General features: G+C 39.1%; 2 protein-coding genes and 1 long non-coding RNA gene across 3 annotated transcripts; 2 read left to right on the top strand and 1 right to left on the bottom strand.

The window, feature by feature from the left end:
• Window positions 1–30,727: 30,727 nt before the first annotated feature.
• Window positions 30,728–112,002, bottom strand: JPH1 (junctophilin 1). The gene is given in 7 exon segments (XM_056484505.1): window positions 30,728–32,511; window positions 32,677–32,772; window positions 40,201–40,620; window positions 40,622–40,863; window positions 57,590–57,708; window positions 104,707–105,463; window positions 111,549–112,002. Coding segments are annotated over 6 exon segments (1,998 nt in total). The 5' UTR covers window positions 111,928–112,002; the 3' UTR covers window positions 30,728–32,511; window positions 32,677–32,691.
• LOC130249592 (uncharacterized) lies at window positions 111,675–119,472 on the top strand. The gene is made up of 3 exons (XR_008839822.1): window positions 111,675–111,747; window positions 115,358–115,419; window positions 119,310–119,472. It is a non-coding gene; the product is annotated as an uncharacterized LOC130249592 (long non-coding RNA).
• A 10,808-nt stretch (window positions 119,473–130,280) lies between these two features.
• On the top strand, window positions 130,281–143,390 carry GDAP1 (ganglioside induced differentiation associated protein 1). The gene is made up of 6 exons (XM_056484504.1): window positions 130,281–130,565; window positions 131,284–131,476; window positions 132,723–132,896; window positions 135,234–135,328; window positions 135,790–135,904; window positions 139,974–143,390. Exons 1-6 carry the CDS (start codon window positions 130,515–130,517, stop codon window positions 140,354–140,356), a joined length of 1,011 nt encoding a protein of 336 aa, XP_056340479.1. The 5' UTR covers window positions 130,281–130,514; the 3' UTR covers window positions 140,357–143,390.
• Window positions 143,391–144,179: the final 789 nt, after the last annotated feature.

Raw genomic sequence — 144,179 nt, 5'->3', positions numbered from 1 at the left:
CTCCTGTAGTCCTTTAATTGTGTGTAATAGTAATTTCCCTTTCTAAAATAAATGATGGTCTTAGAGAGATGCCCTCTCTAGCTGAGCAGGCCATCTGCTACCCCAGGACTGACATCTCAGCCTGTCCACACACCCACAGACTCACCTGGACCACACACAGTGAGTAACACAAGATTTATGTGAGAACTCACACAGAAGTGGTCATTGTCTAGTGTTGAGACAGACATGACTGGCATCACCACCAGTCCTTTATTAAAAACTTTTCATGCATTCACTCAATAGACTTCTCTCAGGCAACTTCAGACTGTACTGACTCATCTCCTCACAGGCAGCTCTACCCATCACTGACTCCTCTCTGCAAATTTCCTTCCTCCTTCTGCATGGCTGGCTAAACCCAAACTTGTCCCTTACCTGGCCACCTAATCCTGTCTGTCCCTCACACAGCATCTTACCTTATCTCTCCCTTACCTCCTCACAGCTCAGCCAGCAGACACCACCCCAAACTTCAGCAGACTCTAGTCCCCTAACTAACTCTCACCTAGCTGCCCCACTCTTTTATAGCCCCCATCCTCATTGTGCAGGCAAGGCTGTCTCCACCTCTGGCAATTGGCACAGCTGTAATTCATTGGGGAGGGTTGCCTTCTGCACCATCCTTACAATCTCCCCACAGTCTAGGATTACTTGGGCCTCCCTCTCCTTAATTCAATCTGGCCAGTTGAAGACAGAATCAGTGTAAATGAGCCTTCACCATCTCTCAGTATTTAGCATGTACCTGTTTTCCCAAGCTAGCTATTACCAAGGATTAGGAGAAGTCATGCTGCAGTGAGTGGTGCTTTGTGAATCAAAGAGAAGCAGTGCAGACTGACTGCTAGCAGGCTGCCAGAGCCCCTTTCTGAGGATCTGTGTAGCTGGATTGGGGATCCCCTGCACCCTGGGTGTTCCATGGGCTCTGATGTGCCCTGAAGATGGCTTTGCTGGGGGGACATGGGTGCTGGGTGCATGGGCTCTGTCACAGGGGGTCTCAGAACCAGGCACTGCACTGGAGGGAAAGCTGATGAAAGTGCACAAGAGGCTCAGACACCAAAGTCCTCCAGCTTGTCCTGCTTAGCTGAGTGGAAATTTTCACACTTAGAAAATAAACTGTTTAGGTACCTGGTATCTTAATACAAAGCCATTTCTCTAAGATCCAGACCATTCAGGTGGCTAACAGGGGTTAAAAATGGACCTGATAAACACTTGGAACTTAGAGAATGGCAGGGAAGACAGGCAATTGCTTTTGTATTATCTTGTAAGACCAACAGCTGATCACTTCCATCATGGTTACTGAGCTACAGCTAAAGTTTCAGGCTGAAGAACTGAGCAATATGATTGATATTGGTGGGGTCTTACATTTCCACAATCATAGACTTTACTTATGGCATGGAAAACTATTTAAGGCATGGAAAAAACCCCCAGTTTTAGCCAGTCTGTCCAGTTTTCTTGGAACAGAAAGAATGTAATGGTAATGGAATAGAAAAGAAAGGCTGGTAACAACTCTGCAGCTGGAGGAGATGGTGGAAGAGTTTCATGAGGAGCACAGCAAATCCATCCCCCTTGGCTTCACAGAGGGGATAAAGTGTCAGTAAGCTGAGCTTCCAAAGTGCAGGCTCACAGTTTTCCCACTGTCAGTGTTCTGATACTGCAGCTTGGGAGTGTGGAGGTTTGGCTGAGGGATTTCAAAGCAAGGCTGGAATCTCTGTGCCCAGAGCACAGCAGGCACAAAGCTCCTGCTGCAAGTGCTGGATGAGTGTGTCAAGTCTTCTGGCTATCCCTCTGCAGGCAGCTGCTCTGTTTGCTTACAGATATTTAAAAGGAGGTATTTTTACACAGAGTAAATAGGACTGTGTTTCTTGATGGGCTGTGAGGGCAAGTGTATTGTTTCTGTTATTGACCAGGAGATGCAGCTCTGGGGCAGGACTGGGCTCTACACCTGTTGGGAGGGGAGTTTTCACCCAGCCTGGACAATGAGAAAATGAGTAGCTTCAGGTGGAGGAGGACAAGGAAGCGACAGACAACTTCACACATTGTGGTCTTGTCAGTGATTTTCCTTACACCATATTCTTACACTCCCTATCCAGTGAACAAAAATGGAGGGATTTGGATGACATTTAAGCCAGCAGTGAAACCATCCACACACATAAAAACAGCTTGTATTTGCACAGGAGTTGTCACTGTAGTGCCCTGATTAATTTAATTTATCATCCTTAAAGTGTAAATAAAGGTAATACAGCAAACATAACATAACATGACAGAAGCAGGAAATAGGGCAAAATAGATCATATTAATCCCAGCTCATGTGATCCTTCTGCACCATGAGTCATATGGGCAGTAATGGTTCATTAATTGTGTGGAGAGAGATGGCAAACAGACACACTCTTGTCCTGGCAGTCCCTTTGTTTGGACAAGGAGTTTTGGGAACATTACTGGGTAAAAACACAGTTAGCTAGAAATGTTAGTGCTGGAGGAATTGAGTCCTTCTTCCACTAAAATCAATGCAGGAAACATGCCTATTTGCATGGTAGCAATAAGCAATTTAGCAACAATATGTGGGAGTTAATGTGGTTTTGCTACTCCTTAACAGATGCTCATCCAATCCTTCTCTGTGTCTGGAGATTTACCCAGGCCCCAGCCTGTGGTCCATGGCTGGTCTCCCTCCCAGAGGTCAGCCAAAGGCAACTCCCAGAAGTGACACTGGTGGGGGAAGGTTAAATCTGTGAGCCTGGAAACCATAACCCAAGCACTGGGCACAAAGAAGCACCTTGCAAATCAAAACACCTCAAAACACCTTGATCACTGCAAGTAACCTCTCAGGCAGGCACAGGGACAAATGTTAACCACAGCTGTCCTTGGTGATTTGATGCTGCCAAGGCTCTGGTAATCAGATTTTGCCCTCTGTGCTATCTGTGGGTTGGCTTCACTTGCTTGAAGCTGCAAATATCATGAAATGGAGCCTAGACTGGTTTATAATGTGCTTCCTCCTCCTTTTTCTCTGCCTTTTCCTCAGTGCCTTTTCCTGACTTGGCTAGCTAGACGAAGGTACTTATTTTATAAAATAGTTATAACATAAAATATGTTATAAAGTAAATAAATACGATGTATATATTAAAAAAAATGTATTTTATAAGTACATATTCCAGGGCATTCCTGTGGCAGCCTTCCATTACTTACAGAGGACCTACAGGAAATATGTGGAGGTCTCTTTATCAGGCAGTGTAGTGACAGGACAAAGGAGAACAGCACAGATAGCAGCAGGAAATTCTTTACTCTGAGAAGTTATGGATGCCCCATCTCTGGGAATGTTCAAGCTCACACTGGATGGGGCTCAGCAATCTGGTCTAGTGGAAGGTGTCCCTGCACACGGCAGGGGGTTTGGAACTGGTGAACTTCAAGGTCCATTCCAACCCAAACCATTGATTATGATTCTCCTCAACAGAAATTACTGTGAATTTGACATGTTTAACCCCTTCTTTCCCACCCCCTACCCCTCCTCCTTGCCCACTTCTGTTTCTGGAGTCTCTGTTGTGTTTTTTCCTCCTGTTTGTGCTTTCCTGGTTATCATTAATGCAGTTGTCCAGGCTTCTTCTATCCATGGCAAGAAGCAAACCTGTCAAAATGTAAGTGCTTTGAATTAATATGAGAATACACTATACATGGATTTTAAAGTCTTTACTTTGATGCATATACATAATATACACACTTTGCAGTTGGTAAGGTGATAATCTCATAGTATAGATTGAAGTAGCACTGTCTTGGAGGAGATATCATCTTCCTAGAGCTCATTCTTTGGTTAAAACAGACAAACAAAAAATCACACCTCAAACAAACCTCATATTTTGTCTTTCTTGTCACTGTACTTTTCCTTAAACCAGTGTTAGGAATATGTTTTGGTTTTCCTGGTAAGGATAGTGATATAATAAATCCTTAATTATAACATAGAACAGTTTTCTTTATTTTAAATTTAAATACAATCAATAACAAATGTTGGTATCTGGTCTAAGTTCAAATTTTCAGGAATGGGTTAAATAACAGGTGCTGACATATGACCAGCCTTCTCAATGTGACTGCATCCACCCCAGCAAAAGAATTTGGAAATAGCAGGCTTTGAAATAAATTAAATAGGAAACACAGGCCTGAGAATGTGGGAAAAGATGATGTGCTCAAGAATCAGCTCTAGAGGCTCTGGGAAGATTTCAAAATGATCCAAATGAGTGGTTTTGAACATAAAAGCAGCAAAATTTACTTTTGGAAGAGGCACCGCTTAGAAAATATGCATGGATCTTTCCTTACTACTCTTTTCCTGTCTCTCCTGTCTCTTTCTCTCTCTTTTTTTTTTTTTTATTAATGCCAAAAAGAAGCCCAAACCAACCCAACACCCACAGTTTTTTAAAATGTCAGTTTTAAACTATCAGACATGAAGTTTTAAGCTGTACTCCCTGTAGACTCTTAAGAAATAGCTTCAAGGCCAGGAAATTAGAAAACAATTCCACTTCTCATAACGAAGATTTTATGCCTGCCTTTCAGATTTAGAAATTGCCCTCCATGAGTCTGGGATTTGTGGGTTAAAGCTTGATGGCTGCTGTTCCAGAGGACAAACAATCTCCTACAAAAACCCCCCCAAACCCTACAGAGCGTGGTGCTGCCTGTCAGTCACCTGTAATTTCCTTTGTTGGCAATCTAAAAAGATAACAGCAGAGCAGCCTGAGCCCAGCAACTGTTCCCAAGCAGAGGACCCTGAGAAGGCTGGGTGATGTCAGGAGGTTTGTTGTGACTAATGCAAGCTGATAGTCCTTGCAAGGGATGGCAGTGCCCGGGGGCCCTTCGCCTCCTGTTGTTTCACGGGAGCTGTGGAAAGCAGCCTGGGTCAGGAGGGGCTCTCACTATTCCCTCTCTGCAAGAGAAAATGTGTGCTGGCACTAATGAGCGTGGAAAAATGCTGTGATAGAGTTCCTGCATATTTCAAAGGCATAAATCAGGGTTGAAAATAATGTTTTCTATTTTTTTTCCCTGTTTTCTTTTTGAAATTAAGGCAGTTAAATGTGCAGACAGAAGAGATTTGTATTAGGTCATATAGGGAGGTTTAAGTGACACTGCTTGCTAGAAGGGGTTGAAATAGGGCAACTTCCCTCTTGTTGCATGTCTTGTATTTTTTAAGGTGTTTATTTATTTATCACCTGCTGTTATATTTCCCTACCTTTTCCTCTGACTGGCCCTTGACATCCCTTCTGACACATTTTTTCTCTCCCTTTATACTGTTTCTCAAAAAGAACATATAATGCCATAAACAGACCATCACCAATTGCATTACATTCTTCTGAATTAACAACCTCTTCATCAGATGCTGCTTCCAGGCTCTTTGTCCTGCTTTGTTTTCAATGCCTGAGATTGCCAGCTGGAAAGAGAAGACAGAGCTTTCCCTTTGCTTTCTCCCCTGCCCACTCCTCCTCCTGTGGCTGTCAGATGTCAGATGTGATTACACTGTCCCAGGGAGGGGGATCCTTGCTCTGGCACCATGAGAGCCCACGGAACTGGAGGTGGTGGGAAGCAGGATCAGCCAGACTCCAGCAATAAAGCAGCCAGCTTTACACACTGAGAGCCCTGGCCAGGCTCACAGCTCAATCTGCAGATGCTGGTGGTAAGAGGATGATGATAACAACAATAATGTCACTGTGGGTGATGCCATTCCTGCTGTGAGTGGTCAGGAAGCTGGCAGTGCTTCCTGAAGGCAGGAGTGACCTCAGGCTCCCTTCTGCATCAGGATGCTTTGATGGCAGGGCAGAGCTGACCTTTCATGAGCCTGCCAGCACCACTTAGAGAAAAAAAGGATGTGTGAGCTTAAGGAAGAGGCAGAGAATGTTTTATCCTCCTTTTAATAAAGTTTTGCAGGAATAATTATGGATAAGAACAGTTAATAAAAACATGGTACACGGCGTGGGTTTTTTCATCAGAGTGGGGAAACTGTAGGGTACTGAAAGGCCTCTGTTGTGTTTCTATAACAAATTGGTAATAAACAGGCAGGTATCTAGAGAAAACTTTCATGAAGCCTGTATAGGAAACCCACCAGCAATTAAAGTCCCAGCATGATGGACATCAATCCTTGTGCAAAAAGGGGGATTTGGGTTCAAGCACTTCCCCACTGTGCAGAAAGCAGGTGGATGGGGAAGGTAAGTGGGTACACCAGGCTATTGCCAGGTCAGATTTAGTGGCTAGATGGAAAATGTGATGTCCTTGGCTGTAGCTGGGGTGTTTGACAGTGCCTGGGGCTTGGCAGCAGTTGGGAGCAGCCTGTGAAAAGGAGCACTGGAGAAGAGTGAGATATAAAACCCCTGTGCCCTTGTGCACTGTTCTGCCAGGGAACATGGGCTGCTGCTGCTTTTGCATTTGCCACTACTTTTGCTCAAGAGCATGCCTGTGAATGAAAGGCTCTGGGAGTTCAGGCCATGCTGAAATGGCTCTTAAATCAAGGAGTTTGAATTTAGTGAACTAAATGCATTTATTTGAATGCGAGTAAGAAGCCAATATAAATTAAATCTGCAGCCAAAATGGTGGCTGTTTGGAAAATGTTATACAAAACCAACATCAACTCTCCAATAAATCAAACCAGCATCTCTTCATATCCAAATTCCTTCAAAAAACAGTCTAGTTTTAAAAAGATTTTTTTCACAAGTGTTGGTAAAATTGGTGGAAGAGGGAGGTACTCAGTGCTTTTGGAAACACATCTGCATGGATATAGCAAAATCCACGTTCAGTGTGTAATGATGATTTACATCCTTTGGCATATTCTGGCCACCTTTGCTGTTCAGAAGTCTCTGCTGTTTTGCATGAAGAGAGCAACCCCAAACCCCACATGCCTTAATCTCTGCAAGAGAAGCTGAGTTGGTGATTTGGAAAGCCTGAAGTGACAGAAAAATGAAATATTAGTATGTGATTAGAGGATGGTAGTCTAGGAGACAAATGGAAAGATGGAATAGCCTAGGTTGGAATGATTTGTGTATGTAAAAAGATTACTTCTTTAGACATCTTAGAAAAATCATTCATCAATTATAATTACTGATCAGGTTTAGCTAATGCTTGGCTTTGTTATAAAATGAGTTACTATGTTAGTGACCACATTGAAAGTGGGACTTCATAAATAATTGAAAAAAAAAGATTGTAGATTAAAGGGTTTTGGCTAGGGAAAGTATACAGCTGATTAGTTCATTGTTTAAGACACAAGAATAATAATACCTATTTTATATAAGTGTTTTCAAAATCTTTCTCTGGAAAATGGCTGCAGAGACAAGCATTGCTATTCAGGAAAGTGTATCTGAAGTTGTCAGTGGAAAAGTTGGTGCCTTAGGAGAAAAAAAAAGAGAGAGAGTCCAAAATTCAGATATCTTCAGATACAGAGAAGATCTGGCAACACTGCCATGGTACTGCTGTTATGGCAGACTCATCATCTCTATGATGAATCACTAGCTTCCTATATTTTCTTCCTAGAAAAGTTTCCCAGTGTGTTTTTGAATCACATATACTAGTTTTTTTGGTGCTTTTTTTAAAGATAGGTAATTTGGAATACGCTAAAAAAGTATTTAGCAGGTATGTATCAAAACTGTTTTGGTAAGATTGTGTCCAATTAAAATGCTAAAATAATTCAAGTTGTTCAAATTATAGAATTACTGTTACCACACTGTAAATGTCTCTGTGACAGAGCAACAAATTTCAAAATTCAAAGCCATAGACATCTGTTAGTTTCTCAACTGCTACCATTATTTTGCTGCAGTGAATATGATTTTCCTTATTCTGTACCATTTTTAGGTTGTTTTTGTGCCATATGGGCATCTTTTGATATTTGGAAAAAACTTAAAATAGAGTTGATTTGATGCACAAAACTTGATATTGAATGTATTCTTTGTTCTCCCTTTATTTCTAATTTGCATGGAGTGTGATCCATGCATGCAGAAGGAGGAGAGAAAATGGGCAGTGCTTTGTTTATTCTATATAAAGCACTGGCTTCTGTTGTACCTTGTACCCTTATGAAATCGTTTAGGATCTCCCTCCCAATTGTTTGCAATTCCAAAAAATAGTTCAGAATCTCTGCCACTCTGGCAGGACTTTATCCAGGCTGTACTGCCCTGAGGAGTGTTCCTCCTGCTCTTGGCATCTCCAGTGCCCAGCAGCACACCAGCACTGGTTTAAATATTGCTTCTCTCATGCTGGGAAGTGATGAGTACAAAAAGCTCCTCTTTCCTGACTGATGGAAAATATTAGGACAAGATGCTCCAAGCCAGATCCTGGGGTGGTATTAGTAGGCACATATTCACCAGCTGAGCTCCTCCTTCTTGTCCTCATCAATTAGCTCTCCTTGTGGAAATATCCCACCATAAAGACAAATGGCTGTTTGATTCTCTGCTGAGAGGATGGGGTGGAGGAGAGAAGGGTGTTCCCTGTGCAGCCCATGTGAACAAGGGGCATCCAATTTTGGGGACCCACAGGTCAGCCAGCTCTTTTGAGGAGGTCAAGCCAGCAGCCTGGTGGTCAGAGATGCTGGGATGGCACGGATGGCACTCATCCTGCCAGGGCTGCAGGGGAGGAGGGCACTCCTGCACACAGCCTGGCAGCTGCTCTGGCATCACATTCCCTGGGCACAGCTTTCCTGCTGCTCTGTGCCTGTCCCATGTCACACAGGTCAGGCTCATGGCTGGGTTGCTGTCATAGTGGGCCATGAGCCAAACCTTCAGATTACTGTTAAATACAATGTTTACTTTGTAAAATAGTGGTAACATTCAGAAGTCACTGAAAGGTCAATTTTTATTCTCTTCTAAAGATTTTTTGTTTAAATCTAAGGGTTTTTTTTTCAAATCTATAGTGTTAAATTCTCAGAAACACATTTTCTCCTATATTCAAACATAACTAGAGGGCATTGGCTTATTTTTTTTTTTTTTCACACAGAAATGTGCTTATTAGAATGTTAATTTAAGACACTCAGTTCATCAATGATTTCCAGTTCTCTGATTCATATAATGGAATCAAATTCCACTGGAGCAAGTGGAGTGTGAAGAACAGCCTTCTTCCTACAACATGTATCTCCAGGCATTAGAAATGTTCTCATACTGAAACAAAAATACATGTAAGCCCCTACTGTGAGCAGGGTATAAGCCAAGCATGTTTTTGCTCAACTGACAAGCTTGGGAACTCAAGAGACAACTTAATTGAACAATTGATTCATGGGCTGGATGAAGTCTAAAGTTACATGAATGACAAAACCATAATTATTTAAAAAAAAACACATGGTATTTCTTGTGGCAGAGGCAGTATGTAGTAATTAGGGGTTGGGTTTTCTTTCTTTCACAGCTCAAGAAAAGGACTAGACTCCAATTCCAACAGCATAAATGAAGTGTACTTTCTCATAATGTAACTTCAGAAATCCTTTGCATCTTATATGTCACTTTATATTTTTCATGGGTTGTGAAGAATGGCTGGCAAAGAATAGCTGTCTTACCTCAGACAAAAAAAAAAAAAAAATATATATATATATTTCTTAGTCCTCCTCTCCATCTCTGATTTCTTCCTTCTAGTTGTTTTTCTTTGCTGGTTTTGTCTGTGGTTGACAGGCAGGATGTTGGTGGACAGACCAGGCAAGTTCCCAGCAGAGGCAGCAGCTGAAGCTCAGCAATGAGTTATTCCAAGAGTGACACCTCCTGAGTTCCTGTGCTGGGTTCAAAAACAAGGCTCCCAGACTGCAGGAAAGCCCAGGAAATGAAGGACTGGGAAAGGAGTGAGAGGGAGATTGGAAGAGTGATGTCTCCTCTCAGTTCTGTCACTGACCTGAGCTCCTGCCAGCTGCTGCAGAGCTCCATCTCTCACATCCCATGTGAATTTACTTGTCTCTAGTGCTGCTTCTGACAGCTCCAGCAGTGCAACACCAGAGCTGAGTCTTCAGTAAAATGAAGTACCCAGGTTTCTCCTTATCTACATTAAACCAATGTGCCCAGTGCTACCTCTGATTATTTCTAAGTGTGAATAGAAACCCTAGGCCTTTATTCTACCTGTCTTCTGATTTATTCTGTACAAGGGCCCACACATAGCTCTATAGTATTTAGGTTTGTATCCCCTTGAAATTCCCCAGTGTTGACTTCAGGCTCCATAGAGTAAATACTACTGAAAATAAACCTTTCAGACCCCTTGGCAACAGTCTTTGAGCTCTCTGTGGACAGCAAGTTAAAAAACCCACATATGCTCAGTGGGCTTGGTAATGTTATGAACCCTGTGGTAAAGGAAATTCCAACATTTTTTCACTTTAAATCTTGCCATAAATACAGGGAGAGCTGTCTCACATCTCTTTGCAAACTCTGTATACTGGTGATAATATCTAAACAGAAGCATTTGCTAGTTCATGCACATAAGTGAGACAGATTAGAAAAGTATTTTTTTGTGAACAGGAGAAGTCCTGAAATTTTGAGCAACAACCCCATCTGCTTCCTGGCTTATGCTCTTCTCAGTTTCAAATTTTCACCATTTGTGGTGGGCTGACCATGGCTGGATAGCATGTGCCCACCACAGCCACACTTTCACTCCCCTCCTCAGCTGGGCAGGGGGGAGAAAATCAAAATGTAAAGATCAGGACAGGGAGAGGTCACTCACCAACCACTGAAATGGGCAAAACACTCAACACGTGGAAGTTAATTTAATATATTACCAATGAGATCAGAGTAGGAAACTGAGAAATAAAACCAAATCTTCAAACACCTTGACCCCTTCTTCACAGGCTTAACTTTTCAGAGCTGCTTCACATGGGCTGTACAAGGGCAGCAGAGCATCCCAGCTCTGGTGCCTGCAGCACCTCCTGCTCCTCCTGCACTGACCCTGCTGTCTGCAGAGCTGCTGCTCCTCTCACATGTTCTCCCTTCTCTTGCTGCAGCTGCTTCTGTGCAGTAGCTTTTCCTCACCATCAGTGTGTACCCCAGAGGTGCTAGCACAGTTGCTGGTGGGCTCAAGCTTGGCTGGCAGCAGAGCTGTCCTGGAGCCAGCTGGCCTTGGCTCTGCTGGATATTGGGAAAGCTTCTGGCAGCTTTTCACAGAAGCCATCCCTGTGGCTCCCCCCCACCAAAACCTTGCCATGGAAACCCAATATACCAGTTACCATGGATCTGGGAAATTGACAGGCAGACCAAAGACAGCACCACAACTTTTATGCAATTTGTGAAAACTGGGATGCAGATATTATGTACATGGCCAGTTTAAACAGTGAAGGCTATAACCCAGTGGAACATCACTAGGATCTTAGTGTACTGCTATATTTATGAGAAAATTGAGAGAATAACAGTGAAAATTTTCACAAAAGATATAAAACTATCCTTTTTAGAATATTCTAAAAGAATAGATTGTGAAGAGCCACAGTGAGATCTCCAGACCTCACAGTAACATGCCAAGAAAGGCAGATGATATTCAGTGCTGACAAGGGCAAAACATGCACATGGGGAAAAGGAAGTTCAGTCATATCCATGCATCAAACTTGCATGCTCTACTAGAAAGAGATTTTCAGGAGGCTGCTGTGATTCTTGCAGAATCACTAAGTGGTGATGCAAAAGATAAACAGATTATCAAGGGTTTTGGAAGCACTATCAGGAGAAAGGCTTGTTTTCACTACTCTTATTGCTAAGCTGCAGAACTCTGATTTATAGTGCTGGGGATGCAAATAAATGTGCATTCTGAAGCTCACAAGCTCTGAAGAGAGAAAACCAAAATAAAGTCCTTTGAAATGTTACTAGGAATCTGATTTTGTAAGCATATTGATTCTGAAATCTCCAGATTAAATACAAATTTATTTCAATGCTTGGGGAAACTGTGTTACAGGAAAAAAATGTCTCTTTTTGGGATAAAGAGGTAGGGGCTTTTAGTGTCTGAACTGGATCACAATCTTTCTCAAGATGGATTGCAGCCCTCTTAAAAAGAAAAGAAATTAAAAGGGGAAATTTAAACACTTGAGCCCAGTTGTAAAACCTTTTTGGTTTTTGCTGGTCTTACTGACATCCATGGGAGTTCTACTTCAGCCTCAAAAATCAACAAACCAGTGGGAAAAAGAAATAAATACAGTATTTGGCATTTTAATTATTAGTAAGAAGTGAGGAGACATGAGCCTAATGCATAAAGAAGCAAAAGCTGAACTCAGGGTATTTTCCTTGTTGTTTATGACAGAGTTGGTCTGACAGCAAAATATGAATTGAGACACAGTTTCCACATTTTTAAAGAAACATATTAAATGCTCCTTAAGCTGATTAAACTGGTTTCTTTGTAGATGCACAGCTTGTGAGCTAAAAGTCTGTATTTACATTATAGAGTTGCCAGCCCTAGACATTCAAAATGCATGAATCAGAACAATTAAATGATGATATTTTGAAATAGATTACAGTCCTGGTTTTCTTTTCTTTCTGGATTTTGAGTTTAAAAATACCTTTTTTGTTTGTTTGTTTGTCTGGTTTTTATTGTTTTGTTTTGTTTTGTTTTGTTTTGTTTTGTTTTGTTTTGTTTTGTTTTGTTTTGTTTTGTTTTGTTTTAAAATAAAATACAATTGAGAGGCTTCAGGAGTTAAGTCTCACTGTCTGATCCTAGCATACATGAATGAAATAGCTGTGACTGAAATACCCCAAGACTTGCAACAGGAAGATGAGATCTGACAGCAGGATGGTTGGCATATAGGTAGTGTAAAAAGAAAGCAGGAGTTCAAAGCCTGAGAGGCTGATGTGGGGTCTGACAGCTGGACCTCTCCAGCCATCTCCAGGCAAGGCTCAGGTAGCTCCCAAGGACAAGCCATTCTGCTATAAACTTTTCCTAAAAGTTCATATTTAACTCCAGAAAAATTTGCCTTGTAATCATAATTAAAGATGAGGATTTGTATCTTCAGTACCAATCTCTTCAGTATTGTTACCAGTGACAGGGCTTGAGGAAAGGGCAGGAAGCTGAGTTGGGGGAGGATTGGATTAGATACCAGGAACAGGTTCTTCACCAGAGGGTGTTTGTGCACTGGAACAGGTTCCCCAGGGAAGTGCTCACAGCCCCAGCCTGGCAGAGTTCAAGGAGGGTTTGGACAGTGCTGCCAGGTACAGGGAGTGACTCTTGGGGTGTCCTGAGCAGGGCCAGGAGTTGGACTCAATGATCCTGATGGGTCCCTTCCAACTCAGCATATTTAGTGATTCTGTGAATCTGTAATTCTAAATGCTGTGGTTTTTTTCAACCTCTGCAGTCAGGAGAAAGCCATGGTTTATATTTCACTGTGGATGGACATTTTTAGAGAGATTAGGTGCATGTAAGTACAAACATGCATCCAGAGAATGTTTCACTGCATCCAGAAAAATATGCTTTGAATTCTTAAAATGAGACGCCTGATAGAGAATACTCTCTCTTCTCCTTTGTGTCTGTGGAAGGACACCTGACACCTCACTTGGCCTCAGCTGCTCAGGGTGTGGGGCTGCAGGCAGCTGACCAGACCTTGAGCAGTTAGGTCCTGCTTTTCCCCCAAACCAAAAATAAAGCTGGTCCCTTCTCTTCTCTATTTTTGGGATCCAAAGATAAGCACATTGTGCTATCTCTGGGAGACTGTGCCTTATGGAATTAGTTTGAGAATAAGCTCTCACTCCTGTTGAATTGTTCCTGTCAGCTTCCAGAAATCCAGTAATGTAGACTTCTATAGGAAGAATTCTTCTGTGTGCACTGGGAAATCAATCTGACATTGATTCACTTTCCCAAAAAACATTCATTTATTCCTTTTTGTTTGGTGGGTATTACCTTACCCATTATATGATCTTGCAAGCCCCCACATGAGCCAACATCCCTGAGCACTGAGGTGACCTGCAGCTCTGACCACAGCACTCTGAAGCAGGAGCATGTTCATGTGCTGCCCAACTCAATTGTTAATTTGGCTCAGCAACACAACTTTCAAAGCCTTGCAATACCAGGATTGAATCCTTGTGGATGTTTGGTGATTAACTGCTTGTGCCCACAAGTGTGTTGTTGAACAAGGACTGCACATTTTATTCCAGGACAGTTATAAAGAGATTCAGCTGGTTTTGGCTGAGGTAATTTTCTTCACAGCAGCTGTTATGGGGCTGTTTCAGATTTGTTCTGGAAACAGTGTTGATAGCACAAGGATGTTTTTGTTATTGCTGACCAGGGCTTGCACAGAGCCAAGGGCTTTTCTGCTCCTCACCCCATCCCACCAGTGAGGAGACTGGGGGTGCACGGGGAGCTGGGAGAGGGCACAGCCAGAACAGCTGACCCCAGCTGACCAGAGGGATATTCCAGACCATATGGCATCATGCTCAGCATATAGAGAGGGGGGAGAAGGAAGGGAGGAGACATACTGGGCATTGTGGCATTTGTCTTCCCAAGTCACCATTATGTGTGATGGAGCTCTGCTTTCCTGGAGGTGGTTGAACACCTGCCTGCCTGTGGGAAGATGTAAATTAATTCCTTGTTTTTCTTTGCTTGTGTGCAAGGCCTTTGCTTTACCTATTAAACTGTCTTCATCTCAACCCACAAGATGTTTTCTACTTTTACTCCACTGATCCTCTGCCTGATCCTGCTGGTGAGGGTGTGAACAAGTGGCAGTGTGAGGCTTAGTTGCTGGCTGGGGTTAAACAACAATGCCATATCTTAACAACATTTAAACACATTTAAGCAATGTGCCACATCTTGTGGGAAGAGCATGCCTCTGATTCAGGGGTGCAAAAAGACTCCCCACTGGGCATGCAGCAGTGCCCAATTATGAGATGGATTTATTCAGATTTCTGCCTCTGTTTGTCTATCCCTTACACTTACCACTAAAATACACCCACTTCCAGAAAGTAATACATCAACAGATTGATAGCTCACAGCATCCTACATAACAATCTTTGTCAGAAAGTACCAAATATCACATTAAGTCAAAACTGCTGCAAGAATAACACTACTGTTACGTACAGAAAAATCCTGGCTAACATGTGTACTCTCCATTTTTGGGAGCAGCGTCATGAGATCTATATTGATGACAACTGCCAGACTTCAGCTCAGAGTGATTGAGATTTTTTATCTTCAGCATCTGCTCCCCTTTCTTCCTAAGCAGTACTTCCATTCAAAGTAAGACATGCAGATCTGAAATATTTTATTAGGCAGCTTGATTTTTGCATTATATAGGAGGAATATAGAAATAAAATGTTTGGAAGTTGAACACCTTAGAGGAAAGTAAAATTCTCAGATCACAAGCCCAGAATAAATCTTGATGGATGGTTTGCAAGATTTCTGTATCAGAGGCTCTGTCACAAGGTGCAGAAGAGGTAGGACAGGTGACCTTTCAACAAGAGCCTCCTGCTCACTGGACCTGCTGAAAAGCATCATCATAAGTCAGAGCTTTTTAACCCATCTTTAGCACAGGCCTGCTCAAGAGTATGTATTTAAACAATCTTTCTTCTTGGACTGGTCATGAGTTTTCTGAAACTTACTCAGGTGTTCATTCCAGTGAATTTAAAGCAATCCTATCTGAAATGTGTGAAAATTAATGAGTTTAGACATTACAAACATTTTTTTTTTCCATGTGGACTTTCTGCACAGCCTGCCAAATGAAGGAGGGGAGTTTGCATCCCTGGGGAGGTTTGGGACCAGGCTGAGCAGCAGCCCTGGGAGCAGTGTGGGTGCTGCTGGTGCAGGGTGGTTGTAGCTGTGAGAAATGGGCACAAACCTCCTGTGCTTACTCCAGGAGATCCTTTGCACACTGGTTTTCTGTGAGCACCCTGATGGCATCACTTTGATGAGCTTAGAGACAGCAGCTTTCAGCTGAACCTGTCCTGGGTTCCCATTGCTGGCTGCAAGTCTAATTGGGTTCCATCCTAGAGTGATTTGCAGGAGGGCTCAAACTACAAAACTCATAATTCTTTGTGACAATACCATCTGCCATGGGTGAACCATATAATCAGGGAGAGTTCACTTAGGACCCAGTTATTTCCATGGCTAGAATTAATATTTTCTATTTTATCCATACAGAAGTTCATTTATTTACTTCAGGCCAATACACATGGCTTCTAAAATAATTGTGCAGAGAGACTTTAGCTTTTTAAATGATACTGAAGAACTTTCTAAAGTATGTTCTGATTGAATAGCTGACAGTAATTTAAGAGGAGATCAAATAGATGGTAACTTAAATGTAAATATATGCTTGATGAAATGGTCAAAATTATAAGGGTTTTTACACTCCACTAGTCTTAGTATCTCAGTTACTGTCCATACAATCAAGAGCAATGATTTTGTAAGTCTTGAAAATGTATGTAGTTGTTGGAAAGTGATTCTTTGCAATTTTTGCTTTCATAGCAAACAATTTGCTAAATATTATATTTAAAATGGGCTGGTATCCTTTCTCTCTTCTGCTAGCAGCCTGAGCTATGTGCTTCCTTCCTGCTGAATACATATGTGACATGGATTTTGCATATCTCATTTTAAATTGTGTCAGAACCATATAACTCAAGAGACACCAGAAAAGAGCCTGTGCTTTAACACTTGTATAGTCGTTGGCAGAACTACTCAAGCCTATTCAGGTATATTTAAAAATCCAAAATGTAGAACATATAATTTAGTCTTAGAATGATAAAATTGGCACTGTTTTTTTTTTTCTTTTTCATTATAAACTTAGTCCAAGTACTTTAAGTGCTGTTATAGACTCTAAAGCTTTTATTTTTAATTTGGAGATCTCAGGATTTGCTTTTGTAGCTGAATGCAGACTTGCTATGAGAAGAAGAGACCATGTCCAATCACATCATCCAGATCAGCTGATGATCCAATTTCTCATCTCAGTAATGGGGATGCCACTTCTCTGAAGTCTTTAATAGCCTCCAGATGAAAAATTGGCTTAACAGAGCTGCCTGTGGTTTGTTCATTTTCCTGAACAGTGCTACACTGTGCCTGACCCTCAGGATGCCTTGAAGTTAACAAAGACTATCAATGAAGTAATGATAATTGAAATAGTGATTTAAATTCACTAATTATTCCCAGTACTAGACAGCTATTTTGCTGAATATATGCAAACCAGAATGCAACCAGAGAGTGCCAATTATTATTTTCCTTCCTAGTATAGCTGTCTTGATGCTGCTGTAGCTCTGTGCAACGATGACTCTGAACAAGCAGAACCAACAAGAAGTGAACTTACAGCTCTGGTCTCGAAATTGTGTCACCTTGTAGCTAGAAGACAATTTTCATGCTCCTTCTATGTCTGCAGAAGAGGTGAATTCAAGTCAAACAAGTTCTCAAATGGGAGCAGTTTGTTTCTGAGCTGGATGTTCACTGTAGCTGCAGGCAGGGGATCCCCAGGGAGAGGTCTGGCCCCAGCCAGGAGCTCCTGCAGGGTGTTTGGTGTATGCTGAGTGAATTTTTTTAGACACATAAATCTAATGGCAAAAATACCCTCCTGACTCCATTACTACTAAGAAGGGAAGCTGCACTTGCAGGTCCCTCAATGGCACCCCTGAGGGCAAAGATTTCAGGACACCAAAGAGATCAGCCACTAATTCCAACCCGAAATCTTTCCGGTAGAACTCGCTGGGTTTGGGAACAATGGTGCCCGTTTGCTCAGCTCACCAGATGCACACCCTGCCCTCTCCCTGTCTCTCTGCTCCATCTGTTTCCCTCATTTCCTGCTTGTGTGCTCTCTGGGCTGAGCCCCAGCCATCCCCACTGGGGACAGCTCCTTCAGATGTGTTTGCTCCAGCCCAGCCTGGCTTTGCAGTTTGGGCTGTTTCCTGACAGCTTCCCATCCTTCTTGATTTTACAAGTAGGGTGGACTGGCAGCCTGGTAACAAAAACATCAATCCTTTGTTTCTCAGCTGGAAAGGGCTAAAGTGAAATTACACTGGAAAGAAAAAATATATATCTCCAGATAGATGCTAAGTGATGACAACAAAGAAACATATATTATTTACTTGTGAGCTCTACAAGTGAAGTATACACTGCACAAAATAAAAGCATTGAGTCAGTCTCATCTTGTCCCATCCTAGAGAACTTGCCTCTACTACTGCTCTGCACATTAGGCTGCATAGCAGGGCCTCCAACAGTGACAAAATTGTCAGGGAGGTCTCTCTGTTGTCAAATATAAAACCCCTTCAGCACTCTGTACCTGAAAATCCATCGTGTGTGCACCAACTTAGCGAGCACCCAGGTTTTGGTGCTAGTTTTTAGTAATTTTTTTAAATTGTGGTGCTGGCTGTGAGAATGCAGCCTATCACATTTCAAGGCAACTGCACCCTTTTATAAGTAATGCATTCTCTAGCAATCATTAGTTTGCATATGTATCTGTCCTATTCAAATAAATGAAAGTAACTATACTCCAAAAACATCAAAGGGAGTTAAAGTACTAAACAATATGGATTTCTATATTTCATTATTCATTCTTCTCTTTTTAAAATTTATTTTAGGGCACAAGGGGGAAAAAATTACTGTTGTTTTAACAGCTGGTGATACTTTATTTCAGTCTTATCATCGTTCAGTCTCAGCAGATAGTCACCATAATAACATTCATCAATAAATTCATTAAATGTTCCCATCTTATTTGCTTCAACTGGAATTTCATTGTAATTTAGCACAATTGAAATGTTCATTTGAGAGAAAGTACTGTTAATACCAGAGTTAAACAAAATAATTCTCTTTATGCCTGAGCTCTGGGATATTATTTGCACTGTTGCTTTAAAGTTGCATGTCCTGAACTAAAGATGCAAAAATGCTGAAGAACTTCAAAGAGTTCATAATGCTCAAGTAATCCAACCAGTATTAACAGTCTCTCCTCCCTAAAAAGAGAATAATTACATAACTAATTAATTTGCCATAGTACATAATCTGCTGACATTTACAATAAGCATCCCTATTGGAGGTTGAAGTAAATATTAAGTTGCACGTAAAACTATAAATAGCAAGAATTCTGATGCCAGGCAGTTTCAAAATACTGTGGAAAATAGATGAGCACTGATGAAATAAAGTTGAAAGTCTCAGCAACATGACCATGAAGCACACAGATATCTGTGAGTGCAACCACAGAGCAGACACACCCAGTGCCCTCTGGCCAGGCTGGCAGGGAGCTCTGGCAGGATGCTCTGTGAGTGCCCAGTGAGGGTCTGAGGTGTGGTTGTGAGAGCTTTGGCTGGTCTCAGCTGGAGGGAGTCTCAGCATGAAGTCTCCATTTAAAGGCTGAAGCACTGCTGAGTGTGTGATGGGGTCACCCTGGAAGGCAGGGACAAGCCCTGGAAGGATGGAGGCAGAGTAGTTGTGGTGAGACCTTTTGGGCAGGGACTTCATGCAGTTCTGGTTGCTGTCCCAGCTGCTGATCTCAGCTGGTCTCTGACATTGCTGGCCAAAGCTGCCCATTGTGCCCTTTCCCCCCATGGAGATTATGGAACCCTGTGGTTCCATGGTTTGGATGGGCTTGTTCTGTTCTGCAGGAGCCTCTTGGCAGGAGCCAGGGCTCACAAAGTGATTTGAAGCACCAAGGATAGAAGCTGCAAGCCCAGAGTGCTCCTGAGTGTGGGATATGCTGCAAACTCCAGCACTTTGAGGGGCTGGCACATATTGCACCTTGACTACAACTACTGCAGGTCTGGCACAGGTCACAGGTAAGCTCACATCTCTACTTCCAGTGAAGTGCAAATTTTTGCAAATGCTGTCCCAAATTTGTTAGCAGAAAGGTTTAAGTTTCTATGTCAAGGATGAACATCCCAAAATTTACCACATGGGCTCCTCAGTACAAGGAAGGCAAGGAGCCACTGGAGAGGGTCCAGCAGGGGCCCAAAGGAGGCTGGAGCATCTCTTGTGAGCAGAGACTGCAGGAGCTGAGAGAGGATCTCATCAATACTTATAAATACCTCCAAGGTGGGGGAGAATGGGATGGTCAGACTCTTTTCAGTGCTGCCAGTGACAGGATGAGGAGCAATGGCTATAAACTAAAACACAAGAAATTCCACCTCAGCATGAGTGAGAACTTCTCTACACTGAGGGTGGCAGAGCACTGGACAGGCTGCCCAGGGTAGTTGTGGAGTCTCCCTGTCTGGAGACATTCAAAACCCACCTGGACACGTTTCTGTGTCACCTGTTTGAGGTAACCCTTGCCTTGGCAGGGGGGTTGGACTAGATGACCTCTAGAGATCCATTCCAACCCTAAAAATTCCATGATATGCCCAGAGTTTTGGGTTCTGCAAAACTTTACTTGAATTTTGCTGAATGTTTAGAAGAGGATTTATTAAGGATTAATTTTACAAAGATGGTAAAAAAAAATTAGAGATAGATTAATTTTATTTCACTGTTTCATCTTGATTGAGAAAAAGCTGAAGATTGTCCTGCAAATGTCCCTTCCTCCTGAAAGACAGGGTTCCTGCATGTGGATGAATGTTTAGTTATTCACTCATAACAGTAACTCTATAATTAGGCAGATATTAATTACATCCTTAATGCAATTAAATTAATGTAATAAATGATCACCAATCTTTGTATTAGATTCCAGGTAATTATTTATGTGCTTGTGATATTCTGTTTACATGGTATAAAAGCTTCCTAAATTTCCTGCTCTTCCTGGTGAAAACAGTAAAGTTGTCAGCAGGAGAAGGTAAATCACCTAATGTGTTGGTCTGCCTGAACTTTTCCAGTGGGTGGTATTCATTTTGAAGTCATACAATCCTGACAAGAATCATGTATGTGAAACCAAAGAGAAACAACTGCATCTCTCTGTCCTTAAACAAACAGCAAACAAGCAGACCTTTCAGTAAATATCAGAGATTTCCTGGTGAGCCAGAGGGATAAGAAGGAAAGGCTAAGGTTAAGACCACCATTTGAAAATTTTAAATCACTAATTTGAGAGCAGGATGACAATTTAGACCTTTGAAGTCTCCTGGACTGAATGATGTGAATGTTCACCATCACCTTCTGCTGCCTCTTTGGAGCTGTGACAGTGCAGCACATTTTGCACTCCTGTCCTGACTGAAATTTGCTTCTCAGTATTAAAAAGGAAAATCAGTGTAAATTCTTACATATTCATTAATAAAATGTTAAAATTTGTGTTGCTGAGTCCCATTTGTTTTAAAGACCAAAGAGCCAAATTGTGTGAATCTCCAAAGAATATGGAAAAACTCAGGTGAGACAGGCAGACTTGGCATGTCAGGAGGAAACAGGTAGCTCATGTTTCTGTTCTGGCTTTTCTACTTGCATCACTCATCCAAAGTCTCCAGTAAAAATTCTTTCAAGACCAAGTAATCTTTTTGTAAGAAAGCAAATCAGCTTATAAGAGCTCCTCTCCGGCCATACAGTAACTTTGTTAATTGCCATTGAATTTTCTAAAGTCTATAAAAGATACAGATTAATCACCATTACCATATTAACTTTCTACCTTATGGTAGGTTAAAATGGTGTCTGTGCTGTAGATGTGCCACAAGCAGCACCTGTGGCTCCCAGGAACAGTGTTTTCCTTAAGACACACAGATCAGTAAGGATCCAAAGGTTGTTCTGGAGCAAGGTGTGACAGACTGCTCTACCAGACCTGATCTGTGCTTGACTTTGATTACTTACTGCTGTGGTAAGTAGTAAAGTTAGTTAGAGTGGCATTAAAAAAGAAAAAACAACACAAAAGGGGAAAATTATGGGTGACAGAGAGTAGGGCTTACCCTGTTCCTAGTTAAAGCAGGTCTATAAACAACAGTGGTAACTCAGATCTGCAAAATTCATTCACCTTTTTCATAAATTCTGGAAATAGCAGAATTTAATTAGAACACCTTTTCTTACCTTAACTTCTCCCAGATTTTCCCAGTGTTTCTACAGAATGCATTCCAGATCCATTTCGGGTCTCCACTGCTGTTATTATTTGGGATAATGTCCCATAGGCAATCCTACTCTTGTTAAACATCTTAATAAAATTAATATATTGCAAGTATATCTAACCATCCCCTTGGAGTTTCTGATGCCCTCTGAAACAGGTTCCTGTTCAGTCCCTTGATACAATGGGAAGGTCTACAAGAATAGGAAATAAAACACTGCCTGCAAACTCATGTCATGCCAGCTATTTCATGCCAAACGTTGTTCTCAAGCACCTGGCAAGCACAATCATTCATTTTCCAAATGTCAGTGGCCAGCCAGCTCCTCAGGACATTCCCTCCCAACACAGGGACACTTGATAGGCACAATGGGGCAGTTCTGGCTGCCTGCCTTTTTCCTGGGCCACGTGGACGAACTGTAAGGATGGAAGTGCCTCTTGTTTCTGCTTTTGTCTTGCAAGTATCAACTTTTTTATGCTCTCCTTCCAATTATTTTACTCTGCCACCAGTATTTTCACAGCAGTTCCACAGGGCTTTGACAGAGGCATATCTGGAATACTGAAAATGCCCCGTAGGTGCCCAGGTGCAACAGCTGGTTCCTGCTGTGACATTCAAACCATTAATGCCACGCTGCAAGCACATGAGGGGCTGCAGGAGCCAGGATGTGTGCAGGTCTCTGTGGGCACCATCATTCACCACTGCCCTCTCCAGGACACAGGGACTGCTCCAGCCCCTTACTGCTGGGGCAAGTGGAGGTGTCAGAGGCTTCTGCCCCAGCCAAGGCTGCTCCAGCTCTCCAGCCACAGCTCACATCACCAGCCCTGTGCCCTAAAGCCTGTCCCTACAGCTGGCTGGCAGCTGGAATGCTGTCCAAAGAGTGAGCTGAAAGAAGCCTTGTGCCCACACAGACGGTGTCCTCACAGGGTGTTTGTGTGCAGCCCGTCTCGCAGGCTTGGCCCCTGTGTACACAACACCACTGGACACAAATGGGCTTTGAGGCTCTGGGACTCATAAATATTGCCAAAAGGCACTTTTCATTTCCATCCAAAATAAATTCAAGTGATGCTTCTTCCTACGCCTGAAAATACATTTTCTTCAGTGTTTTCAGTCTCTCTCGTTTAGTGTGAAGAATGTGAGATGTGTGAACACAGGGTTTTGAAATGTCAGCCAATTAGCTACTAGTCATAAGGTGAATTGAAAATATTTTTCTTTCTGCTTTTTTTCTTCACAAGATGACTTCTCACCTATCTGAACACTTAGCAGTCCCTATTTCTGGCAGCCAAAGCCTGTGATTGACATTTTTTTATGCCAATAACTAAAGACCGGAAATTTATGCAACTAAAGAACCTGCCCTCATGCTTAAAATAATTTAAAAAGAAGTCTGTGCAAGTGGCCAGAAGTATTAATGACAGAATTTGCAGTTGTCTGTGTGCTCTATGCATCCTGTATTTTCACCTATCTGCAGCAATGGACTACAGAAGTGCTCAGTCTCCAGGGTAAAGGATGAAGTTCACATGTCTACACTGAGTCTCTTGAAATGTCTCTGCTGCCCTAAGGCTGCTTGATGGGGAGAAATGACCAAATACTGTCAGAAAACAGCAGAACTGCTGTTTCTTGTTGCCTGAGAAGGACAGACACCAGACATCAACAAGTGCACACACATACACGGTGCAAAAACCTCAACAGACCCCAAGCCCTGGCACCCAAACCCACCTTTCATGAAAGATGTGGGGCTTGGATGAAGCCCTAAATCCTCAAAGGTTGCAGGTGCCCACGCAGCCTTTTGAGGACCTGGCATAAACTAATTAGCACTCAGGTAAATCAGAGGAGATGGAGTGAAGTCTGGTTTACTAGAAGGGGTCTGTGGCTAAAAGTTGTCCTTGATCCTACATTGTTCACCTTTAGGGAAAAGCCCATTTTTCCTCTCAGCATGATCAGGCAGTAGACAGCCCAAAAGGTGTGTGCTCAGGAGGCAATGCTGATGCTTTGGAGAGCTGTTATTTGTTTGGAAGGAGGGCTGCATTACTGACTGTGCCTTTCACTGGTTATGCTCTCACCCTGTTCCTGGTGACATTTGCACTAGTATGTGGCATGGAATAGCACTCTAGACACAATTAAACCCCAATGCAACTGCTGGCAGTGTCAAGGAGGAGGGGATGGCAGCACCTGATTACCAGCACATATGGCCACTGGTGTCAATGGAGCATTATAGTTTACTCTCTCACTGAGTCATCTCCCCTTGAGGAAGTTGCATGAAAATAACATTTAACAAGGGTGATAAAGACTGTAGAGATAAAAGTGAGTGAAGAATCTGTTAGCAATATTTCTGTAGCAAGCAGATGACTGAATGTATTTCCAAATGTTACGTAATCTGTGTGACTCACACCACCACAGTCTATAGAGCATTTGGTGCAGCACAGAATCACTGTAAATACCAACAACATTTCTGTAGTCCGAGATGCTCAGAGACACAAACCTTAATGCAAATTTGCATTAAGGTTCTTTTCAAATAGGGAACTAGTATGATTATGTGGTTAGTTTTTTTGTTTGTTTGGTTTATCACATTTTAATGAACAGCAGGAAACTGCCATTGTATAAAGTATTCTTCCTGGAGAAATTTTACACAAGGAGTTAATAAAATGCACTGCTACCATGACTCTTTTCAGTGGAACTCAAGCCAGTCTGCTGTAACAGCAAGCTGTTGTTTTTTTTGCAGATTTTAGACACAGATGTTTCTCTGAACGTTTAATTATTAAAAGGAGGCCTCCTGATAGCTTCAGTTATTCCCACAATTTAAAAATTGTATCAAAGTCCACTGAGTATCTTCAGCTGAGAAAATGATGAAGATGGACACCTGTGGTGTTGCTGAACACCTGATGCTTCCTTGGAGTTGCTTTATGTCTTTGTCTCCTACAGTCTCTGCTGTGCCTCAGTGTGCTGTTCTTGCAGGACTGCCTAAGGCTTCCCAGCCCTCTTCTCATCTCTATTCCTTCCTGCACTGCAATCCTGCATTTGTGGGCTCTGCCCATTTATTCCCTTTGCTCTTGTGTGCCTTCTGTCAACCCCTGACACTCTTCTTCACTCTTTATGGCTCACGTTTTTCTTGTTCCTCTCATCTGCCTTGTCCAAACATCCTCCTACTTTATGCCTGCAGTACACTCCCATTTAAGTTTCTTCTGTAAGTAAAGAACTCATTCTCTTGTACACCAGTTCCTTCCTACCACACCTATGTCTAATTTTCACATTCCATAATAATTGTCACAGAATCACAGAAAATAGGCCATTAATGGACATTCAGCAATCTGTAATCTTGTTCAGAGTAAATATTAAATTTCTCATTCGTGTGGTAATCTAATTCAAAGATATTCTTACAACTAGAGAATTTTTCTTTATGTCTAACTTGGATTGCAATTTTCATGCAATTTAAGTCCATCTGTTTTTTTCTTAATCTCTGTGGGCTTGGAAAGTAGCTTTCTAGAGCAGCTGTTCGAGTGCTGAGGATGGTGACTTGTCTTCTATCCCATTCCTATTCCCATCTAACAAATGTCACTTTCTTCTGGATCCAATATTGTCTATTTCCTTAGTATTTTTTCCTTACAAACAATTTCTTCCCCTCCCTTTTAACACATAGGTTCCTCAGAGCTTCTCCTTTCCTCTTTCTTCCTTTCCCCCATGCTTTGCTCTTTCTTCTGCTTTACATTCCAACATGTCTGTACCTCCTTGTTCCTAGAGATTCATTTCCAATCTTTCTGACAATGCCTGTTCTGCATGTGGAGGCTTGTTGCAGCCTATGCCAGGAATGTGTTGTCTTGGAATGGCAGGAATGCATGGAAGCCATCCACTGTGATGTGAAATTCTTTCAATTACCTTCTCTTTGCAGAATGTCTTTTTTAGTCCCAGCCCCTGTGAAATGCTGCTGGTGCTCTTCTGTCTTCACTGTTTCCATGGTAGCCGATCCCATCCTTTAGTGACTTTCTCATCAGTGGCCTAAACAGAATCTAGAACTGAGCTGTCATAATTAAATGGAAGGCAGTTTACATAATTTTTGACGCCTTGGTGGCATTACATGCTAAAAGTACTCTGCAGCTAAAACTGGGTAAGTAATTAAGCACCATTACCTTGAATGATGATACTTTCTGAAGTATTCTGTAGAACATGTCCTGAATATTGTAAAATTGCTGCATTAAATAAAGTTAATGACACTGTTCTGAAAGTACAGAATGTAATGGTTTAATTAACCCAGAGTTACAGCAGCCTGGTTCAAAGTAGCTCCCTCTCCCTCCAGGCCCTTCCTTAACAGCACTCCTGGTTCAAGTATCTCATTTGTATGCCTTAGGAATCAGATACAGATTTGGATGCTGACTGAAATCCCCAAATCAGAGCCTGTAGCTCCAATGATTGAAAACCCAGATCTAAATGCTTTCAACCTTTGGCATATTTTGTAGGCCAGATTTAACATTTTCATACACTGTGGTTTTCAGTGTAATATATGACTTACCCCCTTCTGCCTTCCCAAAATGTCTCTGAATACTAACCATGGGGTGTTCTGAAGTTGGGAAATTTTTAAATTTAGATCATTAGGTATAGATGAAGAAACATAAATACAGGCAGCCATTCTCAAAATTCTTGGTCAGTATCTGTTTTCTGAGGTCTAATACAGTGTCTCTGTCAAGCTGCTATTCACTGAACCAGACTGTAAAGTTTCTTTCTCAAATTCACATATGATCTCAAAGGAATTCAGGTACTGTTGTGGATTAATATACCTATTATTGTGAAAGACAACACCTGGAACTCTACTCTTTGACTGTATCCTATATTTTCTTCCAGTTTGGAGAAATCAACATTAAAAAAAAGCAGCGTTCAAAGCCCATGGCTTAAAGCCTAGGAATCACCTATCATTTATTGCTCTTTACTTAATTAGTACTGAAGGCACTTATGAATGTAAAATCTAGTCCTTGTCTAAGTGTATGTGACCCAACTTCCACAGAGCTGCCTGATGAATCAGTGTAAGACATGGAGGAAGATATATGTAAGCTCAGGCAGGAGAGCAACCCCAGATTTCCAACACAGGATGTATTTTGTTCTGTTCAACAATCCACATGTGTCTCTGTCAGGTCCAGAAATCATCCTAGTGCACCACCCCAGTAAATCACAACCCTCAGACTCCTTGCTCTTCTGATTTGAGAATCAGCTTCAGCAGCATGGCCAATCTTTTTCCCAGTCTTAGTGTGGGAATTTGTAGAGGAGTTCCTAACCCAGCTGATACCAGATTTTTTTTCCTAATAATGTCAGCATTACCTTGGTTTCTACGAATTCTGAAGAGCCATCAGAAATCTCTGTGTATGGCATCACTTTCAGTATTTTTCTTTTCAGTTCCCACACACTGTATTTAAATCACTGTCCTGACACTGGAGACAATGAGAGTAGATTTGAAATTATAATGCAGTTGCATAAACCAGCACTGACAGTATGCAGAGAATGGACCCAATGAAAACTGTGATATGACACAGGCTCCACAGCCACAGAGAGCTAAAAACACTGAACAAATGGCCCACAGAAAACACAACTGTCTGGAATCTTGGGCAATGTCCACATGCAGGGCAAAACTGATTAAGTTGAATTTGTCAGAACTGGGAGGTGAGTGGGCAGTGAAGGACAAAAGATAGAAAACTAGTGATGGCACAGCAAAAGTACCACCAAACCCATTTTCACTGGTGGCAAGGGAAATCCTGTTTTTTTTCATTACTGAGAAAAATTCAAAACTCTCCTAAGAAATGACATTAAATATACTGCCAGTTTGCACCCAAAATCTCCTACATAACTAGTCCCAATGGATTGTGAAAAACATTAACTAAAGCAAGTACATAATGACATGATGAAGATTATCAGGTTAAAAAAAGCTGTCTGTTCCCTGTTCTCCCCCCATCCCCTCTGTAGCAAATAAAAGAAAGAAACATGAGAGATTGCTAAGAAATTCTGCTACCAGCTTTATTTTTGCTGTTGTTTTTAGGGGGGTTAGGGATTTGTTCTGCTGTTACAGTCATGGTCACAACATAAACTGTTTAGATAGAGGAAGTTGCTTTTGTCCTTCTAGCCATAGACATTATAGACTGTTTTTATTAAAGATGTTGAATTATATTTACCTCCTACAATGGTGGGAGGTGTAATGTCTCTTAGCTTGCAGTTTCTGTGTGGAGTAGGAAAAAACCGGAGACGGATACCATAGATGGCTCAGCTATAGCACACTGGCATACACAGCTTCTTGCTCAGACTTAACGGAATTTCTATTTTTGGCTGTTTCTGTGAATATTAAATGAGAGAATGAGAAGACTACTTCATTTGAAAGGCTTATTTAATCTCCCTCCTCTTAATTTGCTTTGTTTACTGAATTACATTTCCATAAGAGAATGGCCTGTAGAACTGTCTCCCCTGACTAAACAGTTCAAATGAGCTATGAGTAAAACCATTCAGATACAATTCACAACCATGTTTTATTAATAACAGCTAAGACTCTCAGTGAAGCTCAGCATGTGCTGAGTTCTCCAGGCTTTTATCCCTGAATCTATGTTGTTGTCAGAATCTTTTCATATTGTGCATCTTAACAGAGAATTTGATAAATATGTAGTCACAGAATATCATTAAAAAGTATGAAAATAACTATTTCATTGTTTTTAATTTAACTCTCATAAAGAGGTGTATACTTCTTTTAAAGTCAGCACCAGGCTGTATTTTTGATTTTTAAACATACATATCTGTATCTGAAAGGCAAGTTATAGCCATATGTCTCAAAATTTCTACTTTCAAAGTGAACTCCTTTTGGAAAGCAAATGCCAACAATTCCTCACTCTTCAAGTTCCTTATTGCTTTTCTGATGGAAAGGCAAACTAATATATATATACACACATACACTAAATAAATAAAGGCCTTAAAAGCTATGACAGATGATTCTCTTTTTTTCTTCAGCCTGGCACCTCACCTTGCTCACTTGCTGTGTACACTGTACATATGGTTTAACCGGATAAATGGAGCTGTCCAAGAAACCAGGACTCAGACTCAGGGGTGAGAGAGCTCACTGCTCACTGGCACCTGTGGGCAAACACACAACTGTGCCAGGAAAAACTGCTTTTCCTGAGAAAAGCTTTCCTTGCTGGGAGTGGGGTGAAATTTTTCAAGCCGGAGCAAATCTCGAAGCATTAAGTTGTCCTGTGTGTCCATGGGTTTTCTCCCTTTAGGCACAGCAGATGCATGGTCATGTAACACCATTTGTAACATAAACCACTGGTAAAAACATCTCAGATGGGAAATGACTTGAAAATTTTTTCTTCTATTTCTGTGCACATCTTTTGCTGGTTGCTGTTCAGATTTTTGTATGCCTGAGTATGTTATCACATTCATACAGCTTAAGGAATATTTAATGGACATTTCACTTTCATTTCTGAATATATGATCCACACTGTGGATTACAAATGTCAGAGAAGAATCAACTCACTGAAGTTAACTTTAAAATTTTTTGGCATTAAAGTTATTTCTGTTTATTTGTCTTGAGAATGCATTTTTCTCTGCTTAAAGAGCCAAAGATTTTCTTTAGGGAGCAGGTATTGTGCAGAAAATAAAAATTCTCAAAGGTAAGCTTCATGCTCATAGAATTATTTTAAAGAACAAGACAGTAATGACTACTTCCTAAAAATAAATTTCCATTAAATAGGAGCTCCAAATTAAAATTGCTCTCCTCTTCATTTAAACATTAGGACTTCAGTACAGTTGGCTACTAGTATGAACTGGAATAATGGAAAATAAAATTTTCAGCTGATTGAGTAGTCCAGCAAATATGGTGGTTTGAAGACAGTTGTGAGGGCAAATTTTCTGTGTGTAAACATTGGTCCACAAACTTTATGAGAATTTTGAACCTATGAAGATCTTGAGGAGAGTGAAACCCAAAAAAAGTCATTCCCTTACAAGAGCAGCTGTTAACAGACCAGTCACTCACCAATTAAAGCAAAATTGATCCAACCACCTTGCACTGGGAATGTAATTTAAAATACTAAATTTATGGAGACACAAAATCCTGTATTGGAAGATAAAAGAAGACACAAAGGGAAGCCTGACTTTTTTTTTTTTTTTAATTTATTTTTAATTGTTTCCCAGAATCACTTTTGTTGAAAACAGTCACTCACAATTATTTCAAAGGGACTAGAATTTCACCCATTTTCCTGCTTCACTCCTGTTTATTTGATTAGTTAAAAAAAATTGCTTCCGAAGAGTGAACAAAGTAATTCATAACAGGAAAAAGTAGTCTGAAACTCTATTAATAACCAACTTATTTTTATTAGAGCAAATACAGTTGTGAAAACTGTACATTGTACATTTTGGGTCAAGAATTATAAATAGAGAAACTCATAGATAAAGAGTTCATTCTTTGACAGCAAGAAACTTTAAATAGACAAAATGACATTTTTAAGTACATTGGCAGGCTTCATTGTGCTGTCCAAAATGTAGTGTACAGTATAACAACCAATTATAAATAGCCTTTCATGTAAAATACAACTGTGCACATTTTAGAAAAATACCAACAATTTGTTTGAGCTTTGTTTTAAAAAAGCTTATAAATCATACATATTTATAAATGGTACTACCATGCTTACTTAAATTTATAAACATTTTTCATAAGCTTTGTTACCCATTATTTCCAGAGCATAAAGTATTTTAAATAAACATTTAATAGGAATTAAATATGTCAGTTACAAAATTACCTCTCCATGTAAGGAGACAGGGGGTGATTTAACAGTGGGATGGAACATTTCATCCATTACTTCAAGGCTTACACAGTAACTTTTAAAATTTTGTTCTTATTTAAAAATTATTTTCCTAAATTTAAAACACAATTTAAACTTTTTTTTTCTTTTTTTCCCTTTTTTTTTTTTTTAATAAATATACAACTTTTATTTTCATTTGCTCTCTTTCTGCTTTCTTCTTTATCCACACTGGTCAAAACACAGGATTCTCAACATACTTCTGTAAAAAACACCATGGTGTTACTGCCCTGCTTGGAGCTGCTTTGCTGCACAATATTCAGTCCATACCTATGGTACTTTACTATGCTGCATCAAAAAATAGCTAATGTATTTTGTAAGAATGTTGCCCATTAAACCATGCAAAAACTTAGAAAGTTTACAAACAGGTTCAAAAACTATACTGTATGAAAGATTTTCTAATAGAGATAAAATAAACTGTAATACAAGCCCTTTGCTTTTTGCAGCTTTAAATTAAAATTTTTGCTTGCCAAATGATCACACCACATATCTTCAATAAATAAGCATGCATTTGATTAATATAGGGTACAATAATTACAGTATAATGGCACATAAAAAGAAAAGTGATCACATCTTTTGAACAAAGGGCTATGAAACTACTTAAGACAAACTTTCCAAATGAAAAATTTTGAGGCTTTTTTAATGCTGAGGTAAAATTATAAATGGACTTTAAAGACACTGAAGGAATCAAACCGATAAACAATCACTGAACATTTTAAAATGCTCTACCTGAATGTATTCAACACAAATCTAGCATTTTAAAGTTGTGATTTATTAAGAGCATTAGCTAGCTTAACTGTCATTGGCTTTAATGTGCACCCATACAAGACTTCATTTTAACTGCTGTCAAAATACCTCAGTGTTGCAACATAATAATTCAAATCACTAATTACCACAGCACCAGAATTAAGAAAAAAAGAAAAAAAAAGTCAACATGCAAACCCTATATCTCACCTTTCTTGGCTTATTTTGATATTCTCTCTCCTGTTTAGAATGTGCTTATACCAATGTTAGATTCTTTTTTTTTTTTTTAATGAAAAATTCTGCTTGGTATTGGCATAAATATTTGAGCATTTTATGGAAGACAGCAGTATCTTTGAGTTTTGCAGTAATGGTGTATTATTTACTGAACCTTAATGCAAAATGACTCTTCAGGTTTAAGAAAATGAATTTAAGAATTTTATCCCTGGACTAGGAAAATATATTTGATTTTCTGCTTCTGCTGCTAGGCAGAACTGGTAGCTTTCTCCAGGTTGGACTAAACACTACTTATGGCTATACATCAAATTTCATAAACAACAAATGAACAGAATCATGCACAGGCAAATGAAATTCGATCTCCCAGAACACTGCAGGAGATGTTAAAAGCAGCAGGTAATGGAATAAGACTGGTGACTGATGTTGCTAACTATTTCTTCTAATGAGATAGGAGTGAACGCTGGAATCACTTCCACAGCAACAGAATCCTCTGACCACATTCCTCTGGCAGTCGTTTTCCCATCTCCCCACTAAAAACATCAGACGGTAAAATAGTAAGGCAGCTGTTAACTTCCATCAACAAAAAGTGCAGCTCCGTACATTTCCACTTTAGTCACACTCTGCTGGAACAGATGGACAAGCCAACGCACTTCACTTCAGCAGATTATTTTGTTTGTTTTCCAACATGGCTGCTTGCTTCAGCTTTCAGAGGACCCCAAAGCCACGAGCCACCAGCAGAGAAACTGATCTGGGCCCCTGGCTGAATTTTCCAAGTTTCATCTCTCTCGCGTCCCATCCTAATTCCAAGCCTCCTTCCCTGTGTCTGAGTATGACAGGTGCCATAAAAGGCTGGTGACACAACTGCAGAGAACTGTGGGCTAACACCACTAGTTGTCATGACTTCACTGAAGGGTCAAAACAGTTACAATATTAAATAACTATGTTGAATCACATTCAGGCATAGCTAAAATTAAAGTGGGGAACATTAAAAGTATGTGAAGAAATTAAATTTTTATCATTTAAGGTGGGGTGGATATGGTGATTTTATATGAAAGCAAGACCTTTCTTACCTTTCCTAATTCCAATCAAGTTAGAAAATGGACAAAAAGAATGGCTAAACCAATATTCAACAGCATTACCAAGGCGATCATGACTGAGTTAGGGCCCTGAAAATAAAATAAAGATATCAGAATTAATGCAACCTCCCATATATGCACAGAAATGAACAAGACCCGACTTCACAATTTCTAAAGGTTTTCACCTTGCACTGAAAGAAACAGACCCTGCTACTGAAAAACACCCACTACCCTTGATACTCAAGTGAGATAAATATCATCTGTGTGAAAACGAGCTGGATAAATACAGGTGAGAATGTATTACTCCACTGTTCTTAATCACACTAAGATTAAGCCACCTGACAAATACAAATGCATCAACAAATGAAAACAAATCCATCAACACAAAAACAATGTCAGCTGAAAATAAAGCAAAACAAAGTGAAGTACTTTAGGGAAACCAGGGTTCTACTCTTCATCGTTACAGAGAGTTCCTTTTCCAGTTCCAACACATTTCAAAACAGATATAACAAAGATGCTTTATGAAAAGAATACATTTTATTGATAACCCAAATAGAAAATTTACTTACCATTGCAGTAACAAACCTGTTTCCGTTAGAGATTAAAAGGCATTTTACAGCTGCAAAATTAAACTTGTTTTAATTTACTCAAACACTTGTCTATGTACTTAAGAAATGAAAAGTAAAAAAAAAAAATCCTTCAATTTCTACCTAGAGCTAAAATTGGTTAGAAAATTTAAATCATTACACAAATTTGGTATTTCTATGATGCCAGACAAGTTTTAAAATTTTTGTAGTAATTTTGGATTTTTTTTAAATGGATGCTTTCTAATGATCAACTTGAAACAATGTCCCAAGAGATGAAAATCTCAGTTCTTTTCCGCCCTTAACATAATTGGTTTATTACAACATAATTCTAAAAAGATTTTATACTCTTGTATTTTACATTTGCAATGTAAGCAGAAACAGAGAAACTTTTAATTTAGACAATACTTTCCTAAATCACAAAATGTGAAGCCCACCAGAAAATCTGTGCAGAAAATGATCTTCTGAGCTACACAAGAATCACTGGCTTGCATAAGAAGGTGTACATTGAATGAGAAATGATACAGTGTTTTCACTTTTCTCATGAGGCCTGCTTTGGAGAAGTTTATTATGCTTCATGACAGCATAATGCTAACATCAGCTAGATAATTTCTGGAATGCTAAGGTGTAAGAACTTGCCATTAGCAATTTGCTGCTGTAACTGGGAAGCTGTGGAATAGTACTTGTGTCATTATTATATCAAATACTCTCCTGAAACAGTCTCATTAAACACCTTCTATCAGAATACACCATTACACAGTAGTTCAGATGGCAGGCCAGATGTGGGCTGCTAAGTTCTTGAGTAATTCACAAAATACATTATGTCAGGTACTGCTTAAATCCCTGCTGAGTCTAAACCTCATCAGCACCTCTATCCATAACAGCCATCAAGTTCCCTTTGCACCAACTCAGAGGTGTCTGTTCACACATTGAGAAGCACATCTTCAAGTTAAAACAAAGACTGAGATTATCAGAATGCCAATTAAACAATGCCATAGGAGTAATGACATTTGGCAATAGCACCTATATTTTGCTTAATGGTGAAATGTCTAAAATACTCACTAGGAAACTGAAGACCAGGTTTTATGACACCTTAGTCAAAGTGATTTTGAATAACAAGCTCCCACTTACCAGTGGTATGTTTTGACCATCAGGTCACAGAACAGAAGTGGAACCATGTTCCTTCCTCCTTAGTGGAAGTGACTCACCATGTGCCAAAGCACACGAGACACTCGGGGGCAGAGAACAGGCACAAAAGGAAGGCACAGCTCCAGATATGGTTACCACTGCACTGCAAGCAGCCTTGCTCTCTACAGAAATGTGATTTCACTACACTATTAATTCCCACTAAGATGGGGTTTAACATCTTTCTTTCTGGTGTTAGGCATTGGTACAGGTTGCCCAGAGAAACTGTGGATGCCCCATGACTGGAAGTGTTGGATGGGGTTTCGAGCAACCTGGTCTAGTGGAAGGTGTCTCTGCCCATGGCACAGGGGATGGAACCAGATGGTCTTTAAATGTCCCTTCCAACCCAAACACTCTATGGTTCCATAATCCTGGGATTCTAATAGGGACTGCCCATGTGATTCAAATCAGGTCAATGGCTTCTCTATAGGCTGGAATCCCACCTGAAGATTTTACAGTTATACTGCACCAGGAATTGCAAGGAATTGTGAAGATCATTGCCAAGTACCATTACAATTTTTCAGGATTTGGCCATGTAATACTTTGCATATTTGAAAATCACAGCTATGAAAATCACAATGATTTACTGCAACTGAAAACAAAATTGGAACCTACAGTGTCTTCACAGAAGCCAAGAACTTGTTCATTGCCTGAAATACATCATGGACAGATTTTTGCTGATTGCCAAACTGGGACTGCAGCTCTAATGGCAGCTTGGTATCATTAATGCACAGTCTCATGTAATTAAGCTTGTTGGAGGGGAAGGGGACTTCTCTTTTGATGCATTTGTCAGTCAGGTCAGGTATAACAATCTCACCACAATAATATTAGATAAATGAGGCTTAAAAACCCCCAGGGGCTATGCTCTGAATCAAGAAGTCTCATCTACAAAAACAGAAGCAAGTGATAGACACTTTAAGGACTGGGCTGTTGACTTCACATGAAAATCATAGAAGAATATGTTATCTCTTTACGATAATGAAATATCATAAAGATATCTCTTTATACAAAGCAGTAAAACTCATATTATTTGGCCTGCTATATGCATTCTGTTTCACCTTCTGGTAACTATACCTTTCAGCCAAAAGCAGGATTTCCTAATACAATAAAAAATGATCAAACAACATTTATGGAGCACACAGTTCATTATTATGCAATGAACTAGGACCTGTTGTGTAGAGAGCTATGAAATAAGCATTTAATGCTTTAAGACAAATACCACAAGTAAGACTTTAGTGTCCTGCAAGGGCTTAAAATAGCAAAAGCCAAAATTAGTTTGAACAGTCCTAGAGTGACTAGAACAGGTGCACTAAAGAAACTGTAGTAGAAAACCTTCAGTCCTGCTTAAATTTACCCCTTCAGCTTCTTTTAAGTTAGACATTTCTGTAGTTCAAAATACAACTCTATGATTAGTTTCCATTTGGGGAAGAAAGAAAGTTGTTTTCCTAAAATGCAGTGCCAGGAAATAAAAGACTAGGCCTGTAATTCCATTGCATTAGGAATATCCATTAAATTTAGCCTAAAGTTCTTGCTCAGAAGTTTTTCTTAGGATCAAGCAAATAGATCATTATCTATTTTTCACACATCATAGTCTGGGAAGGAAAAAAAAAAAGAAAAAAAAAAAGAATTGAACAAAAAGATGGGAGTAGAAAGTAGAATCACTGGGTAACTTTCAAGTAAAATCCAGGCTAAACATTGCATGTTTAAAAATCTTTACCTGCCAAATGAAAAAAACAAATTACAACTCGAGCCTGGGCTTGTTATCTGTCCTAGGGCAACACACAGACACATATCAGGCAAAATAAAATGGTATTCATGAATGTACACTACAATAGTAGTTTTGTGTTTTGTGAAATTCAATCCTATTTTTCACTCACATCCAAGATAATCTCCAATCAGCACATATCCAAGATGGGACAGCAGTGTGCAAGTTGAAACTGGGGCTAGAGGTTGCTAATGACCAGCTAGAAACAACAGAACTGGTTTGTGGTCAATGTCTCTGTGAACACTTCACACTGTGGTAAATGTAATGTAATATGAAGGAGCCTCATTCTCAGTGAAAAAGGGGTGATTTATCTCTCATAAATTATAGGTGACTTTGTGCTTTATGCAGGATTTCACCTTGATAAAACTGACTCTTATGAGTCCTGGAATAATTTCAAGCTTGAATTTTTGAGCATCAGGGGAATAAGTACACAGGGTAACACACTTGTATATTTGGCAAAAGTATGCACTGATATTTTTCAAGCAGAATGCCAGAATGGGGATATATACAGAATCAAGACTGCTCCTATAACTAACTTAATGCACAGATGATACCCAAAGACATTCTTAAGGATGCAACATTAATACAAAATATGAAACATGAATTTGGTAACTAAAACAGCTGCTACAAGCTGTGCTGCAAATAAAGTAGTTTAAAATTCTTCATCCAAATTAAAGCTGATGTTTCATGCAGGTATGAGAAATGGCTTTGATTTAGACACAGAAGGAAGAATTTAAAATCTTCCCTTATGTATCTGTTCTTAATGCATTATCACTGGAAACCTGGAAAAAGCACAGCACAATTTTATACAGCACTTTCAGATAATCTAACAAAAGTGCTCAATAAATGTTAATAGATTCATTTTTTTTGCATTCCAAAACCGTGCTTTATCATTCTCTTTTTATGATAGAGTTATTTTCTCTTTAAATTCCTTAACATATTTTAGAACTTTCATGGAGGATCTAAGGCAGACTTACTTTCAAAGCATAACAAAATCATTTGTCAGAATGACTAAAAAGCAATTGCAGTTTTTTACTGAAATAAAATAATTCCCCAATGCAACTCTAGACTTCTGAAGTCTCTCAACATTCAGGAGGATCCAGGATAAGGAGAAGTATATTAATTAGGAAAAGGGAGAATGGATTTAAACTATAAAAGATTAAGTTTAGATTAAATATTATGAAGAAATTCTTCACTGGGATGGGTGAGGCACTGGCACAGGTTGCCCAGAGAAGCTGTGGACACCTCATCCATGAAAATGTTCAAGACCAGGCTGGACGGGGCTCTGAGCAACCTGGTCTAATGGAAGGTGTCCCTTCCATGGCAGCAGAGCTGAAACTAGATGATGTTTTAAGGTCCCTTCCAACCCAAACTATTCTATGATTCCATGAATCTGGCTTCTCTTCAGTAACTTTGCTCTCTTAGCTTAGCCACTGTTTAATTCCAAAACACTGTTGAGCTCCATCTAGGAGTACTGCAGAACAAGCTACTGCTTTTCTGATGCTGAAAGGTGATACTGAAAATTAAAAGTCTCCAGCAAAGTTAATAGTCATTCTGTACTGTTTGTCCCTCAGACTGCTAGGCCAGTAGGCTACTCTTTTTTGCTTTAACTAGTTTAGCATTTTTACTTTCAGCATTCTGAAGAAATAAGCATGTAGGAAATATAGTCTATAAGGGCAAATTTATGGACACATATAGAAGATTAGAATCTTTGAGAAACACCCACATACAAACATCTTAAGATACTATTACAGTAAAAATGAATTCCTAAAGTCTGCCTTCCTTCCATTGAAATACTGATAATAAGAATAATGCAATTAGGAATCTCCAAATGAAGTAGAGGGACCTAGAGTAGAGTTGCCAGATATCACTGCAGGATCAGTGAACAAACAGTAGCCAATGCACAATATCTCTTAATTTCTACACCTTTTGTGACAGCAGGCTGTAGGTTCATGGTCCTTATCCTGATTATTCTAGAAGGTCAATAAACTGCTGTTCAGGTACCCTACTTGTTATGATGAAGCCACCCTCAACTCCAATATCTTAATTGGAATGAAGGAAAAATAAGGACTATTTCTAGTGACTTGTTTTCATCAGAGCTAAAAAACAATTCCAATTCAGCCTAAAATTTGTACATGCTCACTCAACATTTATAAGCCTGTCAGCTTTGTGTTACCCTACATAGGAGTAATATCTGTGAGATTTGAGAGGTTAAAGGGCTGATATCAGCTGTAATACAGATTTGCAGATTACAAAACCTCTGTGAACATCTACTTTGATCCGCACAAAACAGAATAAAAGCTTCCTGCAGAACTAGAGAATATCATCTTGGCAAAATGCTCATTATCAAACTACTCAGTGATGGCTCCAAAACCCTGGCATCTGAAAACTGATGGCACATTTAATAAAGATCATTAAAATCAACTTAAAACAAGATTTTTATCTGAATCTTTCTAGCCGTTGGATCTTCCTACGCATTTGCTTGTTAGTCTGGGAAACTGTTTTATAAAGCACACTTACAGAAAGTGATTTAGCACGTCAGGGGTCTGTGTGTGATTCTGTGTGTACCTTGAATCTTTCATTTTAAGATGTGTTTTAATCATTCTTACAGCTCTTTGTGTGATTTCCCCTGGAGGGTTTTTTGTTCATTTTAAATCCCCGATTTACGGACACTATTTTATCCCAGAAGTGGTTGCACCCATGCCAAAAGCAGACAGAACAGAGTCCCATGTACTCTTGCTTAATCTTTTCTGTTGATAAATCTAAGGATTATATTAACATCTCTGAACAACAGCAGCAGACTGGGAGCTCATGCTCAGTTGTTTCTCTTGCTCCGGATCCACCAGCCTTTTCCAGTTCTGATCCTGCATGGCCAGGCTCTATAAATTGTCTTTCATATACAATATTTTATTTTGCTGTGCTGCCATGGATAATTATACTTTAAGCCTTCTTAGCAGTTGATTTGCATGAGCTTGTATTTGCCTTCATTATAGACCACTCTCCTGGTCTCTTTTTCTTCTATAAACTTTATGGACAATATTCTCATGTCCTCTTGTATGTCATTAACAAAAATGTGATAAGAGTAACAAAAATATTGTTAGAATGACCTCACCAGAATAATACCAAATAATTGATGGTTTTCAAATTAATTTTTGAGAACCATCAGTCAGTTTAAAAAAAATCTTTTAATGTGACATTTAGCCTTTGAATTACTCTGGTTTCCTTGTCAGAATACATGACAATGTAAAAGCAAATCAAGGGACCTTCTTGATTGAGGTTATGATTCCTCTGTCACACCTGAAGATGTCAAACTTGTTTGACAAGACCATTTACAATTCATATTGGTTGGAAATTACTCCCCCTCTTTATTCTAAATTCGTTATTAATTAAGTCTGGTGTCAATTATTCAAGTGTTTTGCCTGCAATCAGTACTAGGCTATCTGGATCTCTTTAAGTGGGTCATTCTGTTTATCCCATCAATATTGACACACTGGTTGTTTAGTATAGTACCACCAAAAATTCCTTAAAGAAACAAAGATTACAAGAGAAACATCTATAATTCTTCATTCACTAAAGGTTAACTTTAGAATGTAAAACTAATGCTTTCCTGAGCTTCTCTTGGCCTCAAAATCACAGAATCATCATCAGAGATTCTGAATTTCCTACCCTGGCTTTTTCTTCTAACATGAAATAGAAATGGTACTAGTCATCACTCCTTTTCTGCATAGCTATTGATAATTTTATTATTTTTAAATAATAATGAAATTAAGATTCACACTGATCTGAAAGGGTAGTTTTAAAACTCCTTTGCTCATTCCAGACTGGAATATTTCTTCCTCACTGCAGGTGCAGTGGGTTTTAGCCAGCAGACTGTATCCAGATGAAGATTTGACAGAAGTGAGCTTTGCCTGTGCTTAGGTTGCAAAGCACAACACTTGGAGGCAAAAGGGCAGTGAAAGTGAAAATGTTTCTTGCAGTACTTACCGAGCTGTTTCCTACTTCTTTCTCCATTTTTGAATGTGACTCATTATTAGCTGGGTTCTTTGGTGCAGCAAATTCTGGTTTCTTAATTTTTATGTCAGGCTTGTTTTCTTTGGCATCTGGCTTACCCCCAGATCTAGCAGGACTTGGCTTCTGAGAGGGTGGTATCCGTGCAAGTGTTGATGGTGAAGGGTTGGCATATTCATCTTCTTCCCTGAGCTCCTGTGGAAGAGCTGTTGGATTCATTTTTACATAATAGCCATGGTAGTGACCATGCAGCTCCCCATTCTCTGTGCTGCTGGGATTGTGCTGGGCTGGAAACTTTGGCTGGTGTTTCCCAGCTACTTCCTCCTTCACTGGTGCTTTTGAATATAAAGGCTTGTTAGTTGTGGGTGTTATATTCTCAGTGGCTAAAAGCTTTTTTTTCTTGATTGAGTCTTGCCCCAGAAGTGGAGCTTTGCCTTTTCATTTGTTTTGAAGGAGAAGTCTCAGAAGAAAGAGATGGACTGTTTCTTGGGCTTGCTTCTGGGGTTTGAGGGGGTGTAGTACCTTTTCGATAAAAGTGAGGTGATTCTTTTGGGGTGGGTGGTTTCTCCTGACCTTTTTCTTCAGATTTTTCTTTTCCATCCATTCCTTCTTGAAATTTTTGTTTGATATAATCAGGGCCTGAAAGACAGTGTAACAGAAATACTAAGATCAAAACAAGTTCACAGTAAAACCATTGCATTGGGATGTCAAACTACACTGCCTTGCTAAAATGCAGGCAGAGATATAGTTACCAACAATTCATTGACATCCATAGTGATTTACTCCAAATTGCTCAGACACTTTTTTGACACTCACTGGAGCTACTTATTAACTTGGCTTAGTCACTCTACAGTTTTTCAAAGGGCCATGATATGTAAATTACTCCTGAGTGAAGTCTTGAGTGGCTGAAGATTGACTAACCTTACATCACCATCACTCCTTTTCTGAGAGGCAAAATTTTGAGGTATGTTTTGCTTGATTACCCTAACCAATTTAACTTCTCATGGTCAGAGTACCTGTTTGGTATGTAGATAGTTAACCATCAGAATGAAATGCCTCTCCTGTTCTTATAAGCTACAGGAAAAAGGGCTTGAATTGCTTTTTTCCCCTTTGGGTGAATTTCAGCTTGTCTTATATACACATATATATGCCTTGAACTCTCACATGCTGGCTTAGTCTTCCAGAACCAATCACTCTCATATGAAGATCCAGGTAAGCCACTCTAGTCACTAGTGCAATTCCTGTTTAGAGGAATACAAGCTCTCTAATATTGCCCAGGAAAATACTTACAGAGCAGCAAATGTGAAAGAACATCCTCTCTCCAAATTGTAGCTAAACACCCAAATGAACATTCTCTACTAGGACTCACTTATCAAAGTGCATGTCTATACAGCTGTTAACATAAACAGAAACTGGCTGACATGCTCTGCTCCAAGTTTTGGTTCTCAGATTTAATTGTTTAATGGTAAGACTTGAGCAAACACTGCTGAAGAGAGAAAATTGCTGTAAATGCTGTATGCATTGTAGGCCATGTTTTCTGTTTTACTCCCTAGAGGTCACATCTCAAATTCCAGTATCAGTTTCCCTAAGAAGTCAGAAGTTAGGGAACTCTGTGAACAAAGAACTGCCAACAATCCTCCTGTATTTTCCAAAATAGTTGAAATTTTCAATTTTTTTTAAAAAAAATGGCTTCTGAAAAATGCATTACAACTGTTTCTCTGCTTCTGTCCTTGCTTGGACCACAGCTTTCCTTTGATTTTGTTTTTACTCTTCTCTAAGTGAGGCTTATCTATGCTTTAAGTCATAAAACTCATAGAGAAATTCTGTGCCCAGAGAAGAATGTCTGCACACATTTTTCTGCTTTTGAGTTTAAAGGAGGCTCTAACTGTGCTAGGCAGATACAGTGTTTTTACAGATGCCAGAAGCATATGCATATCTACACAGTGTGAAGATGAGAGGAAGGAAGAGCAGCATGAAGCTTTTGGAAGTTACTGAGTCATCTGGTAAGTAAGCATTGCTAAGGAGAAGAATTACTCGGCATACAGGGTCTTTTGAGCAGGAAAATCTCAACATTTTTGGCATCTCTGGAAACCAGGGGTGGAAATAGGGAGCTGTTAAGAAAGAAGGCTAGACATAGACCAGCCAGGATTTGTTCTCAAATGACATTTGAGGAGGAAGCTTTGAGGAGTTAAGCCTGCACAGAGGGAGAGAACTAGAGACTTGATTCACAGCTTTTTATAATCTTCCTGGTAAAAGGGAAAGGCAGCACAATCCAAATTAGGAGTTTCCATATATAAAGTTCCAGGTATGATCACCATTCAAAAAATTCTCCATCGTGTTGGGGATTTCTTTCCTTCTTTGCTGAGATACATAAGGTAGTGCTGAGGGGTTTAACATGCATAAACTTTATTTTTCATGCCTTTTTTCATCTTTTCACATTAGATATAATTAGGGGTGTAAAGAGAAAAGGATAGCTGAAAGAGCTCTGACTAATCTTTAAGCCCAAGCCTTGGAGCTGTCAAATTGCAATGATTTTTTATTATGGACAGATACATATTCACATTAGCTAGCTCTTTACAACTGCTGTGGTTAAAGCATCTAAATACTATCTCTTCAGTCTCACAATGCTGCCTAAATTCTGAAAATTCACATACTGTGACAGTACTTACAATATAATCTTAATATATAATCATAATCATAATATATAATCTTTATATATATGTAAAGATTTGACTTTTACCAATATCTGACACCACTTGAAAAACCGAAGACACTTTCATAAGGAAAACATGAGAAAATGACATCAGAAATTACCTCAGGATTATCATCCCTCTCCATCTTTTACTGGAATCAACTAAAAGCCTCCAAGAGGTGTCCAGAGAAAATCCCTCTCATCGAGAGACCTCCAAGCTGTTAGAATTTCTGAAAATAGAAGGGAGCCCATGGTCTCAGTTGCCCATGTCTCCCCAAGAGACTGGTGGGAGTGAAAAGTAGAAAACTTAAAAGCAAAACAAAAATATAATCTGGAGCTTACCAAAGAAGTTATGTTTCAATAGGCTAACAATGCCACACTTTTACTGGGTATTTGGCAATATTTGATGCTATGTGACACTAAGCTCAACCAGAGAATGCTGAATCCAAGTAACATGTGAGGGTGCCTGGCCAAACACTCAGCCATTGCATTAACACAGCACAGCATCCCTCCCTCCCACCCCCACTACATCACATATGGATATTAGAGATCCATCCCTTGCCTCCAATCTTGTCAGGCAAGCCTTTCCAACACTGAAATTCTTGGCCCAATGCTAAAGTTGGCTTTGGAGGTTGTCCAAATGCTTTTTAAACATCTGTTCACTGTATCCAATACAATTGGATTATGCACCTGTCCAAACCACTGACTCCAGGCATTAAGAACTCAGCTCCCACTCCCTTCTAAGAGCTGTCAGGATTTACCTTGTCCCCTTTGTTAAAGATGTGACTCCACAGACATAAGAAGGACTACAATCTACAATCTACAGCACAAGCTTAGAGAAACAAGGGCCAAGAGAATTTGTAAAGAGAGTCACTAACATCCTTTCCTGTAACATTTCTTAGCTGGCTGGTCTTAATGAAGAAGAGAAGAGAATTTGAGAGTAGGAAGAAGGTAAAGTGGGATAATCTGATCAGGAAATAAACACAGCACTCTGGTTCCTTGGTTTGCAGTTCAAGCAAGCAGTAGATCTAGACATGATACAACTGAGTGCTTAAGGAGAACCTGGTCTGGAAAGCAGAACCAAGAAATGTTATCTAACCAAGTAAAGGTAAGATGAACCTGTGTGTTTTCTTATGGTGACATGCTGGCTGTGTTACCCTTGGACCAAAACTGATGCATCTTTACTTGATAAAGGTCAGCCATGGGGTGGTTTTGGCTCACACCTGTTGTGATGCTAGCAACAGGATGGCACCATTAAAGTGTGAGTTAGCCAGAGTTTGAGCAGAATAGCCTCTGAAAGCCAAAGAACTGTGTGTATGTGTGCAAGGCATGCACATAGAGTCCCACACAGTCTGATGGTCAGCTTGAACAGCATTTAATGGGTGGCTCTGGGGTGAGGGAAGCTTTGATTTGGTTGAAGATACACCCATATTTGCTCTAAACCTAGCATTTCTTGTAAAGTTCTTGTGTAGTATGTCCTTCCTCCTGGAAGGGCTCCAGTAATGATGTGACAGCACAGCCAGCCCTGTAAATGAGAAGAGAAGGATGCCCTGGTTCTGCCACAGCATTTTTAAAGAGGTGACAGCCACATGCTTTCCCCCATGGCCTAGTGAGGCACACGTACTGGCAGCACAGGGCTGTTGCAGGATTGTGGCTGAAGGAGCATCTGAAAATGTCATCTTGCAGGACACTGTAAATTCAGCCACTGCTCCCCAAGAAGGCTAAGAAGAGACCTGCCTCATCAGATCTGAATGAGATCTGAAGCTTGAGAAGGATGGCAGAATACATCTAGGATAGTGAGGGAAAAGGCATACATGCAATTTCATCAGTGATTTTATGAACATCTTACCATTCTTACAATTCAGGAAAGAAGAAGCGTTTCATATTACAATTGTTTTTGTCTACTGAAAGCAAAAAAAGATTGTAATGCCACCAATGCATGAACATAATCTTTTATGAATATATTTAAAGTACTATTGATGCTGAGTGATGTGATTCAATTACAAGATATATTAGTACTTATTAGATAAAATATGCTTACTTCTGCTTTTTAAACTACAGTACACATTATGTGATGTAACCTATCTTTAGTGCTACATAGAGAGTTAACAAATAGACAGGGCTATAAAGAGTAAACCAAATAAGAAACAGTATTATAATTTCATCATTATGAGAAAATTTATGTTGTGCTCACAGATAAATTCCAAATGTGAAGCACATACTTCACTCCCTAGATTGTTTGCCTGTATGAACTATTAGTGGAAGGATGCCCCATTTTCACTGTAATGTTTAACAACTGTCTGTGGGGTAATGGTGACATAAAGTTACTTGTGAACCAGAATGCTGCAGTCTATGTGCAAACCTTCCAAGATTAGAGGCCTCCTTTTACTGAACTACTCAACACTTCTGCAAACAAACAAACAAACAAACAAACAAACAAACAAACAAACACAAACAACCAAAACAAACAAACAAACAAAAAAAAAACCAAAAAAAAGAGAGAGAATTCCTGGTCTGAAAAGTTCACAATCTATAAGTACAAAACTAAAGCTTATACCAATAGCCCATTTTAGTGATGGGAGAGCTAACCCAAAAGGAAATAATGACACAAAACACATATTTCATCTGAATAACCTCTCTGAATTTAGTGCTCAGCTGTGAATAAAGTACCAGCAGGCTCAAAGCTTTGCTAAATCTTTGACAAGCCTAAAGATGCAGACAAAGCCTTTGTCAAAACTGGAATACAGTGTAAGTCTCCTGAGTAATCAAAACCCCACACAGCACTTTGGCCATAAGTTTGCTGCCTACTATAAATGTCTTTTCACTGAAAAAGTCGAGAGCTGATCTACCAAATCTACATTCAAAGAGAGAAGGAAATAATAAATGATGAATAAGTTTCTTATCACAGATTATACCCTAATACAAATCCAGAGCATGATAGGGTTGAAGAGAAAGCTTAAGACTTTTGTATTTAAATGAACTGTCCTAAAAAATGAAAATGTATATTTTAGTGTTGGCACTGCAGGTTGATACATATTGTTCATGAAATAAGCCAGTGATAACAATTTGGTTTATCTTCTGATGTTTTTTATGGTTTTCTAATATGTCACTGTCAGCAACAATATGTATGCTCTCATAATAAGATTTTTTTGCTATTCTGATGAACTTAATAAACTTTGAAAAGCAAATGACTGATCAGAGGATCAATTAATAAGGATCTTTCTTCCTTCTATTAGGATTTTTCAGAATAGGACATCCAGTATAGAAGAATTCCTCAGGATGGTAACTGTAGGTTAAGAAATAAAAATAATTAATTATCAATCTCTTAAAAGAAGTGATTCAGTGAGTCATTAGGGAAGTGCAAATAACTACACTCAGTAAATTTTAGAAAGATGGGGTTTATTATTATTTCTTCATTGTGGAGATATGAAAGGAGGGAGAAGAACTATAATTAATATCATTAGTACTGCCTCTGTTTTTTTCTTAATTTTCTGACGGTTATGCTGGTAACAGGGAACAAAAAAAACCTCTTAAGTACTAGGCTGCTGGCTTGAATTCAGCCCAACTGAATGCAGGGCTGTGCAATGCCATGTGCAAAATGTGTTGATGAACTCCCTGGAGCATGGTTATGGTTTTAGTAACGACGGCAGATGGAACCGGGACTGAACCGATCTGGAAATGAAGGGCTAAAGATTATTAGAGAAATTAAAGGATATAAGGCAAAGTCCTTAGAGAGTCATAGAGCTCTGAGAGAACACTTCTGCCTGACTTAGGTATGAGTAAAATAGAACAGGACATCCTAGTTGAAAGGGACTTAGAACAACCATCTTGTCCAAGTCACTGACTAACTCAGAGCTGTGCAAAAGGTAAATTAAGGGCATTGTCCAAATGCCTCTAGAACACTGCCAATCCTGAGGCATCATTCATCTCTCTAGAAAAGCCTGTTCCAGTGTTTGACCACCCTCTTGGTGGAGACAGACTTCCTAATGGTATTTGAAGAGGTTATCATCCCATGTGTCTGCATTACCCTTCTGATGGATGCAGCGATCCAGCAATAGGGCATGGAATAGTTCCTTCATGGTTGGGTCAATGTCCAGCAACATTAAGAAATATCTTACTCCTAGTGATGCACAGATCAGTTATTTAAGAATTCCCTAATTCAAAAACACATATGTAGGCCTGGCAGCCCTGTTTCAGCTGCATCTGAAGTTGGCTATGCCACCTGGAATAACAGCTTTCTTTAACTGTACTTGAGAACGCTTTAGAGAATAAAAAACCACATTAGCTAAGGCATATAGATAAAGCATGTCACAAAAGAGAAAAAAAATTGAAATAGAAGGGATTGTTGACACTGTCTTGCATGATGCAGAAGAAAGCCAAGTCTGGATGGCTGAATTAACTTTTAGCCTTTGATGGCAACTGCACTTTGGTGAGGTATGATCAGCATTTTAAATGCTATTAAGCAGCTTCCCTAGCTAAGGGCAAATAAACAATCTTTCCTGGATCAATTTTAAAATTCCATTTGGCTGCCTTAACTTAAAATGCTTTCTTTTTTTTTTTTTTTCCTGGACTTAACACCACCAGCATGGAAGTACCATGGCTGCCTAGGAAAGCAAACTACAATGTAAACAAGAGGGAGAGGAGTCAATTTTTCAGGGCTCCTCAATCTGTTGTTAGCATTGCCGCTTCCTTAAGCAATATTCCTGGTAGTCTTCATGCTGGACCAGAGGCAAGACTGAAGCCAGCATGTGCCAGCAGCTACTCACTAAATCCATGAGCACCATGGAGATTGATGTGTTTAGTTTATGGAACTGTTCTGATTTGATCTGGCAGCCCACTGTCCTTGAAACAATGTACTACTAACACGACCAAAAAATATGACAAAGAGATAGAATATAAGGTGGTATTTTACTATTGCCACAACATGACAAAGCCACATCATCATTCAGCAATGTAAAGTCAGAATCCACATATCTCCCTGAGGAGTCCTAGTCCATCTAGGGCTAAATTTACAAGGTAGCATCACTGAATACAAGCAAGCTTCAAAGCAACTTGAAATGCAACCTTCCCTTCTTGCTAAGTAAAGATAAGGACCTACAGAAAATATTCCTGGTAGAAATTGCTTATTAAGTGTCTTCAGAAGAACCCCAAACATATAAATTCTTGCATATCAAGGCTGCTCAGGAAACAGTTTTGTGCAGTATCCTCAACAACTTCTGCATAGTTTTGCTAGAATATGTATCTACCATATTTGAAGTATCTGCCAATGCTTTATTTTCCTGACTTTGACATTAATGAAAGTGATGCAGCCTTCTCAAAACCCCCACCAAATGCTTCCTGACAGGGACTAGACTGAGATCAAAAGCCTTGACTTACTTATTTACCAGCCCAGCATACAGAGACACACACACACACTCTTTGGCCAAATCTAAAGCTAGTTTTTATGCCTCTGTGTTTACTCTGCTGTGATATTTACACAGCACAATACAGTTCTTGACCTGACTACTTTACAGCTAGTGTCTCTGCATTTTGCACAGGTATTTGTTGAAAAGCATATGACACCATGTTATCTCCCAATGCTTTTGGAAAATATCAAAACGTCTGCTCAAGCACACTCGAGCTGCCAGCAACAGCAATGGCAACAGAAAAGGAAATGGACTTCAGCCAAACAATTCACATCTTAGGTAACATCACAAACTTGTGAGTCTAGCAGCAGGATGATGAAATAGATATTCATGCAATTTCTACTGGTATGAAAGCCAGACTACCTCTTCTCTCCCTGTCAGTTCTTTCAAATCTGAAATTAATTTGAGTTACCCTACCTTAACAGAGATGCATACAGAACTTAAACACTATTTTTGCAATTTTTATTTTTGTATTATGCAATAACTAAAGAATTATTAAGGATAAAAGAATCCCTAAAAATAAGATTTTCTTCCTCTAAAGGTTTATAAATGCATCATTAAAGTGCAGACATGCATACTGAATGATCTGAAGTCAGGAAAGACTGCACTAATGAATACCAAAAACTGCTGGGAGTCAGCACTAAGAACAATGAATTTATTCTGACTATGTAGCCAATCTCTGCTCCACTCCTGTAACTGCTTTAGCAGGTGACTGAACTAGCTCAAAACAGGGCAACATTTCTTAACTTTATCTGCATAGCAGTGTGTAAACCTTTATATTTCTGGTTCAATTTCATCAGAAAAATACAACAAATTTATCTTACCTGGTAGAGGGCACTGTGAGGGCTGTACAACTCTCTCTAACACCTCACTGGCACTTCAGCTTATGGACACAGAAATTGCTTGTGACCAGCAATCTTAATTATGGCTTGCTTTACTTACCCTACCTCTCTGTTGATGAATACTGACAGAACTTAAAAAAAAATCTGTCAAGATTATATGGTGATGCATATGACTCCTGCATCTAGGACAGGCTCCATTTTCCCAGGCTAGATAATATACACAAATTGTATTTAATGTGAATGATCCCAGCTAAGTAACACAGGCACTATAATCTACTTGAATGCTTCTAAGCCCACAGGCTGCTTCACAGGCGATAACTGAGAAGGTAAATTTTCAGCTTTTTCACAGAAAACCTAGAGACTACTTTACTTCATCTGAACTGCACTAGGGCAGCTGTTAAGTTCAAAAGTAGAGTTTTTTAAGCTCCTAAAGGATGGGCAGAAGTGAAAGGCTGTAATCCTGTTCTCATTGCAACTGCATATTCTCTGAGAGGATGAATTTTAAATATAGAGAGAGACTGTTAATGTGGCATAATAACTGTCTTTACTCAGCAGAATTCACACTTCTTTACATTTCTCCCAGCATGTTCAGATCTTTCTGACATGATGATCCCAAAGTTCTACACATGATTTCAGACTCAGGGTCACTGGGATCATGCAGAGAGAAGGGACCACTCTCCATGACGTGCTTCTGAATATACAGCCTGGAAGGGTATTAGCTACTTCTCTTATCACATTTCAAGTGCATGGCTATCCTGCTCCATGGGAGTTTGGCAACTGACCTCAACAGGAGCAGGTTCAGGTCTGCTCTCTAAGTCTGTCAGCCTGTCTTAAGAACTGTTTTTTAGTAAATTCAACAACCAAGTGAATTTTTTGCCAAAGCCCTTCTAACCTTTGTGTTGTCTAACCTCTATTTCATAAAGAGACAGTGCCTGTTTTTCTGAGAACACTCTTCTGTTCTTCCACTACAGAAAAAAACACAGCCTGGGATATGCACTCAGGCTTGGGTTGTAGATGTCAGTGCTTCTTATGGCAGTGGAATATGTTCCAAAAAGGCTCAAAACCAGGAAGACAGTAAATACATGTATGTCAGCAATAAACCAATGTTAGGCAAAGATACTGATAGGCAAAATAACATGGAAATAACTAGACAGTTTCACACTCCACTGATTCTACAGATCTAGAGATGCATTACTTCCTTTAATTAAAACTCCAGATATTTCTAAGGGATTCATGATTATATGATATGATGTCAGACTTAATTTTTTTAGAAATCTCCTTTATCATCTTATGTTTATAGAAAATACACTTGAAATTATGAACTTGAAAGATGCAAAATCAGGAGTAAAATAAGGAGACTTGAAATTTACTACTTTTGAAATATATGGCTTTATGAATTTTCTTGGAGGGTTGAGAGTTAATCCAGTATTTTTCAAAAACAGTACTCATTAAGCGGTACCACACTTCAAGCAAAATTAATTTCTTGTATCTAGCATTGAAGTTAATTATAAAGCATAAGAGCCTGAAGTGACTGCTGCACTGCAAATGTCAGAACTGCAGAAATACAACAATCAAATTGATTCTGGTAATACCAGGGTATGTGAGCTGCTAAGTCTTGCATCAAAATCTGGCTTCTTTCTGATATGCTCATGTTCTTTTGTATTGTAAGAGAAACCCCACTCACCATGCCACTTACCATTCTGACCTCACACAGTGTCATTTCTTCCCTTTCACATTAGTGATCTAAGTTTTAATTTCTAAAGTCTAAGTCTGCAATATCCATTACTGCTCCTCTTCTGCAAATCTATCCCATACTCTTCAGTTTGGCAACTGCCTCTGACAAAATACTTTCTGCTCTTCATCTGATATGTTTTGAGGAACCTCTGAGATTTCCTTAGTCACATTTCAGCATCTCTCACACAGGTGACCATTCTCCTATTCTGGAACAATTCTCATCTGTTAACATCTGTGATTTATCCTTTTAATTCATCCGTATTTTTCTTTCATTTTTAAACCAAGGTTATTTTCAAGGAAAATAACCTTCAATTATTCTTGGACTCTCTACCTTTCTTTTACAATCTTCATCCTATTTAATTTCACCATACAAAAACTACCAATTCCATGCTGGCTGTGTTTCAGCTCCAGATTTTACAACTGCTCAGACAATGATCTGAATGAATAATTATTACTGAACTAATAGGCAGAAATTTTCATCTTCTCCAAATTCTCAACATGGTCTTCCACATCATTCTGAACATTACATTACTCTGGTCTATAATATGAATTAGATTTTCCTGTTTTGGTTATCTCCCTAGAGTCTCTCTAATTTTAAGTAAGTCTTAAATTTTGCACACCTTCTTGGAATAAAAGGTCATTTATACTAGCCATTTCTTTCTGTGGCCTTGACAAACACAGAATGCAGCTGCAAACATTATTTTACTCTAATGGTCCACATCACATGTTAAAAGTGTAACAGGAGAAACCTAACCTTTTAAACATAATTTAAATCTCCACTAGCATAATAAAATCCTTTCAAAATAGATCACCATACTCAACTGAAAATTAGCACTGTAAGGAAAGTTCTCAGTTCTTTGTTAGCTGAATTTCAACATGGAACAAATATTTATGACGTGGTTATAAATAGGATTTATAATGGAAATTCTGACACTGTGATAATACTCCCATGTGATAGACCCTACTTCATCTTGTCCTTGGCTGGACACCATGACAGACCAATATAGAAATTCACTGGAGCAGGCCAACAGTATCCTGGAAAGAATGGTTCTTTTTCAGAGCAAATGAAGGATTTTTAACAGGAAAAGGAAGCACTGACCTCTTTCTCTCAGACTATACCTGTAATTAATACTCCCATAGTGCCAGATTAGATACGTACACCTAGGCTAGAAATTGAAAAGTTACTTCAAGATATCAAAATGGCTGAGGAAGCACTGAAGCTAGTCCAGGCTTCTAGCTAGTTTCATAGTCAGATCCTGCAGCCTTTACTAAGCAACCACGAATTTCATCTGGATGCAAATTAACTAGCTCACTACTTATGCAAGTCTTGTGAAAATTACAGTGATTGTAACAGCTTTATCTCTCTACAGGAAACTGGTTCTCTGTTATTAGTTTTAAAAGTTAATTTTAACAAAACTAATTAGGCATATTTTTTTCCTAAGCAGATAATTTGATTATGTGACTCAAAAGTATCTTGGAGAGATTGAGAAAGCATCCTGAAGAATTAAGACTATGCCTTTGCAAACCCTCTTTGCTCTGCCTTTTCCCAAGCATGCTCTCTTGTCCCAGATGATTGCAGGAACACTGAGCAGAGGGTTGAGCCAGCAGGTGTGTTAGGCAGTGCAGCTGGATGGATGCATCCCAGCAAGCTGGATGGCCTTCACACTGGGCAAGAGGAAGGTTGAAGAAGGGTGGGGGCATCTGTACCTAGGGCTTGGTGAGACAGAGATAAATCTGGAAGTCATGTTGTGAAGACTGGTATGACACGACTTATAAAAAGAAAGGGGAGAACAAGAATTTTCTTTTAATGCACCTTCTTTCTTTGATTAGTGGATAAAACAGAAGATTAGGATACATCCATAGGCTCTGGCTTCTCAGAGTTCTCTAGAAAGAAGATAGAAGCAATACACTGTAGAGAAAAAATGGCATAGCAAGAAATCCAACAACACATGAAGCCATATGTAGAATAAATTCAGAAAATGAACAGGCTCTTGTATGACTAAGAATAACGAGCGAGCTTCCGTATGCTTTAAGGCACAAACTGATGGCATGGCTGGTAACTTTAAACAGGCAAAATGCTCATTGTAATTGGCTTTTAAAATAAAATTATCTGGTCTGGCACACATGCATTTAGCCAGGACATTCCAGTTAATTAGCATCAGCCAGAAATCTCTCTTTCCTGTCCATATGGAGTTTGCATTTTGAGAACTCGAGGAGGTGGTGATGGCACAGAAGAGGAAGATGGGAAGGATGTTTTCTTTCCTTAAGCTACAGAAATCTACCACTGGTCAAAAGGGAATGTAAATGACAGTTCCTCTTTAAGGCATTAGAGCCCATTACAAATTACCTTGTAATAAACTTAAAATGTTTATTTCTGAAACTAGTCATGTTCAGCATGTTAACACAAGCTACAACAGTAACAAAATCTTATAGCAAAAAATACTACTAAACCCTGCCAAATTCTTATTCTTATCATTAGAAAATCTTTGTTCATATATTTCACCTAAAGAAAATCTGTCCATATCTAAACTTGGACAGCTTTAATTTACACTACTCCTTGACTTCTCTCATGCCTTGTTTAGGAGGTCAAAGGCTGGATGAATTGTTTTGGTGATCCATGTATGTTCATCTCGCAGCTGCTTGCTCTGACAAATAATCTGCCAGAAAACAATTTAGATCTGAATTTCCAGACCTTAACAGCTCTGTGGTAAAGTGCCCAGACTGCTCTTACCCTGCAGCAAAGTAGTTGTACCCTTCTTTCATTTAATCAAATGTTATTCATTCAAACTGAATGAAAGAGCAGTACCCATTTGCTGCAGGATATATATGCACACAGACAATTACGGCTTAGCTGTCCAGTCTGTTCAAGTCCATACTTCAGTTTATCTCCTGATAGTGTGTTTACAAGACCACATTCTCAAGATGGTCTATGAATTTAGAATGAATGTGTCAGTCAAAGCATCCACTACTCTTGTGCAAGACTAGAACAATTATTCCCCCTTTTTACTGAGTGTAAAATCCCTTTCTTTTCTGTTACACCTTTGATACAGTATTCCCACCAGTCATTTGTTCTTCTCTAGGTTTTAACAAGAGACACAAAATAGCACTTATTTTTTTCTCTAAGCAAAGAAGAACAGCAAACTGTCCCTGGATGACTCCCTTGAATGAGGCTATGACTCAGGTTTCATTTGTTTCCTGTCCTGGTGTGCTCTCTTTTGACACATCCACAAGTTTAGTGATGCCTGAAGGAAACAAAGGGTCAGAGCTGGGATTTCTAAAAATCTGCTTTATTTGTTGATAAAAAGGCCAGTAAAGTATAATCTCTATAAAGGGTACAATATTTGTTAAATCTACAAAATGTAGAGCCTTGTGAGTAATGCTCTGCAAAGACACACATCTTCATAATTATTAATTACTAACCAAGTATCTGCTACAGCAAGAGTAGAAGCAGGGTCTTGCCTAAGAACAGCATGAAAAACTCAGGGAAAACAGGTCTCTGCAACCTTGTAAGTCCTTACACTATGGCTCTGACCTTTTCACTCATACTTATCTTTCCTCATATGCATGATTGATTACCTTGATACTAAGGTAATCAATCACTGGGAGACCTGAATCTCAAGATTTCTACAGTTCCTCATTATTCTTACCTTCTGGATGCTACTTTACTTCTAGTGCTTTGCTCTCCTTTTAGTCTCCTTTTAAATTACAAAGGTAGAACCTCTTGGGAGCTTTTGATGAATGCCTTAATGAACATAAAGGTGAAACATGGGAGAAAGTATTTGGGAAGTATGAACTGCCATGGTACAATGAATGATGAATATTCACTGTAATTATAATTTGTGTGTAATACTAGGCTATATGGCCCTGAAAGCTGCTTTTTAAGAACCTGAAATTTAAGAGCTTTATCAAAAGGTTTTCAAATATTGAAATGGTTTTAGGCTACAAGTAATTCAGAGATCACTCATTAAGACAGAAAAGAATGCTTCTGTTATTTAGAGAGAGGTATTTGTATTTCACTTCTTTTTGTCTCTGTTTCAAGAGGCTTGTTGATATGCAACATACATTTACTGCTGACAGCATGCTTGCCTACTACGCTAAGCAGTTAAAGAAATAAGAGAAAAATTACACTTTCTCATCATAACCTATTTTCAAGACAATTTAGTACAATGGAAATTTTCCACTTAACTATAGTTTCAGAGAATGAGACAGAACACTTACTGATACCTTTTTGCAGCATTTGCAGTAGATACTGTAAAAATAAAAAGCTCAAGTGGCAGAAGAAAACCAAGAAGTTGCTATTAGAAAGCAATAACAATTACCTTCTTTTCATTCAAATACAGAAAAACGCTATTTAAAAAGCAGATATTTACTTCTGTTTGTGTGAGTGAGTGTAAATACACAGAAATATTTATCTATTTTATCACCATAAATGACAAAAGCTAACAGTAACACTGTCCAGTTACTCTTGGCATGACTCTTGGGAAATGCTTAATCAAACAAGTACGTGTACATGTGAGTGGGTTAACTGGTACCACACAGAAATAGTGTATCTGAAAAAGGCATCCTGTACACTGAGCCTGGAAAACATCTTAGACATGATAGTACTTGAAATCAGCACAAAGATGTGTGAACCTGGTGGTTTGCAGGAGTTTATTTGGGATAACTGAGATTTAGTTAACATCTTGGCATTTAATGGGAATAGACTTTTTTTTTCAAATGTATACAAATATGCTGTATTTTACTATCTTGGAAACAACTAGAGAATTCAAAATTTAGAGTCTAGAAAAGGTATTTATCTTTTGCTAGGACCTAGCTAATTGAGAGATGTCTTCACACAGAGAACAGAGTAAGTAAACTTTGAGAAATGCTTTGCTGAGCCATTCTACACATATCCAGCTGCACATGGGGAAGGGATACAAACTCTCCTCTTCTGTAAATAGAAGAAAAGTTTAAAGTGAGAGGAAAATAAGATCCCACACCTTCTCTCCCATATCTCAGCTGATTTGTCAGCAATGCTACTTCAATTCCTGTGGCAGGGAGTAAAAAGACATCTGAGAAACTCTAGATCTGAGTGATTTCTTGGTGTCAAATTTCACACTGTCAGATGTTGGCATTTTCACTCAAGTACTCTAATAATTTCTTTATTTGAAGGGTTTGGCAGCTTTCAAATAGTCTCTTTCCAAATGCTTCAATTCTTTGCATGCTTAAGGTTATCACTTCTTAATTTGTGAATGGTGAGATGGCCTACTGCTGTAAATTTGGATTTCTTTGGCTATTAGTGGAGATTGAAATAATGAAAAATGAAAAAGACTTGAGTATGATAACAGTAAGTATGGGCCAATAATATAAATCTACAGGAGAGGTAGTACTGAGGCAATTCCCAACAGTGAAAAGTACATATTTATGCTGTTTTAAAGTTAGCAAAGTCTTACTATGAGAAATAGTTCTGTTGAGTTTTGCCAACAGTTCTGGACTGCCACGATCAAAAAAGATGAATTTATATCAGGATGCATACAAAGAAAGGCTTTAAGACTGGTAAAGGGAATGAAAATTCCAATCAGGTGAACAATCCATGACTTAGGCACTAAATACAAAAAGAGGTTCCCAATCCCCCCAGCCCCAAAACAAATTCTCTCTCTACAACCAAATACTTAGGAATAAAGAAAAAAAACCCCAAATATTCTCTAAGGTAACTGACAGTGCAGATTTAGTAACAAGTTATGTATAATGAGCACTTGAACTAAAAATTGAAGTAAATAGGTGTGTTTTTAGAAAATGTTGCAGAATGTTCTTTGCTTTTGTGGGTCATAATAGCCTGCATTCACTATATGGGTATATTTAAGAGAAGTTTGTGTCTGAAACAAGGATGAGCAGAAAATGACAGTAAGTGAAAATGAATCTCAGAGCTATAATCTGTATTAGCATGCAAGTACAGGCAGATCCTTGAAAAGTAATAACAAGATGTGACTCAGCTCAATTTGACAGGTGAAACAAAGGGCAGACATGAAAAGACATTAAACTGGCAAATGGAGTTCCACTTCATCTATCCAATTTTAAGCTAAAGAGCAGTATTCAAAAAAATGAACCTCATGGAAAGACAGCAGAAAAACAAAGCAAAATCAACTTTGTTTCTTCCTACAGCAACTTTCCAAACCCTGTGACAGACCAAAACGGGCTGCAATGCTGATGTGAGACAGACTTAATTCTATGCCATTGTGAATATGGGACTAAAGTTTTACAGAGCATCCCAGGCATAACAGAGGAAGATTTCCTTATAAGTTATGTATGTCTAATGGTAAAGCATTCTCCAAAATTTAGACCTTAGCTAACCAAGACTGTCAGGAATTCCACTGGACAGTAAACAAGTTATAAATCTTCCCATTAATAAACAGATTATAGAATTAAACAAAATTTCTGTTGATTTATGATTGCTGAAGTCTGATACTGTCCTGAACAAGCTATTAATCTGAGGCAAAGTTATATGCTTGATACTGACTTTTCAATAATTGTTTTCATACTAAATAACAGTCACCAAATTATTGGAAAATAAAATCTCCTTGAGCAATGTTCACTCTTGATGACTTATTTCTGTATCAATGACAACATTCAAGATGGAATCAACATTTTAACTTAACACAAAGTCTTTTCACTGGAATAAAACAAACAGCCACATAAGTCCAATCTACAATTACCTGGTTGGTAGAAATTTGGTGAAAGTTCTCTGGCAACTGCTCTTGCAATATCACATTCCTGGCGAGCAGCCTGAGCAGCCTGATCCGCAGCATCAGCTTTAGCTCTTGCATGTGCAGTTCTGGACAAAGCAGAAAAGAGTTGAGATGCAGAGGAGTCTTTTATCAGTTGCATCAAACATGTGAGAGAAAAGCAGCTCAGCTATCATACGCTATCCTGTACAGATCACAACTGGGACAAATTGTTGTGAGGAACTGCAATCAGCAAAGTATTTCAGGATCAAATCACTGTTCCTCTCAGCTCTTCAGTTGGTTCATCCTTGGATCACACTTACTTGCAGGAACACAATTTCCAGCCCAAGCTTGTAATTAAAATTTCTAAATAAAAGGAAAGAATAGTATCTGACAGAAACATGGGATTAGGATTTATTTACAGGTTACCAGAATGTGTACAGAAGGTCAGACTGGGCCACCACACTGACTCCTAAACAGGATTCTGGGATTTTGGGACACATGGTGTTCAAAGGGACTGAGGAATGCTACCACCTTTAGCACATTTCAAAGTTAATGCTGGGTCAGTGCTGGGTGCCATGTAAAAATTTCTGAAGGACAAAATTCAAGTATATTGGCCCAAAAAATTGGACATATCTTCCACAATCAGATCATGTTGGTAAGGAATAGCCTGGAAAATGTGTCTAACACTTCAATAGGCATTTGCAGAAATGGAGACTTAACTATCTTAAATTCTAACTCACTGAACTTCAAATACAAAAACAATCTGAAAAGGCAATTTTTCTAAAATCAAGACAATAGTATGGAATAGTTTGGTAAAGTAATTTGCACTCTGCTTCCACAATCTTTCTCTTGCTGTTTCCCAAAACCCCCCAAGAACAGCTTGTGCAAAGGCCAAACTGCAAACTGATAGTTGTGTTACTGCAGGTTTGCATCACTGCTTGTCCCATCTTCCCTCATCACTTAATTTTCCAAACAGTCATCTGTTTAAAAATTCCTGATGGCAGTGATCTCCCTGTGCCTCTACAGCATTAGCACATAGCCTAGAGCTATGAAATGGCTCGTTAGAACAGAAGGGAAGCTAACCATGGCAAACCAGCAGAATATTTTGAGACTCTAAAAATATTACTAACATTTCTAAACCAAATACATTCAATTTCATAATCTCATCACATTTCTCATAACATTCTAGTAGAAGACTGACACAGAGGTAAGAAAAGAATTAGTTAACAAGACAATAGCACCAAATTTTATCCCATGTGCCTGGTAATAGCAATGAATAGCAATTAAATAAATGAAAATTTCTAACAACTTCACCGTAAAAATTCAGGTTTATTTTCAAGACATAAAGACGGGCTCTATGTGTTTTAGACAAAAGAAGAATTAAATGTTAGCATTAACCAGAATGAGCATCAAGAGATTAACAGTATGGCAGACTTTGCATTTCTAAAAGGATTTTTAATCCCGTAGGGTACTAGTATAAACACAGACATAAAAAAACCCACATAGACAGTTTCATCTGTGGTGCCTGGAGAAGATTTATTTAAGTTACATCCTCCCTAAAATGTGTGTGGGGATAAATGTTGAATGTTCTTTCAAAGCTTAACTTGTCATAATTTACTGGATAAATATTAACTTATGCTGCCTCCTTGCAGGTCCCCCTAGGTCTGTGAGAAAAAAGATAATGAGCAAATGAGTTATAACACCTTTGCTTTGTACTCAGGATGGGGAAAAGAAACTGTTAATAAAAACAAATACAGCACATAATCCCATATGTGCTCTGTGCAGTTCATGAATGGGTGTATGGTATGTGCTTGCTTAGTAACAGTAATCAAACCTGTTCTTTCTCTATAATCATTATTTTCAATTAGATGAGCTATTCTTAGCTCCTGCATAATTATGTCTATGTAGCATAAACTTAATGAAGCAATCCTAGCACTGGGACATTGTTTTGTGAGACAATAATGTAGTCTGCTCATAGATAAACTAGACACTGGTCATCTTTTTGTGATGAAAGAACAACCAGACTACTCCCATATAAAAATAGTCTAATACTATTGCTACTGCTAAGACAGACATTTTAAAAGCACTAGGAAAACATACTGCCAGGATAATACATTTATTTATTGATGCCTATGAATTTTCTATATTATTGTATACAATATATACATTCTGCTGAAAAGTACAGTATCAATTAGTTAAGGAATTAAATGGTGACAGGAGTAAGAAGCCAGTGTAACTTTGTCACACGAAGCTGGGCAGAGCAGGTCACACCAGGAAGAAGCCAAAGGAACAGAAGGTAAATGAACACAGCTTTCCCTGGCTGCCTTATCTCACACCTCCCTTTTCAACTCACACTTCCTGCTATTCTGCCCCTTTTGTACTCCCAGTGAGGAGTTCCAGCAGACCAGCACAGGAGTGAGCACTGCCAAGCATGTCCTAGCAGGCAGACACTGGAGCAGAGCCTCAGTGCTGAGAGATGATGCAGCAAGAGCAACTAACCAGCACTGGAGGGCAAGGCAGTCTTGTGTCTAAAACATGTTCATGCTCCTGAGCAGGCCTTCCACAGCCAGACTGAGTGTGTGCACATGCCTGTGCTGAGACACTTTGCTGACAGCCTGTTCGCCGCTGATGAGCGGTGACAAAAGTGACAAGAACGGGAGAAAGTGGCAGAGCTGATCCTTCTGCACACAACAGCAGCTCTGTGCCCTGCCTGGGAATGAAGGCTCCTGCTATGTGCAATCATTTGTTATTTATCACCTTGGCATTTGCATGCTCTACTGGTGAACTTCAGCAACGTGTATTTTATCATCTCCATTTGCAACTGCATACTTAGATAATTTTTTAACTTCTTGTACACTTAATTCTAAGTGTCAGACTCAAATAATTTTTCTGTTGCTATTTATTTTCCTGGGTTTTTTAAATTCTGACTTCCACATTTGATCTGCCTGTATGTTTTCCAGATGACTTGCTTGCAATTACTGCTATTTGATACTGCATTTTGTCTGTACTTGTTTTATTCTGCCTTGAAATGACCCGCACACTATCAGACTAGTATTATCAGAAACTATGGAGAAATATTTTAGTTTTGAATGACAATATTTGTAAAGCAGAACTATCCAAGCAGAAATATAATCCATTTGCCCCATTTATGCTACACATAGTTTTGGAAATCTTTATTTACCTTTCCTTACAGAGGTAAATTTCTAAGTGTAGGGTCTCCAAATTTTGTTTGCTATCAGCAATTATTCATAGAAATTTAAGTCTATGATATATCACGTCAAAATGACCTACATCTGAATGAACACCATTTACTTGAGAGCTGTTTTTTTCTCCAGGGAACTCTATGTCCTTTGCTATGACAAGAGATCTTTATAAGAACTCTTGAAAGCAAAACCCAAAAAAAAGGTCTCATTTCCTCTCTCCAGCCAAGAAAAAGACTGTGGTAGGTTTTTTTCCAGGAAGGATTGGTCTCATGTTTCAGCAGCAAAATAGAAATTATGCAGGAAAGAAGGCAGCAATCCACAGATTGCAAAACAGCACAGAAAGATAAGTAACCTGCTTTGCAATGCTGCATTCACGTTCTAATCCACAGCAAAGTACATTTGACGATTATTTTTATTTTAAGTGAATAGGCAGTTCTTTGTAAAAATTATTTCTCAGCAACTGTAATACCTAATACAGAGTAGTTACTTTTGAATTACTGTGTGGTTTTATACTGTGTGGTTTTATACTATGTGGTTTATACTGGAAAGTATCAGGACTGTCATTAATATTCCACATGATGCGTCAAACACATTTTTCAGGTGAATATAAAAATTAAAGTATTTACCAAAATCAATTCATATCAAGAGGGACAATCTACCACTTCACTAATGAATGCACAGAGGTGGTAAATTCAATGAAGACAGGGGCTTCAAATTAAGTTGTATCTGTGGCAGGAATCAAACTGCACTCACACTGAAGAGGAATTAGCAGCTATAGCTCATGGGGTGTCCTGGTGCTGCATGGCAGCACGTGGAGTCCCTACAGATCCCTGGGAGACACCAGTCTCTGTGATCAGTGAGTGAGGGCTGGGGGACCAATGCCTGACTGAAAACCTGAGAAACTGCATACCAACTTTTCTAGACTGTGGGACTACTGGTATCTTTATTTTCTGTGTTTCACTGGGTAGGTAAACAGGAACACATCATATTAACTACACTCAAAAATTATAAACACAGATCCAGAGGCTTATTACAAGCAGCTCCTCTTTCAGCAATACTATGGTCAGATTTCCACTTATTTATGTATAAAAAAATAACTTGACAGAGGAGTGCTGAGGCTTGGAGAGCTTAACAATATTATCTCCCTTTCTACAGCAACAATGCTTATATATAATGCCATGTGCCTGGAATGCATTATGTAATATTTATCTAAATTTAAAACCCATTTAGAACTGTCCATTACCTTCCAGATTATTTTGTATTTCCATGGTACCCTTCAACACACTTGTACTGCTGCCTCATTCAGAGTCAACTAAAAATGTAAGCAGCATATATTTACATTGTTTCATTCTTCAGATTTTATTAAATACAGTGAATCCAGCATAAAGCTTTCCAGAAGCTTTCTTTCTATTTCTTAAAATTATAAAAATAATTTTGCTTTCCATTTGCCAAATATATGACAAAGAATTATGCTCCTATCACATTATCCTAAACTAATAATACTTACAATGTTAAACTAACAGATTTCTGTATTGTAAGAACAAAAATACCAGTAATGGCCAAACCTACAGGAAGTTCTCAAGAGATATTTTTTATTAATGACAGCTATCAGGTTTATCTGTTTAACATTACACATTGTGTATGCAATATTATCCATTACCATCCTTCTTGAAACAGGAATTCTCTAAAAACAATCCTACCTTCTTAAATTCTAAAATGCAGTAATTGTTCTAGGAAGCAGAGAGTATTGTGTTGGGGTTTTTTTCCAGATTTTAACTTTCCAACATTTTCACATTTGTTTCTATCTGTCAGAGAAAAACTTTGCAATCTGCAAAGCCAAGTTCTGGTACAATTGGTACCAAGATCTGTAGCATTTCCAGGTAAAATGAGTTGGAGAGAGACTTTAAGGGAAGTTCTTTAGTTAGTTCTTGCCCCCATTATATTTCTGTATTTTCCTTATATTATATAGCAGTAATGAATGCTTAATATTTTTAGAACATCTATGCATTTTTTAACACTGCAAGTGAGAGATTGGCATTTATCAAGTGGGCTAGTCATCCTCATCTTCTTCAGTGATAATACTGGGTGAAAACCAATATTCTGCTACGGTAGAATTAAAAATACCTACTTGCATGACTGTATAGAGCTAGCTAAGTTCTCTTGGCTTCATAACTCTCAGCAACTCATTGCTGTAATAGCTTAGAAGGGAGGGTAGGTCACTGAATACCAGCAAGAAATAGGGGTCTGAGAGAAACAGAGGAAAAAGACTGACTAACAGATAATGCAATACAAGAGCTTCATGTCAGAAAGAAACTTAAAGCAATTCTGAACTCCAGACTGAATTAACAAAATGAGACATATGCCCTCAGCTAAACTCTACTTTATCAAATCTCCTTTGTGCTTTGCTAAATTTTAATCTCAACCAGCCACTCCTTCTTTATGAACTGACCTCACACAGTAACTGGACTAGCTTGGTACCAGTGAAGTCTGATGTAGCAAACCATGAGCAGGTCTATTATGCAAACACTACTGGCACATCAATCTGTATCATCTTACCTAATGGATTTTACCCCTGAAAACCCCTCCTTCCCAGCCTAAATTAACTTCTCTTATTTTCAGTCCTTATTCATATTAGAGGAACTTAAAAAAATACTAACCTTTAGTTAATAACGCCTGAAAAACTCGGGAAATTTCTTACACTTGGAAAACAGCCAACCTGGTTTCAGTACTTGAAAACATAACCTGGGGCTAATGACTGGTAAATCAGACAACAGCTTTAGGCATAAATAACAGCATAAATAAATTGTGTCTACTTCCACAAAGATTTATAGGCTAACAGTGTATTGTGCCAGACATCATACTTAAAGTATTTTGCCAAACACTTCCTACACATGTAAAGATTATGGGTCCTGTACCTTATCTTGTTTGCCTTTATTTAACATACTTGGACTATTTTTTTTAAGGTTTCTGATTTTGTACCCTATGGCAATGTATTGTAACAATAGCATAAATTACATGGAATTAATAAAGTACATCAAAATGGGTTAAAAGCTAACTGTGACACATTTCAAAGCTTCATGAAGAAGACATCAAAGAAAATGGCTGACATGTGCAATTTACCTTAGGAGTTAGTTTTTTGTTCCAGAGTTAATGTTTCACCTTTAGAATGCCTCAATACAAGCTAAAACATACTGTGGTAGCTGACAAGTTACACAACTTCTGAATTCTGAAAAACACCAAGGAGAATTTACTGTAATCTGAAGTTACTGTAATCTACAGTTTACTGCAACATGAAGTTCAATCATAGCAACTCCAAACCTCATTGTGTTTAAGTGTACCAAAAGAAAACACTGGGAAACAAAAATCTAGTATTGGAGATAGTCATGGAAAGCAGCAGAAAGGCAGACGACACCTTGCTGGCTAGTCCCACACACTGCCTCAAAACAAAGGGTTAATGTGCACTTGATATATTTAGAGACAAAAATCAAGTCTAAACTAAGGAATTTGTTCTTGCTGTACTACATAATCCAGCAACCATAAAACCACTAAGGGAACAATGCCCAGCTCATCCACATCCCAAGAAGGAAAAGGTAATGTCAGGACCACAGAAGAACTGTGAATCTAAAAAGAGTCTAAAAGTTTTGACTTACACTTCTTGAGCCTTCTATCCTACTTGTTACTGAAAAAAAACACTGAGAAGCCATTATCAAGGTGTACACACAGGTATCTGACACTGGAATATGGGGAAGACATAATGGGGAAGTGAAATGTTTCAGATAAGACATTACTGCTCCAACAATTAGAAGCTGAATTTAGGCACAGTCAACCTTGAAATTTTATGAGTGTATTTTAGAGAGAAAACGATGGATATTTCTAAGCCTTTGCAATGATATTAGGCACTGTAATAAAATTGCTTTTTAATCCATTTTCTGAGAAAAGGACTACATAGTCTTTTGTTTACAGGAAGTGAGATTAGTTGATTTCAGGACTGTTTACATGAATTATTTAGGAGAGCTGACATAAGGGCTCTGACCATCTCACTGGAGACACCCATCTTACTCCATGAAAATAAGGAACTTTTTTCAGTGTGTACCTCTGAACTGTTCAAATGTCAGTGGTCATCATGAAAGTGCCCTGCTGGGCCTGCAAATATGGCAAACACCAATCTATGTGTTTGCTGAGCAATCAGCTGCCTTATTATGGCAAGATTTAGAACATGTTTGCATTCTCCTGCAGACCTCTAGGGTCCATATCAATAAACCCAGAACAGCTCAGCAACTCAGGAGTGCCAAGCTACTCACTTCTGTAATACCAGTCACATTTACATAGCAGTTCAGAAAGATTTTAGGTGAATGAAAGACAGCATCCTCAAAATAATATATTTCTGAAAATCCACTTTCAACAACTGAGATAAATTAGTTCAATCTCCCTAGTCTGTCTTTCAGGCCCTACTCTTGCTCACATGTTTGGAAAAAGACTCACATGCAGATGTCTGAATTTACAAGTTTTCTTGAATTGCTGTTAGCATCATTAGAGAGGCTGCTTTAATAGCACTCTCCTTAACTTTAGGTGTCCCACTAGCCCAGCATTATTTCTATGCATGCCTGATACTCTGCCCCTGTATAAAGGAGCTGGCTCTTCATGTGATGGTACTCAGTTTTAATTACCACTCTGTCAGTAGTTTGAATGAATGAGTTTTGCTTTGTATTGATTTTCTTGACTATAGCACTGGCACAGAAATCACAGAATCATTTAGGCTGGAAAAGACATATAAAATCATCAACTCCAACCATTAATCAAAGACTTCCAAGTCTGCCACTAAACCACATCTCTGAGAGCCACAGATCCACAAGTCTTTTAAATACCACCAGGGATGGAGACTCAACCACCTCCCTGAGCAGCCTGTTCCAATGGTTGGTAACTTTTGGATGAAGGAATTTTTCCTAATATCCAATCTAAACCTCTCCTGCCACAGCCTGAAGTTGTTTCCTCTTCTCTTACTGCTTGTTACCTGTGAGAAAAGACTGACACCCCCCCCTGCTATATGTTAAAGATGGCACAGTCTTCAATTCCATCAAGATCAGCACCATCACTTCAAGCAGAATACAAGTTTTCCTGTGGGAAAATTTACCCACACTTTTGTATATTATACTTTTTGGGGGCTTTCCCCCAGTTTTGCTAATGGTGAGTCACTGACAGAATTTTTTGTGTCACATAAATCTTGACTTGTATTTCTCTATCCTATTTTATATGACAGATTGTATTGTATTGTATTCTATTACCAAGCCTCCTTAGTGAGCAGTATTTTATTCCAGTTCCCTGACCCCATAATACTAATTCCTGCAGACAGGAAGGGACTTTTTTTTCAAAAGGGATAAGGGAATAGCTGCAAACAATTTGTTGTTTCCAATCACTAAAGCAAATTATATTGTTTGGCTGAAGAGAGCTTCTGAATGTAGCTGGAAGCATGAAAGAAGATACACACTTGAGCTTCAGCTGCTCCTGATGACATAGTTAAGTGAAGAAAAACAAGAAGAAGATAAATATGTTTCTCCTCCCTTCATCATAGCATACAAGCCTCTTGAAATGAAGAACTTAATGTAAAGATTCTGCACAGTGAAGGCAACCCTACTCAAAGAAATAATGCATGGACCACTGTGATCATTTGCTTAGATAATTTCTAAAGTAAGTTTAGTGCACTCCACTTCCCTCAACCACAGATTTTTTTTTTTTTAAAAACTGTTCTCTATCTGGGATAAATAAAATAAAATGGTAGGTATGATGACTGCTATCATCAGCATCAATACCTGAAGCTATTCTACACTTTTAAGTATAAGAAAGCAATAACATTGTTCCAAGGATACAGCTAGATGAAAAATAAGGAGAGCTTACAAGAAGAGATTAGGAATTTTTTTTGTATACAGATGGACTGTTTTTTCCATTCAAAACATTATCTTTTTCAGTGTTCTACTGATTCTTACCACTTAAAGTTACTTAAAAATATCAGAAAATATGATATCAATATGATGTCATTACTTAGAATTTCTTTTTTATTAGGATAGTTCTAATTGGAAAACTTTGAGAAGCTCTATTAATCAGTAAACCAAAAACTATGCCAAATGTCATCCACGACAATGGCTGTATTCCCTAATCTCTCCCTTATATAGAGTTGATGTGTTTTTTTAACATTTCTTTTTAAATTTCAAGGAAAAAGAAGTCCACAGTGTTAGAGAATTTAGCAAAGAATACCAAGGCTTTTGGAGAGTAGTATGTGTAACATAAGAGTAACATCTGATCTCTCTAAATATCAAAATGCATGTAACTCACACTTGTTGCATGAAAAATACACTCCCAGCAATGAGAAGGAAAATGTGAAAAAATAGTTAAAATTCTGTGGCTTCAAAAAGTGCAAGATAAACTCCCCCATCATGAGCACTTCTAGGAGCATGCTCCATGCTTTTTCTAAGTGACATTGGCAGTCTGTACTTACTATACTGCAGTTTTAGTACATGCTTAGTGTATTGGTGCTTATTTTGTTTTCTCTATTACCCAAGTTTTAGCACACACATTTGCTGACATTTTCTCAAAATAAAGTAGTAATATGAAATTAAAATCTTTATAACAAATGAGAACAGAAAGGATACACCAACCACAGAATAAACACAGAAGAGTTTTGTGCAGTGTGCAAAACTGCCTAGAAAATAATACAAAATTAAAATACTGCCTAGAACATAGTAACACAAAAAATATTTTTTCTGAGATATGAGTGGCACTTTTGCGCTTGTAATTAAAAAGAAATGTGGTATAATTAAACTATTTAAATGACAAAACATATTGCCATGAATTCAAATAGTTCATGGCAATGTTATGGGGGTTTTTTTAAAGCTTTTAAAAATCTTTGGGCATTAAAATCTAGTGCAGCATTCTCAGCCTTTTAAAGGCATTAACTGTGTTTAAATTTAATTTTTGTGTCCTTAGCAATCTAAAAGCCAAAACTAAATTGGGCTTATCTTTCCTTGCATGGTTCATTTCTGTTCCCTGATTAAGTGCCAGATGTCCAGAAAAAAGTATTGATAGAAAAATGTCTAACAAACCACTCTTGAAAAAGTTCTTCCTTTTTCGGTTATTTAAAGATAACTGTTACAAAATTCACGGGAATATGTGAATAAGAGAAAACACTTATATATTACAATTGAGCAGCTTAATTAAAAAGGGCTTAAGCTCTCCATGAAAGAGAAGCACTCAAGTGTAGGGATGGTTGTAAGTAATTTGCCTTTTCTCCAGGCTGATAGATACAAATCAGGCTGTTCATATTATATATTAAACATCAAGAAACCAAACAGGTTAAACATGCAGAGGAAAGACTTTGATGATCCTTACATCTGTAAACATGTAATTCTTTTTAACTAAAGAGCACTGCAGATCATTTCAGACATAGGGCAGCTGACAGCTATTTCAAAGTTTTTGCTATCTCCAGTATGAAGGAAATGCAAAACCTGAGTTTACGACAAATACAGTTAACAGCTTTAAAATAATCTTGTCTCATATACATACTCCTCTCCAATAAACATCTATGCATATGTTTACCCACTGTACTTATCTATAATACTGCCAATACAGCTTTGAATAAACAACCTCCATGTCCTATCAGGTACCAGAAAAATTGCAAACCCAGGAATGTTGTTCTGGTTCACACAGGGCTGATGATCTTGCCTAGATACCCAGAAGGCTTTTGTGGCATCCAGAGACCGCTGAGAGAAAGTTCACAGCAGCTTATTTGTTCCTGCTTACAGCAGTCCTTGATGGCTTTGTTCAACTGAAGTCATGCAGATCTGCACAGCAAAGTTGAGGATTTGTTGTCGTATTACATATTTAGCAGCAACCATTCATGAGAGCAACAACTTACTACAGACTCATGAAAGTCTCCTATTTTAGACCCTCTGAACAGTCCTGGTCATGGTCTATTTGCTCCGTTTTTTTTTTTTTTCTTCTTCTTACCACAGGCCTTGTCTGTAGCCCTGACATTCTCTCCCAGCCTCCTCTTAAAAACAAGCGCTTTCTTTTCTGAGTCACTAATAGCAGAATTTTAGTGTAAACACTACTGCATGCCATGAAAAATAAAGCAAATCCCAAAATAATCAGCCCTAAGGTCTCCTCGCCCTCTCTTCACACAAACACGGATTTATCAGACATCCCAAGACTATCTAAAGGTTGGTGGGTTTTACTGACACAACTGTGACACTGGAACAGCTGGCAAGACAAGAATCTTCTGTTAGGCAATACATGCACTCCCTCTCCCACCAAAAATCTGAGACCCAATTATGAGATCAGGATTGGCAAGCAATTCCTGAGCCTCAAAAATGAGTCTTCTAGTAAGGTCACCTTTCTAAACTGCAGGTGTTTGAGCTTTTAAGAGTATCAGAGAAGGGCCACCCGTTGCTCCCTTTTACATAGCAGGGCTACCAACACTTGCCAGAAGCACTGGATTTGCTCTATCTGCACAGAATAATGATGCTGCACGCACATGGCAGTGCTTTCCAGAAGTGCTGGGCACTAAATACACACCCAGCTAAGTCCTACACTCGTGGTGTCTTCAATAAATAACATTACAGGAGTAAGTGCTGCTACTACAGCAATTCATTTTGCTGACAACCACTGGTAACTGCAAGGGTCTGAACATCAGGGAGTGACAGGAAAATATTTGCACCTGCTACTTTTCTTGAGGACATTAAAGGAGCCTCACCATGTTAAGGGCATGCATCTTGGCAGGGAAGGGTTGATAAATCCTGGGAAACGTGTCCTGGAATAACCCTGCAGGCTGGATAAATTATATTAGGATCACAGAGTGTTTTTTGTCGGAAGAGACCTTAAAAATCATCCAGCTTCAACCCTCTGCCATGGCCAGGGTCACCTTTCACCAGACCAGGTTGCTCCAAGCCCCATCCACCCTTGGACTCTTCCAGAGATGGGGCATCTGTAACTTCTCTGAGCCACCTGTTCCATCATCTGACCACCCTCACAGTGAAGAATTTCTTTCTAATACGCTATCTAAATCTATCCTAAAAATACCCTACATAGATCTTCTCTTTGAAACCCTCTGTCTTACCACTATACTCCTTGGTAGAAGAGCTCCTTCCCACCTTTCCTGCAGGCCCCTTTTGGGCACTGGAAAGCTGCTTTAAGATTTTCCTGGGCCCTTGTTTTCCCTGGGCTAAATCACACAAACAACAACCTATTTTGTCAGGTTGTATACCAAGATGATCCTTCCTAGAGTCTGTACTGATCCACCTTCAGAATATGTATCTTATTTTATGAATCCCATGGGGAAATATGAAGGTCATCAACTGGGAAGGCTTCAGTCATGCCTCAGTTCTTCTGCTGAAGCCTGCATTGCTGGGGGCTTAAAGGAGGAATGGAGGACATACTTGAAGAGCCACTGGAAGGGCAGGGAAAATGAACACATGCTTTCCTGGAGAATTTGATAATTCAGTATGATCAGTGCAAAGTAATTCAAAGATTAACCGCTTTATGTAATTAGCAAAATAATAACAGTAATAAAAATCTCTCCCTCAACAAATGACAGAATTCCAGCTAGATCTATTGATGCAGTGCATGCCTACTGAACATGGAATATGACCTCATATTATGCTTAGCTGACACTATTTAACAAAATGCCAGGGCTGTTTTATGTAGCAGTCTTGCTGCTCCAGCATGAGCATGCTCCAGCAGCAAGTGGATGCACGTGGAATATGATTTCTCATTGGAAAGGTGATGTCATTTCATAACAGGTAGAGTCTTACTTCGCAATCTTATTAAATAAATAACATTTTCACTCTCTGTGAGACAGATGTGCAGTGGAAGTCCTCCTGAAATGAACCAAACTTTTGCTACAAACTCCAGTGCTTGGAACATCTGCTGAGCTACTGCAAGGGGTTAGTTTGCCATAAATTATGAAGAGATCCTTCAGCAGAGGTTGGAATTTGCTTTTGGCAGTTTCTTTTTCTATCTCTTATGCAAGTGAGTCCAGCTACAAAATCTTGCAAGCTACTTTTGCTTTAATGATTCACCTGTCTAGTAGCAAAACCCTGTTTTGAGTATTTAAACACTGAGAAAGTAAGATATAAATGACCTCTTTCTGAAGGGTCAGTATGGGAGCTAGATTTCTACCTGACTATGAAACTTGCATTCCACAGAATGCGCAGACATATGAAGAACACTTTTTGGAGTTCTTAGGTGTAGGATCTTCATATGTTTAGATCAGAGTTTACATGTGCAGAAACTCAAACTCTCTTTAAGTTTGCTGGGAAAGTCCTCACTGCAGAGAAAACCAGTATCTTTTATTCATGTTTAACAGATTTGAATAACAATTCAAATAGCAGTGCTGTTCAACTCCATAATATCTGGACAGAAAGCATACACTGTATCATGTATCACTGCACTGTATTTCTCTCTTCTCACCCAGCTGACTGGGCAAAACCAGAAGAGTTCCTGATTTTAAACACATGGTATGTTTCATAAGAGAGTAAGAGCATCATGGAAAAGTTCCAGATGTAGCATCCTTTATTGATAATTTCAGATATACCCTGCACTATCTCAGTAAAAATGCCAGAAACAATGCATTAATCTTACACTCTAAACATGGTGTGATAAAATTAAATATTACTATAATTATTACTATTACTATTAAATATTACTAACAAGTGAGACAGCATGGGGAGAACTTTGGATTTTTTTTTTTTTTGAGAAGAAAGAAATTGCCTTTCTTATCTACCTTCAGAAAATATTCAGATTCCAGTGCCAAGAAAGAAGGACCCTCATCTGAAGATCTTATATGAAACAAGAGGGTCAATTTAGTTTGACAAAGACTTCACAGAGAAAGTCTTAGGAGAAGGAAAAGAAGTAAAACTGTCTCTGGCATGGAAAATGGAAACTGAATTGACTAGTCAAGAAAAATGGCACTTAAAGACCCAGCCATCTGAGATCTTAACAATTAGTTTTGAGGGAACAGGGCAAGATGGTGTCTGAGAGGCTGTATTTTCTAGTGGTGGTTAAAGAGTTACCTGCATTGAATCTACCAGGTTACTCCAGAAACAAGAATAGTGCCAAAGAACAAGGAAGGCTGACTCCCACAGCAGCAACCCAGACACATTTGTGATAAGACTCAGTTTGCAATGCTGGGACAATTGTTTTGGTAATTATGCAGTTTATGTTAGGGAGCTTGTGTGTTGCTCCCCCACTGCCCAGGGTAAGAGGTCCCAGTTCTTTTAGTGAATCTACACTACCAAATCCCCAGGCTCTAAAAAGGTCTCATTTCCTCCACAGCACCTGAAGATACACAGTTATATGATAAATGGTCTGGATATCCAATGTGTCCATTTCTTCTTGCAAAGCTACTTAGCTGATGCTGGACCCTTTTGTTTCACCAAAACTGAGCTCTTTGCTGTCATGTGAACAAGGTGTCTTCCCACCATACATTAAATGATCAGTCAGCCAAAGAGCTGTAGCAAAGCTAAAATACAGTTTTCACACAGAAAGGTCAAGTTATTTGGGGTCCCTGTCCTTAGATGCTTCTGTTTGTCAGAATGGCTCTAACACCACTTAGGAGGCTCCATTGGAGTCACTCTAAATATATTCAAGCTCTTTTTTATTGCCTTGCTCTACAAATCTCATCTCTCTGGCTCATGCATACTACACTGTTTTTGCTGAATCTAGCAGTCATCTGTTAATATAGAAGACAACCCTGCATGAGTAAGAAGTGGACATGACTTCCCTGATGTTAACCTTCCATGTTAACCTTCCTCAGTCTCCTGAATCTCCACACTCATTAATGATGTGTCAGGAGACCAATTCTTCTACATACACATTCCTCAATAGTAAAGCCCTCAGAGGATGACAGGGTAAGACTATTGTCTCTCATTGGTGCAAACCAATTCTCTGAAGACTGTGCCTGAAAGAAGTGAAACAGCAGTTGACAGCTGACTTGCCCACTTTCAATCAATCCTGAGAAACACTCACAAGACACTCTCATAAGATGCCAAATAAGCTGGGATTGGGTGGAAGACTCAGCACAGGGAACAGCTCTCTGTTCAGTGGGAAGGGCAAAGACCAGAGAACCAAACCTCTTCCAGGAACATTGTAGAGATCTAAACTGCACTTGGTACTACAATTTTTATTTGGGCTAGTTGCTATCTCAGATTCAGTGATGGACCAGATTAAGTGGATCTATCTCCCTGTAACTGGGATCACTGATGAGACCCATGCTGCAGTAACTATGGCTACTGATGCCCATGTTGGGACCATTAGTGGTGCTGTCATTCTGAAATTTTTATACCTCAGCAGGGTGTAAAAGCATCAGTATGTTGCTAACTCTTTATTATTCTGTGACATTTTGCTCTGGCAGTTGGGTATTAGTCCTCTCAGTGGTGTACTTAATGGACAGTAATTGCTTGCAATTGAAATGCTGGAGGTTGCTTAAGGTTTCATGAGACCATGAGTGGCCGCAGAAGAGTTTCAGTAATCAACCTCACATTCTGTGAATTACAGAAGATAAGGGCAGACATACAGAACATCTGAATGTGCAGTTTCCCTAGCAGAAGAATTGTTGACTTTTTTATCTTGTGCAGGAAGTACATGTTAATTGAAAGGTGGACTAGATTTAAAGTTTATGATTATCTAGCTGGGGGCATCTGAACCAGGGAATAATAGATCAGGGAAGAGTCATAATTCTGTATGTTCTGGAAGGTTTTGTGAATGTTTGGGTTCATAACAAGTATTTTCAATATCCACCACATTCTCTCACAGTGAGAGGGAAATAAGGCCCCTCTATGCTATCCTTCTACTTGGAAGTTTTACACATCTTGTACTTTGCTTTTCTACATGAAAGCATAAAAGGGCTAAGGTGGGTGTAGGTCCAGAAAATATGCTGCTATTAAAAACAAACTGAAAGCTCCTATTGTCTAACTTGAGGTGTGTATGTGCCACAGTGACACACACCTGAAGAAGAAGTGCCATCTGGTGAGACTGGAGCATGATGTGCTGCAGTGTTGCTGCTGTGTGAATGAGATTTTTGCCAGCCTATGTCAGAGCTGAATTTAGTCCTGTTGGAGATGGGATAATAAAGCAAAGAAGAGTCCACCTCCATCTAATTACTTTTCCTCCTACAATATATCTGAATTAAAGAGTATGAATTTCATCTACCACAAGCTTTAGAAACTTTGACAAAGTGAACTTTGGAATCCAGAAACCTAAATACCCTTATTTTTAAAATTTTTTTTTAAGAGATATTTAGTATCCATCTGTCCTTGAATTAAACTGAAGTAAAAAGGCATGTTATTTGAGTCAATTAACATGGCATAAGGCCTAATAATCAGTACTAATGCTATCCTTCTATTCTCTTCAATGGTCTTCTTTCCTATATCTGGAAATTATTTCAGAATAAGGTTTGTTTTCATTGTAAAATGTAAGAAATGCAAATTAGTTTGAGTAAATCATGAAGCCAACTGCCTTCTCTGCATCAAGCACTTTCAAAAGGGCACTGTTATTCTGAAAGTGCATGAACGAACTATACATAGTTAATCCAGAATATTTTATATAGAGGAAATTTTACACAGGTAAAAATAATTTAGCTAAGGAAGACAATCCCTGCAATGGTGTTGTCTGCTGATTTACCTACTTCAAATCACTTTTTTTTTTAAATTAGAATATTTTTTATCTTCCCTTTATTATAATTCTTTTTGTATGGAGAAAATCATGTTTCTCTCTCATAATTTGCTGTGATGAAAGGCTGTGGAACAGAGAAGCAGTACCACTCATCTCAGATAAAAATATTTATGAAAGATCTGACAATTTTTCTCTCTGTTATCCTTCAGACGACTTTTTTTTCAGAGCGCTTAAAAGGAACAAAGCATATGTTGTTTAAGCAAGTTCCCTGAACAATGGTATTGCCTCTTAACAGTGGCAGGCTTGTGTCAGAGATCAGAAATGTTAAAAGGCAAGAAGACAAACAGGTTGGTAAGGAAACAAAACATGCTCAACAACAATTAAATTGTGAAAGCAGCTAACTGCTATTCATGGAGACAAACAGCAGAAAAGAAAGTATGTGAGAGGGAAACCGAGTCAACGCAAAGCAAAGAAAAACTGCAAATCAGAAAAATTTAGCCTTTAGATAAATTTTGCCATTAAATAAAAAAAAAAAAAATAGAGCTTAGAAAATTCATTGGTGCCTATATGATCTTTGATATGGGCCATTTCTGTATTTATCCTTGTGAGTTATAAGTGTAAGAAAAGCATTAAGGACAGTCTCTGAATTCTGGAGTTGTGCTACATCCACCCAAACAGCATCCTTGACACTTAGGGTAGAAGAAAAAATTCAATTCTTGACAAGGGTCTAGAGGGAAAGGTTTTTGTATATCCTTGGGGGATTTTTTTGGGTGATGGTGGTTGTTTTCTGTGTTTTATTTTTTTTAAACACCAAAATTTCTAGCTTGAACTGTTTGAAGCTATACATTTCAACCTATAGAAACAGACTTCTCTGTCAAGCATCAACAGCTTCTCTACTTGCCCGAGTGGCAATGAGAGAAAACTGTCTCCTTGTGAGCACATCTATCCTTATGATGATCAAATTGGTGATTTTTAAAATCTGTCCTTTTTTTACACAGATATTAAATTAATATATGGATTATATATATTATATAGGTAATAAATTAATATATGGAACTTGTTTACTATTGTAGCTGTATTCTTTAATCTATTTTGATACCGCCCAGAAATAGATTAGAAATAGTCTTTACATATCATAGCCACAAAGACTATTTACCACTACATCCAAAAGAATTTGAATTAATGAACTGTAAAATAAACAGAATATTGGCTAGAGAAAACAAATAGAATTGACCAAGATTAAACAGGGTAACCTGTGCTCACTTTCACAATTTTAGTGGAATCACGTACAGATATCTTATGGTCTTTGATGCAGCAAATGTGAATTTATTTTTATTTCAGATTTTATTTGTCTTTTATTGAACTGATCTTATACTATAAAAAAAACTGTACATGGTTTCAGAAACTATAGCAACTGAAGCATTAAAACAACCCCTGTTATTGCTTTAAAGGGAAATAATATAGAAAGAATTACAGGGAAATAATATAGAAAGAAATACTAGTTCCCATGTGCATGGTCCTACTGTTCAGAGGATTCTCTTCTCTGGCTGGCATTTTGCCTGCATTTTTTCCAGGTCATCAAATTCCAGATTACACTCGTACAACAAAGGAACACACTAGATCCCTTTAAGGGACTGCGTAGGGAAAAAAAAAAAAAAAATCAGGTAAAACAAGGCTACAGTTGCATGCTTAAATCTATGTATGCTAAAATCTAAAGTATGTTTAAATCTAAGGAAAAGCACAGATAAAAGGAACCATCTTCTCATTCCCCCAGTCTCAGACAGACAGTCATTCCTGAACTCGGATCAGTCCATGTGTCTCATGTTTGCAGTTGATTCCTGGTACTGGCTCCTGGTACTGCAGGCTAAACCATACTTGAAACCAGAGCCTTCAAGAAGAATAAGGAAGTGAGAAGCTTAAGCAAATAAAAAGACTTGGTATAAAGAACACTCAGCTATATTTTCAGCTCTGGGGGCTATTGAGTCTTGGGTCATTCAGCTTCTGCTCAGAGTAGAATTATTTCTGGTTTTGTAGGAAACACTACCTGGGAAAATATAACAAAAAAACATGAAAACAGCTGCTTCTCTTTCACCAGTTTTTGCTCCAAATGCTGGATTTGTTTGTAAACAACTACAAAAGAAAAAACCAAACAATCAGTACATGACAACAAAGTCTTTCTCTGGGCTATCTGCATGATTGTGAAATATGTGAAAGGACTTGGCACCTTACAGGGTATATTCTTTTGCAGGTGCTCAGTTTGTACTATTATACAGATTTGATTGGGGAAAATTAAGGAATGAGGTAGCTCATGAAACAAAGATGAGCAGATTCACCAAGTAAAATACAATACTGCTTAATAAAATCAGGCAAAACAAAACAATAATTCCAAGAACCCTGTAATGGCTGTTTTGGCTCAGGCAACTCTACAATCTGCTTTCTCAGTAACTTACTTCTCATCCTCTGCATCTGGAAGGAAATATGTCATTCCTCACTTCCATGGCACACTCTCTCTCAGGCTACTTAGTGAACTGTGTTTTGGCCAAAAGGATTAATACTTTGGGAGTCATGCAGTAAATGCTTCCAAAAGATCTAAGCAGCTCAGTAATTAAAGATGCTATCCTCTAGAACTTGCAGTGTGCACAGATACCCTGCTTACTTGAAATATCAATCCAGCTCCTAGTTTGCCTCCATAGGTAGTGCATTTATGTTTATACTATAACTCTCACAATATCCTTTAAGAGACTGAGCTACTGAAAGATGATTTTTGACATTCTTTAGCAAAACATCCCTCATTGCAAATATAGGCCAGGAACACCTAACAGAAGTTTGCCTATGGCAGCACAATATTTTGAGACATGAAAAACACTCTTTCCTATAGAGAACCCAAAAAGACCACTAGGAGAGAAACTAAGATTTAACTTGCATCTTCATATAATATAATTAAGAATATGTTTACATGATATTACATATTCAAATATTTCTCTGTTGTTCAGGTCCTCTTGTGGACATTAAATAAATAAATTTATTTATTTATCAGTAATAAATGCAAAATTTCATTTGTGACAAGATATAATCTTGCTGCTTTATTGATTGTGACACACAACTTAAAAACAGGCACAAGTGATGCAGATGAAAAGCAGAGGAGAAAGTCTGCCCCAAAAAAAACCCCAAATCAAAAAAAAACTCCACCAAAAATTAGAATATGAGTAAAATCAGAAACACAAGAGTCATTCATATGCTATCCAGCCTAAAGACAGAACATGGTTACATTTTTATGAGCTTGACATCTTAGAAGAAAAGGAAAGACTGACTGTCATGAACAATATATAAGTTTAGATAAAGTCTTTTAAAAGCATTAACTTAAGTTCAAAGAGGTCAATCTAAGATCCATGTTTATCATTCTGTACACCAGTGTCCTAGTTATGGCTCCAAAGCTTGCCATAGCACAAAGCTCTCCCATTTTCTGAAAAACCTGGTACTGGTGATAAGGGAAGGCACATCTGGCTTCAAGGCAATATTCTAATGGCCCACATGCTCATTCTGCCCTTTCTCTTGACACAAATCTGTTGTGTACATGCACAGGACCTCATACAGACCAATTAATCCGTTTTTACCTCTGGTGGCTCTGCAACAGATCACCTGGCTTACTCTCACCACAGTGCAGGCATCTCTCTGCATTTAACCCAAAAGTACCAATTCTCACTGCAAGAAAATAAAACTGCTCTGTGAAATTTTACAACTATCCTGTTTCCATCCCCTTAGATAACAAACAACATATTGCTTAACTGAGACATTATTCAGAGATTTACCAAATTTTCCACATATTTACTACAGAAGCTTATAGACTGAAATAATGAAAGGAAAATAATCATCTGTAACACACCAAAAATAAGCTTCCTTTGATAAATCTACTTAAAAGTTCTTGGCAGCTACATGAAGATTGTTTTAATGAGTACACAGATTTATATACAACAAAATTAGAACTATCTTGCTTACATTCACTGCATCTTGATACCGATGTTAAGTCCCAAGACAATAACTATGTAGCAAAACAATATTAACTGATATATATATAAAATAAAGATCATGCATTGCTTGAAGCTATTCAGTTGATGTGGAAAACCAGGTTATAGCTGATGAGATGGAAAGAATGATCACCATAGCAACAATTTACCACTTAACAATGAAGGGGGAAGGGTGCATCATTTCTTCCTACTTGCACATGTAAACAGGATTGGTTCAAAATTCTCAAGTTCAGTGACTTATTCTATTCTTTCAGTAAAAATGCAATGAAAATGGTATTATATAGTACTACAGCATTGCATTAAACATCATATGTCAGCCCAATTGGCAAAGAGAAGAAATTCATACCAGTAAAAGATATAATGATGGTTTTAATTAAAAATTCTCCTTCGTAACATAAGCTGTCATGGAAAAGCTTGTCTTACTGAGGAATAAAACATTCCAGTGAAGTAGCAAATCAAAAATATAAATTGCTTGGTTTTAGCAATGTCATTCATGTAGAATTATATTATGAACTTATTTTAAAATAAATCTTTTGATTAAAAGAAATACAGACTGCATATGTACCAACACAACATTATCTATTACTACTCTGGATAATTAAAAAATATTATTTAAATGTGATTTCCCACCCTTCTTTGGAGTTATTTGTCATGTGATATAGAAATAATGTGTATAAACTAAATACAGTTTAACTGTTTTTCCTGTGACTACTCCACCACTCTTCTCCATGCACACAAGAATCCCTCAACACCTGTAACTTGCATCACCTTGAAGTTTACCTCAGTCATCTTCAGTATTGTCCATACTGTTCAGATATATTAAGATGAAAACAGCCCAGTGAGCAATGAACTGTTCAGCAGCCACTGAAGCAAACTGAATGACACTGGAGTCTTCATTAGCTGTGCTGGGTACTCAGCCTTTGAGGCAGGCACTAAATTCATTCACCCACTCATTATTTCAACTGGGTACTTTTACTCTATCTCTGCAGCACGCACACCTTATCCTCAAAGAGCCTTGGTAAAATGGGTATTTAAACTGCTCTCATTTTACACTGCACAGGGATCAGAAGCAAAGCATTACAAAGCTCAACAATGGTGTGTTTAGATATGAGGGGTAAAAATCCTAATGCTTAGAAATAATATCCTCTCACAGTGAATAGAGAAGAATCCAATGTACAGATTAGGTACTGGGCAGCACTTTAAACACCAGGAAAATTCAACTTGCCTAAAGGAAATTCTCAGAGACATTTTCAAAATACATTCTCTCATCTGTACTTATGCAGCTCTGTGATAACAAATTTCAGGCCAAAAAATTTTCAGGAATTTAAGCTCTAAATTCACCCATTTACATACAGATGAATGGCTTATGGTCAATACGCAGGAAACACTGCCAAAGGCAGAGTCTAGTCCTCCACATCCTTTGTGTCTCTGCTGATAATTAGGACACCAACTCAGGAAGTGTGAAACAGGAATTGTGGGTGCCTGCTTCCAGTCTGAATCTGTACTACCTATATACCAGAGGGTGCATGAAGAACAGTAAAGCTTTTGACAGGAAAAGCTTTACTCAGAAATGATCCAAAAGTGAAAAAACCAAGTCTTTAAACTTTACCACAACACACAGGATATAAAAGTCTAAATTCAGTTACAGGAAAATGAAAATCTGTGCAGAGTTGGTTAATTACTCTGAAGACAGTTCAGGGGAGTCAGGAATGATGCAGCCAAGAAACAGCAAAAATGGTAAAGGATTTTTTAAAGCACTTTCCCTACAAGAAGGAGGTGCCAGACTTGTCCTGATGATCAAAGTGCCTCAAGAGAAAGCAGAAAAAAAGGCTAGCTAGCAGTACTATGTCAGAAACACAAAGGAGATATTAATGTACAAAGGGTTTAACCACTTTCAAAAGCTGAAGAAAACACTACAAAAAACAGTACATAAAAGAGCCAACATGAAGCTCTCATGAGTGTCAGTGGCATGGCTGCATGAAAGCACCCCCAGGGAAAAGGGATCAAGGGTGCTCACGCTGTCACGCTCACTGCGGCAAAACCCGCATGCAAATAAGCCATTATCTGCCACAGCACTCAAATATCCTGAACTGCAGACACAGATATGGCTGCAGCATCATAGCTGAGATCTTCCAGAATAAACACAGCCACATCACTTACGCCTGAAGCCCACTCGTGGTTTTGGGCAGATCAGTGCAGCAGTTGAGGCATGGCATGGCACCTGGCCTAAGGACACAGCAGGGCCTCCTCTGTGCCTGCAGATGTGAACTCCTTCCTGCTTGGCAACAACCTGCTGCCCACCGCTTGATATCCAGGAAATCAGGGAATGGAACAGCAGAGAAAAATGCTTTCCCTGCTCTCCTATTGCTGCTAAATGTGTCTGCCATGGAGGAATGGTGTCTAAATGCCCCACGGTGGCAGGGCAGCGACCATGTCACCAAGGCACCTGGCAGTAGAGGTTCCTCACTGCACTGCACTGCTAGATAGACAGTCACTGCAAAATGTGTATATCGTCCAGTCTGATGCTTCCCATCCGCATTATTTCCACCCAGTATATCCCTACCCACTCTCAGCTGTGTTTGAGAACCCTTGGAAGTCAGGAGTGGGCAGCAATCAGCAAGACAATCCCTTCCTAAGCCCTCTTGCTCAAGGACACTGAGGAGGCAGCTGCAGGCAGGCTGAATGGTCACCCCCTCTCCCAAGTATATTCTTAACAACTTCTAGCGTTTGCATCGCCAAGACTTCGGCACATGATCTACAACGACAAAGGTAAAAACTTGAAAGTGAAATACAACACTGAAAGAGAAATTCCTTTGGCAGATCTTCTTCCCTCACCCCTTCTCACCCTGCATTTTCAAGAAAGGACAAGATGCAAAAGAGGAGAAAGATTTAGAGGAACAGGTGCACATTGCAGTACCCATCTTACCAGGGTCTACAAATAAGCTAACAGAAATAGTGACAGAAACACACAACGACAATGCAATGAATCCCTAAAAATTAAAAAAATCAGGAAAACACAAGCAAGCATCTCCCCAGTCACCCTAGTTATTTAAAACCTCTACAACTGCTTGCAAAATAGCCAACCACCACACACCAAGACTGGAAGGGACTACAAACGACAGGTAAGGCTCCATAAAGGAAAGGTCATTCTCAAGCATGCTATACATATATATATATATATTTACAGCAAAAGCACTGGATTAAGCCACGATAAATAATTATAAATAAACTGTTGTATTTGTGTGAAATGCCAGGGCAAAGAAGCAGCAAACCCTACAGTAATTTGTTATGTGATTAGCTAAAAACCCAGCAGCAACTAACACAGCCACAAGTCACTTGGTCTGTTCAGCCTGGCAAAGAGAAGGCTGAGGGCAGACCTCACTGGAGTCTACAGCTTCCTTGTGAGCACAAACAGGAGGGGCAGGCACTGATCTCTTCTCTCTGGTGACCTGTGACAGGACCTGAGGGACTGGCCTGCAGTTGTGTAAGGGGAAGTTTAACTTGGATATAAGAAAAAGTTTCTTCTCTCAGAGGGCGGCTGGGCACTGGACAGGCTCTGCAGGGAAGGGGTCGAGCACTAAGCTTGACAAGAGCTCAATAAGTGTTTGGACAATGCTGTCAGGACTCTTGGGTTTGCCCTGTGCAGGGCCAGGAGTTGGACACAATGACCCTTCTGGGTCTCTTCCAACCCCGTGTGTGCTTCTGTGAAGCTTAACTAGGAGATGGTGCTCTGGCAGTTTAAGTGCTAAAAAAATTCCAAGAGACAGAGGGAAAGAATTAGAGACAAGGAGCAGATTATGAATATCACTATCTATAATTACAGTTTATTTGCTGGGACTGGAAGCAAAGAGCTGATGTATGGTGTTAGGATACAATGAGGCAACTCAGGTGGTATTTGTGAGAGAGGCAGGAAGCAACAACGCTTCCTAGTTACCCAGGATGTGTCGAGGGCAGCTGCTGACACTGCACAGCCTCTGAAAGGTCTGCTAATAAATATTTGCTTAGCATATTGTAACTTGAGCATAGGACAGAAAAACTACCCCTTCATATTAGCACACTACAGACAACCCTTACAAACCTCCCATACTTGGGTTCTTCACACAGATTACCTCTCCCACATATATTTCAAAGAACTACACAAGTTTCTTAATAATCTTCCTTTAAAGTCCTTACAGGAAATACTGGAATGTTCACCCCTCAGTATAAACTATACCAAGCAAGACAAATAATTATAGAAGTTTGACATTTTTATCACAAAAGCAATGGGATTTCTTCTGTGAATTTCAGCTTTAGCAGAAACAGACAAAATCTTTCAAATTAAGACAATTTGTAGGAGAAAATAATAACAAGTCACCATACATTTGGAGTAATTTCATGCTTAAAAAAGTACACATTTACACACAGAAAATACACCTCAGCCTCTTTATTAAGCAGACTATACACTCAGGACCTGAGCCCCATCTTTACCACAGCTTTCAATACATGCAGCAGGACATGTCAGGTCCCAGGTCTAGTTAGACAAAGTAGCACATGAGAAATCCTTTGGTGCCCCAAAACAGAATTTGTGCTTACAACCTGAAAGCTGCATCCATCAAAAGCTTAGAAGTTTCATTAGAGACAATAATGGTCCACAAAGACCATCAAAGGGCTGGAGCACCTTTCCTACAAAGGCTGAGAGAGCTGTGGCTGTTCATTCTGGAGAAGAGAAGATTTTGAGGAGACCTCATTGTGACCTCTCAGTACCTTGAAGGAGGCTTATAAAAAGGAGGAAGAGGAACTTGATATACTGGCAGATAGTGATAGGCAAGGGGGAATGGCTTTAAACTGAAAGAGGGTAGATTTAGATTAGATATCAAGAAGAAATTCTCTACTCAGAGGATGGTGAAGCACTGGAATGGGTTACCCAGGGAAATTGTGGATGTCCCATCCCTGAAACTGTTCAAGGCCTGGCTGAAGGGAGCTCTGAGCAACCTGGTCTAGTGGAAGGTCTCCCTGCCCATGGCAGGTGGGTTGGAACTACATGATATTTAAGGTCCATTCCAACCCAAACCATTCTATGATTCTAAGATTCTCCATGAGCAGCTGGTAAAATGTATTGAAAGAGATTTATTTCCCATAAAACTTCTTTATTTGTTCTATCCAAAACCATAAAGGAATGTGAATTAATGTCTCAAAAGTATAAATCTATTTTTAAAAATAAATTTCAGAATGAAAGCCTTCAAAGCACTCATTATAAGAAGATGCAGTCACATCTGCATATTACAGACTCTTGGCTTCTGGAGTTGCAGGATGAGCAGTAAACACTGCAATGTAATGAAGGAAATTCTGAATGGATTATCTATTACACATGTGAGACATCACTTTGTTAACGTATAACGTGATCCAAAATATAAACCACAGTTAATGAACAACAAAGTTAGAATCTCCAAAGAAAAGCTGAAATTTATAGCTCGCTGGAAGTTACACAGTTATACAGTAACTGCATAAAAGTACAGAATAAACTTTACTGAGATGTTGAAAATATAGTCCCATCACAGCAAAGTTAAATGTTTCATCTCAGCATAAAAAATCCCTTTCCACAGTTAAAAAGTGTAATTTTTATGGGCATCCTTCTCTGCAACTAACTTTCAAATTCTGAACTTGCCAGCAGAAGGCCTGAAAGTTGTTTTGTTTTGTGGGGTTTTATATGATTAAATAATCCATGGATATTTTCCAATATATGCAGTTGGCTTTTTAGTCAAAATATTTAAATTTAAACCTGAAGCAATTGTAACAAAGAAAATATCATCGTGTGGGTGGGGTCTGGTTGACCATCTCTGATGACTAAACAGAGGCACTTATTTTTGAGTTACTGTTCAGCATAAAGCTAGAGATAATACAGCTCTAAAATAAACTAAATTTAAGCTCTTTATGAGTTCTTGATGTATGTCAAACACACCTACCATGAAACGCCCTGGAAGTTGACACATGCTAAAAATTTTTAACCAGCCCATAGCCCAAGCTGATACATTTTTTTAACCTCAGCGTAGACATTAACTAAACTTTGACAAAGGCTGATCATGTTGTCTTATTTAGCAGTTTAAAAGACTGCTATTGAATGAGCTATTCCTTAAAAGTTCAAGTTCATTATTTATCAACATTTAGTTTCCACAATAATGTGTAATTAATGATACATAATATTGTAGTATAGCTTGCCAAACACTTGCTGTTACATAGAACTATATTCAGGTGCTACAAGGCTTGTTTTGTAGAGCCCTGGACTGCTTCAAGCTCTTTTTAACTGATACATACTTCATTAAATTTGTGTGCTATGAAAACATAATAAAATATTTATAAAGAGTAGAGTATATTTAAAAGAAAAAACATGAAATTGTAAATCTGCATAATTAGTATGATTACAGCAAGTGAAGTATTTTCAAAATGCATTTTCAGAAATTAAAAAGATAAAAGTAATTAATAAAATTCCTCAAAATAAAGTAGCCCTAAATGGCTAAATAATTTTAATAGCGTTATTATGCTTGTCTGCATAGTCATGGCACTTAAATTCAGGGCTATACAGCTTCTCTATTTCTCTGGACACATCATATTTCTTTCCATCCAGATCACACAGGTGCATGATAGACACACACCAGAAAACTAATGGAGTATTTGGGCCCAGCAGGAAAGTGCTGAAAAGGCAGCCTGAAAGTGTCCTCACTTGCACTGCAGAAGCACTTTTATTTTGGAGGGGAGCTATTACACACACAGCAAACAGTCCATTACACTCTGCATCTGCTGTGAACCCTCCCAACGTGCTCTAATGGCAAACATCCCAGTGAACTGCTTATTCTCTCAGGACCATTACCAGAGATGGACTCAGAGCACAGAATGACATCTCTGTTACATATACTGCATACAGCAACGCTACTGATGTGTGAACTTGCATCAGGGCATTTAAGCCAGCTTACTGAACTGAAGAAGATGGATCTCAGCTAAAATTGCAGGGTTTGGTTTTATAAACATTGCATTGGGTAAGAAGAAAAGGCACTTTGAAAACAACCAACTTTGGAAGAGGGCTTGCTGTTCCAACAGGATTTACAAGCACAGCTCTCCTGATTAGGAAATAGCATATTGTAATTTTGTGACACTAAGTGGTGTGCAAGAAACTAATACTTGGAGCACATACCCTGCTGTACAAGAGATAAGCATTCTCCCCATGGCAGAGTTGCAAGTCTCTTCTTTGTCCTGACTGGAAAATAAATTTTGAAGGAAAGAAACCTGATTCTTCATTCCAAGCTTAGGAAGAGGCAGCAGGAAGAACAAACCAAAACAAAAAGACTCACTGTGTGTCTTTCCTTTCAGATTTATCTGTTATGCTTTCCCAGGACTGTTACCAAAAAACTCTTCTCTAAAGTGTTATGGGAATTTTAGTCTTTCTCTGATAATTTTGCATAAATTATGTTGAACACTTAACCTGAGGTTTCCACAAAACAAACCTGGAACCTTCAGAATGCTCTCAGATCTATGCCAAGCACTCTCCATTCCTCAGCAAACTTCCTGTACAGAGGGGGACAAGGTGAGGAGTGAATATTGATGATGCTGTTGTGAAAACAGGAAAACAGTAATGGAGGAATATGGAAGAAAAAATAAGCAAGATATCGAGTTGCCAAAGTAGAGTACTGGGTGGCAGAAAGTACAAACAAATATATGGTGAAAAGGTAGAAGTACACTGGATCTGATTTTATATGGAGAAGCTTATAAATCCTGTTTTGTATATACAGTAAAATCAGAATAACTATAATTTCTCAAGACTACTTTTAGCTGAATGTGCAAAAAGAAATTTGGAGTACACATTTGACAGATAGGTGTAAAAGGATTAATGTGAAAAGATTCAAATCAGTGCCACAAATGAAGATGATTGTCCGTCCGTCCATCCATCCATCCCTTTCTACTTTTTGCTTAATTTGAGAAGATAGCACAGAATGACAGTCAGTAGGAACATGAAATTAAAAGTATTCTATAGAGAAATGAAGAGGGTTTTTCACTATTGTCTTAAATTCATGCTTGATAAAAAAGGTATTGACCACCTTTTCAACAGAAACTTTTGCCAGAAATTCAACAGCCTTGGCCTTGCAGTTTAATGACTTGAATTTTCAAGAAAAGGAGGAATTCTCAAATCACTGACCTGTCTTCATGAAGGAATAAGAATTTAATGTTATATTATATTCTGATATTTTTCAGAAATCCCTTAGAAAAAGGCCACACAAGCAAACACATTTATATCCACTTCCAGTATCAAAATACATTTGTAGGTCACCAGTTTGACTGTTTTGGGACATTCTGTAGTAGGCCAGGTGCTAACAAATCTTAAAATGGATTTATTGGCCTAGTAACTTTATGGATAAAATTGTCAGATCCCAAACTCTTGCACAATGCAGGGACAAGTCTGACAACCAAGCTTAGCATAACAGAAAAGATGATACTGAAACAGTGGTAAGGGAATTTTACTCTGGATAATTTTTAGAAACACCTATGAATATTCAAGGTGCAAGACTATTCCTGGAAAGATCACTGTGAGCTTAGACACTCATCTGAGCAGTAACAGACCCTCAGAGTGAAGAAGGCACCATCAGTCAGGACTTGCTTTCATGAAGTTGTGGATACTTTATACAAGCATTGCTTAGCACACAGTAGTACAATAATGGAACAAAAATGCATTATATTTCCTATATTTTATTTAAATTATCAACCAATATTCACAATATCTGATGGGAGAACAAGCAGAAGGCATAGTGTACTTCTCTAAAGTTTGAAAGCTGACAACTTCACATATGTTCTTATATAAATATAAAAAATATTTGGCTTTCTGAGGGTGTCAGCTCACTTGTATTACTTTGAGCATACACTAACTAAAAAGAAAAGGTGGAGGGCAGTTCTGAGCACTATCAGCAACTGAGCAGATGATAAACATACATCTGTGTGCCATGCAGAGAGACGATGATAGCACAGAAAAGATGGGCTACTGTATCAGCTGTTAGTGGACTATATTCCTGTGAAACGCTGATAAGCTCTACTCATGCATTGCCTTATTTAGTCAGACTTCTCTGCTGAAACACCAATGCACAGTAACAAGTGCATAGGATGATTCCAGTACAGACTTCAGCTCCTTCTTTTACTAAAAGCATAAGAAATATTAAATGGCTTAGTGTCATTTTCTAAGGCATACTGGAAAAGTCTTACTTTCTCATTGAGGAATACACTGGCAGTAATGAAACTGCATTCTTAATAGCACTTAATGCCAAACATGATGTAGGTTGAAATAGAATGGTCAGAAAAAATTGCAGACTTTTTCATAATGGAGACAGTTACTCTGTATTTTGAAGACTTCGAAATTTACTGGTACATATGGGATGTTCCCTGAGCCTGTCGTTTGAGAATTACTATTTTATGAATGAGCATAGGTTAGCATAGTCTTAGGTCTCTAGAAGTAATTCAACCTGAAAATTTTTATCAAATTTTTATTTACATATATACCTGTATACTATTTCTGTGATAACTCTTTTCCCACTAACTCTTTTTATTCTAAATGACATCACGTAAATGAGAACATTTTATAAATACTAAAAGCCAACATCTCTTACTTTCAGAACCACTTCAGTGGCCTCATACTTGCAGAACTAATAGATTAGTCCTATTTCACTGAAACTGTGTAAAAATAGGCTGCTGTACTACAGTGTCATTTCAGGAAATCATCACTGCTTTAATTAACAGTACTACTGTCCATTAACTCATCTACTACAAATATATTTACAGCATAACTGCTACTATAGAGGTTAATTAGCAGAGCACATACTGTTAAAGTGTGCATCCCTGAAGTTTTGTCATCATGTTTCACTTACTTGCTAAGTTGTAAAATCAAGTAATCTGTGATGGGTCTTTTAAGTCATTAGTGTGAATTAACAAGATTGTGCTGTATATTATTTCACTGCTACTGCCAAAAGGTCAGATCTCGAATACAGGAGATCCACTCAATGTCACACATTTAACTTCCTTTGGAACAATGACAATATACTGTATTAAAACTCACTCTGTATTGTAAAATGCCATTAATTGTGTTAGCTAAAGCACTCAGCTAAAATCCTGCTATTTTTAAGAGATAGCAATAATGGCTTTCTATGCTGCAGCTGAACAGAAGTCTTCATCAGATTTTATCCTTAGACAGGTCATCTAGACCAGGCTGCACTTTTCTTGGTACCCACAGAGAGCTGGTGCACAAGCTTGACATACAGCAAAAACCTGTGCTATATTATACACTCACCACATCGCTCTGGCTCTCTTCCATACATACCTAAAGGAGTACCTGTTCCCAGTCAGGTATTTCTACCATGGCACCCCACTGTAACTATTGCTCAAAGGTCACACTAAAGTTTGTCATACTTGGAAAGCAAACCCACATAACCAAGTTCTGTCATGCATCAGATCCACAGCATGAACACCCTGCCTGTGGCCTGGGAGCATATGCAGCTGACAAGGCCAATTCACCAAACCCAGGGCTGGCTTTTGACTGGACAAATACCCAGGCAGGAGCAGCACAGGTGGATTACCAACTAAATTACTCTGGAAGTAACAGCAGCCCACTCCTGATCATTATCCTACCCAGAGCTGCTGCCTCCACCACAAGGCTGTCTGGCTGCCTCTACCAGAATTTCACAGCACATTCCACACCCTCTTCTAAAGATCCTTTGGGGAAAAGCACAGCCGGGAGCCACCTGTCTGAATGACTTCAACACCCTCATCTCCTTGGAAGCCTCTGATGTACTGCACATGCAATAAGCTACCTGGCTTTCCCTGCCACTGGGTAAATGACACGTGCATCTAACCAGGGAAGTTTGGCACCACTGCCTAGATGACCTTCCAGAAAAGGGGCTGATAAAGTAAAGCTGAGGAAAACAAGTCATGATTAAAACTCTGTCAAAACTCATATAAGATCCTTTTACCTGGTTACTTAGTACACTGAGAATCTCTGCAGCACAGAAGAAGCTGTACTGCAAAAATAATAAAGCAGCAGTAACACCTACAATCAGCTATTTCCACTGCAAACCATGTAATCTGTTAACAGCATCTCTTACATGTATGTAAATGCAGAAATCAGATTCACTAGTAGAGCAATAAAACACATAGTGCTATATTCCCAGTTACTTTTCAGAGCAAATTCTCACCTGATTTCCAGAAATATGGATTTCCTCAGCAAGTGAGCTGACATATCCTTCTAGAATAAAATCTGTCACCCCTATTCCTATTGAGCTCAATCTCAGGCTTTGAGGACAGTATGCAGATCAGCATAGCATTCAGTATAAGTAACAGCAGACAGAATGTGTGTGACATATGGATTGTTACGGAAGCTTTATTATTTGCAAAGGGAAAAGACTGAATCTCAGAAGGTATCATTAGTTTCTCTGGTATTCATAAAAGAATTGAATTTTAGTTTTTCTGGAAATTAGAAGTGGACAGCATACTGAGAACCTAAGTTTCCTTCAGTGGTAACTGAACTGTCTCTATATTTGATTATCCCTTCTTGATCCATCTAGGAACTTCTTGACTTTGGCCTTTCAAGGGCCAATGACTCCCACGAAACATGCAGCTCACAAAGAGCACTGTTCCATCAGTGATATCCTGCTATCACTGGAACCAGTGGGAGTTCTGCTGTTCATGTCAGCATGGCCAACACTTCATATTTCACCAGGGGCCTATGTAAAGGATAAATTAAAAGCTACAGTCAGCTGACACTTTTATCCTCCAAACAGGAATAAGTAAAGCCCAAAGCAAATGGACTATAAGCCATTTGCCTGCTCTTTGATTAGAAAGGGATGTTTTCTCTGTTCCTAAAGAAAGTAACACCACAGGGAGGATTTTAGTAGTAAGGTAAATATTTTCAAGTCTTGACCAATTTTCTCCCTCTATCTACTGAGCAGCAAGCCACATGCTCCTTTCCAGCTTCTCTTCATTTCAGAATATGCCAATTAACAGCTATGAGGAGTTGCTGATCAGAGCATGACATATTACCTCACTCCTTTACAATGACTGGTGCAACAAAAAACAAACACCTTATATTACTGCTATAGTCTCACTAGAATTTTATTTTTAACTACCCTCTAGGATAAATAAAGTACACTTCAAGTATCCTTCAGGGTCATGATAGGGTAGGCAATTTCAAATTATAACACAAAAGCATTTGCATATTTTCATATTAAAATCACACAATATTATCGCCCTTCTGGTTGTCTATTTCAGAACAATTTAATAAGAAAATAATTTTCTCATATTAATGTTACGAATACACTCCTCTGTATGCAAGGATCCCCCCTACTAAAACCCCTCCTGCTTTTACTCAGAAATACCATAATCTGAATCATGACAATCTTTCGTTGTTCTTGCTATTGAAGAATGTAGGGCTTTCACTGTAATAGGCTCACTCTTGAAGTCCCTGCTTTATTCACTAGAATCAACATAATGCTCTTACCAAATTTTGGGGGTTTTTGTTATAAAATCTGTGCCTATTTTCTTTAGCATAAATATTAAGCCATAGCATCAGAAAAAGAGACCAAAACTATACTTCCATACTATTCTTTCTAGTGGCTAGAAGCAGTTGCATACATCACAACATCCATGGGCCATGGCTAATTATTTCCTTTTGAGAAAAAACTAGACTTGAAGACTAGAAATCTGCAATTTCTTTCCTGGTAAGTCATGGGGAAAAGTGGGAGAAAAAAATCCCCAACAAACTTGTTTTACCATGCACCATGCTTATAAAGATGGTATTACTGAAGTAAAACAAAACAGTAGTGTTCCAAAAAATTTCTACAGGAAACCATCTTTTCATTGCCTCTCTTATTATTAGTGAATACATTTTGCTAATAATTGCATGATCACAAATAGACTAAGTTTCACTATTTCAATGATTTAAAACATATATGATGAAAAAGCCCTAGAGTCTAGGCAACTTCAAAAATGAGATGGAACATGTGGAGAAAAATATCCCAGACAGAATGGAATAAAAACAAATAGAAGAGCAATATTAAGTTGTCTTATCAGAAACAACTGATACCATCTTCAGGGCTCATACTCTACAAGAAAAATTTCTGCAGGTATGAAGTCATTCAGAAAAGGATCTGAAAAAGCCATACATTTCTCCCACTCACTTGTAAAGAACATCATGGGTGAGAGTACAAAAAACAGGTCATGAAAAGTTTGAAGCCGTTGTGCACATACTCTTCCAGAAGCTGTACATGGACAGTACCAGCTTTAAGATGATGCTGTACACTGTGAAAACTGCAGCTTTTGGACTGAACAAAGGCCCAGTAATGTGCCTCTCTCTATAGGCACTGTTTCTGACAACACTGAACAAGTTAATGGGATATACCAGAGTATTTCAACAAAAGGTGCCCAATTACCTTTCAGGATGTTCTCATGCCCTTTAGCCAGCTGATTATATGTGGAGTCTTTTCCTTTAGATGCAAAGTGATTGCTCTGATGGCATCATTTCCTTTTTTCATGCATTCAAGTTTTTTTCTTTTCAATTAAAGCTACACAATAGAAAAACAAACAGCAGGAAAGGATGTAACTGCAGACTAAGGTGACACTTGGTTGACCTTAGGATACAAGCAGATTTGTCTTGTCACATTCACAAGGAACAAAACCTTTCAGCCCTTTTGCAGGGAACTCAACCACAGGCAACACAACTGCAATACAACATGATCTTGTGGACACAGAGAAATAAAATACTGCCATCAAACAAAGTTATGTCATCACAAATATTTATGATGAACATTTCAGTCAGTTATCTACAAGTCTTAATTGAGCCTCTTTTTTCTTCATTTACTGCTGCAAACTGAGTTACAGCATCACCAAACTACTACTCCTACCTGTACAGTCAAATACTGCAATAGCAAACTAAATGAAAAATCACTTTAGAACTTCACAGTGAATTTAGAGAAAAATACTAGACAAATTTAATTAATGTAAGGGAAAATTATTAATTTCAGTCATGTTCTTTCCTTACAGGGGTCTCTGGGATAGATTAGCTCTGGAAAACACTTTATTACACAGGATACAGCAAGTGCAGAAAAATGTGACATTTAGTTTTAAACCAGGTCATAGTGATCAAATCTTCTCTTGCATAATAATGAAGAACTTTCTAGAAAAGGTACTTATTCTATTTCAGAGTACCATGACCCTCAGCAAGGCATCTGATCTAAATTACAATTAATTTTAAAATACCCCTCTACCAAAACAAGCAACAGACCCACAGCAAACATCAGACATACCACCCCAGTGATCAAAAATAGAAGAAATATGTTGTATAAAAGTAGCATCATTGTCAAATTTTGAAGTGAGCAGAGTTATGAAAAGCTTTCAGCAAACCCTACTTTTAAGCTTTTGAATAAAGAATGATGTATAAAAGATATATTTGATACTCTGAAAGAAGATCTGATCTTAATCAAAAAGTTTTTTCACTTGATGGAGATTGCAAAATGTAGATTTCTAAACTGTAGCACAGCATGAGACCAGCAGACAACAGAAATCGGATGGTTATATAATTTGGTGGTTAAGCAAAGATATTTTTAGTGCTTTGCTAATCCATCTAACGCATTTCTTTCCAAGAGAAGAAAATGCATTACACTGATAGCAATAACAGGGTATTGGTCAAAACATGAGGATATTGACAAGGAATTTACATCTTCTAGAAAATAAAAAAATATTTTTAACAGCATCCATTCCTAAGGAAGATTTGCCAGGGATTGGGAATGGATGACACCTACACATAAGTAATTGTAAAGAACAACCAAAACAAAGCAAGAAAACTTTCATGGAAACACTTCAAATAGGAATCTCATAATGCGAAACAAGCTGGTGACACCTCAAGAGAATCAAACAAATAAAAAATTAAGTATGTAGGCAATTTCTGAGTGGCACATAGTTTATGCTATCTGAGAAGCATGAAGCAACTTCTACTTTTTCTGAAAAAGTGTTTTTTTCAAAAATGACAATAAGGAAACCATTTCCCCTTACATTCTATTTCATATTAATCTTGAGAGGAACAGAGCATATTTAAACTGAAAGTATGGGAATAGAACCACCAAAGGACAACAAAAGTATTTTTATGAACAGTAAATATTCTTGAAAAAATATAGTTAAACCACTCCTTACTGTAACCTGAAACAAACTACAGCAGACCCAATGCTAAAAGTTCTCAATCTACTTTAAAGTTTTATTTATAAATAGATGGAAGTGTCAAAGTTGTGTACAAAATATTTCCTCAGCCAACTTGCATGTCAGCAGGCTCAATTTCTGCCTCCCTTGAAACTTCAACGTGCAAAATGAGACAAGTCAGTGTCAAACAGAGAAAAAGATTCAAAGGTGTGAATTATTTTTACTAATGAAAAGATAATAAATGGTTTCAGAGTCAGACAGATAGGAAATGGTTTTACGTTTAGTACTGAGCATATAAAAGCAGAAAATTCAAGAGGAAACCATCACCCTAATCTGCAAAGGGAATTTCAATACATTTTCTTGAATGGATTACACAGTGCTAGGTTATACATCTGCCCAAAACCACACTTTCACGTCTCAGCAAATTCCAGGGAAATTAGTCATCTTTTTAAAAGAAAAGTATCTTTTAAAGTATCACATTAGATACACTGAAAGCAGAGCAGTGTTTCTTAAATTTCAGGGACCTTGAGAAGCAGGCAGGGTTTCTGAAGATAGTTTAAACTGAGTTTTCTCTCTGAGAAGACACAGTCAGTATGTTCTTTGAACCATGAACCAAAAATGCTTTTATTATTACAAAGAGCTGATTAAATATGTTGTGAAATAGCAAATAAATGGAAGAACTTTTGTTATGAGGAAATCAGCTCACACATTTCACAGACCCAAGTCTTGTGCAACCCCTACTCAAATACCAGGGCAGAACTTAACATTTCTGAGGACTTTTAAAAATGGCCCAAAATTTAATAGTATTCTATACTGAAAGAATTCCAGTCTGGCTTTATCCTTGCTTGAAACAGCAAAAAATCTAGCTGTGTAAACAAGTGTGTGAGACTTCTGATGGTCTATGTGCACTGTATGGAGACCTTCCTGAAAGAGGCTCCAGCTCCTTCATATTGCTCACTCACCATGAAAGTCTGCAGCCAAAGTTCATGCTATGCAGCATGTCATCTCTCAGCAGGAAACTCACAACTTAACTTTTATACAGACTTCACTTTTATAATGATCTAACCACAAGTGTAAGGAGCAACTGAAGTCAAATCAAGTATCTGTTACATTATAAACATGGAACCAATGAACTGTTAAAAGCCATTTAAAGCATATCCTGATAAAATCTGAAGAAAACATCAAATCAGATTAAGCACAAACTCCTTGGTAAATTTATTCAGAATTACAGTTTTAACTAATTGTTCTCTGCATTTATTGTACATCAACCCATCAAAGCTAAAAGCTAAATGCTTTTTATGTTCTTTAATCCTTCTGCTAAAAAAGGTTCACTCTCAAAGCTCCATCAACAATTTTTCCATCAGAAATGCATCACATCTGTGCATGGCACAGGCACAGACTTTGATGTGAAAATGTTTAGTGTCTTTTCCTGGTAACAGGTAGTTGTATAAAGCTCAATTATGAGCAAGCAAAGTAACTTAGACCACTTTAGACCTTAGAACTTTAGACCACTCTTGCAGGTGGTCTATATTTTAAGCATACAAAATATACACTAATTTTTTTTGTCCCATTTCTGTCTTAAAATCAATTTCTGGAACAGGTATAAACCCTGCATTAGGAAATAAAACTATACTATTAACTGATATGGTATATGTTATCAAAGAGGGCTTAGGACTGTAGCACATCATTATGACTTTTTCCTCATATTTCATTATCCACTGAGAATATCAAACAATATTTATACCTATACATTACACCATTAAAAAATTGTAAATGCTGGGCAACATTAGACCTCCAAAGATGAATTAAATTTTGCACAAGGAATCTAGTCACCACTGGAAGAAAGAGAAAAGTTTCTTCACCAGAAACCACTGACTAATACTTCAACAGATCTGTACAAATTAAACATTTGTGAATATCACAATAAGTCATCAACTTATCTGTTCTGTTGATTCTTATGAAAATTATAAATACTATTCCCACGTTCACTGCTAATCTGCGATTTCCAAAACTGAATTCTACTCTGAAACAGAAAATGATGTTATGAATGACAAAAAATTTTGAAACACTTAAAACATGAAAAATCATTAGATTTTCAGTAAAACTGAAAATAAGCCCTTCATCAAGATACATGAAGGTGAAGGCAGGACTCTTGACACAGACACATGGAAAAGACACCCATATGCTTAATGTGCTTCACTGCTGCATCTTCACAAAGCACTCTGTCAACTGGCACCTGTCTGTTACAGTCTTCACTTTTGCTTGTAGAACCACAGAACTGTTTAGTTGGCAAAAGACCTTTAAGATCCTCAACTCCAACAGTTAATTCACCACTAAACCAAGTCCCTAAGCACCACATCTACATGTCTTTTAAGAACTTTTAGGGATGGTTCCCTTGTTTTTCCTGGAATACATTTTGTATCTTAATACTTGACATTATATTCTTTGATTTTAGGATATTCTTAAGATGCTTATACAACTGATACCACAAATTCCTGCAAGTGAAAAAGTGAAAAAGAAAGTGAACTTGTGCTGAACACACATGCATGCGCACACACAGAGCCAGATCCTAGGAAGTCACTTCAGTTTAGTGATCACCAAGATTTTTTGGTCTTCTTTCTTCTTCCTATGGAAGTTTTTAACCAACAACAGGTATGAAATCCTAGCTCCAGATAAGAACACACTAGGGCTCTGATGCATGCCTGCATCTGCCCAAAGGCCACCTCAGCAGTGAGAATCTTTTGAGTCTTGTTTGTTTCCACATTTGGATTTTATGTCCTTTTGCAAAACTGACATGATCCAATACCTTTATTTATGAAGTAGTCTAAAAATTCAGAGAAGAAATACCTCTGAAATTATTCACCCCAAAGCCAGAAAGGAAAGCTAAAGCAGCAACAAAATGACCTCTCCCTCTTCTTCTATGTGCCAGTAACACCTGAGGCAAGCATGAAGTGGAGGTGCTGCATTATAGCAGAAGGGTAGCTGAACAAGCCACACCCACCTGATTCAGAATGGCAAGGGAAAAGAGATGTAGTCTCTTTTCTGTTTTCTTAACTTCCTAGAAGAGCTGAAAATTCACATTTAAATGATTAAATTTTAGTCAGATAATAGAAGGAAATTTCTAGCTTTTAAATGCAAAACAGTAATACCATAATTTCTCATCAATCCTTACTTTTAATAGAGTAGGACCAAAGTATAGCATTCCTCATGGAAATAAAGATTAAAAAGAAAAAAGAGAAAGAAGAAGCCTGTGAAGTGAATAAAAAATTAATTCAGAAACAGAACATAACGGGGCAGAGTAAATGACTGGCTCTCCCAACTGCAGTGTAACACTGGATATCCACAGAGCTCAGGGCTGAGAATCCATGTCATTCTTAAATGCTGAGGAAAAGCTTGAGCAGATAAGTGACTGAATTTGTGAATGGCAGTCTCAGAGAAGTTTGAGGCACAACTGCAATGAGAGGCTACACAAAACTCACTGATCACTCTTAATGGTGAATGAAGTTCAATTTAAGTGTAAGTGTGATGTGCAAAGCAGAACAAACCTAACTTAATTTATAAGTGGCTTTAAGGTGACCTTGGGAATGAGCTCTTGGGAACTACCTCTAGTCAGCAGATTTGGGAATACTAAATCTTGAGAGACAAAAGGAATAATCAATAGGTTGTTACATGGGCTTGAGAGAGGCAAACTTTTATGGAGAAATATATTCCTGCACACTAGCCACAAAGAGATTGTGCCTCTACCTCCAAAGACAATGATAGAAAAAAAAAGAAAAAGAATGAAAAAGCAGAAAACAAAGTGCAAATAGAGGAGTACTGAAAGAGGAAGATCACAGTGAGATAGGCAAAAGAATTCAGGTCAGTTTATGTAAGCACGTACCAAAATCTGTTAAATACATAAAGGAGAAAAATGTATTAATCATGAGAAACATGAAGAGAAGTCATAATATGTATCTCTGATCCATTAGTATTCAAATAAACAGTACTACTCCTTGTACTACACCAGTTTTGAGAAAATGAATCAATTAGAATTAGATCAACATAAGGGGCACGAATTAATCATTTTAATGAATATTTTTCTGCTGTAGTTGTTCTGTGAGAAACATCCCACTCTATAGAATACTGAACTAACAATATTACAGTTAGCTGATAGCAAGTTTTCTTATCTCTTTGAAGAAATAAGCTGGAAATGTTCCATATGAATTGATTTAGTCTTTGAGCAAAATATCAAGTAAATTACTCAAGCTCCAACTAGGACTACTAGACATATGTATGCAGTTGTACTAGGTTTAGCAGAAATACAAAATACTTTTTTGGTTTTGAGAGCATTTTTATAGCAACCAATAACATAAATTTAATTACTTAACTCTACAGTTCATACATGACTAACCAGTATAAACAATGCAGATTTTATTTTTTAAATGGTATTTATTTCTATCACAGAAACTCTCCTGCAAGTCAGTAGAGATAGATGCTATTTGCAGTTTAGCTTTTGAACAATTGTTGTAATAGGGATCAAAACTGACATGCTGTGTAAAATCTAAGGGGAGAATATGCATAACAGCTCATCTTCTGTGGGTACAAAAATTATTAGTCCCTTCATGTATCCCAGTATCATTTAAAAAAAAGCCTTAATGTTGTCACACACATCTGCTGGGCTACTACTGCAAAATCCTCTCCACTTCTGAATTAAGTATTCTGGAAATGGGAAAAAAATCCTTATCATCTGAATAAAGAAATATTTCTAGGAGGTTTGTGCAGTAGAAAAAGGCTTTCTTAGAAGGTTATTTTAAAAGCAGTCGTGCAGCGCTGTTCCATTTATGTTCTGAAAGCACTGAATATTTCCCATCTTGTACCAGCAATCTCCTGATTTTAAACTATTTAGAAAAGCAACTCTCAAGTAACAATTTGTGTCTAATACAAACACAAGGTAAGACTGGATACACACCAGAACTGCTTTTAAAAAAACAAAATCCCTATCAAGCTTATGGTTGTAGGTAGGTATATTTGGCTATAAGTAATTTGATAAAAAATTAAATACTTGAGGTTTTTAAAATTTCAAGCTGATGGGTGGTACAGGACTAATTCTGAATATTTTCTGCCACATAATCTTGGTGCACAAGAAAGTAAAAAAATCTTTGCAGTGATGTTTATAACGATTTGCATATTTCAAACAGGTGTATGACTAATTCCCAGGCAGATAACTGAGGAATAAACCAAGATTATATTCTTTTACCAACGAGTTGCTTGTGAAATCTGAGGGAATATGTGCCCCAAAGAAGTTCATGTTATAACTCCCACAGGATTCAAAGAACATACAGTTTTCTACAAAGAATACAGAATCAACTTTAAAATGACAACTATTGTAGCTATTTTAAGTTTTACCACAGCATTTAATTTGTTATCTTCAAACAAACTATGTAGCAAAATGATTAAAAGTGATTTTGTTTTGAACCTTGGGCAGCTTTTTGTACTGAAGCAAGCAGTCTTATATAAATACTTTTGGTATTTGTTGGATCCCATTCCTAAACACAATGTTCATATTTCAGCTATAATAAGCAAAGCATCTCCAAGGCGTGTGAGGCACCAGGCTTGCAAGTGTCCAGTTTAGTTTCTTGAGTAAAGTGAGAGTGGTAGAGCCAGCTAAATCCATCATGGAAAGCTGTGTGTGGCACAAATAATTCAGGGCTGTTTGGAATGATTGGCAGCTGCCTTCTAGTGTGGACACAAACTGTACTATCACATGCATGTAATTTCAGCTCTCCCTAGAAATCACAGTTTGTTCAGGTCAAGCTGAGCACACTGCTCACACAAGGCAATGAATGCAACAGTCAACCTATTAATGCAACAATAAGCCTAATAAAACATCTTACACTGCTTCCTGAGACTTCCACCTGCTTCGTATGACCCCACCATGCAGAACAGCATACCAAAGCTTACTCTGAATCAAGGTTATGAAAAATACAAGCAGTGGGTTCTTAAGTAACTGCTGCACTGTGGACATGGGTGCTCTGGGGTGGACAACTGAGCTAGAGGTGCTGCCCAGCAGCTTGAAGCCAATGCTAAGCCCAGGCTGGGGCAGCATCAGGACGTAGGGTAAACTGGAATTCTCATCCTCAGCACTGAATATTACGTAAGTCAGCTACTGGCTCCAGACCATGATGAGTGCAAGGGAGAGCAGGGACCCAAGAAAGTCCATGTTGTGAAGGTGGGCTCACTCCCAGACAAAATTGTTTTTCTGGATCTCCACTACCAAGTCCAAATCCTGCTTCCACTTTCCTCCTGCATCCACTTCTAACAACTCAAGACTCCTTCAGAGCCATGCAGAACAAGGCAGCCTGCTTTTGAGATAGGATCACAACCAGAGTAGAGTTTCAGTAGTTTCTATTAAAAACAAAGCTGAAATTTAGCTCTAGCATCTGTGGACTTGGACACAAACATGTTAAAAATAAAACTGCACTGTCTAAAAAAGCTGCTCTGAAAAAGAAATCACTGCAGAAGATGCCAGTTAATCCCCCTTCAGTGCTCCACTTAAAAGGTCTTCCTGACTAGAGGCTTGCTAGTCACTGCTGTCTGAGCACAGACAGCTAATTAACAAGGAGGAACTGCTCCATATTATTAGTAGCAAGATATTGATTTTACTGTTATCTTGTTCTCCGATCCAGTCTTTTGCCAGCTTCTTTTCATCTGTTGGGCACTGCTATTTTCCCAGACTGCAAGGTCTCCAGACAGCATAATTTGTTTGTGCACTGCCTAACACAAAGGAACCATTATGCTTCACCAAATCTCAGGTGCTCCTGTAATGAAAGCCCATTACAATATTGCTTTTAAGGTGGTCACAAGCTCTCATGGTATATTATGACAGTACATGCACTTCACTTAAAACTCTCCAAATCTTTAAAGTAATTAAAAGTATTTAGCTTCTATGAAAAAGAGAATAGAAAAGTTTAAATTCTTTAATCTGCTTGTTTTACAATCTGAAAGATCAATGAAATGTAAGGAAAGTATCAACAACAAGATATTTTCCTTTTTTGATTTCTTTCTCCCTTTTCCTTCATACACTATTTTTTGGTTCATATTTCTCACCCTTACTGTATTTTTATCGTGTCCCTCTGTGTCCTTGCAAAGTTTGTTTTTCCTCAGAGAGTCGACTCTTAAAGGAGAAGACCTTTTAAGGGGAGAATTAGCTAGAAAATATTTGAAGGGAGAAAAAGAAGAAAAAGGCCTGGCTCTGAACACTCAATTCTGAAAGCATACAATTGCATTTTCTGAAAGAATATGGAACATGAAGTGTTGTTAGTAAAGAAACGTAATTCCTTCTGCTTCCACTGCTTCATGATTACTTATAGGACTGATGTGTTTTAAAATCACTTAGTGACACTGATTATTATAAGGTAAGTTTATGTTCAAGCTCTAAAAATGAAATCCAGAAACATTACTGTTTTATACTGTACCTAAGTATTGATGAAGGCAAAGTTAATGTAATACAGTATAACGAGAACTTGAGTAGTTTTCATACTAGGATAGAAGTGCTCTAATGTAATTCCAGTTTATATTGAACTGCACAGGGGTATCTCCTTTGAATGATACATATGACAGTGATGAAAAGGAAATTCAAAATCCCTACAGTGCTATCCTCAAAATGAGTTTCCACTGACTCTTGACTGAGTCAACACTTGGGGCTTTTTAAAATCTTCCAAAAGGCTCTTCCAAATGTACATCTTCCAGCATTTAGAGCACTTTACATGCATAGAAAAGAATCAAACATTTCTGGAAAGCAGCTTCTCGTTTTAGACAGATGGACCCCAAATAAGGCATATAAACTTGACTGCTTTTAGCACAATGTGTTAAAGATTAATTTGAATTAATTACTCCCCAGAATAATGATATTTTTAAAAAGACACCTTATAAAGTTTTGAAAAGGGGAAAGTATTGAACATACTTTTGAAGTTTCTCAAAATCCGGGATTTTTATATTTATGCCAAAATATTTTTCTTTAAATACAGCTAGTAAAACTCTAATACACAACCAAATCTATTAAGCTGCACTATAATTTTAAAAGAATTTTTATTAATTGCTAATTTCTAAACTGTTTTGAGTACACATCTGTGTAGCAGAAGCTAGTAATTATTTCCCTGATACAGCAGCTTTTTACACATCACACAATGTTGCAATCTGCTATCTTTTGAGAAATGCTGCTGCCATTTTTACAACACCTCAGTACAAATGCCCCAAAAACCCAAAAGCTGTCAGGAGAGTCAGTGTAAATTCAGGTTCAGTGATGCACTACCTATCCCAACTTTTATATTTTGTTGTGTGTACAAAACTGCCACTTTAGACAAAGCAAGATTACACAGATTACTAAAGAGGACTTCTAGACATAAAAAGACATCAGGAATATAAAGAAAAAACAGTGGTTGGTCTCATAGAAGATTGTGTGGACATCTGTCACAGGTCAAACTACCAGCCAAACCTGTCATGACCAGCAGGGAGCTATGAAGAGGACTATGGTCTGTTTCCATTTGGCTGAACAAACATTTTGGGAATAAACAATGCAGGAAGAATAGCATACCACTCCATTGAAAATGAAGGCATCTGGATGAGAGCAAGAATTTCTAGCTCTTTGGTTTGGTGGTTTTTGGGGTGAGGAAAGGTCTATCTAGTGAGTTCTTCAACTAATGGAATGGAAATCTACAGCAAGCACACAGTGCTGGTGATATCTGTCCAGTCTGAAACACAGAAGGCCACTCTGCAGTGAGTTTATGCCATATGGGCAGAACCACCTTTGTATTACACATTAGAAATGATAGAAGGCACTTCTAGACTTTGTTGTGCAGTACTAATTGTCGGGAAACAGAAAAGACCACCATCCTCATATTCATCTAGGAAGACAAGCAAGAATGCTACTGTCCAAAAAATTACTATATTATTAATATATCAGTTTGGTAAAAACTACAGCCACAAAACAATACAGGTTGTCAGGTTTCAGTGAGACAGAAGTACCTTCATCTTGAAACCATACCAATCTGGTCAGCCTAGATTTTAAGTACTATTTGAAATATAAGGTTTTTTTCCTCAGTGTTGCTCTAGAATATATTCCAGATGATCTGGCTACTGATCCTGCCAGTATGACAGCTCCTTAGCCCACCAGTGCCCATGGCCTTGCTCCTACTGGCTGATACTCCAACAAGCTCTCAGAAGTGAGGTTAGTATTTTCTTCATGCCTGATGTTTCCCAGCTTGGTGTCAGGTCTCTTGGCCTTTGAATCAGTGCCAGTACAGTTGGTGTAGTGGCTACCAAAACAAGAGAAAATCTGAATCTGTGATCTTGCTCTCTATCCTGGTAGTCATGGGAGTGTTTCAGAGAGATTTTTAGCTGAGAAACCAAAGGGAGAGATTGCCCCTGGCCACAGCTGCACTACAACAGAGTCCTTCTGCTGCACTTTCAAAAACGTATTTTCAAGAAATAAACATTGTTTTGATGAATTGTTCCAAAAGAAGCAATTTGAACTCTGTCCTCCAACTAAAAATCAAAGGGAAGGAAAAGCAAACAAAACACTTCAGAGACACTTCTTGAAGAGGAAGTGCATACACTGTGCCTTGGAATGTAATGCTCTCAGACTTTATATGGACTCAAAGTGGCGATCACCCCTTTCCATACATCCCACCACACCATTTTTTTTTAAATCTAGGACTTACTATGTACTGACAGAACATGAACGGGATCCAGTACTTTCTTAAAGTAAGGTATTCCTGATCTGCTTTACTAATAAGGTATGCTGTCATATAATGCCTTACATGTATTTATAGAAGTAACTGAGTATATGCTGCCCTTTAGTTTAGTGACCAGTTCTCAGAAAGGTCCTTTAACAGTATGCTACATTCTTCATCTTAGTGTCTCAGCTACTTCTTGCTATGAGCATTTTATATATTCAAACTCTCTCACTTATGCAGTTTTTGGTATTTTCTGTATTTCTTTTCCTATGGCTGTCAGGAAAGGGGTAGTCACTTGAGACCCACTAGTGACCACACTAAATTAGGAATCAGTTGTTCAGCTCTAAGAGTAATGTGACATCCTCTTTCTAAAATAGCATGAAGATTTTCTTTCATGCACATTTTGGACTGGTTTTTTTTTATTCAAAGCATATTTCAAGAAAAGTCTGCCTGAGGAAACAAATTAAAGCCATCAATAGAGAAACCAACACAAAAACATCCTGGAAGGCAATAAAAATTAAATATCTCTTTAAAGAGCTCTCAAACTTAACAACATAACCAATTAAAAGTGTCTATACTGATTCAATTTGTAACAATTCCATTTCAAGCAATTTTGCTTGGTGTGGCTAGGAATTCAGAGTGAAAATGACACTCTTCTCCAATACCAATACCCATACACTTCTCCCAGCTCAAAAACTTGGCAGATGCACAGGGAGAAACTGACCACCACTATTTGATGTGGTGGTCATTTGACCAGACGAGTTGAGGAGAAGCATGCTCCAAAATGGAAGAGCCCTCATACAGAACTATTTTGACAGATACTACCCTAGCAACTGAATCAACAGCCTCTAAGCACAACATCCTCAATCATTATTCTCCTGCTGTTCATACCACAGTTTCTCAGAAAAAGAGATGCATCCTAAGATGCCTGTTGTCAAGTGGGCAACTTCAGTGAGTTTCAGATGCTGCCAAAAAAAATCAGCAATACAATAAGCATAACTGGAGCATGCTTATGGGAAAATATTCAAACTTTACCTCATATCCCCCAAATCATTCACTTCTTTCCTCACCAGTTTGACTTTATGAACAGGTTTAAAGGCATAATGCAGCAGCTCTTGAGAGAAAGCAGAAATCTACCACGAATGGAAAAGTATTTTTACAGCACACTCTTGAACAAACAAACTCTTTACTCAAATGAGCTGAAGTTCTAAGTTTCACATGCGTAATACCACTAAAGTCAATGGAGCTACATACATGAAACTAAAAGCAAGTGCTCACTAGCACAAAGGTTTACAACCTTCTATTTCATAACTTACCTTGAGGTTGCAATTTCCACTTTGGTTCTTGCCATGGCAGCTGCTCGCTGTGCACCCTCTATTGCTCTATCCACCTTTTCTCTAGTTTTTGTGTTTCGTATTGGTATAAGTTGCTTTCTTATTCCACGGACCAAAATGTTATTTTTGTACTTTCCCTCTTCTTTGGTGCCATCTGGAAACATGGTACATCCATATCCATGCCTCCTGTTATTCAGCCACTCTCCTTCATATTTCATACCATTTGAACGCTCACTGATACCAAAACCGCTGCGCTTGTCATTCTTCCATTCACCCATGTAGGCTTCTGTAGTGGTAGCATCAACGTGGTCTTCCAGAGGGCTATAATCACAGTCACCATCTCCAAAACTAATCGTAGAGTTGGCGTCACTAGAACTGATTCTGCTCATAGCAGCATCGCTCCTGACAGAGCTCCGTTTGCTAGATATCGATGACCTAGATTCTGATTTCCTAAGTTTTATACTACCAAGAAGGGATCCTCTTCTGAACAAGCCTCCCTTTTTCTTAATGCCCATGGCCTCTGGATCGCTGTGGAAATTGAGCACAAACCCTCCTCTTGTTCCAGCCGGGCTGTCTGCAGTGACGTCGTGCAGAACAGTGCCATTGCTCTGCTCGCTGCGAAGCGACGCCAGAGATGTTCGGAGAGGTGAGCGGATCACAGTGGCCATGCCATAGGGAACGCTCTGACGTACACCATATCCATGTCTCATCCCTCCTGTCCACTGCCCCTGGTAGGTACCTTCCAAAGTAATAACAAGTTAAATTTAGGAAGCTGTAGAAGACCTAGCCCTCTCCACCCAAAATGCCACAGCCAACACTACATTGTCAACTCTGATTTTGGTAAGAAGAGAAGCACATGACACAGACAGATAAACTACTTTTCTTACTTGTTTTTTTTATAAATTATTTTTCTGCTTAGCAAATCCTTCACTTTCACAGCTGATTTATTTTGGCAACTAGGACACAGTAACTATAATCATAAGCATTTTTAAATGGATCTGGTCGGGGTAAAAAAAATCTGAGAGAAATTTCTAAAGCAGAAATATTTTTTTAAGGTGGACTGATAGGAAGGTGGCCAGCAGAAACAGAGACACATAATACGTAGTCAGCTGAGGAGGCAGAGAGGGCTGGAGAGAAGGAAGAAAGCAGGACACTTAGAGCTCTTGTGCCCAGCTGCTCACAGAAAGAGCAAGTAGGAGAAATAATAATTCTGTTATTGTGGGCTTAAGGTGACTACAGACATCTCATTGTCAGGAGCTATTTGACAATGCACCAGATTGTCTTCAGATGGGCTTTTGGATCCACTGTCATAAACTTCTATTGTAAAATTAAAACTTTTAAAATTTATGTGTGGATTTGAATGAAAGAACAAAACCTTAGGATTCCTTTCTCTTTACAAACTCTTCACACCAACACTTTCTGGTATCCCCAGTACATAAACAAGCACTGCATTCTGCATTATGTTGTGACAGGGATCAAAAGCATGAATTCTTTAGCCCATTTTTTGCATTTTATTTGTTCTGCAGTATGTAAGAAAGGCAAAACAGTAACACAATATTGCACAACATTCTAGCAAATATTAAATCATAATTACTCTTGTAAAAAATTTTAACAGGTAAGGAGGGAGTATGATATATGATATGAAAAGCCATGGATGTCCACGCAAAGCTGCACTGGAGCCAAACCCCACCTTAATCAGATTACTACAGCAATTTTTTTTTCTTGTATTCTCAAAAGGCTTGCCAGTGTCTGCTCTCTGAAGGCAGTTTTTACCAGGGGCTCCAAAGGAAGGTGGCATGAATGCCATAACTAGCAAATAGAAGACAACTTGTTTTCTGATCTAATTTCACTCCTCAAAATGAAGTCATTCACTCATCTAGTGCCATTTTTTTGATTTTTTTAAAGCTATTTTGAATATTTTTACAGAAGGATGAACAAGCAATTTTTAATATTTTTTTTAAATTTTGATTTACTTCAATTGGAACACCAATTAACTATTCTGAGAACTAAATATCGAATGTCTAATTCAGTGATTGATAAAATTTTTGTGAAAATATTTGTGAAGTATCTGCAATTGAAGATGTAGCTCCAAGATTCATTTGCTTTGAGATTTAATCTCTTCCAAAAATACATACTGTTTTGGTTGTGTACTTGTCCACCATCTATCAAGTACTGCCTTACTCTTTACCTCTTCTGCTAACTTATATTTCAATGTTAACAAACAATTAAATCTGCCAAGTCTGTTCTCTTTATTATATAATATTAGAGAGATTCTAAAACGTAACTGTTTTGTGTTGGTAGAAAATTCTACCAAGTAGAAGGTTTTGTTTTAACAGATGGCTGCTGGCACAAACAAACAACTTTCTTGGTTTCTTTCTCATTCTCTGTATCCTGGATACCTACTGCTGTACTGGTTGCAAGGGTGCTGAATCTAGGAACATGATTATTTTAAAAAACTCAGCATATGGGGAAGAACAAATAGAAACATGAGCAAAAAGCACTGGTATGAGATGTTCTGTAAATATTGCAAATATGCAGTCACATATTACATTTTTTTAAATTTTATTAAATAGAAAATTCCCAGAAATACATTGGTATTTTATGAGTAGAAATTACTTCATTTTGTCCCTATTTATTTCTGGGATATGTGATGATATGCAGGAACTAAGAATCTGGCTACATACACTTACTGGTACATATTATAACTCCTTTAGTGTTCTGCTAGTTAATTTAATTTTGAAATAATGCTGCTTACAATGTCAGATTGCAAACACAATAACTTATTTCAGTACAGAATTTTAAAAAAGTATAAAAGGTCAGCCTTTTTTTCTTACTGATATTTTAGTTAATAAACAAATGTTTAATGGAAAACTCAAAAATAGTTAATTAATTTAGGACTTGTATTTTTCACTACTGTAGAAAGAAGGGAAGTGGTTGCTGCTGCCTGTAAGGGCATTAAAACAAGAACAATTAATGTGCTACTATCCACTAGTCCAATTTTCCTTTCTATTGGGGAAATAAAAATCAATGCCAGCTTCTTCTAAAGAGAAAATAGTAAAAAAGATGAAGATTCATACTCATTTTATCTGTAAAAAGTATGAGATATTTAGGTTGAATTTTATGCAGTGTAGCAGGTAACTATTATCACTTCTATCATTACAAATCCATCAATGGAAAAGCTTCTGATACTAACGCTAAAAAGCCAACTCATTTCCTCATTTTAAAGGAAAAATATTTTAATGACATATGGAGCGCAGTGTCCAGCATGTAGGTACAAGAACAGTAATTGGTACAGTAATTTGACTGACTACCACCTTATTCAATACATTTTAGAAATCTTTAAATAAGCAAGACAAAGCATTGCAACATAATTAAATACAACAGTGTATGATGTAAGGCATGATGAGAAAGCTTTTCCCATATATGAAGATGAAAACATATGCAGTATTTACCCATCTCTCTAGATAGATAAATATGAACAATATATCAATGAACACACCACATTCTGTTTGACCTTATACCATAGTTGACTGTTCAAAGAAGTTGCTTGAAAGGTAAATTATTAAAATTTTCATTAACACTGTAATTATCAACATAACTTAAAATTATATTTGACCATAAAACAGTAACATTGTTTAGCACTAATTAATTTTGCTATCCTTTGTAACAGAAAAAACATTCAACCACAACTACTGACCATCCATCTGGTGTGTAACTGGTTCTCTTTAAAAGGTGTTCATATTTTGAGCCTGAGAGCTATTAGAAAGTATATTTTTTCCTTTTCTTTTTGTTGGCAAGTTGCTGTAAGATATAATTTCATAATCTGTTTCCCTAGTTACAGTGTGCCATCCCTCCTAAAACACCCTTGGTACATCTTACAGCTGTAAATGTCATTGCCCACTTGCAGCTAAAATTTAAAACTACACTGTGAAAAAAAAAACCTCAGAGGCCAAGTATCCATTTAACTACCCCACTTGCTCTTACCCTTTACTTAAATATTCTGTGGTTTAGAAGATCTGTTGTTACATCAAGATTTTTGCATGCTTTTCTGACTCAAATAAGTTAAATAAGCGCAGACCTAGAAAGAAGACCTCTCAGAAATCAATGAACGTACGTGACCTCTGCACAGGGCGCTTTTACCCCAATCTCCCTCTGTGGAATGACAACATGCAATTGGTTTCTGCTGGTTTTAGAAGGACCATAAATAACCAATTTAGACATACTGAAGTTTCAAATTAAGGCACAGTCTCCCCTCCGGTAGATTTTGCATCTTCACATAGAATAGCAAAACCTATGGAGTTTAAAGGAGGCACAAAAATCCAAACTGCTGCAGGGGACAGACTGATGGGCCACCTGAAGGCCCACTGTAATCACATGCAATGAATGAAGTATCATGGTTTATAATTCACAGTGTTTTCCTCTGAGATTTGACTGAGTGACAATTTTAAGCATCTAAACACAGCATGACATATATTAGTCATGTCATGAAAAGTGTTGTGTGCAAAAACTGAGGAACACTGTCAATGCTTATTTTCCTTTTCCCTCCTGCAATGATATCTCATAATACCATCAGTACAATTTAAAGCAACGTACTGGAGATATACTACAAAAAAACCACCCAAAAAGCTAGCAGCAAACAGGCCTGGATTATAGTGAGTTTGAAAATAAACTGGCAATTGGCATAGTCTAGTATTATTTCTCTACACTGGTACTCCTCAGTATTCATGAAGAGAGAGCTTTTGTGCAACTGTTTTAAATTATGTTAAAGATACATGTGTAAATCTGGTTTCCTTATAAACCCATTTCAGATGTTGTTCTGATGTGCAAATACATCTATTGTTCCCAGAGCACGACAACAAAAACACATCTGCAAACATCTATGACGTACTCCTCTGCTTCATTCATGAGTACTTTCATTAAAATCAATGGGACTTCACAGCCTCTGTTCCTATGAACTGCAACATGCAAAAGACTGGAGTCATGACAACAGATGTCAGCTAACAGTGTGAACTGCATCCTTCATATGTTGTTCCAAATCTAGATATTGAGATAACTTATCTCAAATAACCAGTACTATATTAAGATTTTTTTAAAAGCAACAAGAAGCCTAAAGCAAAAAAGGATAAAAACAACTTTATATCGAGAAAATAATTTCTAAAAGATTTACTGGAATGGCAAATTACTTTTCCAGAGGGGAGGGAGAGTAAAAAAACCACAAAGCCACTGCTTGAATTTAGGGGAAAAAAAACATAAAATTGAAGCCTGTAATGTGTGATTAAAGTGAAATTGAAATTCTGATCTATTTCATACTTTGATTTTGGTCTTTTTTTGTTTTGTTTTTAAACCCACAAACATAGCTGTCTTTGAATATCAGAACTTTCCACACCATGAAACAACTTTTGGACAGCTACAAATTATCTCTAATCAAGGAGACAGAAAGGTACAAAACCCACTGTGCATTTCATGATCTGAAGGAACTGAATCTTACCAGCTTGCTACATCTTGTATTTCAGAAAAGAAAAAATAGGAGCCCAACTGCAAACACCTCATCTTCTGCTCAATGCAAAAATACCCATTCTCCTGAAAGTTTGACCTGACACGATCAGACAAAATTTCTTGAAGAAACCAGCAGAAGTATCAGTTGAGAGCTGAGTCCTTTAGTCACATCACGGGAAGAAGTATCTGATTTTGGTAAATTCTATTGCTTGCTGATTAACTGAACACGTTGCTGAACGCTGAAGAAATCAACATTTCTGTAAAAAAATCCCAGCAACTCTCTAGTCCTAAAACTGAGACTCCTGTTACAAAAGAACAAACAAACCTGCTCCCCCGTTCCTAGCTGAAGAGCAATTCTGCGAAGTTGCAGGTGGCACTTCCACCGAGACCAATGACATTACAGCAGCAAAGGCTGAATTAAAGGGTATCTGGCTTATTTATCGTGCAGAGCATGAAGTGAGAGAGGTACAAGAACTGTAAGTGAGCACTCAAATCAGCTCCAGTCCTCAGTGACCTCACTGAACCCTGACTTAGTGACCGCTCCGACCAGCGGCGGGCGGATCGCCGCACGCCCCCGCCAGCTCAGCCCGGGGACGAGGGGTTTGTCCTGGCAAGTCTGTGCGACCGCACCGCGCACCTGCTCGGACCAGGACGCTTGAAACTATCTCGTGTTTTGGTAAAAAACAGAGTTATTACACGAGGGCGGACCCGAGTTTCATTGATTTTACGCAAGCCGCGTCCCCACTCCATTAGCTCCAGCCTCCTGTTTACAAGCCGAGCGCATCGAGCGCACAAAGCCGCCCCTGCCCGCACACCAGCGCGGCACACGGGCTCTGTTTCAGCAAGTTCTTGCCGTTCCCGCACGAACGCGGTGCCGGGGCTCGCCGGCTCGCTCGCTCCCCGAGCCTCGGGCACGGAGCCCATGAGCCGCCTCGGGGGGGGAAAGGAAAGCCGTCTGCAGGCGGCCGTAATGCGGATTTCTACCAGCTGGCCGGGAGAAAGCGCTGAGCCCGGACAGCTCAGCGCGCTGGGAGCGGAGCCGGGGCCAGGCGGCTCCTCACAGAGCGGGGCGGGGCGGGCGCCAGGCACCTGTGGCGCTCCGCGGCCGCCAGCGGGGCCTCGGGGGCGCGGAGCGAGCGGCGCCGGGAAAGGCGCTGGGCGGCGGGCGGGGGAAGGAGAAGCGACCCCGGTCGAGGGCGGCGATGGCCGAGGGCGCGGGGCCGAAGGAGGGGCTCTGCCCGCGGCGCGCCCACGCAGGCGCGCCCCCCACCCCGCTCCCGCCCGCCCCCGGCGCCGCCGCGCGCGGGGCGCCCCCCGCCGGCGCCCACCTCCGTCCCCGTAGGTCTCCACGCCGTATCCGTCCTGCAGCCCGTTGCTCCAGGTGCCCTCGTAGCGGGCCGGCGTGCTGAGGCTCTGCCGCACCCCGTAGCGCCCCTTGAAGCCGTGGGACCACTCGCCGCGGTACATCCACCTGCCCTTCGTCTCCACGCCCAGCCCGTGGCGCTTGCCCTGCGCCCAGTAGCCCAGGTAGGTGTTGCCGCTGGGCCAGGTGTAGCCGCCCGCCACCTCGAAGCCGTGCGACCACGAGCCGGCATACTCGCCCTGCCCCTTGGGCCCGGTGCAAATGCCGTGCCCGTGGGCTTTCCCGTCCTCCCAGCCGCCGCAGTAGGTGCCGCCATCGTCGAAGTCGAACCGGCCGCCCGTCATCCAGGGCAGCGGGGCGAGCGCGGCGCCGCCGCCGCCTCCCGCCCGCCTTCCGCTCCCTTCCCTGCTCCGCCTGCCTCGCCTTGCCTTCCCTTCCCTTCCCGCCCGCCGCCCGACGACAGCCCCGGCGCTCCCCGCGACTGCGAGCGCTCCGCCGGCCGGCCGCCCGCGCCCAGCCCAGCCGCAGCCCCGCGGCGGCGAGCGGCGCCCGCCCCCCGCTCCTCCCCGCCCGCCCCCGCGCCCCGCCCGGGCCCGCCCCCGGTGCGGCCGCGCCGCTGCCGCGGGGCAGGTGCGCGCCCCTGGGCCGGGCCGGGCTGCGCCCGCGGCCGCCGCGCCGGGGCGGGCTCGTCCCCCGGGGGCAGCGCCGCGGCCCGCTCGCTGCCGGCGGGGCTCCGTGTGCCCTCTGACCGGGAAAAGGTGCCCCCGCTGGTCGGGGGCGCGCGCGGCCCGGGGCGGGGCCAGCCGGGAGCGCGCAAGCCGGGCCGGGGACCCGCCGTGCCGGGGTCGGTGCTGGCTCCGCGCCCTGCCCGGCCCTGCCCTGCCCCGCCCGCCCCTCGGGTCCCCAGCCGGGTGCTGCTGCACCTGCTAGCGCCTGCAACAAGTAGGCAAAGAGTGCTACTTGTGGTTCTTAGTTTTGGTTTTGTTTCGGGGGTTTTAATTTTTTTTAAAATTTCTTACTTGCCCTGAGCTAGAAGACGAGGTTTAAGCCGAAATTGTGCATGAAGAGCTCAGCCGAGTTGCCTTTTGGCCCCTTTTCCACATGATGTGTGGAGCCCACCAAGTCCCGCGGGTGGAGAAATACGGGGCAAAAAGAACGTGAGTGGTGTTGAGGCTTTTCAGGGACAGCACTGCTGGGAACTTCATTAGGAGCCTCTCATTATGCCATCAGCTCCGCGGTCATCAGGCTACTGAACAGCTCTAAATCCTGCCAAGTACTTCTTTGCCAGATATTTTTTGATAATCAGATAAAAATTGTAAGGGCAAATGACGGGAGAAACATGTAGGCGTAGAAACTGCTGAGAGAATAACAGGGAATGGATTGAAAGCTGCTGTCACGGTGTCCTAGCTTTTTGTTCTTTCACAGTTACAGACCACACCGGGAAAAAAAAAAAAGATATGAGAGAAAACGTTCGTCTTCAATGGGAATTTTGTTAGAAGCATGAATTATGTTTGTTAATCATGAGTCGTTGTACTATCTGGACACCGATTATTTGGAAAAGTGGAGAAATAATAATGGCTATGTTAGTAGAGATGAATACAAGCAGAAATATAATTTCAAGTGGAAGACTTGAATTCAAAACATTAGAAATTGAAGCAGTTAAGCTTCAGAAATCTGCCAAATTCAGCTCAAATGTAAGCAGTTTTGACTTAAACCTAAATGAAATTAAAGTATTGCACATACTAAACATACCATGTAACTTGAATAAATTTTCTAACCCTGTGCTTCACAACACACTCTTCTGTGTACATTTTTATGCCACGTTTACACCGTTTAGTGCCAAAGTATTTCTGCTCTTTCTACGAGAGAGTTGAGTACCAAAACTGATCCTGTTGTCTCCTGTCATCATAAAAAGTGTGTGCTTCAAAGCCTTCTTTCTGTGCCAGTAAGAGGATTTCTAGATCTGCTTGTACATGTGGAGGTAGAAGACAGTGTACACATTTGGACACATACATACACAGAGAAAGAGACACAGTCAAAGTCTTTGTGCAAAGACTTATCATGAGAAGATGGAGAAGCTTTCAATGCCCCTTGGAGCCCAGAAAATTTTGTTCCATAGCTTTGGAGTGTAGAAAACCAGACAAAAGATGTTTCTGTAGAACAGACCTGCAGTATTTCATGTATCATTGGACAAAGCTATGAAGTGTGCTGAAGTTAAGGACTGAGACCTTCACTGAATTATAGTATTTTTGGAAAGCTTTTATTTATTGAGAATGGAGGGAAAGTCTGAAAATGTTGCAGTGGGTGGGATTGCTGAAGAAGATACAGTGCAGTATTCTGAGTATTGCTCGAGCTTACTGGGGTTTATGCCGTACATGTCTTGCATTTCTTCCTCAAGAAAAAGATTGGAAACAATAGTGTTGACAACACATGTGTTTTGAGGAGTTTGCTATTTTTATTCTATTATTTTTTTTCCTGTTTCCTTTCTTCCGACAGAAGATAAAGCCCTGTCATGTTTGAACAGAATTACAGAAGATTGAAACACTTTATATGGTTATGGGGAACTACCTGTTGGAAGTCAGCATGTATAATAGCTGATACTGGTGTACAATTAACTAGTCATTGACGTTGCCTGCTCATAACTGCATGTTGTTATATGAGCAGGCTTTTTTGAAGTTGTCAGGATTGAGCTGGAGCTGCTGAGCATTGGGTGTGTCTGTTATGGGCCTACTGTTGCTTTGCACTTTGTTTCTGTGTGCAGAAATGAGGTGTAAAGTCAGAATTGCCTTGGACAACACTTTTGTGCCCTGTGCACAGCTGGAACACTACCAGCACGGAGTGGAGCAGAAGTGGGATGTGGAAATGGGTTAGCAAATCCAGACAGTGCTGCTGTGGCTCAGCAGTGGAAGAGGTGGCTCTGGTGAGGGAATGGGAGATTGACCCAGCTCCTCTGTGCATCTGAGTTTTTTCTTTGAAGCACCAGCTGTGTCCCCCTGCCCGATGGCCTGGACAATACTCATGGTTGTGTTAAGTCCTTTGCCAAACTGGGTATCACTTTTGGCTTGGTATTGGTGAATAGCTGGGTTTGCTCTTGTAGAGACTTGGGTAATTGCCCCCCTGATTGTTACTGTACAGTTACTTAGTGATTATCCCTAAAAATCCCTAAAGCTGTTGATGTGCTGTCTCTTAAGGTGTCCCAAACCTATAGCTAATGGGGGCTGCCTTAAGTTCTTCCATCTGTACAGTAAAAGACGTTGTACCATTGCAAAAATCAAATAGGCATCTGCCTATTAGTCCTTTGTTTTACTCCCTTGACTTAAATTTACCAGGTTTTAATACTAGATTAGTTGAACCAACAAAATCAGTTTGGTCAAAGATAAACAGTGAAAATTTCAGGAAGGAATCATATTATTTTTCTTTTGTTATCACATGTGTGTTAGTGATTCCTTTTTTAGTGACCTGCAAATGGTGCTAAAATCACTGGTAATTTTGCATGTGGTTGATATTTCCAGGTGTACTCTTTTAAATGAGGTAATCAATTTAAATGAACTGATGCTTGATGGCAAGATAAATTCATCCCTGCCAGCCTTCTGTTATTATATTTTCAGCAGGGGATACATTTTAATAGATGTGAGAATAGAAGTGCTTCACAGAGTACTCTCAGCTTCACTTAGCCAGGTCTTGATGATGTAAGGAGCCACAGGTGTCTCATTGCTTATGAGGTTGTATATTTATTAGTTGTTTTTTGGTTGAGTTTTCTTTTTCTGTTGACAGATTTTGCGTTGAGAAGTCTCAACTTTAGTTCAAGCTACATCATATTTGCTTCTGGCCACAGTGTAAGTAATGCTCATATTCGACCTTTAGCATGTATGTGTTAAATATCTTAGATCCACAAATTTTGTTTCCTTTCCTTCTTCCCAGAATTAAGTTAAAAATTATTCTACAACTCCATAGATGCAGGAAGTAAGCAGTTACAGGTATATGAGTGAGTTTCTCTTTTGTCCTAAGTAAATGGAATTACTTCCACTACTTTTTTAATCTTCATTACAAGAATTCTTTTCTGAAATCTTTCATGCATGTAACACTCAAAAAATACAAGTGCCAGGTGCAATTTATTTATTATTTACAAAAAAATCATCACAGCACTAGGTCTGATGACACTGTGCATGCAAAACATGAGTGCCTGATGGCCCAGTATGTATGCAAAAGCTGTGCTGCAGGGTTATATTTAAAAAGGTCCTTGCTATAGGGATGGTAGATGCAGCAGGTGAAGATACACTCCAGACATTTAATATTAACCAGATAAAAACTGCTGAGTTTAAACTATTAGTCTATAGATATCTGATGCATGAATAAAAATTAGGCACATTTATTCTTACTCTTAAAAGCCTGATTCAGCAGGGAATTACTTTAAGTACTTCAGTAATCCCATTTACTTCAGTGGGACTACACATGAGCTTTAAATTAAACATCTGCAAGATATCTATGCTCAAATAAAGCAAAGCTCCAAAGACTCTTTTCAAGTGTTTTGCAGAATGGAGGCAGGATGTTTCACTGATGAGCTCCACGCCTCACATGTTGTATTGGAGGAGTTCACACACAGGACTGCTGTGTGGGAGGCAGAAATGCAGAAGTAAGGGTAGTAGAAAACACATAGTGTAGAAATTTCAAAGGCAAATAGGTCTTTTCTGGCTCCATAGGAGCAGCCACAACTTTTATGCCAATTTTTGTGTCTGGAGTCTGCATTAAAGTTTTTAAACATAGTTCTCTATAACTTTAATGCAAATAATTTTGCCTGACTTCTAGAACAAGAGCAAAACAGTTTTTCCTTACACATTGTAAATCCACGTAAGTTAGTGTAAATACTGAAGCAGTAATGCTAGAGGATTTTTTTTCAAAAAATCTGCTATAATGTTTGAGCAGCATTATGTTTTGAATCTGCTCTCCTAGGTGTATCAATGTCAATTCTGCCTCGCAGTTGAAGCTGGGACCTAGCCAGTAAAACAGTATATTTAATTCCAGAGATACTGTGCTTACTCAGTGAATACAGTTATTTTTCTTTGCAAAAGTGCTGATAAAGCTTATAAAAAACAAAAACACAGATTCTCTTCAAACTTGAAAACAAGATGAGTATGTTCTGTACCCAGATTTCTATTTTCAGCATTGTTCCAAGCTAGTGAATTAGATTTGAAATAAAAATGCAGTTTGTTTTTTTAAGGAAATGCAGCCTTAATGTTGAACACCTTTGTCTCTGAAGTGATTTTAACAGTAACAGAACTCTCTATACAAATAAGATATGGTGTGTTGGAATTCTTTTTTTTTTTGTAATGTATAAAGATATTACAATATTTTATAATAGTGGAAAAAGTATCATATATTGTTCCTGGATTTCTCAGCATTTGGAGTTGAGTTGTTGGTTGTTTTGGGGTTTTTTTATGTATGTCTACAGAACAAGAATGAGTGGATCACTATATCTTAATTCATTTGCAAAGAAAAAAACCTAACTCCGAATGTGTATTATTTTATAACACTTGATTTGAAGAAAAGTGTCATATCAGTGATTACCCTAAATTAGCATTCAGATTATATAAGTGGAAGATATCTGGAAAATCAGATTTATCCACAGTAAATTTTTCCTAAATGGTGATAGGAATTGTGCAGCTGCTGCAGTTCAAGTCTTGTTTCCTCGGGGGAGATGGGAAAGCTTTATGGATTTTGTCTTTGGAGCAAATTCCCGCTTCTGAAGATGGCTTGTCTAGTCTTGCTTAAGCTTTTTTCTTTGGCCTAAGGAGGCTCTGTGATGCATAATTTTCTTGTACACCCATGATGGTCACAGTTGCTGTTGCCTGGACTTTATCTAATTATGTTATTAGTTGCCAAAAACTGATTTCAAATATAAACCACACTATTTGGCTAATATTGTGTCATATTAAAGTAGCATAATTCAGTGTGACTCCCAAATGACATTATTTTTTACACTGATGCCAGGAATCAGCACTGTGCTGATTCTGTTCTCCTCCACACAGCAAGATGATGTGTAAAAACTCGTCTTTTGTGATTTGCTGTTGCCCTAATCCTTTCTCATTGAACACTGTTTAACTAGTTGCTTCCCACTTTGCATTTGTGAAGTTGAGTTTCACTTAGCAGGCTTTCACTAGCACTTTTCTTTTTTCCCCCTTTGAGATTATGCTCCCATGTTAAGTAAACTTTGTTTTAATTCCACATTGCAGTTCCCCCCAGGTTTTTAGCAGTTTGCACATTAGCATGTGCAGTAACTGAACTCTTCCAAGATCAAAGTTATTCACGAAGGTATTGAATATTAAAGCATTTGGTACATGTTTGGCATTTCATACATCCTTCAGGCTCGGGACTTAATAATTAATAACCATTACTTAATAACTATAAACATTGTGTAGTCTCTTACAGCTTTACTTAGTTCACATTTAAGGAACATCAGCAGCTTTGCTGAAGTCAAAATATATAATATCTCTTCTAGTGAAGGCTGAAGCAGAAAAGCTTTTAGCACTTTGGTTTATCTCCCTGGTGCGGCTGAAAGCTTTTTCTCCCCGCTGAGCAGCGGCACAGCCCTTCCCCGTCCTCCTTCTTCTGTAGGACTGTCTCAGTTTCCTTTTCTGTTCCTAACTAAAACTCATTCTGTGATTTGGCCTTTCTTTTTGCCCCTACATACTTGCACTCTTCCCTAAAATTCATCCTTTAGTAATCTGACCTTCTTTTTACTTGCGTATGCTTCCTTCTAGTGTTTCAGTATCCTTGAAGAGCTCTCAATTTAGTCAAGATTATCTCATGATACTCATCTTATTTTCCCTTTTCATCAAAGTAGTTTTTGTTTATGCCCTTCACACTGTTTTCACATTATATTCACAATATATTTACAGATTTCTCTCTTTGGACTTTATAATAAAATAAAACTTAGTAGAGAGCAAATCTTCAGTTTGTGGGTTTTACAGGGCAGTCTTGGCAGACACTGGCTTGTGATATTCTCATGCCCCCAACCCTCTGTCCTGCCAGCACAACTGTTTCTTCAGTGAGCTGTGATTTGGATCAGGAAATCAATCCAGCTTAAAAATAATCCAGCAAAAAAGATTTATTTTTATTTTGCTCTTAAAGCCGAATCCTTTGCTCTGTTTGCAGAACATCTATGCAAACAATTGCCCTAATGCAATTGAAAGCATATAGAAAAGTTGGTAGCTTTACTGTTCACCTTGTTTATTTGTAATTCCATTCTCTTTTTCCAGGAATTACAAATAATATTTTCCCCATAATCTTTCACCCAAATGCACTTCCATTCAGTTTCCCCACTGTTGATATAAAAAAGAAGGGATGTTCCATATTTGATGTAGTCACTTATCTGCTCAATAACAGAACTTTTTCCTGTACAATTGCCTTCCAGTGTCTGAGGGAAGACTACAAGAAACATGGAGACTATCTAAAAGAGGCTGTAGTGAGAGGACAATGGGGAATGGCTTCAAACTGAAAGAAAGTAGATTTAGATTAGATATAGGAAGAAATTATTTACTGGAACAGGTTGCCCAGAGGAGCTGTGGATTCCCCATGAAATGCTCAAGGCCAGGTTGGAAGTGGCTCAGGTCTAGTGGAAGGTATCCCTACCCATAGCAGGGAGGTTGGAACTGGATGGTCTAAGGGCCCTTCCAACCCAAGCCATTCTATTCTGGACTGTAATGATCCTGTAGTACCTTCCCAACAGGTCCCTTGGTTGTTGGAGTTCCCCATGTTCACCCTGTTCTGTCTTTGAAGGACTACCAGCAGCATCCAAAGCTCTTGAGTCCTACATTGCCATGTCCTACAGATTTTCCAGGTGCCTGAGGAGAACCAAAACCTGGTTGAAACTTTTCTAGTTGTTTAGAGGATTCATATTAACTCTCAAATCAGGTAAGAATTGGAGTCATTTAATACTTGTTAGTGATGTGCAAAGCAGCTCTCTTCTGCCTGGATGTGTGCTTTGTGGCTAAGTTCTGTGTACTTATTTTTAAGTTGTAGGAATAACATTCTTTTAGGATATTAATTTCTCTGTTAATTTTCATGTAAATTAGCTAGTGAATTAAATAATTTTAACATATGCTGCTTTAATACTGTAGGGAAGAAAATTTCAGTTTTTCCTGCTCACCATGGTGCTGTTTTTCTGAATACCTCTATTGAGAGGTATATACCACTTATATCTTCCCAGAAATCTAGGCTTGTTGCCATGCTCTAGGCCACTTACTAATTGAAAATTCTCCTTTATTAGTTAGCATTTTCATCACCAGTGATTACAGACCTTCACAGAGCTCTGGTAAAGATAATTCCTTCATCAGACAGACAGCTCTGCAGTGTTTTTGTCTCATGTGACTCCAGTGAAGGAGACCAGAGCTCTGCATCACACCAGGGGACCTTTGCAATGGTGAGTGCACCTCAAAGAAGGCAACATCTGTAGGGATCACAGTTATTCAGGAGGAGCTGGCAGTTCCTTATGATCTGCCTTGGTTTTATCAGGCAGATTTTATCAGATGTAGGGATGAGGCCACACATCAGTCTGGAGTGATACCTAATTTTGTCTTAACATGGGATCTGTCTTGTGAATTTCTTTGGGTTTTTTCTTACTAAAAATGGAATGTCTTTTTTTAATTGAGTGGTGATAAATTAGTGTTAAAATAGCAACTAGATGTGATTTTTTTTTTTTAATTTTAAAAGACATTTTTAAGACCTTTGATGTCACACTCCTGTTTTGCTGTACTGGACCAGAACAAACAGCTGTTGCATTTCACCAATGAATTAGTATTGGTGCTTCCTATACCTCAGATAATTGGTTCTTCTGAGTGAATCCATTTGTGAAATTAATATAAAATCATTGTCATTCTAAATATGTTTGGGGTTTGTTGGTAGGTTTTTGGTGTTCTGCTTGTTTTTTCAGTTTATGATGGAGAAAACAAGACAAATGCTACCAGAGGTGCAAAAGCTGAGAGTTTTGCTGTTTGGTACTGAATGTAATGTGGATATTTTGGGCACAGTATAGTCACTTTTGGGATATGTTTCCATTTTAAAAGTCTACAATAGAGGAATTGAGCTTTAGAGGACATTACCATAGGGCTAAGCAGGCTGTGCTGCAAAGACCATTAATAGAAAGCCACTCCCTCAATCTGCTTAAACTTTGGTGAGGATAATGCGGCTTACTCTAACTGATTTTTGATAAAACAGTTAAAGACAAACAGATGTTTTTTATGCCTGAGAGAAGTGCACCCTATTGATAAGTTTATTCTGCTTCTTCAGAAATATTTGTCCCCGGGATGAAAATTTTTTCTCATCACAGCTAACATTCAAGTCAAATGCCTTAATGTATTTTGATATTTAAGTTTATAGAAAATAATATAGGAGGGGTTAGTGCATCATAATCAGCCTAACCAATGATTGAAGCCTCCCAGCTGGTATGAGATTTCGTTTATTCTCTTCTCTTCTGTTGGCCTTTTCAGTGCTTGTAACATAATGTCATGATGTTTTTATATGATGAACAAACCCCTTCACCATGTGGATTACAGCATCAGCCCCCTCTGCATCTTGAAAACTGGCTTTCTTAGCAAATGCACTCACTGTAATAACACATTGCTGCAAAATGGTTTTCTATTTGTCCACTGAAATTTCACTTAAAAGTTTGATTCTGCACTTTGGAACACACAACCAACAATGCAGAATTTTAAATGTCTGTCTCTGTGTTGTGCAGGTGCAGAACAGTTTTTATGCTCTTGCTTTGGTGAATTCACATGTATCCACGTGAATTTGCAGCTCTGCATGTGAATAAGTTATCTTTATCTGTGTTGTGTGTTTCTGGCAAGTACAAGATTGACATTGGATAAATTAGTATTTGCAGTATTTTTTTTCCTAAAAACAAACTGTATGATTTAAACAAAACTGTAAGTTTTGTTTAAAAGTAATATTTTTTTCTTCTTTTTTTTTTTTTCCTCTTGGAGCAGAGTCAAAACCAGGTTTTGTAGTGCTTTTTATCGAAGTATCATCATTTAGAAACTGCAGTTGTCATAGTAAGTTAAATCCTTTTATGTAGAAGTTTATAATCTTGTACAAAAGGTCCTTTATGATAAATTATCCATTATTTCAGTTTTTGTAAACCACCTGTACTTTTTATTAAGTATGTAATGGTGGAATTTAAGATTTCTGCAGTATATAAAAATATCTCTTCTCTGACAATGTCTGCGCTAATAATGGATGTATGTCTTCCTAATAGTAGTGTATTTGAAAAACAATTGCATGATGTTCTCTTATGTCTGAATGCATAATAAATGTAATTGACTTATAGAATAATAATTGGTGTTTATTTAGGTATGTATTCATCACTAAATTGTTCACTTGTAGGCATGCCTAAAATCACCTGTGCTATGAAGTCCATTGTGGAGATCACCTTAGTTTCTGTTTTAGATTGTTAATTTTAAAATTTGTCATTAACCTGAATAGTATTTGGTTATGTTAGGTACAAAGTTTATTTTTCAGACTTTCTGAGAAGTAAAATTGATTTTGAAATTCCCCTATTTCACGTGATAACACTGCAAACATTTTGTTAATTCACCCACGGTGATCTATCTGCTATTTTGGCTTGTAAGAAGTTCTACCATGAAAACAAAAATTTAATAGAGCTGGAGGACTGTTTCTGTGATATAACATGCTAAAGTTAGAAGCTGGGGGTTGCAGTTTTGTCTTCACATGTAAAGGGATATAATTTAATGGTTTTATGTAAGTTTGAGACTGCAGTTTTTGTCTAACAAAAGTTTAAATCAGATTTTACTTTTACCAGCTGGTTGCATATTTGCAAAATTGAGCCAAATGAAATATTTAAAAAATGTCAGCCAATTTTGAAAATTTATGATGTCAGGATGTTACTACGTTAAATTTCAGTACCTAGAAAGGGAATGAATCTGGCATTATGCAACTTTGTGATTCTCCTGTTCAAGTGCTGAAAATTATTCTTATAGGCTTAAGAAATGAAGAAAAATAAATTGTGATCTTTTCTGTGCCATTTGGTGTCAGTGGCATATTTCTAGATTAAAAAAAAAATAATATTGGCAAAATAAAAACCCTTGAAGTGTGAAAAATATGCATGTTATTTTAATCTGAAGTTTTGTTGGGTTTTTAATTTGTTTGTATTTTTAAATTTTTCCTCCTTTCTCTTACAAATTCTAGCACAGATCTTGCACTAGTTTGGGTTTAATCAATGACTGGAGGTGCCTGGCTCTTTCTGCTGGCTATTAAGTGAGTCTCAGTTTGTAAAATACTTACCTGATTTTGGAAGAGGTGATCCTACATGCACAATTGCTTTAACAAATACAGTATTTTCCCCCCTACTTTCAAGGTTTTGGGAGACAGCTGCTGTCCACATTTGGAAGTGTTGTGTAGAGCTGGAACTACTGTGTTGCCACCATCCTGAGTTAAGAGTTCATTTATGGGGACAAATACACTTGTGCCCCCATAATGATTTGAATTATTTTATTTTATTATATATATATAATATTATTTTATTATATTATTATGATTTTATTTTTTTTTTAAGGAAACCTAATGTTTTATCTACCTAGAGTACAAAATGTTTAACATGATTATTGTCATAAGACTATGTGTGTGTGCATGAAGTTGTTAGAATGGAAGTCTTCAATACCCAAGTGTGCTTGCTACCAGTAAATTTTGTTTTATTTCATGCTGTCATGCTGGGAGTGAGTGTTGAAAGACGAGCGGGCAAGTGTTGCTCAGGCAGAGGGAGAAGCACGTCATGCAGCCCCCAGAATAGCATCGGCAGTAAATACGGTCATGCTGTTCCTCCCGAGATAGACCCAGATCACATTCGTGGCACCCACCGGCTCTGCTGCTTACCAGACGTTCAGGCCTTTGATGAAACATTTACAAATGCAGCTGCAGTTCAGAGGGATCTTCTGCCAGGCTGAAGTAGCTGACATCAAGAAAGCCGGGAGGAAATGGGATCACAAGCCATGGAGTTCAAACAAATTGCAGTTTAGGGGGAATACAAATTTAATCTCAGTATTGAAACACTGCTCCAAGACATGAACCCTGCACTTGTTAGACTCCTGTTATGTTTTCCAGTGGCTTAGAACTGCTAAAGCATGAAGCTTTTGTAGACGAGGAAAGGCGAACTGAAAAATAGCTCTTTGTTCGACTGTCTTGGGTCACACACAGTGTCAAAACTGGAATTAAAATATATTGTAAGGTGAAATCAGAGAGAAGCTGAGATTAAACAATTTCTTCCAGTTTCAGTTATTTCTCACTTTGTGCAATATATTGAAATGAAGTAAGATAGCTCTGAAAGTCTGTGGCAGCGGCCTATCTAGCACATTAGAGGGGAAATTTTAATTATTCAAGGCCAAGAGTTAAACCCTGTTAATTTTGTCATCTTGAAAAGGTAGATTATTCCCCTGGGCCAAAAGAACGTTCTTACTTCCTTGTCCCAAAGCTCTGTTCATATTGACTCAAGTTAATATAATTTCTGTGCTTTTATGTTTGTATTTTGTTCCAAGGACTGTGACATACAGTGTTCTGCCCAATGGATTTGACAGGACACTACAGGAATTAAGCCAAGGCACCACATCTTTCTCCACCCTCCCCACCAGTTTGCAGGTCTCTGTAAAATTTGCAAAGCTCGTTTCAGCTTCTGCAGCTTCTCTCCTCTGGCTTTGCCCCCGCACCAGTGCATTAGCTCGGGTGTTAGTGCAGAGGGTTTGTTATTTCAGACACATACCATCGCCTGCTGCCCTCACTTCTCCCCTGAGCTGGCACAGGGCACAGAGACAACTTCATACTTTCATTTGTATCAGTTACACACACGGGATTTAAATTCATCCTTCTCTCTGTATAGTGCTTTCCACCCCCCCCCACCCAGATAACTCAGTAAATGCTAAATAGCAAGTATCCTGCCTTCAGCTGGCACTAAGATCCTACCTCTGTTTTTCTTAAGAAATCTCATTGGGATTTCTTTAAATGTGATAGGGGAAGTGTGTTTTCAGAGCAGTAGCTCTGGTATTTGTTCTCTATTTGTGAGTGATGTTATGCAGTTGAGAAAAAATCATGCCAGCATGTGTCAGTCAGTGCCAAAAGAACATAGACAGTGATTCAGTGCCCAGATCTATTGCTGCCCAAAACTGTATCTTGTCCTATTTTTACTTTCACAAATGAGGGTCTTGCTTATTGAGAGGAGTTACGTGAATGCTATTTGCATGCTATTTGATAGTGTATTTAATCAGCTGTTTTATAGTCTGCTGTTCTTTTATTTCAAGTAATAGGAATTAATTATTTTTCAATATACAGGAAATTGATATATCATAACTGACCTCTACAATTTCCTTGTTGTTTCTGCTGTACTATAATTTGAAAAGGCAACACAATAGTGATGGATAAATTATGTGATTTAAATTGGGGGAAAAAAGTCTTAGCAAGAGAAACTATTCTACCCATACTCATGTGTCCCACTCTGCCATGAGCTCTTGTGAGCTGGGTTGCCCAGACAGCAGCCATGATTTTCCTGTGGTGGTGTGGAGCCTGTGGTGGCCCAGGGCAGAGCAGCTTCCATCCCTGCTGCTGTGCTGGTGCAGGGTGCTCTTGGACCTAAGACCTAAGCTTTTCAAAACACCTTTTTCATTTTTTTTACTTCTGTCCAACACAGAAACCTCATGAAGTGAGATTTCAAGGAGTCTAATTGAAATATTTTGCCTGTTACTGTTTTACTTCAGCTTGTACAAACGCAATGAGCAAACAGCAAGAACTAAGGCTGAAGAAATAAGAATTTCCTTATTTAAATAAGAGCTATACTTCTATGTTATTCCAGTGATTAATGCTGTTGAAAGAAATGGATCTTCCTTAGTGGACCCTATTTTTTAAATTGTCAATAACAAGGTGTGGAAGTACATGATTGTGCTTTAAAGGATCTTAAAGCTATTTTTTTGAGCAGTTTGCTGGGAACAGATTAAGTGTTTAAACTTATTTACAAATTAACTTATCAAAGTGTTCATGTTTCCAATAAAAAGAATAACAAGATTTTTAGAATTTTTTGAAGATTATTAAACTTTGGGTTTGTTTCAGGGATGGAAAGAATCTGATTTCTATAATCTTTCAAGAAAGATTTTTAAAATTCTTTTCCAGTCAAAGAAAATACCACATGAGACTTCAAAGAGTACTTTACAAAACTGTAATTAGCTCCTTAGATTTTCTTAAGGCTTTCTGTGTTTGGGTGTCATCCAGTTACTGGATATTTGTATTTTGCAGTATAATTGTAATAGAATTTGAACTGGCCTAGAAGCTGGTACAGGACCCACTGAAGTCAGTACAAATCACCCCTCTAACTTTGGTGGACTTTGTTTCAGCATCTGTCCAATCTATTTTACAAGGTCAAAGTTGTGCACTGCACTCTGGTTTTGGCCACAGGCAATAGCTGGGAGATACTATTTCTTACATTCATTGTTTGTGTTGTGGTAATATGTGAATTTTAATGGACAGCCAGAAGCCAGTGTGCCAGACAGTACTGTGCAAACAAAATGTCATCACTGTTAGATTAAAACCAGTATAAAAATCAACACCTGGATGCTATGCACAGAGGTACAAAGTGTTCACTGTTGTGGGTTACTCATCTAAGTTAATGTGAGGGAAGGTGAAGCATGTGAAGTGGTGATACAGAATTGTTCCTAAAGGCTTGGTAATGATCCAGGTTTGTGAGCCAGCATATTGCACATGTGCACAGAGACAACAAACATGGGCAAGTATAAAAAAAAGTTTTAAATCTCTTGAATTTGGCTGATATGCTAGATTTTATAATAAAGATGGTGTTTACATAAAAGCTTGAGGAGGGATAGACTTGATAAAGCTTTAATGTATTAACCTAGATTTAAGGGTTTACATCTAAGAAACTGCACTTTTTTCACCTTATGGAAATATATTAAATCTGTGTGTGTGTGCTTTAAAAAACTTATATTTCAGGAAAATTAATTTCAATCATCAAAACTCTTGAGATTTATATATCATTAGAACAACTAATATTTTTGTTAAATCAAAATTACTAATGACTGTTTTGAAATAGTTTACTATAAAACATCTTAGAATTTTATAGAAAAATTAATTATTAAGCAGTATTTCTGAAGTATTTGCATATGAAACTCCTGCATGGAACAGGAATACTATAGTATTTAGGGAAAATTTGGCAGAATTTTGTAGTGAAATCCCTGAATAAAACCTAGTATGTTATGTTAAGTAACTTTGAAAGTAACTAAATAAATTCTATTATAAGTTGATTTTGTTGGATGTAAAATGGTAACTAACTAATTATATTTCCTGAGAACATGAATCAGCTATATAGAATTGCCATCACTCCATGGATTTATATGCAGTTAAATTAGAGCACAGATAGTCTCAGCTGTGACTATCAAGACATAACCCTGCTCTCACTCTTTCTATATAGTTGCATATCTAATTTTTCAGTCATATTAAAGAAAGTTCTGGTGAGTTCTTGTGTCAGTATTGAGTCTCAGCTTTGTACCTGAGTTCAGTGCTATGTTGTTTTGACTCATATCATCACCAGTAAAGCAGCATCTGCCAGTAGAAATTAGTCAATAACCACTGATGACAGAAAGTCCAGAACAGAACCTGTCTTACTTCCCAACGAGTATTAACTCCTGCAATACTGTCAATTGGAACTGAACCAATGCATCTGTTAATGATTCAAACACAGAATCCAGCTAATTTTCAGCTATAATGGCTCTGGCTGTGTAGAAAAAAAAGAGGGTTTTTTGCCCCATAGTCTAATAAATTTGGTTTTCAATATGCAAAATTAATTGATCTGATAAGGAAAAAAAAGTGGTTTTTTAACTTGCATCAATTATTTTAATGAGACGTCTGACCCAGGTGTTTCTTGTTAATAACATGGAGTGAAAAGTGAAGTAAAGAGGAAAACTGATTACCAGAATACTGATTTCCAGATCTTTTACCCAATTTATATCAAATATTTATCATTTTTAGAATTAGCTGTAAATGTTATTTTCTTTCCATGATGTAAAAATATGTGCATTAAAAAAACTTGTAGTGGGGCATGCATATATACAGATATGTTTGTAAAAATGTATAGGATGCTAAAAAAGGCTCAAGAGAGGCCATGTAGAGAAACAGGGCAAGAACATCAGTGTGTTAGGAAAAATGATTTATCACACAGACCTAGGGTCTGCTTGAAGCCACAAGGTGCCAAGATGCCAGTCAGATTTGCATTTGTGCTGTTTATGTGTTCATGGCATTTAAACATTAAAAATGCCTTTAAGGAGGCTTTTATTTTGGTTGTGTAAACCCCTGTGCAACAAGGAACTATGTATTTCAGGATGTGTTTTTTCATAGGTTGTCCCTTTTGTTTGCTTTTCTGTGTATGAGAAGGTAGAGGGGCAAACATAAATGAGTGGACAGGTGCTCGTCCCGAAGAGAAAGGAACCGTCCCTTTTTCTCCGTCTCTGGAAGGAGGAAGGCTCTGTGCGCCGTATTTTGGGAAAGGGAGGCCTCGTGTGGCCAGGCTGGGAACAGCCCTGCAGGGATCCCAGCACCGCTCCTGCAGCTAAGCCAGGACTGGAAGGATGGACACCGGGGGTATTTATCAGAGAACCATGGAATGGCCCCGGGTGGAAGGGAGCTTAAAGATCATCTGCTTCCAACAGCCCTGCCATGGGCAGGGGCACCTTCCACCAGACCAGGCTGCTCAGAGCCACTTCCAATCTGGCCTTAAGCGTTCCTTGGGATGGAGAGGCCACAGCTGGGCAACCTGTTCCAGTGCCTCACCACCCCCACAGTAAAGAATCTCCTCCTAATGTCTAAGCTAAACCTACTGTCTTTCAGTTTGAAGCCGTTCCCCCTTGTCCTGCCACTACATGCTCTTGTACAAAGTCCCTTTTTAGTCTTTCCTGTAGGCTCCCTTCAGGTACTGAAGGCCACAGTTTGTTAACCTGTCAGCCTTCTTTTTTCCAGGGTGAACAATCCCAATCCTCCTAGCTTTTCCTCATAGGAGAGGTGCTCCATCCCCCTAATCATCTGCTCCTCTGGACCGCTCCAACAAGTCAATGTCCTTCCTGTATTTCACAGCAATATGGATGACTAGGTTAGGAGGAAGAAACACCTGTATATGATTGCACTGCTCAGTCTGAAGAAGGAAATACTGTTGTCACTGGTCCTTCTTTCTTTATTGTATTATAAGATAGATATATCCTTGCCTTTCTAGACATCTAATCCAGGTAACAAAATATGTCAAACACAGAAGTCCATGTGTGATGCTATATTATTTAGATGTACCAAGAGAAATGGAGTAGTGGTCTATGTGGTAATTGACAAAATGACAACATTTTGATTTAAAGGCAAAATTAAGGGAAAAAAAGCTAAACAGAAACCTGAAAAAAAACCCAAACAAACAGTTCCCAGATTTTTCCCGTGAGTTACTGTAAGTTCTAGTTGTGGGGACCAGCTGTACAGCAGCCTAGGCAGGGACCTGTGAGAATAATTGTGCATTGGTGGGTCACAGATTATAGCCCTTGTGCATAAAAGGATATTCCAGCACTCTTACCTTAGACATGTATCTTAAAGAGAAGTAAATCCAGCTGTAATGCCATCAAATGCATTCTTGTTGACAGTTCTAAGCCAAAGTTTCTCCAGCTTTTTGAAGAATAACAATTAAATTCCCCCAAATGTGGGATTTGCCATCAGTAACACTGATTGCTATCAGCTGAGATTTATGAGAAACCTGTATCATGCATGGCCTTCTGAATAGATTATTTTGGCTTGTGACTGTAGCAGGGAGTGGTCTCTGAGGAAGACATGGGGCTGCCTTTGTGCCCACTCCCATAACAAGTACAGGGCTGGAAGCTTGCTTTTTGCTTTTCTTTTTATTTATAAGATTTGTCCATTACCTTGTCTCAGTATTTAAATCCATTCCCTTGCTTAACATTAGTCAAAACTTCCTTTAAATGTTCTTGTTATTGAGATACAGCTCTCAACATACTAGCTTCAGGTCTTTAAGATACTGATCATGGGGTTCATCTGTTACATACAAATGGCACGTGGGGCTGAGTTATCAGACTTAAGTAATTGCCTTTACTGGGAATTGAGCAGTCAGAATCAAGAGAACAATACTCTGGATTCTGTAATCTCACTGTGGTTTTTTACTTTGCTAAAATCTGCCTGGTGTTGCTGATAGTGTCTAATGTACTATCAGCAATCACATCTTCTAAACTATCTCCGGTGTAAGATACGGAGGAGGCATTTCCTGATGATGTAAGCCATTGTTCATTATCAAATGCTTTTCAGAAAGGACCTTGCTTCACACAGGGAAAATGAAAAAGCCCTGCAAAACTCTTATATTTTCTAATTTTGTCCTGGAAAAAATAAGAAATTTAAGAAAATTAAGAAGCTTTATCTCTTGAGATTGAAAGAACACATACAGAGGCAGAAGAAGTTATTAGAAAGCTTTGTTCCTTCTTGCTATGACTCATTTTGCAATAGAGGATCTATGCCCACAGGGTCCAATTCAGGGTGACTTAATAGTAATTTTTTTTTCCCCCCAAGGGCATGTTGCTGATGTCCCTGAAATTCATACTGGAAGCGCTGGTTAAAAAACAAAAACAAAACCAAAATAAATATAAAAAGCTAAATCCTGCCATGTGACCTTCCCTACTTGCGCATCCATCTTCCTGCGCTTCCCTAGGGGATGCTGCGGACGGCTTTGCAGGCGGCTTCCCCTTCGGAAGGGCAATCCTCCGAGCGCTGAGGCTGGGGGCAGGCGGGGCTGTGCCCGCATCCCGCGGGCATCCCCTTCGGGTAATTTCCGAGCGCGGATCGGCTCCGCGCTGCCTCCCGCCCCGCCCGGCGCCGCGGGCCGGGCCGAGCCGAGCCGGGCATGGCGCCGCTGGTGCTGTACCACTGGACGCAGTCCTTCTCCTCGCAGAAGGTGAGGGCTGGGCGGGGGAGCGGGACCGGATCGCCCCTCCCGCCCTGCCCACTGCCCCTGCGCGCCCGCGGCGGCACCGGGGATGGAGGGCTGGGGATTGGGGGATGGAGGGACGCGGGATGGAGGGATGCGGGATGGAGGGATGCGGGAAGGAAGGATGGGGATTGGGGGATGGGGATGGAGGGATGCGGAACGGAGGGATTGGGAGATGGAGGGATGCGGGATGGAGGGATGAGGGTTGGAGGGATGCGAGATGGAACGGAGCGGCCGTGGGCGCCGCGAGGCAGGGCCGGGAGAGCGGCCGGAAAGGGATGCTGCCTGGGTGTGGATGCTGCCGGGCGGGGATGCTGCCTGGGTGTGGATGCTGCCTGGGTGTGGATGCTGCCGGGCGGGGATGCTTCCCGTGCAGGGATGCTGCCTGGGCGGGGATGCTGCCCGGCTGTGGATGCTGCCTGGGCGGGGATGCTGCCCGGCTGTGGATGCTGCCTAGGCAGGGATGCTTCCCGTGCAGGGATGCTGCCTGGGTGTGGATGCTGCCCGTGCGGAGATGCTGCCCGGGCGGGGATGCTGCCCGGGCAGGGATGCTGCTCGGGCAGTAATGCTGCCCGGCTTTGAATGCTGCCCGTGCGGAGATGCTGCCCGGGCGGGGATGCTGCCCGGCTGTGGATGCTGCCCGGCTGTGGATGCTGCCGGGTGACCCTGGCAGTGCCTGTTCCAGGTGCGGCTGGCAATCGCCGAGAAGGCGCTGAAGTGCGAGGAGCACGATGTGAACCTGCCGCTGAGCGAGCACAACGAGCCGTGGTTCATGCGCTTGAGCTCCTCTGGAGAAGTACCCGTCCTGATCCACGGGGAAAACATCATTTGTGAGGCAACGCAGATCATTGATTACCTTGAAGCGACGTTTGTGGATGGTAATCCCACGGGCATTTCAGTATGTGGCTCTTCCCCTCATTCCGTAGCCTGCAGCAGTGCTGGAGCAGCTCTGTGTCACTCTTCGTTCAGGGCAGAAAATGTTTACAGGCTCACAAGTCAACGGGCTCTCCTGGCAGCTAGAAAACATGTTCCTCCAAAGTGAACTGAAGGCTTTCCAGCACCTTCATGAGTAAACCTTTATAAGCAAAAGCTACCACTGTCCTCCTTAGCCCTGGAGGGATGGAGAGGCCAGGAATGGCAGCAGCACTGTGCTGCACTAACCCGGGTGTGATGCTGCCATCAAAAATAACGTACTGAACAGACCTGCTTTGTCGAGCAGGTCCAGATTCCCTGTGAGATAAGAAGAAACATGCCTAATTTCAGAATAATTTTCTGTAAAATAATGAAAGTAGAATAAGCAAATTATTTTTGCAGACAAAATGGAATGAAGAGGTAAAAAAGCAGGAAGATAAGCCTTGGAAAGGATCATGTGCAGGGTTTTGAAGTTCTTTGTGCCTGTACTGCTAGAAAAAAAATAAACCAAACACCAATAAAAAAGCCTACCTCAATTTTTGAAGGAAATGCAGAGCTATGTTTTGTATATGTGTGAAGATAGCAGCATTTTGTATTTCAGGGATTTAGTACAGTGAGTTTTGAGGCATGAAGAAAACTTCATTGTTGGGTGAGCATAATTTGTGCTGTCTTTTAGTCAGAAAAGGAGCTGGGGCCCAGAAAAATCAAGGGTAGGGTAAAACTCATTGATGTGCAGGAATACTTCCAGTCATGCTTTGCATAGGATTCCTGTACTGTAATTTTTACATGACTGCAGGAGCAACAACATTTCAGCCATAACAATTTCCTGGAATCTCAGCTGTGCCTGACTGTGAGAGCATTATAGGGTTGTATATCATGGTCATCCATTCCTAAATGTTCATAAGAGAACTGAGTGTGGTTTTCTGATTTAAAAGCCTCTTAATTATGTGTTTATGTGGGTTGCTGCATAGGAATTGGAATTATAAAACATTTTAAAATGAACTACAAATGCACGTTTCTCTGAGCTGCAATCACACAGTTAAGTTCTGGGTAGCTCAACACAGTTGAGTCTCTGGGGAATAACTCTGGGGAACTAGTGAAGCTTTCTTGCCTGTGTCTGTGTCACCTGTCCCAGCTGGACATAACTGAATGAGCTTTGGTCAATTAGATGATTCATCTTTTCTTGACTTTATTTTTGACTTTGTTTTGCAGAGGAAGTGCCAAGATTAATGCCAGAAGAGGGGAGCATGTATTACCCAAGGGTGCAACACTACAGAGAGCTTTTAGACTCCTTGCCTATGGATGCCTACACACATGGCTGCATCCTGCACCCCGAGTTAACAGTGGACTCCATGATTCCAGCCTATGCTACCAGCAGAATCCGTAGTACGTACTGTTCTGTAGCTCTGAATGCCTGTAACTTATTACACTCATCTTCTTTCTTAAATCCACCGTAGACACAAAATACTGAGCACAGTTTATGAATTTTAGTTGCACTCCTTGATGATTTGTGCATCTTATTGATTGTGTATTCTGTTGTGACTTGAAAATAGGAAAGAGGAAATGAGGAAGTGAGGAAGAGGAAGTATTTTTGAGGTGTCTGTGGAGATAGTTTTTGGACTATGTCGACCTTTTAATTGATGCCTTTATGTTTCCTTCTTTGTATTACAAAAGTACTAAGTAGTTCTAAGACAAGCATCAACTCCTGACAGCACGGCTGGATGATGATTCCCTGATTGCAGTTTTATTCTGAGATCTCAGATTTTTTTCTCAACGTCAGTGGTTTATATAGTGTTGATTTTTTTTTTTGGTATGAAGTTTTAGAATGCTCTGTTGAACAAAGTCAGATGCTGCAGAGTCTTTGAAATGTCATGCAACTATACTATTAGTAAGCCCATGATGTCATAAAAGGTGATATTGTGTTAGTTTGAGAAATCATATTTCCAGCAAAATGTCTTATCCTTCTCCTTAAAATTTTTAGTAAGTCAGTTCTCTTACTAGCCACACTTTTATGTTGTCAGAAGTGAAGGTGGGCAGTAAATTTTCCATATAGTTGCATGATTGATGTTACTGAAGTAACATAGAATCATAGAATGGCCTAGGTTGGAAGGGACCTTGAAGATCATCCAGTTTCAATTTCCCTGCTGTAGGCAGGGACACCTTCCACTAGACCAGGCTGTTCCAAGCCCCATCCAACTAGCCTTGGACACTTCCAGGGATAGGGACTCCACAGCTTCTCTGGGCAATCTGTTCCTCTGCCTCACCACCCTCACAGGAGAGAATTTCTTCTTCATATCTGATCTAAATCTACCTCCTTCAGTTTAAAGCCACTCCCCTTGTCCAAGAACATGAACTATTCTCTTACATCAGTGCATTGTCTGCTTTGGTGGTTTTGGGTTTTTTTTGGTTTGTTTGTTTGTTTGTTTGTTTTTCTTGAAGTGTGGATGCTAACTGTTTATTGAACAATTGTGCTTCACTCATAGGCATTGTGGATAGTTTTTCTGTTTTCACATGGTAAAAACCGGTGCTTTTATTACAGTTCATTTTAAAACATTGTCTTCTGCTTTTCTTGCTGTATGTATTCTTCCGCTCTAGCTTCTAGTTGGTGTAAATTGTTCTCAGTTTTGCACATGTTCATACTGGTGGAGCTAGCATTATTGGTCATCTAAATTGAGATTTTTTTCTTATCTTTTTATGCTTAAAGCATAGCTACATTTTTTGATTTGAAGCATTTTTTTGAAAAATGGATGTTTCTTAACAATTCCTTTGCATGTTCAAACTTCTCCTGGATGCTTTCATTTTCAGCTCGAAACTTTTTTTTTCCAGACTGCTAGATATAATAAGGCATGAGTCAGTTGTGTATTATGTTTATGCATTCCAAATCCAAGTAATTAATTGCATATGTGAGATTTTATTTGTATGAGTACATCCTTCAATTTCTTCATACACTGTATTAAAGGATGGCTTTCACAGTCATGTTGAAATGAATATATAAAAAACTGAATTTGTTATTCCCTAGAAAGAATTTTTAAAAGCTTAATTTATTAGACTTCATTGTAACTAAACTTTATTATCAAGTCCAATTGAGAAGTGATTCATGCTCTATAATTATTTTGTTCTTGATTTATGATTAGAAATACTTATTTTTAGATTTATAAATCATTGTCTTTTGGTATTCTAGGTTTATAAGTATGGCATTTTCAAGCAAAACCTCATTTTAAGGAAAAGACTATATACTTGCAGTAGAAATCAGTAAAATTAAGTTAAACTTTTCACATCATTCCTTCTTTAAATCACGTAATGAATGTTTTTCTAGGAGATGCACACAGTCCTTAAAGAATATTTCGAAAAGGATCACAGACTCTGGCATCACATTTTAACTAAATGAAAACACCTTGGCTCCATATTCAGTGGCATTTAGGCTTTTACTGTAAAATTATGCATATGGCCTACAGGGACAAAAAATCTCAGTGTGGGCCTACCTGCACTTTCACATTGCAAACTGATGAGCTGAAGGTGGGTCAATTTAAAAAGCATTTAAGTTTTCCAAAATGTGATGTATTTAAATCCTAACCTGGTGCAAATGCTGTACTGAAGCATCACTTCCAGTTTCTTTGGTATGATAGTTGTACATAGGCTATTAATCAGTTCCTGTGCATTGCATTATGAGTGTGTTTGAATATATCTAATATTTGTCTTTTTTTATTATTTTTTTAATACCAGGCCAAATAAGTAACACAGAATCAGAACTGAAGAAACTTGCAGAAGAAAATCCAGACCTTCAAGATGCCTACATAGCAAAACAGAAGCGCCTTAAGGTAGGAAACCTCTTTTTATGAGCCCCCTTTATTATGAGCTTGTTAGTGTTAGATTTTTTGGCCACAATATAAACATTTGTTTCACCTGTCATTAGCAGTAATGTCATGCAGTACTTAACCCTTCAAGGCATGAAACAGCCTGTCCTCAGATCAGCTACACACTTCAGGTGTGTGCTGAAATACTGGACTGGTCCCACTGACTTCAAAGGTAAGTACACATCAGTGCTGGTGTGGGGCTGTTGAGCACCCTGCAGGGGTAGGCAACCCTTACTATCTGTCATCTCTAAAGTTTTCTTCTGCTTTCTGAATTGTCACCAGTATTCATGTAATATCCAGCTGACTACGTGGTGAAAATAATCACATTTTATGAATAAACACTGTAGTATCCTAAGTATAAGCTTCTCTGATAAAAGTATAAACTCTGTATGATAGTTAAAACACTAATCTGTATGTCTATTTAGTCTAAACTGCTGGATCATGATAATATCAAATACCTAAAGAAAATACTGGATGAACTGGAAAAAGTTTTGGATCAGGTTGAGACTGAATTGCAGCGGCGAAATGAGGAAACACCAGGTAAGGAATTTTTCTTGCTAAATCTTTTTAATATTTCTTTTTGAGGATACTGAGTAAACGTATTGACAGCACCATTATAAAACAATTTTCAATGTCTCAGATTTGACACTTTTAGTATATATTGATCTATACATCACAGAAGGGATCAATACTGTTTTAAACACTTGCTTACTTTACTGTTCCAGTCAGTGAGTTCTCCCTGTCTCATGAGAGTGCTTGATCACATTTTCAGTAAAATGAGCTGCAGAACAATTAGCTGCACAATTTTTTTTAGTATTTTTATCAACAAAATCAGAAAAAACAAACTACAGAATATCGATGTTATAGGTGTAGGCATCAGTTCACTGAAGTCAGTCAGTGGTTCAGATCACTGATAATGATCACAACCTTAATGTTCAGCACAGGTTTATTATACTCTTGTGAGATACTCTGCTGATATTTGTGGTATATGCAGAATAAGCAATCTGAATAATTGCTCTAATCATCAGCAACCCCCTTCCCTCACTCTCTTGGAAAGCAGTCCTGTTTACCTGCCTCCCCTCAAATTAAAATAAAAAATTTCACATAATCATCAGTGTTGAAAGAGACTTTCAAGATGATTTAGTCTGACTGTCAGCCCAGCACCATCATAACCATGCCTAAACTATATCCTGCTGTCTGCTGCCCTGGGCAACTTATTCCAAAGCCTGACCACCCTTTCAGTGAAAAACATTTCTAATATCTAATCTGAACCTTGTCTGGTGCAACTTAAGGCCATTTCCTCTCGTCCTGTTAGAAAGGACTGGCCCCAATACTGAGCCCTGGGGAACCCCACTAGTGACCAGCCACTAACTGGATATAAGTCTGCTCACCACCACTCCCTGGGCCTGGACATCCAGCCAGGTTTTCACTCAATGAAGAATGCACCCACCCAAGCCCATTCACCCAGAGAATGCTCTGGGAGACAGGTCACAAGCTTTACAGATATCTAGGTAATATTCACAGCCTTTCCCTCATCCAGTAAGGGGGTCACAGGTCATGGAAGGAGTCAGGTTGGCCAAACAAGACCTGCCTGTGTAAACTCATGCTGGCTGGCCTGGTTCCCTGCTTGTCCTGCACTTGCCATGTAGTGACTCTCAGGACAATCTGCTCCATGACATTTCCTGGTACCAAGGCCAGGATGACAGGTCTGTAGTTTCCTGGATCCTCCTTCTGACCCTTCTCGTAGATGAGTATTACATTTGCTAACTTCCAGCCAACAGAGACTTCTGTGGTTAACCAGGATTGCTGGTAAATGATTGAAATAGTTGATAAGTTTTTGGCAGCTTCCTTCTTACTCTTGGGCACATCCCATCTTGACCCATGGACTTGTGGGTGTCTAACTGGCATGACAGGTCACTAACCATTTTCTCCTGGGCTTTAGGGGCTTCACTCGGCTCCCCATCACCAACTTCCAGCTTTGGGAGCTGGATATCCTGAGGACCACAGGTTTTGGTGTTAAAGACTGAGGCAAAGAAAGCATTAAGTACTTTGGCCTTTTCCTCATCCCCCACTGTGTTTCCCCCTTCATCCAGCAAAGGATCAAGACTCTTCAGGCCTCCTTTTGCTCCCAATGTATTTACTGAAACTGTTTTTGTTGTCTTTAACTGCAGTGCCCAAATTAAATTCCAGTTTGGCTTGCTTTTTAATTTTCTCCTGCATAACTTCATGACATCCTTGTAGTTACCCCCCTTCTTCCAGAGGTGGTACAGAGTACTTTTTACCCTGAGTTCCAGCCCAAGTTCCCTCTTTAATCAGGCTGGTCTTCTTTTCTGACAGCATATGGGGACAACCTGTTCCTGTACCTTTAAGAATTCCTCCTTAAATCTTGCCCATCCTTCCTGTACTGCTTTGCCTTTCAGGACTGACTCCCAAGGAGCTCTGTCAATCAATCTCCTGAGCACTCCAAAGTGTGCCTGGCAGAGGTGCAAGGTGCCAGTTCTGCCAGTGCCTCTCCTTACTCCACCTAGAACTGAAAACTCCATCATTCCATGGTTGCTGTGCCCACCACATCACCCATGATTCCTTCCACAGTTGAGACTAGGTTTTCTTCCACACACTCCAGGAATCTCCTGCTCTTCACTGTGTTGTATTTGCAGCAGCCATGTGACAGGCTGAAATCTCCCACAAGTAGAAGGGCTGGAAATTGAGAGACTTCTGCCAGCCTCCTGTAGAATGCATCATCTGCCTCTTCATGGTGGCTAGCAGGTCTGTAATACTCTCCTACAAAGACATCTGCAATGCTGACCTTCCTCCTGATCTATACCCACAGGCACTTAACCATTTCAGCATCCTAAATTCTGTTTAAATGAGATTAGCCTTTTGGTTATTCACAGCATGGTTCAACTCCCAGTGGTGCTAATAGGAATCCTTCCCCTAACTTCACTGGGAACTGCATGAAGCATCAGTCAATATCAACTGCATCTGCCCAAATCAATAACTTTTTGCATTTAGCTCTATAAATAGCAGTAGTAATAATTACTGGTTGTGATAGTATCAAAACTGTAGGTTTGAACCAGCAGTTGAAAATCTAGATTACATTTTCTACTGACTCAACAGTGAAAGAGCCACAGAAAATAGTTTAACTCATAAAGGATGGAAGGATTATTTTCAGAAAACTCCACCTGCCACCATTTCCATCAACCCCTTTCTCTGCTAAGTAGCCTTTCCAAAGAGTCAACTGATACAGTATTGATGAGCTCATGAAAACTGCTGGGATCACAGGATTTTGTAAAGCATGGGGCTGTTGCCTCTTGGAATTTTTTCTGAGGTATTCCCACTTTGGAAGTTTGTGATCTGTACTTCTCCAGTTCCTGGTCAAACTCAGAGCTCCTGCTTCTCTTGCAACTGCTTGAAGCCCTCAACTACTACTGCTATCACTGCAGGCACCTTTCTTTCAAGCAGGATAGATATTTTGTTCTTTTCCATGATCTTATTTAATGCACTGGATGAATTCCCAGGTGTCCTTTCAGCAGCCTAGGATACACTCCTTTTCTACAGAGGCCTTTCTTCCAGACCTGCATAGCCAGTCAAAATGGACTGGTATAGCTTTGTGCCAAGATGTTGCTTTTCTTTGGTGGAAAATGTGTTGGAAAGAAGATTGTAAAATTTCTCTGTTACCAGAGGGGTGCTGCTGAGTGTTCGAGCCAGCATATTTGTGTGGGATGAACTGCAAAAGTTACAAATTAGATGGGAACAGCATAGTCCTCCCAATTTGTGTTCTAGGCTAGAACAGAGCACTTATTCTGGCAGCTATGACAGCTGTGCTGGCTATCAAGTTTCATATCCTGGGTTTGAAAAGCTCTTGGTGTGGTCAGTACATGTCAGCCCTTTCAGGTGGTGGTGGCTCAGATCACTGACAGCAGAGTGTGAGGCTGCCTGGCAGTGCCTGCTCTGAGCCATCCAGGAAAATTCACCTCTCCCTTGGAGAGGCTACCTGGGGTCTCCATCTGTGCTCCTGACTAGTGGTGAGCAGTGTGAATATTTGTCACTTATCAAACACCTCAGTGTAAAATCCCCATGATTTGGGTTCTAAGAGAACAAATTCTGTCATCTCACTGTGCTGATACGTTTCATGCAAGTCAGTCATCTAATCCATTTCTTTTTGACTTAAAAGCCTCCAGCAAATTAGCTGGAGTTAGTTCTTGAGTGAATGTCATAGACCTGAGTGACACAGGAAAAATTATAAATCCTTCAGACAAGTGGTAGCTTTTCAGTAAAAGCTAAACTGCCTTTCTCCTTTCCAATCCTGTTTAATTTAATCCAGATTTGAGAAATGTAGTTGAGGGAAATAGTGTTTACTGTGGGTTTTAATTTATGAACCTGGAATGTGAATCTTTTTTCCTTAAGCAATGTAGGCCAGACTGCTGAGCCTAAGACTTTGCAATATTGTGCAAAGAGTGGACAGGGATTAGTAAAATGTTCATTGATTTAAGTCATGTTTTAGCTCAAGTGTTGTTGCTCTTTATCAGACAGTACTTTGGAGAAGCACTAAACTAAATGTGCTTATATTCCATTAGCTCCTAATGCTTTATGTTTTATCTCTGCTCAGAAGATGGAAATCAGCCTTGGCTCTGCGGTGATTTCTTCAGCCTGGCAGACGTGTCCCTTGCTGTCACATTACATCGCCTGAAGTTTCTGGGATTAGCAAGAAGAAACTGGGGGAATGGAAAGAGGCCCAACTTGGAAGCTTATTATGAGCGTGTCGTGAAGAGAAAAGCGTTTCAGAAAGTTTTGGGCCACGTCAACAATATCCTAATCTCGGCTGTGCTGCCAACAGCGTTCCGTGTGGCCAAGAGAAGGGCTCCCAGGGTTCTTGGCACCTCCCTGCTGGTCAGCGTGCTGGCAGGGCTGGGCTACCTGGCTTTCCTCTGCCTCCGGAGGAGATTCGCCAACGCGCTGCTAGCCATTAGAACCAGGCAAAATTATTTCTAAGCCTTGTCCGTCCCTGGTGGTGAGTGGAGGGCGTCTCTACCCCTCAGGAAAATATCTTCAATAAAATATAAATGTAGAAGAATGATTATATCTGTGAATTAGAACATTGTCACAGAGTAATCATCTCCCGCTGCTGTATAATTGGGTTGGCAATGCTGAGATTTTTTTCAAAAATATGTGTTGGGGGGATGACAAAGGAAAGAAGAGACTTTCTCTATAGCCAAGGGCCTATAACTGTGACAGTGCTTTATTAAAGTGGTTATTGTCTCCTTTACCCAGTAGCTGACCTAATTAAAATGCTTTTATTTAATAGATGTGCAGCGATGTGACAGCTTTTCACTGTAGATGAAATGCATTATTGTGCAGAAACCAGCATTGTTAAAATATTGAAAAAAGCTTTCTTTAAATGCTCAGAGTAAGATTTAACTGGAACATTGTGCCTGTTGTGTGCAGAAGAAGGTTTCTCTATACTGATTATTCTGTTCATATGCAATTGGACCTTTAGGAATGTGTTAAAAAGAAATCTTGTGAAGCCACTTTTGCCAGTGTATGTTCATGCAGCAGTACAGGAAAAGACCTGAAACAGGTAAGAACATCAGTGATTTGTGTACCACACAAGTGAAATTCTCCAGAGGCACCACTGGTACTAGAAACAGGTACTAGAATTTTGCTGAAATACAAATGAGAGTGAAACAGCTGACACTCGTTTTTTGAAAGCCTTTTGGGCTCAGCTGCAAACTCTGCAGAATCAAATAAAACTATTTTGGTGTACATTTGCTGCTTTCATTGGGGTGGCTTGATGCAGTTGCCTCCATATGAATGTCTGTCCTGTGTACCTTTTTGAGTTTCACTCTGAGCACTGCCTGTTTTTTGCACACTTCTTGGCAGCATTAGCAATTGCACCTGTCTCTATCATATGCTTGCTCACAACGTGCACAACCAACTAGAAAACACAAGCAGAGCAATGCCTTTTGTATAAGTAATTAAAAATAGTTCACTATCTATCAGTCTGGTTAGGTAGCCTAGGTTGAAGGTAAGGCTGTAATTTAGCAATATGTTTATTTATGGATAGGGGTCATCTTGATGGTAAGTGAAAAATGAAGTAAGTTTGGAGACGATTTGTGCTGCTGAATTTTTGCAAAACTGCACTCTTGTAGCATGGAGGAAAGGTCTAGAAAAACATTTGGATTGCTTCCTCCTACTCAATAGATGCTGTGAGTTTTATTAGTTTTGAACTGAGCTCCCATTTCAACAAGAAATGTACATTTACCTGAAAGTAGACTTTGAATCATTTTGCAGCAAAAAAAGCATTTGGGAAGGGCTGAAAATTCTCATGACAGTTTAGTAAGACTTTTGTATGCTTGATGAATGTCTGAAAGCCTCAGAGTTTTGTTTACAAGTTGTACATAGCTGCAACAAACAGAGCATAGCTTTAAGTGTTTGCCTATCAACAGTCAGTGCTAACAGGTCTAAGTGCATTTTAGGTCCAGTGCTTTAGGTGGCTGTGATCTCTGCACAACTACATTTAGGTGTCAAGAGGATCATCTCAAGTTTTCTGGAGAGAACTGAGGCAGTTTCTGCCTGGGCAGTCTCACCATCTAACATCTAATATCAATATGGATAAAATTATTGGATACTCCTGCTTATTATTTAATCTTGTGCTAGTTGTCTAGCAAAAGTAGACCTAAATCTCATTACTCCTTTTCAGTAATAAGAAACATCTTACCTAGGAAACAATGTGCTTTTTTATTTGTCAAAAAGACAGCTTTATATAATTCTATTTCATGATCCAGTGGCTCTCAAGAACTTGTTGAATTAAATGTGGTCTATTTAGAAAAGCTTTATTATCTCTAAAGTGGGTTTAATCCAACAGTACTTTTAACATACTGGCAGCTTTAACTGAGTTTATGTGTTGCAGTTCATCTGCATTTACTTGTAGCTATCAAATTCCACTAAGTTAATAAACATAGAGTAAGACCTGTAACTTAATGCTTGCCTGGCATGTATTTCTGTCAGACCACCTGTAAAATGTAATTTGATCAAGTCACAGTAAAATTAAATATATATGACTTAGCCTTCTTTAGAGTGAAGTGACCACCAGATGTCAGTGGTCCTCCAGGACTCTGCTCTGGCATGCCTCTGAGGCAGGAAAACTACTTTTCACAGAGAAAAAGTTTGTGATCTCAAGACAAGAGGGCTGTGGGCCCCCTCATCACACTAGCAGCCTCTCCAGAGCCCTAGAAACAGCTGTATGATTCTACCACAGGTTTGTGCTCTGACACCTGACACTTATGCTTGTGTAGTTTCTATACTGGGTAAATGAGAGGCCAAAGTTGAAATAATATTTCACATGAAAATGAATGTTGTTGAACAGCAATTGAACTTGCCATCTGCAAGAATGAGTGCAGATAAAACTTTTACTGTGGAAAAGTTTGTATCCCTGATTTGATTCATGTCTGTTAATTCAATTCTTTGGTATCTTACTTATTTTCACTGCCCTGAAGTACTCTGTACATTGATTTCTGTACAGGTGGCAGCAAAAGGCTTATCCATGATTAAATTCCTCAAAATAGGATGAGATTTAGAAGCACATATGCTGCATTTGGCTCTTTGTGCAGGATAGCTGTTGTGCTTGTAAAGTTTCTTTTCAGCCTGGCTTATTTTCTTTCTGGTAGCTCTGTACACTATTTCAATTGGGTACAGAAGCAATCTTCTAGTTTTCATTTACTATTTGCTCTCATATCATGCATCAGATAAATTTCATATATTTATGTGGGACCTGCACAATAAACATTGATTCTAAGACCACTTTCTAGTCTGGTTCATACTCTCTGTGTCAGTAAAACAAAGCACATTTTGGATTACACAGTATTGCTATAAGGACTCTGATGCTATTCAAGCAGAGAAGCCCTTGAACATCTTTTAAACCAGTTTAAAGTTTGCCTTGCATGTATATGGAGAGAGCAGTAATGATGTTTTCTTAGGTTGTCTGTCTGAGCTGTATATGTATGAGGTCCAACAGAAGCTATTTGATAAAATTAAAAAAAAAAGGAAAAAAAAAAAAAAAAAAAAAAAAAAGGAGGGCAAGCGAGTTTTGTACCTTCAATTAATCCATTTAAAAAAATCCAACCCCATTTCACTTCTGAGTGTGTTCCTAAGTCATTGTTGAGCTGCAGCAGCTGGGTCTTCTTTCTGTAAGGTGCATGACAAGCACAATAATCTGTGTCCACACTGACACTATTGTTGGTGAGACTAAATGGTGTGCCCCATTAAATAAATATGTGTTAGTCTGGCCATAAACTAAGCCCCTCTTTTTCTTCTTGCACTGTAGGAGTCTGTATTGGGCCTCCTTCCTTGTTAAGCAGAGGAATAAATAACAGTGTGTGAGGCTTGTGTGCATTGTCTCACAGTATCTTGAAAGTCAGGGAAGCTTCTAGGATCAGGTAGACAGCTGGTAGGGTTTGAATTTCAGGAGATGGTGACACCTGTACACTGTGCACCAACTTGGAAGTAGCCTTGATGCTTTAGCAGTAAGCAGAAGTGTGCACAGAGCTGTTGCAGGGGAAAGCTTATGTCTAAACAGACAAGAGGCAAGAGTGAATAGAAAGGAAAGAACAGCAAGTATAAATTCCTTGTCCAGATTCACAGAGCCATACATCTACTTTTGCATGTCACATTTGTAAAGGCATTTTTTACTTAAGACTGAATTTTATGGGAGCAAGGAGCTACTAAGATTTAGAGAGCAGATTGGCATGCCCTAATGCATGAGGATTAGAGAGAGCAACAGATGGAAAGTAGGTGAAAAGTAGTGGGTCTGGCTAGC

This window comes from Oenanthe melanoleuca, chromosome 2, assembly GCF_029582105.1.
Source record: "Oenanthe melanoleuca isolate GR-GAL-2019-014 chromosome 2, OMel1.0, whole genome shotgun sequence".
Taxonomy (NCBI): Eukaryota; Metazoa; Chordata; class Aves; order Passeriformes; family Muscicapidae; genus Oenanthe; species Oenanthe melanoleuca.
Note: the sequence above shows the minus strand (reverse complement) of the source record. Positions and strands in the feature narration are given on the sequence as shown.

Excerpts from the sequence above, each read along its gene's own strand:
- GDAP1 (XM_056484504.1), top strand. The coding sequence starts at position 130,515 with ATGGCGCCGCTGGTGCTGTACCACTGGACGCAGTCCTTCTCCTCGCAG. Across the intron at positions 130,566-131,283 it reads AGTCCTTCTCCTCGCAGAAG|GTGCGGCTGGCAATCGCCGA; the intron begins GTGAGGGCTGGG and ends TGCCTGTTCCAG. Across the intron at positions 131,477-132,722 it reads TGAAGCGACGTTTGTGGATG|AGGAAGTGCCAAGATTAATG; the intron begins GTAATCCCACGG and ends TTTGTTTTGCAG.